The sequence below is a fragment of the Oncorhynchus tshawytscha genome, linkage group LG03, assembly GCF_018296145.1.
Source record: "Oncorhynchus tshawytscha isolate Ot180627B linkage group LG03, Otsh_v2.0, whole genome shotgun sequence".
NCBI classification, from domain to species: domain Eukaryota; kingdom Metazoa; phylum Chordata; class Actinopteri; order Salmoniformes; family Salmonidae; genus Oncorhynchus; species Oncorhynchus tshawytscha.
Genome location: NC_056431.1, coordinates 73,507,598 through 73,629,493, shown reverse-complemented (window position 1 = coordinate 73,629,493; position 121,896 = coordinate 73,507,598). Strand labels below are relative to the sequence as shown.

Sequence of the window (121,896 nt, the reverse complement as noted above, 5' to 3'; positions counted from 1 at the left end):
CAGACCAGCAGCGTCTGGTTGCTCCTCATTACACACCACAGACCAGCAGCGTCTGGTTGCTCCTCATTACACACCACAGACCAGCAGCGTCTGGTTGCTCCTCATTACACACCACAGACCAGCAGCGTCTGGTTGCTCCTCCATTACACACCACAGACCAGCAGCGTCTGGTTGCTCCTCATTACACACCACAGACCAGCAGCGTCTGGTTGCTCCTCATTACACACCACAGACCAGCAGCGTCTGGTTGCTCCTCATTACACACCACAGACCAGCAGCGTCTGGTTGCTCCTCATTACACACCACAGACCAGCAGCGTCTGGTTGCTCCTCATTACACATCACAGACCAGCAGCTTCTGGTTGCTCCTCATTACAGACCAGCACTCACAGACCAGCAGCGTCTGGTTGCTCCTCATTACAGACCACACCACAGACCAGCAGCGTCTGGTTGCTCCTCATTACAGACCAGCACCACAGACCAGCAGCGTCTGGTTGCTCCTCATTACAGACCACACCACAGACCAGCAGCGTCTGGTTGCTCCTCATTACAGACCAGCAGCGTCTGGTTGCTCCTCATTACACACCACAGACCAGCAGCGTCTGGTTGCTCCTCATTACACACCACAGACCAGCAGCGTCTGGTTGCTCCTCATTACACACCACAGACCAGCAGCGTCTGGTTGCTCCTCATTACACACCACAGACCAGCAGCGTCTGGTTGCTCCTCATTACACACCACAGACCAGCAGCGTCTGGTTGCTCCTCATTACACACCACAGACCAGCAGCGTCTGGTTGCTCCTCATTACACACCACAGACCAGCAGCTTCTGGTTGCTCCTCATTACACACCACAGACCAGCAGCGTCTGGTTGCTCCTCATTACAGACCACACTCACAGACCAGCAGCGTCTGGTTGCTCCTCATTACACCACAGACCAGCAGCGTCTGGTTGCTCCTCATTACACCACAGACCAGCAGCGTCTGGTTGCTCCTCATTACACCACAGACCAGCAGCGTCTGGTTGCTCCTCATTACACCACAGACCAGCAGCGTCTGGTTGCTCCTCATTACAGACCACAGACCAGCAGCGTCTGGTTGCTCCTCATTACACCACAGACCAGCAGCGTCTGGTTGCTCCTCATTACACCACAGACCAGCAGCGTCTGGTTGCTCCTCATTACAGACCAGCAGCGTCTGGTTGCTCCTCATTACACCACAGACCAGCAGCGTCTGGTTGCTCCTCATTACAGACCAGCAGCGTCTGGTTGCTCCTCATTACACCACAGACCAGCAGCGTCTGGTTGCTCCTCATTACACCACAGACCAGCAGCGTCTGGTTGCTCCTCATTACACACCACAGACCAGCAGCGTCTGGTTGCTCCTCATTACACCACAGACCAGCAGCGTCTGGTTGCTCCTCATTACACCACAGACCAGCAGCGTCTGGTTGCTCCTCATTACACCACAGACCAGCAGCGTCTGGTTGCTCCTCATTACACCACAGACCAGCAGCGTCTGGTTGCTCCTCATTACCCACAGACCAGCAGCGTCTGGTTGCTCCTCATTACACCACAGACCAGCAGCGTCTGGTTGCTCCTCATTACACCACAGACCAGCAGCGTCTGGTTGCTCCTCATTACACCACAGACCAGCAGCGTCTGGTTGCTCCTCATTACAGACCACACCACAGACCAGCAGCGTCTGGTTGCTCCTCATTACAGACCAGCAAATATTCTTTACATCATCAACATGTGACTCACTACAAAACGTATTGTATGACCTCTTATCACTATATTAGAACACCTGACCTCAGACCAGCAGCCTGACCTCTTATACACTATATTAGAACCAGCCTGACCTCTTATACACTATACAGACCAGCCTGACCTCTTATACACTATATTAGAACCAGCCTGACCTCTTATACACTATATTAGAACCAGCCTGACAGACACTATATTAGAACCAGCCTGACCTCTTATACACTATATTAGAACCAGTCTGACCTCTTATACACTATATTAGAACCAGCCTGACCTCTTATACACTATATTAGAACCAGCCTGACCTCTTATACACTATATTAGAACCACAGACCAGCAGAACCAGCCTGACCTCTTATACACTATATTAGAACCAGCCTGACCTCTTATACACAGAACCAGCCTGACCTCTTATACACTATATTAGAAACAGCCTGACCTCTTATACACTATATTAGAACCAGCCTGACCTCTTATACACTATATTAGAACCAGCCTGACCTCTTATACACTATATTAGAACCAGCCTGACCTCTTATACACTATATTAGAACCAGCCTGACCTCTTATACACTATATTAGAACCAGCCTGACCTCTTATACACTATATTAGAACCAGCCTGACCTCTTATACACTATATTAGAACCAGCCTGACCTCTTATACACTATATTAGAACCAGCCTGACCTCTTATACACTATATTAGAACCAGCCTGACCTCTTATACACTATATTAGAACCAGCCTAACCTCTTATACACTATATTAGAACCAGCCTGACCTCTTATACACTATATTAGAACCAGCCTGACCTCTTATACACTATATTAGAACCAGCCTGACCTCTTATACACTATATTAGAACCAGCCTGACCTCTTATACACTATATTAGAACCAGCCTGACCTCTTATACACTATATTAGAACCAGCCTGACCTCTTATACACTATATTAGAACCAGCCTGACCTCTTATACACTATATTAGAACCAGCCTGACCTCTTATACACTATATTAGAACCAGCCTGACCTCTTATACACTATATTAGAACCAGCCTGACCTCTTATACACTATATTAGAACCAGCCTGACCTCTTATACACTATATTAGAACCAGCCTGACCTCTTATTCACTATATTAGAACCAGCCTTTGAGACGTTGGTTTTCCTAGATATGGGCTATTATTTTGTGATCACTACATCCTACGGATTTAGATACTGCTTTAAAGAAAATATCTGCAGAATTAGTAAAGATGATTTCATTCCTGTGCTGTTTGTAAATACCCTGGTAGGTTGATTGACTGACAACCTGAACCAGGTTACAGGCACTGGTTACAGTTTGAAGTGTTTTCTTGATTAGGCAGCTTGATAAGCCAGTCAATATTTAAAATCACCCAGAAAATATACCTCTCTGTTGATATCACATACATTATCAACCATTCCACACACATTATCCAGATACTGACTGTTAACACTTGGTGTTATTTTAACACTTGGTGTTATTTTAGCAGCTTCCCCCAAGAATTGGCTTTAGGTGAGGCAGATGAACCTATAGCCGTATTACTTCAGCAGTATTTAACATTAGATTGTCTCTAAAGCTTTACAGGAATGTGTTTCTGAATATAGATCGCAACATCACCCCTGTTAACATTTCTTTCTTTACAGTAGATGTTATAACCATGTATTGCTACCACTGTATCATCAAAGGTATTATCTAAGTGAGTTTCAGAGATAGTCAGAATATGAATGTTATCTGTTACAAGCAAGTTATTGACTTCATGGACCTTGTTTCTCAGGCTGCATATGTTAATATGGGATATTTTTAGCAATTTTCTGGGTTGCTTAATTGGTTTTTAATGCTTTACTGGGAAGCTTATCAGAGGTAGACTTACTCATGTTATTTACATTGGAACTGATAGTGCAGGGTGAGCTGCACAAAGTGGTCTTCTGTGATGGAGAAGCGATTGGTGTACACACACACCATTTTGATTGAGCTGTTGATGGGGGAGTATTGTATATATGTTTTAATATATAAAGCTGTCCCATAATGTATACTTTTGGTGACAGTACTGTTTTTCTTCCAGAATCGCTATGTAAATAAACACCCTTGAACAGAAGTACTGTTTCAGCTCTGCCATCATTTTATTTAATGGAGGTTAGGCTTTTTTTTCTTCAGTTTTGCCTTCTGGCCTGCTCTACATCTTCCTACAAGGGTACACCGCCTCAGTGTTAACAGTATAACTCTGGTTCATAGGCTCATGATTACTGCATATAATAGCTGTAGGATCAGAGGAATTCAGGGCAATTAGGGGGACATAAATTAAGTTACTTACATTGTGTCTGCCAATGCCCCTAGGATACCCCATAATAACAAAGCGAAAACAGGGTTTTAGTCATTTTTGCAAGTCTATGAATGTCTTTGAGTGGCCCAGCCAGAGCCCGGACTTGAACCCGATCAAGCATCTCTGGAGAGACCTGAAAATAGCTGTGCAGCAACGCTCCCCATCCAACCTGACAGAGCTTGAGAGGATCTGCAGAGAAGAATGGGAGAAACTCCCCAAATACAGGTGTGCCAAGCTTGGAGCGTCATACCCAATAAGACTCGAGGCTGTATTCGCTGCCAAAGGTGCTTCAACAAAGTATTAAGTAAAGGGTCTGAACACTTATATAACAAGTTACTTTATGAATTTGTACAAAATTCTACAAACCTGCTTTAGCTTGGTCATTATTGTGTAGATTGAGGGATTATTTTTAAATCCATTTTAGAATAAGGCTGTAACGTAACAAAATGTGGAAAATGTTAAGTGGTCTGAATAATTGACGAATGTACTATATGCACGACCAATATTGCCTTTAGATTCACCTGTAAAACTTGTTGAGTTGGGAATTATTTTAATCAAATGTCTAGTCACTGCTCAAGTATCGCAAAAGTACAAGTGGAACAAGCTATAACTTAATTTTTAGTTCAACTTTTTTTTTTTTTTTCACCTTTATTTAACCAGGTAAGCTAGTTGAGAACAAGTTCTCATTTGCAACTGCGACCTGGATAAGATAAAGCAAAGCAACACAAACAACAACACAGAGTTACACATGGAATAAACAAACATACAGTCAAATAATACAATAGAGAAAGTCTATATACAGTGTGTGCAAATGAGGTAGGATAAGGGAGGTAAGGCAATAAATAGGCCATAGTGGCAAAATTATTCCAGTATGGCAAATTAAACACTGGAGTGATAGATGTGCAGAAGATGAGTGTGCAAGTAGCGGTACTGGTGTGCAAAGGAGCAAAATAAATAAATAACAATATGGTGATGAGGTAGTTGGATGGGCTATTTACAGATGGGCTATGTACAGGTGCATTATCTGTGAGCTGCTCTGACAGCTGGTGCTTAAAGCTAGTGAGGGAGATATGAGTCTCCAGCTTCAGTGATTTTTGCAGTTCGTTCCAGTCATTGGCAGCAGAGAACTGGAAGGAAAGGTGGCCGAAGGAGGAATTGGCTTTGGGGATGACCAGTGAAATATACCTGCTGGAGCGCGTGCTGCGGGTGGGTGCTGCTATGGTGACCAGTGAGCTGAGATAAGGCGGGGCTTTACCTAGCAAAGACTTATAGATGACCTGGAGCCAGTGGGTTTGGCGACGAATATGAAGCGAGGGCCAGCCAACGAGAGCATACAGTTCGCAGTGGTGGGTAGTATATGGGGCTTTGGTGACAAAACGAATGGCACTGTGATAGACTGCATCCAATTTGCCGAGTAGAGTGTTGGGGGCTATTTTGTAAATTACATCGCCGAAGTCAAGTATCGGTAGGATGGTCAGTTTTACGAGGGTATGTTTGGCAACGTGAGTGAAGGATGCTTTGTTGCGAAATAGAAAGCCGATTCTAGATTTAATTTTGGATTGGAGATGTTTAATGTGAGTCTGGAAGGAGAGTTTACAGACTAGCCAGACACCTTGGTATTTGTAGTTGTCCACTTATTCTAAGTCCGAACTGTCCAGAGTAGTGATGCTGGACGGGTGGGTAGGTGTGGTCAGCGATCGGTTGAAGAGCATGCATTTAGTTTTGCTTTCATTTAAGAGCAGTTGGAGGCCACAGAAGGAGAGTTGTATGTAACGTGGTGTTGCAAAGAGGAAAGCTGCCCATGCAAATAGGTTTAATAGCATATCTTCATCCCTGATCTTGACAGTCTCTCTCCCCTCCATTTCCACAGGTCCTTCCAACCTGGACTCAGGGGTAGACGGAACATAGTAAACGTAAAGCTGTAACAATCAAATGAGTATCATATGTTACATTTCGTGTGGTATGTATTCATTTGTGGATGTCCATTTCATATGTTACGAATTGCAATTTGTTTTGGCTAACGTTAGCTTAGCTAGGGGATAAGGTTAGGGTAAAGGTTAGGCGTTTGTTAGTGTTGGATTCAGGGTCTAGGTCTAGTGTTGGGTCTAGGAGCTACTTTAAACATCATAGTTGGGTTGGGGTTAGCTGCTTTATTGGCTAATGCACCATATGAAAGAGGATAGATGTTATAATTGTACTCTAAACAACATGTTGAAAGCGTTGATGTGAAAGCATATACAGTACCGAGTTACCTTAAGAGGATGTAGAGGTGTGGCAATGGAGGAGATGGGGAACAAAGTGAAAATGCCATGACTTGGGAACGCCTCTCAGAACCTGGGGCCGGAAGGGTAAGACTGGGCGAAAGCATGAGGTTTTTTTAGGGTCTTAATTTTTGTGGAATCCAGCAGAAAAGTATAGAGTCAGGTGAAGAGAGAGTGAGAATCGTCATGATCTCAGACTTTGGTTTTCATGCATATATAATTATGCATTGCTTATCACGTTGTTAATACTGTTATGTTTTATGTGTCTTTTTTTTGTTTGTTTTCCAAGTCTTGTGCTATCACTCTCTTAGGAACCAGAAGAAGAGAAAAGGAGAAACGCCAAAGTGTTCCAGCTGACATGGAACAAGACAGCAGGTTCAGCTGGAATGTCATTTTGCTGTGTGATGAGAGACGGAAATAAAATTGTGTGCGGTGTGATCATAGAACAGAGGCCATAAGGCTCTACGCCTGTAAACCTCACAGTGAATGTTTGTTATCATTGTTTGTTCATTTATGATCATTTGTTCGTGTTTTATCATCATTGTGCTTCTACACCTGCATTGCTTGCTGTTTGGAGTTTTAGGCTGGGTTTCTGTACAGCACTTTGAGATATCAGCTGATGTACGTAGGGCTGTATAAATACATTTGATTTGATGATTGTTTGTCCATTTATATGTAATTTCCAAGTTTATGTAAATTGAACATTAGGAAGCTATCTTTCCATAGGAGGGACTGTTGGATTTGGGGAAACTTTGAACAGTGTTATACGCATAAACATAGTAAATAAATGAGTGGAAGAGACTGGGTTTTATGTCAGAGGTGAATGGTTCTCTGTAGAGAGACAGAGTGGCTGTGGAATGTGCTGGGTGGACGGGAGGGAGTTATGGTAGTGCGATAGGTGATACGGGTGGAAAGCTTTGGATTAAACGTCAAGGGGGTTGAAGTCAGGTCAGGTCACCTTAAGGGAGACAGAACGGTTTATTACTCTATCACTTCGTCTTCCTGTCGAAACATAAGATGTAAGGATTAGAGGAGTACATAGTTGAAGTCGTTGGATTCATTAAAACTTGTTTTTCAAACACTCCACAAATTTGTAAACAAACTATAGTTTTGGCAAGTCGGTTAGGACATCTACTTTGTGCATGACACAAGTAATTTTTCCAACAATTGTTTAGACATATTTTTTCACTTATAATTTACTGTATCACAATTCCAGTGGGTCAGAAGTTTACATACACTAACTTGACTGCTTTTAAACAGCATTGAAAATTCCAGGAAATGATGTCATGGCTTTAGAAGCTTCTGATAGGCTATTTAACAATTTTAGTCAATTGGAGGTGTACCTGTGGATGTATTTCAAGGCCTACCTTCAAACCCAGGGCCTCTTTGCTTGACATCATGGGAAAATCAAAAGAAATCAGCCAAGACCTCAGAAAATGGAAGACTTCCACAAGTCTGGTTCATCCTTGGGATCAATTTCCAAACGCCTGCAGGTATCACATTCATCTGTACAACCAATAGTACGCAAGTATAAACACCATGGGACCATGCAGCCGCCATACCGCTCAGGAAGGAGACACGTTGTCTCCTAGAGATGAGCGTACATTGGTGCGAAAGTGCAAATCAATCCCAGAACAGCAGCAAAGGACCTTGTGAAGATGGTACAAAAGTATCTATATCCACAGTAAAACAAGTCCTATAATCGACATAACCTGAAAGGCTTCTCAGCAAGGAAGAAGCCATTGCTCCAAAACCGCCATTAAAAAAAAGCCAGACTAAGGTTTGCAACTGCACATCGGGACAAAGATCGTATTTTTTAGAGAAATGTTCTTTGGTCTGATGAAACAAAAATAGAACTGTTTGGCCATAATGACCATCGTCGTGTTGAGGAAAAAGGGGGAGGCTTGCAAGCCGAAGAACACCATCCCAACCGTGAAGCATGGGGGTGGCAGCACCATGTTGTGGGGGTGCTTTGCTGCAGGACGGACTGGTGCACTTCACAAAATAGAGAACATCATGAGGAATGAAAATGTGGTTATATCGAAGCAAGATCAAGACATCAATCAGGAAGTTAAAGCTTGGTTGCAAATGCATTTTCCAAATGGACAATGACTCCAAGCATACTTCCAAAGTTGTGACAAAATGGCTTGAGGACAACAAAGTCAAGGTATTGGAGTGGCCATCAAAAAGCCCTGACCTCAGTCCTATAGAAAGTTTGTGCGCAGAACTGAAAAAGTGTGTGAAAGGCCAACAAACCTGACTCAGTTATACCAGCTCTGTCAGGAGGAATGGGCCAAAATTCACCCACCTTGTTGTGGGAAGTTTGTGGAAGGCTACCCAAAACATTTGACACAAGTTAAACAATTTAAAGGCAATGCTACCAAATACTAATTGAGTGCATGTAAACTTCTGACCCACTGGGAATGTGATGAAAGAAATAAAAGCTGAAATAATGTCCTCCACAATTATTCTGACATTTCACATTCTTAATATAAAGTGGTGATCCTAAATAACCTAAAACAGGGAATATTTACTGGGATTAAATGTCAGGAATTGTGAAAAATAGAATTTAAATGTATTTGGCTAAGGTGTATGTAAAACTTCAACTTCAAGTGTGTGTGTGTAATATGCACACACACACAATCCAAATGTTGGCACTCCTTCCATCTATTATGGTTTGACAGAAAGGTAATAAACCATCATTTCTCCCTTTAAGGGGACCTGACCTCAACCCCTCATTTTCCTAACCCACAGATCACCGTCCGTATCCCCTATAGCAATCCTGTGACTTCCTCCCGTCCACCCAACACATTCCAAAGCCATCTGGTTCCTACAGATAACCATCAATTTCTGATGTAAAAACCAGTCGCTATCACTCCTTAAATAAGATAAGATTCTGGGTTAAACTCAGAAGTATCAATAACCTACGTTCGGCAACATGTTCACAATCACATCTTCCCGCCCCAGTGTTAATTTATTAATCACAGACTACACTACAAAAATCAGTAGTGTCAGTATACAATAAAAGGCCTGGGGCAAAGGGGTATGAGATGAGATACTTTCTTTAATATGAATTCAACTCCATTTGGAAGCAATAGTGTACAGCATATTTGGTACAACACCAGGTCCGTATTATGGCAAGAACATCTCAAATAAGCAAAGAGAAATGACAGTCCTTCATTACTTTAAGACATGAATGTCAGTCAATGCAGAACATTTCAAGTGCAGTCGCAAAAACCATCAAGCGCTATGATGAAACTGGCTCTCAGTATTGTACAGCATGCCCAACGATATACAATGCGACAATATTTTGGGAACACTATTCACTACTTAACTCACATTAGGTAAATATAACTCTGCGTCAGACGTCAGCTTGCTATAAAGCGCAGACGATAAACATTAGCATTGGCTGTGGTTATGAGGCTTTGACAGATGCAAGGTATGGTGATTTGTTAATGCATTTGGTTTCATGTCACTTCTTATCCAAATGCTTTGCTGATTATTTCCTTGTTCAACTTTGACAAAATGTGGTGGAAAAACCTCTAGGCCAGGGCTGCCCAACTCTCTTCCTGGAGATCCACCGTCCTGTGGGTTTTCAGTCCAACCTTAATTTAAAACATACCTGATTCTACTGATTAGCTGCTCAACAAGAACTTAACTAGCTGAATCAGATATGTTAAATTAGGGTTGGACTGAAAACCTACAGGACAGTAGATCTCCAGGAAGAGGGTTGGGCAGCCCTGCTCTAGGTGGAAGTTGTTCCACCTCAGCGAACAAACCATCAGAAAGAGGAAGAGAGACATCAATAAACATAGACCTTCAGGGATTCAGTTCTTGTTTAAGACTCAGGGGCCCAATCAGTAACAGTTGGACCAAAGCACCTTTCAAAACAAAGATGAAGTCAAATAATAAAAAGGTATCAGAGAGAAAACATGACACTTCCTGATGTCAGATTCTATAAGAATCATAAAAGGACAAAACTAATTAAATGTTTCTAAAAGTAACACAATAAAAAACAACAGGCACTCAGATGTGGCAGGGCAAACCATCACGGATTACGGCCCAGTCCGTCACCCGGGCAGAGCTCCCTGCTATCCAGGACCACTATACCAGGCGGTGTCAAGAGGAAGGTCCCAAACGTTGTGAAAGACTCCAGCAACCAACCACAGGGCACCATGTCTGGAACCAACACGACCCTGAACAGCTTCTATAACCAAGCCTTAAGACTTCGAAATAGCTCTTCAAATGGCTACCCGGACTACGTGCATTGACTATGTACACACAGGACATTCAGTACTTACACTGACAACACACACCAAATACACTGCTGCCAATGTACTGTCTATCATCTATACTAAGCACACACACAGGACTCTCAAACATTCAGTACTTACACTGACAACGCACACCCACACCCGAAATGAACTGCTGCCAATGTACTGTCTTATCTATCCAAGGCACACACACACACACAAACACACGACAGGATTCGTTTTGAAGATGAATTAACCAGAACCATTCCTTTTCAAGAAAATGTCTTGACTGGAAAAATAGGTTGATTTTTTTGGGATTGAAATGGTTAAAACTGATACCCTGTTGTTTAAACACAATGAGCTACCCTGTTTCCCCCTGGATTCACACACTGCACAGGACGCTAAATGGAGCCACGGTCTCAGAATTCACTGGAAACAAGAAAGTACGCCCTTGGCTGTGACCAGCCGAGTCTTGAGATGAGATAAACGTGTTCCAAACTACACTAAAACATGTCCGTCATTACACCGGCCATAGAAAAGCAAGATGGACTGGGGTCTTTTAGACATCTTGAAGTCAAATGGGCCCCCCCATACTAAATCTGACATTTTAAAGCTTGTTTCTATACCCTTGGAAAAAACCCCACAGCAACATGGGATTCATTAAGTCCACTGATGATACAGTCCCAAAATGTTTTGCATGTCAACCGATACGTTTTCAAAATATTGGACTTTCAAGTAGCAGTTGACATGCAAAACATTTTGGGACTGTATCAACAGTGCACTTAATGAAACAATATCATAAGATAGTTTTGGAGTAGATGTTTCCTTTAATGTAGGCAGGACAGGTGACGATGCGTCTTTGGCTCAGAGACGTCATCGTCTTCAGTGTCCTTTGAGGAAAAGCAGCAAGACGGAGACTTGAGAACATTCTGTGCAACCATTCTCATTTCCTCGTTACAAACCACCAACCATCATTGATGCTTTCCACCCAGCTCTCCTCTCTCCATTTCTCCTCAGACGCAAACATCCACAACCCCCTCGTCCAGATCTCTTTCGTCAGCCGACTCTCTCCCCATCTCCTCCATCTTGACCTGCTCCAGTGTCTGCCAGGAGTCCACTTCCTGGTCTCTCCTGATTGGCTCCCCACCACTACGACCCTGCTGGGCGGAGCCTCCCTCTGTGGAGTAGATTCCAGAGTCTCCGCTGTCCTGGCGGATGTGCCTGCCGCTGTCCTGCTCCAGCTCTGAGGGGGGCGCTGTGAGGGAAGGAGGGACGTGTATCTCCAGTAGCACCACCTCAGGACAGATGGTCAGCTTATCACAGCACAGCTCCGCCTCTGAATCAGCAGTGAGGAGGCGGGGCATGTCGGAGCCGGGGGAGGAGTCACAGAGGTACTGGGGGGAGGGGAAGAGAGAAAGATAAAATTGTCATTGCTTATTCCCAACCACCCTTAAACATCCAGACACACCCACCAACCAAGAGGATGGACGGTACACCTGGATATTACTGTTATGCTGTTTACTGTTGAGTAAGCATTTGTGAGGCCTACCTCCTGGATGTGTGCAGGCAGCTGGATAGAGGGGTAAAAGGTGTTTTTGAGGACTCTGTAGAACCTGAAGAAGGTGTAGGAGGGAAGCAACACAAGCAGGAAACACACCATCATGGAGACCAGGAAGTACAGGAAGATCTGCCCGTACGGGGTGTCACCTGAGGACGAGGACAGTCACACTTTAGTGGCCTTATTATGTAATTACTCCTGTAAAACACACTCTCTGGCATCTCTACACACATTATACAGGTAGGTAATTTGTCAAGCAATTTGGAAACAAATCTCCAAGTCTTTAGTGTGAAGTGGTCATTCCTACCCTCCGTCTGCATGCACTGGGGTTCTGTGTAGCTGCTAGTCTTGTTGTAGTAGTCGTAGCGAGACTGGATCATGACACAGTACCACGTCCAGGCTTCCAGCTCAGGCAGCGTCACCAGGTTGTTGCTAGAGTCCAACACTTTAGGCTTCAGACCCTGAACATCCAATAAGAACACGTTATAAAATCAGACAGGGTTGGGATACGCTGCCCTCTCTTGCACTACCCCCCCAGACATTCCACTTATTTCACCCATTCCAGTAGGAGCACATGGGATTCTAGTGGTGAACTCATCAAGCCCTTCACAAGTTGAATCAGATGTGCTAGTCCTGAATACGTCTAAAAAAGTGGAACGGTTGGGGGTACTCCAGGAAAGGTTTGGGACATAGGTATGATTTATATATCATCTCTATCTGCTCTGGTGTAACACAGGGACACAGCAGAAGGGTTATTGATGTTGTTTCAACTGGAAGAGTTCCAGAGAACATTAACACTTCAAAACCTTCCAGAATACAAAGCACCATCATGGAACACTTCAAAACCTTCCAGAATACAAAGCACCATCATGGAACACTTCAAATCCTTCCAGAATACAAAGCACCATCATGGAACACTTCAAATCCTTCCAGAATACAAAGCACCATCATGGAACACTTCAAATCCTTCCAGAATACAAAGCACCAACATGGAACACTTCAAATCCTTCCAGAATACAAAGCACCATCATGGAACACTTCAAATCCTTCCAGAATACAAAGCACCATCATGGAACACTTCAAATCCTTCCAGAATACAAAGCACCAACATGGAACACTTCAAATCCTTCCAGAATACAAAGCACCAACATGGAACACTTCAAATCCTTCCAGAATACAAAGCACCAACATGGAACACTTCAAATCCTTCCAGAATACAAAGCACCAACATGGAACACTTCAAATCCTTCCAGAATACAAAGCACCAACATGGAACACTTCAAATCCTTCCAGAATACAAAGCACCAACCAGTCCCTGCATAATGCTAAATAACTCACGGACACTAGAGAAGCTAAACCAAGTTTAATTCTTCCCAAAGGGTCATTACAGCGGTGATTCGGGACAACAAAAAAAACACTTCACACAAGCATTGATATTTAGCCTAGGAGATAGGGTTAAGTCTCCTCTTCCACAACCCAACAGCCAATGTTAGACAGAACCTTGGTGATATCTGTTCTTCCTCAGTTAATCTGACCTCTACCCCAAAGTGCTCACTCCTCCCCAACTCACGGCTGTCATGGTTATTGATACCAGACTGTGGTCTCTTCTCCTCCCAGAGGATCCCTGATGGCTAACAATAACATATCCTGACAATGTAAATGTCACATTACCCTCTCTCCCTCAGTGACATATCCTGACAATGTAAACATTACATTCTCTCCCTCAGTGACATTGTTAGGTTCTAAGATCTCCACCCATCGCCCCTTATCAATGCCTGCCACATGTAATCACTCAACATATTCCAAGCTTAGTTGTCTTACTAGAGAGACCCATTAACTCCTCACTCCTTTACATACTATGGCTCTGATCTATCATGTCTTTAATATCGCAATGTTCAAAGTCTACCCCGAATCCAACAATAGAAAAACACACTTGTGTTCCTATCTTTAAGTTTGTTGTTTAGAATGTTACATGTTGTAGCTTCTGGTATTTTATAGCAGTCCCAGGTTTACTGAGGGGAGGCCCAGGTGACAGCAGTCCCAGGGTTACTGAGGGGAGGCCCAGGTGACAGCAGTCCCAGGGTTACTGAGGGGAGGCCCAGGAGTCTTTAGAGGCCACAAAACAAGGCAGAAGGTTGTGCCAGTACCTGAGGGTCATCAGAGCGGCTCCAGTACAGGATGCGGTAGTACAGGAAAAGGACGTGTTCCTTCATGGAGTGCTGGGTGCTGGTCAGGGGGTCAGAGATGGTCACATCCAGCAGGTTCCCCACAGGAGCCAGCTCCACCCTGGACGGTGGGCCCAACGAAGCTAGACAGGGGGAAGAACAGATAAGACCAAAATAAACTCACTAATAATCAATAGTTGCCATACAGGCGACTCCAGAGTCCTGGGAATGATTCTTGGTGAAGGACAGATTAACTGTTTGTGAGTGAGTGTAGTTGTGTGCGCGCGCGATGATAGTGTTGTGTGTGTGCGGGAGGATATGTGCAATACACCGATGCATGTCTTGTATTCAAGATCCTAAATGGCCTGGCTCCGCCTCCACTCCACTTTTTGTTAAGAAAACCCAAACATATGGCAGCAGATCCTCAAGGTCTGCCATGAGAGGTGACTGTATAGTTCCCTTAAGGAAAAGCACCTTTAGTAAATCCATTTCCTCTGTGAGAGCGTCCCATGTCTGGAAAACACTGCCATCAGACACACATAACTGCACCACATATCACACTTTCACAAAATGGCTAAAAGGTCAATCAGATTTGTGAACATGGTCACTAGCTGTGTGTTGCCATTTTCCCATGTTGTCTGTAGCTTGTGAGGTGTGGAAACACTTTGTTGCCTTTATGAATTTTGTCTTGCTGCTATCTGTTCAATGTTGCTCTGTCTGTATGCTACGTCTTGCTTGTTCAATGTTGCTCTGTCTGTATGCTACGTCTTGCTTGTCCTGTTGCTCTGTCTGTATGCTACGTCTTGCTTGTCCTATGTTGCTCTGTCTGTATGCTACGTCTTGCTTGTCCTATGTTGCTCTGTCTGTATGCTACGTCTTGCTTGTCCTATGTTGCTCTGTCTGTATGCTACGTCTTGCTTGTCCCATGTTGTTCTGTCTGTATGCTACGTCTTGCTTGTCCTATGTTGCTCTGCGTGTGCTCACTGCTCAATGATTGTCTATATTGTAATTGTTTTTAATAACCTGCCCAGGGACTGCGGTTGAAAATTAGCCGGCTGGCTAAAACCGGCACTTTTACTGAAACGTTGATTATTAATGTGCACTGTCCCTGTAAAAATAAAATAAACTCAAACAACACACGCTTGTGGCTGTTGGTGTGTAGGTGTTGGTGGGCGTTTAAATGTGTGAATGTTCGCAACTGTGTTGATTTTCTTCTCTCATTTAGTTTTTCCCATCTGTGCCCAAGTCTGTCTGCCTTCTCCCATTCCTCTCACCATCGATATCAGGGCAGAAGTCTTTGTTGACCCAGTGTGAGTTGACTCCGTCTGCGCTGGCTCGGACTCGGAGAACGTACATTCCCAGGTAGTGCAGATCAGAACCTGTGAGGTCACAGAGGGTGCGTGTGGTCCTTTCACACACACGGCTCCAGTTCTTCATCTTCATCTTCATCTTGTACTTCCTGTTGGGGAGCGAGCGAGAGGGTCAGTGATGAGGCAGTCTTGGCCTAATACCAGATCATGACTCTCATGGTGGTAAAATAAAGCAGACGAGTCATCGTGTGACCTGTAGGAGGTGAACTAGGGTATCGTGTGACCTGTAGGAGGTGAACTAGGGTATCGTGTGACCTGTAGGAGGTGAACTAGGGTATCGTGTGACCTGTAGGAGGTGAACTAGGGTATCGTGTGACCTGTAGGAGGTGAACTAGGGTATCGTGTGACCTGTAGGAGGTGAACTAGGGTATCGTGTGACCTGTAGGAGGTGAACTAGGGTATCGTGTGACCTGTAGGAGGAGAACTAGGGTATCGTGTGACCTGTAGGAGGAGAACTAGGGTATCGTGTGACCTGTAGGAGGAGAACTAGGGTATCGTGTGACCTGTAGGAGGAGAACTAGGGTATGTGACCTGTAGGAGGAGAACTACGGTATGTGACCTGTAGGAGGTGAACTAGGGTATCGTGTGACCTGTAGGAGGTGAACTAGGGTATCGTGTGACCTGTAGGAGGTGAACGACAGTATGTGACCTGTAGGAGGGGAGGTGAACGACAGTATGTGACCTGTAGGAGGGGGAGGTGAACTACAGTATGTGACCTGTAGGAGGGGGAGGTGAACTACAGTATGTGACCTGTAGGAGGGGGAGGTGAACTACAGTATGTGACCTGTAGGAGGGGGAGGTGAACTACAGTATGTGACCTGTAGGGGGGAGGTGAACTACAGTATGTGACCTGTAGGAGGGGGAGGTGAACTACAGTATGTGACCTGTAGGAGGGGGAGGTGAACTACAGTATGTGACCTGTAGGAGGGGGAGGTGAACTACAGTATGTGACCTGTAGGAGGGGGAGGTGAACTACAGTATGTGACCTGTAGGAGGGGGGAGGTGAACTACAGTATGTGACCTGTAGGAGGGGGAGGTGAACTACAGTATGTGACCTGTAGGAGGGGGAGGTGAACTACAGTATGTGACCTGTAGGAGGGGGAGGTGAACTACAGTATGTGACATGTAGGAGGGGGAGGTGAACTACAGTATGTGACCTGTAGGAGGGGGAGGTGAACTACAGTATGTGACCTGTAGGAGGGGGGAGGTGAACTACAGTATGTGACCTGTAGGAGGAGGGGGAGGTGAACTACAGTATGTGACCTGTAGGAGGGGGAGGTGAACTACAGTATGTGACCTGTAGGAGGGGGAGGTGAACTACAGTATGTGACCTGTAGGAGGGGGAGGTGAACTACAGTATGTGACCTGTAGGAGGGGGAGGTGAACTACAGTATGTGACCTGTAGGAGGGGGAGGTGAACTACAGTATGTGACATGTAGGAGGGGTCTGCGGGGGTGGTGTGAGTGAATCTGGTGACTTACGCCATGTACTCTACAGTGAAGGTAACAGAGTTGCCTGTGGTTGTCTGGTCCCAGTCCCACGTCAGTACATACTGTGTGTTCAGGGTGAGCAGAGTCAGGTTCTGAGGTTGAGGCAGCTCTGCAAGCACTGGAACACAGAGAGTAAGACAGGCAGACCGGGTCACTGAATAGTTCTTCACTGTTTGGTACCGTGTTGTTTACATGTTAAATGATGGGAGTTGGATATTATCAACTGATTCGGCAGCAACTTTGAAGTTAAAATAGCCTAAACATTTGCATACTTTAGGCTGTTGGCCTGGGGGTAGGTTTAGGACAGTCAAATACCTCTTTCCCCCTGTTTCCTCTCTCCACCCTACTGATGTTACATTTGCAAACCCCTTTGGATAACAGAGATTCTGGGAACATCAGAAGGTGCGGGGAAATTAACTATATTCTGGTAATCCGACCAATTGAACATATGCGGTGGTACTTAATGAATATGATGTCAGTTCGGTTGTCATCTGAGACATTATCAATGATAAGATGACAAACTCTACTGTGGAAAGTCTAAACATGAGAGTTATCGGATTCACATGGAATTGTTGTTCAATATAAATGTTTGAATATGAAATTATTCATAATGGGATGAAATGTGATTTTAGCTTCTAAAATGTGAGATTTGGGTTTTCATAAGGTAGGGCTCTGCTCAATCAGTGGCCCACCCCTGTGAAGGGACATGGACTATAAAACTTTTCAAACACGCCCTCCTATCCCTTCCTATATAAAGCCTTGACGACAATGTAACCTCCTGTTCCGAAGATGTGAGGACGACGGTCCAATGTCAGAATGGTTCAGGTAATAACTACAGAACGAAGCCAACATCAGCGTGAGCTTTGGTTGCGAATGGTATGACCTTTGAACTCTTATTCACTACAGAATTGATACCTCCTAGCCGTTGAGTTAGCAACAGCAGCTGCAAATGCAGGTTAGGAAGGAACAGACAGAGTATCCCATCTACCACACAACAACGTATCCAATTTACCAGCAGAGACATTCCTCAAAGGACTCGGTTGGGCAACACGGCCTTCCATCTACCACCAACCTACCGAAGCGCAGCTCAGAGTAAATATTGATTGTATTTTCCTTTTCCAAATGGGCAGTAATTTAGAATGCATAAAATACTGTATTTACGATAGCATAGCTTCACCCTTTGTTCCACAGTCTTCCCGCTGTTTCACTCAAACCCAGCCCTTTTCTTTTGTGTAACAAGCTGTCAAATCTGTTCCGCACGCTTAGGGATGTTTTCCTTTATGATGTAATTTGTAATCAAGTTATGATTTAATTATGTGCATGTTTAATTGTGTGATTAGTTAGGTATTTAGTAAATAAATAATTAAACCCAATTTTGTATTGCTGATTCAACTTGTTAGCCAGGGTTCATGCAGATAACCAAGAATTTACAACTTTCAGATGAGACTGAATTAAGATGATTGACTGCTATTGATGTAAAATATTACTAGGTCTTTAAGAGTTTATTTGGAGGATAACGGCTCTATAAATATTATTTTGTGGTGCCCCAACTCTCTAATTAATTACATTATTAGCTCAATCAAGTAATATTCATTACGGATAAATTATTTTATAGAATAGCATGTCATATCACTTAATCCGGCATAGCCAAATACACGACATTGTATTTCTTCACAGCCAACCAATTCACATGTCCTGTGGACAACATGAAATATTCAACAAAGAGGAATTGATCCAATATTTAAAATCTCTGAAGAACAAATAAGCAAACACACCCCTGTGGTGAGAAAGAAACAATTGACTGGCAACAATGACAGTGACCTCACTAGCCAGCCAGCGTTTCAATTGGCCGATTCCACGCCAGCGTTTCTATTGGCCGATTCCACGCCAGCGAGAAATATTTTCAGTATGTCAGAATGTTCTTGTAATTCCCACATAGGAACAGCATTGAGAGGATGTTTAACATGCTGTTTACAGCAAACTGTTATTATTATTATTATTATTATTATCATTTAAACATGATTAAAGTGGCCATTTAAGACCCTAATGAGCTGTAAACACGTAGATAAACATGATAGCCATCTTGGCGTCATTATAACTCCTTGTTGCGTTCTCTCAAATATGGAGTATGTCTAGACTATAAATTTTTTTTAAAAAAATTGTCACATTTAATCAACATTAAAAATATTGATATCTCAAACGGACACTTTTCGATTTAGCTTATTTTTTTAGACATACCGTTTGTAAACAATATACTCTTCTTCAGAAGAAACATTTCCAGAGTAGGCCCTGGTACTTTTAATGATATGATCCATCTATTACATAGAAATGGACATTATAGATCATTAACCAATCACAGCCCTCCTTTAGGATTGCACATTCAGCAAGTCACCAGCAGATGGATTGACTTTGAATCCATTTTCCCCATTCACTGTGTTGGTAGTGCTCATAAACTGATTCACACAGAATTAGCAGAGCCCACTCTGGAAATTTGATGTACTTGTAGAGTATTAAAATTGGTCGGAAGCCGAAAAAGGAAATTCTTGAGGACAACAATGCTTACTCCACCTATGCTCTCCAGTAAACATTAAATCACATTTTTATTTTACCTTTATTTAACTAGGCAAGTCAGTTAAGAACAAATTCTTATTTTCAATGACGGCCTAGGAACTGCCTGTTCAGGGGCAGAACGACAGATTTGTACCTTGTCAGCTCAGGGGTTTTGAACTTGCTACCTTCCGGTTACTAGTCCAACGCTCTAACCACTAGGCTACGCTGCCGCCCCGGTTTTATCTGGTTGCTCTGTGACTGCAATTACTTGAGAACAAAATTTGACTACAATAAAGTAGCCAATGTCTTTGCAAATGATCCAAAACAAGCCACGTATAGCAACATGCTTCAAATGAAAACTCAAGATGTAACAGCAGGCTATAGGCTCATTACACACGAAAGAGAATTGTCTACATATTGAACCCAAGACCGTCATATCCCAGGGCAGTGACACTAGGTGGTACGCTACAAACCCTGTAATAGATGCATCAACTTGATTTAAAAATTGTCCGTCTGGTGATGACAGCACATTTTGTTCCAAAAAGTTGGATTTTCAGTACTGATTGAATGTTTAGTCATCTTTGGTTATTATTTTTTTCCTTAAAACAGCTGTTGGGTTCAAAGACACTCATTTTATCACATAGCTAACAAAGTTAGTAAGCATGGAGTTTGACTGCACACGTCACACGAGCAAGGGATGATTATTATGTTGTTTGACCATCTTTGAGATGTTTCTGCAACTTGGGAGTCCACGTGGTAAATTCAATTGACTGGACAAGATTTGGAAAGGCACACCTGTCTAGATAAAGGACCCACAGTTGATAGAGCATATCAGAGCAAAAAAAACAAGCCATGAGGTCAAAAAGGAATTGTCCATAGAGCTCAGAGACAGGACTGTATCAAGCCACAGATCTGGGGAAGGGTACCAACAGAAATTCTGGTCCCCAAGAACACTGTGGTCTCCATCATTCTTAAATTAAAGAAGTTTGGAACTACCAAGACTCTTCCTAAAGGTGGCAGCCCGGCCAAACTGAGCAATCGGGGATCTGACCAAGAACCTGATGGTCACTGACAGGTCTCCAGAGTTCCTCTGTGGAGATGGAAGAACCTTCCAAAAGGACAACCATCTCCGCAGCACTCCACCAATCAGGCCTTTACAGTAGTGGGCAGACGAAAAAATAAAAGGCACATGACAGCCCGCTTGCAGTTGGCCAAAAGGCACCTAAAGGACTGACAATGAGAAACAAGATTCTCTGATCTGATGAAACCAAGATTGAGCTTTATGGCCTGAATGCCAAATGTCACGTCTGGAGGAAACCTAGCACCATCCCCACGGTGAAGCATGGTGGTGGCAGGATAATGCTGTGGGATGTTTTTCAGCGCCAAAGACTGGGAGTCTAGTCAGGAGAGGCAAAGATGAATGGAGCAAAGTACAGAGAGATCCTTAATGAAAACCTGCTCCAGAGCCCTCAGCACCTCAGACTGGGGCGAAGGTTCACCTTCCAACAGGACAACGACCATAAGCACACAGCCAAGACAACACAGTAGTGGCTTCGAGACAAATCTCTGAATGTCCTTGAGTGGCTCAGACAGAGCCCGGACTTGAACCCGATCGAACATCTCTGGAGAGACCTGAAAATAGCTGTGCAGCAACACTCCCCATCCAACCTGAGAGCTTGAGAGGATCTGGAGAGAAGAATGGGAGAAAGTCCCCAAATACAGGTGTGCCAAGCTTGTAGCATCAAACCCAAGACGACTAGAGGCTGTAATCGCTGCTTCAACAAAGTACTGAGTAAAGGGTCTGAAAAATTGCTTTGTCATTATTGGGTATTGTGTAAACAGATTAAATTGATAAAAAAATAAATCAATCTTCCTTTGCATCTCATCCAACTGATGTTACCTAGATAGATGCTAGCTGATACTGTTGCATAGCAACTGAGTTGGTCGACCAGTTTAGAACTCTGAGATAGGGCTGAAAGATGTCAGCATTGTTAAGAATGCTAAAAAAAAAAAGATTTTTTAAATGGTAGCACATCCTTAGTTTTTAAATGAGCAGAAATGTGCCCATGAGAGAGACACATTGTGAATGTAATAAAAATGGTTGCACCAAAAACCTGTTCAGTTCAAATGGATTTACTCTATATAAAAATATATATTTATTTTATAAGTGCCCGAATACCCTAATGCTAGCGACCTTGCCCGAATACCCTAATGCTAGCGACCTTGCCCGAATACCCTAATGCTAGCGACCTTGCCCGAATACCCTAATGCTAGCGACCTTGCCCGAATACCCTAATGCTAGCGACCTTGCCAAAAATCTGGTATAATGGTTCTCTGTAACAGCCGGACGGATCATGACGAGAGGCGGTGTGTCGCGTTCCGCCTGTCAAGTTGATTTGCAAATGTTCATCGATAGTGGTGTCATATTGGCTTAGATATGACAGTAGAGATTTTAATTTAACAATTGAACTGCAAAAACAATGCACACTATAGTTGAGCCAACAGAAACGACTATAATATTGTTCCAACGAAAAGGGGGTGTTTTTATTGATATTTTGTTTTGTTTATATTAACAAAGTCATGTTAACATTTTTACTTAAGAATCAAGACAGGCTTCTCCATATGTTCGAGTACACTATAAGGAGTATAATGATACCGTCATCATAAGGCATGTATATATATCTTAAAAGAGCCTAAAATGGCCATTTTCATCATAATTCCCCCCCCAAAAAAGTGTACAAATTTAAAAAGCATTTCAAACCTTCTTTTCCCCCCCAAAATAATGTACTTGAGAATGTGTGTGTGAGAATGGCCAGAACCAAAATCAGAGATATTTTCCACTCCTGCTGGTGTGGAAAAAACCTTGTAGAGCTTGCTTGACTGAGACCCAATGCCTCAACAGGATGTTGCATCAGATGGGGGCATCTAATTTAGAGGGAACAGTTCCCCTAACATCTGTGTGTGCTAAGCTTCAGTGCACCCTCTGACTCAAATCTGTATCATTTTCTCCTCTTTCTAAATCAGGGGGGCAAAGTCGGGGTGCCTGCTAAACCAAGTATAACTACAAGAAATCAAAGATGTGTCAAATTATATCCAGCTCAGGGGCTTCAGCTATGCATTTGTTTTGCTAACTAAGTGGCTAGATGTCAAGATTTAAGTTTATTGGTCACTGTGGAGACATTCAATCCAATCCTGGATAGAGATCCTCCTGTTGCCTAATTTGTTCTGTGCATGACTATGACTGGTTATGACGTTTCCTCTAACTCAGCCTTTGCACTCCAAAACAGAGTCCACGGTGTTGGAGTTATAAAAAAAAAAAAAGTATGAGGGTGTGACAGAAAGCTAACCATGGTTTCGGGAATCATCACAGGTTATAAATAGCTTGGCTACAATGAAACCAGTTACACTGCTGATGATAAATAACAGTACATTGAACATGAAGTATGACACATCCAAGAGCCAGAAAGTGACTCAACCATAAAGGAATTGTACAGTGTGGAGAACAGCATAACTTTCGAAACTGTCACTGAAGCACTGAAACCGATTTGGAACATTGGAATTCAGGAAACTCTAGGCTAGGGTCTGCTGACTTTAGTTCCTCTTCCCTGACCTAACCTCTCCAAGTCTATTAAAAGGTTGCTAGAGGGTCTTAGGCTACAGGGCAATTCCACAGTGACAGCATTAAACTGTGACTCAAGATTTTTCACTTAAAAATGAATGCCAAGGGCCCCCTCCCCCCCCGGGTGGGGCAGTGGTCTAAGGCTAGGCTAGTGCTAACTGTGCCACCAGAAACTCTGGGTTTGAGCCCAGGCTTTGTCGCTGCCGGCCGCAACCGGGAGGTCCATGGGGAAACGCACAATTGGCCTAGCGTCGTCCGGGTTAGGGAGGGTTTGGCCGGCAGGGATATGCTTGTCTCATCACGCACTAGCGACTCCTGTGGCGAGCCGGGCGCAGTGCACGCTGACCAGGTCGCTAGGTGTACGGGGTTTCCTCCGACACATTGGTGCGGCTGGCTTCCGGGTTGGATGAGTGCTGTGTTAGGAAGCAGTGCGGCTTGGTTGGGTTTCGGAGGACGCATGGCTTTCGACCTTCGTCTCTCCCGAGCCCATATGGGAGTTGTAGCAATGAGACAAGACAGTAACTACTAATAATTGGATAACACGAAATTGGGGAAAAAAGGGGGTTAAATGTATTTTTATTTTTAAGTATGCCAAACAAAAACCATCGACTTCAAAAGTTTAACAAGCCATACATCTCTATGCACAAGGACTACTTTTAACAATTTACACTGAACATTTATGAAAATACATTTGCAGGAAGAACTACACAGATGCAAAGTTTGGCAAGAGAATTTCAGTAAAATCTCCCTTAACTGAACATCTCCACGTTTCCCAAAAAGTCTTAAATATTTGCTTTGAATTCAAATTCAACGATATCTGCAAAAACAAAGGGGCGTTAGCTATGACATGACACATTGACTCTGAAAATATATATTTTCAGTTATTGACCTACAGTAAATAAAGTGGATTTACACCCAGTAACAGAATTTAATTACGGGTCTCTGGTCTGTACTACACAGAAATGCATAATTAATTATGGATATGAATGTTATTCTCTTCATGGTGATGTATCCTATGCAGGGCTCTAGTGTCGACCATTTTACGCGCATATGGGAATAAATATTTTGCTATGTGACGAGGATTGTTTTTACATCGGAGCACCAATGCGCAAATATCCTACAATATGTGTGTTGTCCGGACCAAATCTGAACCAAGCATCGACATCTATGTTTTACAATTTTGGCCATACAAGTACAGCTCCGGCGGCAGGGTAGCCTAGTGGTTAGAGTGTAGAGGCGGCAGGGTAGCCTAGTGGTTAGAGTGTAGAGGCGGCAGGGTAGCCTAGTGGTTAGAGTGTAGAGGCGGCAGGGTAGCCTAGTGGTTAGAGTGTAGAGGCGGCAGGGTAGCCTAGTGGTTAGAGTGTAGAGGCGGCAGGGTAGCCTAGTGGTTAGAGTGTAGAGGCGGCAGGGTAGCCTAGTGGTTAGAGTGTAGAGGCGGCAGGGTAGCCTAGTGGTTAGAGTGTAGAGGCGGCAGGGTAGCCTAGTGGTTAGAGTGTAGAGGCGGCAGGGTAGCCTAGTGGTTAGAGTGTAGAGGCGGCAGGGTAGCCTAGTGGTTAGAGTGTAGAGGCGGCAGGGTAGCCTAGTGGTTAGAGTGTAGAGGCGGCAGGGTAGCCTAGTGGTTAGAGCGTTGGACCAGTAAGCGAAAGGTTGCAAGTTGAAATCCCCGAGCTGACAAGGTACAAATCTGTCGTTCTGCCCCTGAACAGGCAGTTAACCCACTGTTCCTAGGCAGTCATTGAAAATAAGAATTTGTTCTTAACTGACTTGCCTAGTAAAATAAATAAAAAACAGTGTACGCAACTCGTGTGATCTAATGTGTACTGTAAGGTACTGCTTTATTGTACTCTACTGTGCTGTCCAAATTTGTGTACCCAACAATGGTGTGACTATGAATTCCAAATGTAGCCAATTCAATGGCAGAAATTCCGTTACCGTTTTTTTTTCATAAATTCCGTTAACAATTTGGTAATGGAATTGTTTTAATCAATTAATAATTCCTAAACAAAATATCAGTAAAACGAATTGATAGTAACAAGTAAAGTTAGAACTTTGTGACCTTTCATCATCCTCCCTCATGAAAGACACATTTTAAAATACACTACATGGCCAAAGGTATGTGGACACCTGCTAGTCAAACATCTCATTCCAAAATCATGGGCATTAATATGGAGTTGGTTCCCCCCTTTGTTATAGCAGCAGTCTCCACTCTTCTGGGAAAGGGTTCCACTAGATGTTGGAACATTGCTGCAGGGACTTGCTTTTATTCAGCCACAAGAGCACTTGTGAGGTCGGGCACTGATGTTGGGCGATCAGGCCTGGCTTGCAGTCGGCATTCCAATTCATCCCAAAGGTGATCGATGGGGTTGAGGTCAGGGCTCCGTGCAGGTCAGTCAAGTTCTTCCACACGATCAACAAACCATTTCTGTATGAACCTCAGTCTCCCGAGTGGTGCTGCGGTCTAAGGCACTGCATCTCAGTGCTAGAGGCGTCATTACAGACCCTGGTTCAATTTCAGGCTGTATCACAACTGGCCGTGATTGGGAGTCCCATAGGGCGGCGCACAATTGGCCCAGCGTCGTCCGGGTTTGGCTGTCATTGCAAATAAGATTTGCTCTTAACTGACTTGCTTAGTTAAATAAGAAATAAAAATACACACAGAGGATGCCTGGTTATTCTTTAAAAGTGCTTTCCTCACCATCTTAAGTAAGCATGCCCCATTAAAACATGTTGATGTTCTGAAAGGGCGGAAAAATCTGTACCGCGACAAATCAGCTGGGCTAGACAATCAGGAACGTCCAAAATTATCCGCCACAATTGTTGCAACCCCTATTACTAGCCTGTTCAACCTCTCATATCGTCTGAGAGACCCAAAGATTGGAAAGCTGCCGCGGTCATCCCCCTCTTCAAAGGGGGAGACACCCTAGACCCAAACTGTTACAGACCTAGATCTATCTTACCCTGCCTTTCGAAGGTCTTCCAAAGCCAAGTTAACAAACAGATCACTGACCATTTCGAATCCCACCGTACCTTCTCCACTATGCAATCTGGTTTCAGAGCTGGTCATGGGTGCACCTCAGCCACGCTCAAGGTCCTAAACGATATCTTAACCGGCATCGATAAAAGACATTACCGTGCAGCTGTATTCGTCGACCTGGCCAAGGCTTTCGACTCTGTCAATCACAACATTCTTATCGGTAGACTCAACAGCCTTGGTTTCTGCCTCGCCTGGTTCACCAACTACTTCTCAGATAGAGCTCGCATGGCTTGTTGTCCGGACCTCTGGCAGTCTCTATGGGGGTGTCACAGGGTTCAATTCACATGCAGACTTTTCTCTGTATACATAAAACGTCGCTCTTGCGGCTGGTGATTCTCTGATCCACCTCTACGCAGACGACACCATTCTGTACACCTCTACCCTAGTAAAACTTCATAAAGACTTCGGCGATGTCATTTACAAAATAGCCCCAAACACTCTACTCAGCAAATTGGATGCTGTCTATCACAGTGCCATCCGTTTTGTCACCAAAGTCCCATATACTACCCACCACTGCGACCTGTACGCTCTCGTTGGCTGGCCCTCACTACATATTCGTTGCCAAACCCACTGGCTCCAGGTCATCTATAAGTCTTTGCTAGGTAAAGCCCCGCCTTATCTCAGCTCACTGGTCACCATAGCAGCACCCATGCGTAGCACACGCTCCAGCAGGTATATTATTTCACTATATTGTTTTTTTGTTGCTCCTTTGCACCCCAGTATCTCTACTTGCACATCTTTCACTCCAGTGTTTAATTGCTAAATTGTAATTTTACTTTAAAAAATAAAAATAAACTTTATTTAACTAGGCAAGTCAGTTAAGAAAAAAAAAAATCATATTTTCAACGACGGCCTAGGAACAGAAGGTTAACTAACTGCCTGTTCAGGGGCAGAACGACAGATTTGTACCTTGTCAGCTTGGGGATTTGAACTTGCAACCTTCAGGTTATTAGCCCAATGTTCTAACCACTAGGCTACCCTGCCGCACCGACTGAATCTGTGTTGTTGTTTGTGTCACACTGCATTGCTTTATCTTGGCCAGATCGCAGATGTAAATGAGAACTTGTTCTCAACTGGCCTACCTGGTTAAATAAAGGTGAACGAAAAATAAAATAAACTCAATGTAAGCGTGAATCGATTCCCAATTGCGGCACGGTTCTAGAAACAAATCCATTTCCTTGCATATCACATCAAAATCAATACTTACTGTACACGGTTTTAAAAGGTGAACGCAGTTGCAGCCGACATTATTTTTCAGTGTATAAACAAAGACAGACGCCGCAAATGTGTAAACACAGTTGTTCAGAGAAGCAGATAGCGAGCTACTTAGCACGGGTCACGTCAGTCCGTCCGTTTCCCGTTAACAAGCGCTGTAACGTGAAAATATGGCCGTGTGGCTAACAGACTAAGCAGCTCTGCTAGGGCGAGAGAAAAATGGTCAGAAGGTGGAAGTAACTAGCATGTGTGGTCTGAATGCTTGGAGCAACCCTTACACCTCGAACCAGAGCACTCCTAATTTATTTATTTTTAAAAAAAAGGTACATCTGACAATGCTCTGATTTTTCTAAAACGTCCGGAGCACCATCTGATACTCCACAGTGAATTTACGAACACACCCCGTGTAGGCGAAGACATAACAATATTGTATCCATATACATCATCGGGTCGACATCTATATTCATGTAGTTAAACACACGGGGTTCAGCCACTGACGTACCACCCGCCATTAGAAACTAATGTTTAAATAGCTCTCAGATATTACAAATCAAGTCGACATAAAACCCACCGAGTTTGACCGAAGGTAACGTTAGCTATCCATTTACAGGGATCTCTAACTACAGCTAAATGAGCTAGTTGCTGTACTTACCATTGGTTATTGGGAGAGACCAGAGGAGAACGAGTGCAAAGCCCACCTTCATGATGAATAATGATTATTTAACAAGTAATCCAACGGTACGTTTTTCCCCCAAAAAACTACATTCGCAGATCGTTCATCTTCCCACTCCCAGCTTTAGTTGCTGTGGAACATCACCGGATAAACAATCCGATATGGACGCCAAGGAAATGACTTATAATGGAGACGTATGAATGACGTCGGAACTCATTAACTTTACTCTGATTGGTCCTACGTGATTACGTTTTTTGTACGTAGTTTGCGACACAGTCGTCAAGACATGGATGAGATCAATGGATAATCAGATATTGGAAAATACATAGAAGGATAGTTAGATATATAGCTAGCTAGTTAGTTTGCAACAATAGTTTAATTTATTTTATTTTATGCTTGGTAGATTATTTTGTTTAGTTTTACAAGGTTGGTGAAATTCAGGAGGGGTGAATGTAACAGTTGTTAAAATGCTTTGTGAATTTCACCAGGTTCACATATTAATATAGCATGTTGATTTGTTATTATGCATGCTTGCAAAAATAATTAAAGAGCAGCAGTAAAATAACAGTAGCGAGGCTATATACAGAGGGTACCAGTACAGGGTCAATGTGCGGGGGCACAGGTTAGTTGAGGTAATTGAGGTAATATGTACAAGTAGGTAGAGTTAAAGTGACTATGCATAGATAATAAACAGAGAGTAGCAGCAGTGTAAAAAAAGGGGGAGGGGCAATGCAAATAGTCTGGGTAGCCATTTGATTCGCTGTTCAGGAGTCTTATGGCTGGGGGGGTAGAAGCTGTTAAGAAGCCTTTTGGACCTAGACTTGACGCTCCGGTACCGCTTGTCGTGCGGTAGCAGAGAGAACAGTCTATGACTAGGGTGGCTGGAGACTTTGACAATTCTTAGGGCCTTCCTCTGACACCACCTGGTATAGAGGTCCTGGATGGCAGGAAGCTTGGCCACTTCCTTAATATTAGATTTCATGCAACAGCTGTTATTTACAAATGGACACAGACCGCCACCCCTTGTCTTACCCGATACAGCTGTTCTATCTTGCCTATGCACGGAAAACCCAGCCAGCTGTATATTATCCATGTCGTTGTTCAGCCACAACTCGGTGAAACATAAGATATTACAGTTTAATGTCCCGTTGGTAGGATAGTTTTGATCGGAGCTCATCCATTTTATTACACAATGATTGCATGTTGGCTAATAGGACTGATGATAGAGGAAGATTACTCACTCGCTGTCGGATCCTTACAAAGATCCCGACCTACTTCCCAGATATCTTCTTCATAAGAATGATGTGGATTTGGGCCTTGTCGGGTGTCTGAAGTAAATCTTTTGCGTCCGACTCGTTAAAGAAAAAATATTGTCCAGTACGAGGTCAGAAATCGCTGTCCTGAATTCCAGAAGTTCTTTTCGGTCATAAGAGACGGTGGCAGAAACATTATATACAAAATAACTTACAAATAACGCAAAAAAACTTCCATAGCACAATTGATTAGTAGCCCGTAAAACAGCAGCCATCTCCGGCACCGACAGTAAATCCAGGACAATACTGTGACTTCATACAATACTGTGACTAAATACTACACTAAACCCTAGGCTGTGGAACGAGAGGCTGTGGAACGAAAGGCTGTGGAACGAGAGGCTGTTAAACGAGAGGCTGTGGAACGAGAGGCTGTGGAACGAGAGGCTGTGGAACGAAAGACTGTGAAACGAGAGGCTGTTGAACGAGAGGCTGTTGAACGAGAGGCTGTTGAACGAGAGCAACTTACCAACCCCAGTAGCTACAAAGAGAGGTAGTTGAAATTAAGGCTACATGTAATGCAGATGCTGTCGTATATTTAAGCAATAAGGCCTGAGGGGGTTTGTGGTATATGGTCAATATACCACGGCTAAGGGCTGTTGTTATTGCACGACGCAATGCGGAGAGCCTGGATACAGGCCGTAGCCGTGGTATATTGGCAATATACCACAAACCCCCAAGGTTTCTTATTGCTATTATAAACTGGTTACCAACTTAATTAGAGCAGTAAAAAATAAATGTTTTGTCATGCCCGTGGTATACGGTCTGATATACCATGGCTTTCGGCCAATTAGCATTCAGGGCTCGAAACACCCAGTTTATAATGTCCATTATTAAACCCTTAACCATCACCCCAACGATGCTCATGTCTTCATTTGGAGAATTTTAAGAATGGTATTTCTTTGTACATTACCAAAAAGGGTAACATTTTGACTTCAAAGACACTGTTTATCATGTACAATGCCTGGATTAAAATAAATAACACGAACGGATTAAACATTGCAGTATGAACAACTGCAAAAGAAAGTAATTCCACATTTATTACAGCACCTACTGGGGTAAAAATATTACTATATTATGTTGACTTGAAATGTGTATCTAATGATTGTTATTAAAAATGCCTGCATGCCTCCATGTGGGTTCAATCCCTTTTGTAGGGAATTTAACAAAAGTGGCATTCACAAGAGTTGAATGGCCACACCTCTCCTCACTCTCCCTAGTTATTTAACATACAGTTCATGACACTGTTCAGTGAACTACAAGATATTCTGTCCTTTTATCGATGTGATCTAAATACCCTAAGCCGGCCCAGCGTCGTCCGGGTTTGGGCGGGGTAGGCCGTCATTGTAAATAAGAATTTGTTCTTAACTGACTTGCCAGGTGAAGTAAAAAGAATGACATTCCCAGGTTATATTCAAAGGGAATGTGAGTGAGTTTGACCACATTCTCAGAACTTGCTTTCTTTTCTAGGTATATTCCATTCGGAAAGTATTCAGACCCCTTGACTTTTTCCACATTTCGTTACGTTACAGACTCATTCTAAAATGTATTTTTAAAAAAATGTTTTTATCGTCAAACTCACCTGAGTATTTTGTCCCTGGCGCACCTCATTAGAAGTCACCTAATTTTGAACGACCAAGCCCTACCTGAGCCCCGTCACTAGTCCGACGCATCTGGCAGGTGATCTCCCTGAAGAGGAGCTGTGTGGGGGGGGGGCAGAGGCCCCTGGATGTAGGGGGAGTGACCTGCAGGAGCAGGCAGTTCCCACAGCCTGATACGGACACCACTAGAGCAGACTAAAGTTTCACTCAGTTGGACTTCTGGCTAAGGGTGAAGGCCTGAACACGGGCCTGACAGTAACAGAAGGAATCCTTGAACTTATTAAAGAGGTCAAATGGCTGGTTGGTCTTCAACCTGGCACAATCCTTCACATGAGTTCTTCCTGGAGGAGGGAACGAGAGACAAAGAGAAATAGACAAACCGAGAGTGAGATATAGAGGGGAAAACAAAGCTAAGGACAATCAAATCTAAACTGTCCTAGATTGTATCACTGCAATTGTGCAGTATTTTGCCTTTACCACGTAACCAGCTGAAAGGAAAGCACTTACTCAACAGCTACACGAGAAGGATCGAAAAAGGAAAGCACTTACTCAGCAGCTACAAGAGAAGGATCGAAAAAGGAAAGCACTTACTCAGCAGCTACACGAGAAGGATTGAAAAAGGAAAGCACTTACTCAGCAGCTACACGAGAAGGATTGAAAAAGGAAAGCAGTTAACTCAGCAGCTACACTAGAAGGATAGAACAAGGAAAGCACTTACTCAGCAGCTACACTAGAAGGATAGAACAAGGAAAGCAGTTAACTCAGCAGCTACACTAGAAGGATAGAACAAGGAAAGCACTTACTCAGCAGCTACACTAGAAGGATAGAACAAGGAAAGCACTTACTCAGCAGCTACACTAGAAGGATAGAACAAGGAAAGCAGTTAACTCAGCAGCTACACTAGAAGGATAGAACAAGGAAAGCACTTACTCAGCAGCTACACTAGAAGGATAGAACAAGGAAAGCACTTACTCAGCAGCTACACTAGAAGGATAGAACAAGGAAAGCACTTACTCAGCAGCTACACTAGAAGGATAGAACAAGGAAAGCACTTACTCAGCAGCTACACGAGAAGGATTGAAAAAGGAAAGCAGTTAACTCAGCAGCTACACTAGAAGGATAGAACAAGGAAAGCACTTACTCAGCAGCTACACTAGAAGGATAGAACAAGGAAAGCACTTACTCAGCAGCTACACTAGAAGGATAGAACAAGGAAAGCACTTAACTCAGCAGCTACACTAGAAGGATAGAACAAGGAAAGCAGTTAACTCAGCAGCTACACTAGAAGGATAGAACAAGGAAAGCATGGGACTGAAGAGTAAGAGTGTACCTGAGGCTCTGAACTGTGAAGTGGGTGTTGGCAGGAGTCCCTGAACAGGGCAGTCAGGTCAGAGTGTGCTCAAGGTTGAAGGAGACAATGGACACGTTGCTAAAGACTGGGGGCAGGCACACCACTGAAACATATAGACATATAGAGAGAGAGAGGGAGGGAGACGCAGACAAAACAATATAAAATGATAGACGTAAAGAAAATGTTTCAGAGAATACAAAGAATGAAGATAAGGTAGGTAACGGAAGCTGCTCTTTCCATGACACACACTGACCAAGTGAATCCAGATTAAAGCTATGATCCCTTATTGATGTCACTTATTAAATCCACTTCAACCAGTGTAGATGAAGGGGAGGAGGCGGGTTAAAGAAGGATTTATAAGCCTTGAGACTATTGAGACATGGATTGTGTGTGTGCCATTCAGAGGGTGAATGGGCAAGACAAAATATTTAAGTGCCTTTCAATGGGGTATTGTAGTAGGTGCCAGGTGCACTGGTTTGAGTGTGTCAAGAACTGCAATGCAGCTAGGTTTTTCACGCTCAACAGTTTCCTGTGTGTATCAAGAATGACCAACCACCCAAAAAATAAATAAATAAATAAAACTGGCAAGTGTCTACACTGACATTTTCAACCTCTCACTGACCGAGTCTGTAATACCTACATGTTTCAAGCAGACCACCATTGTCCCTGTGCCCAAGGAAGTGAAGGTAACCTGCCTAACTGGCTACAGACCCGTAGTACTCACGTCGGTAGCCAAGAAGTGCTTTGAAAGGCTGGTCATGGCTTACATCAACACCATCATCCAGGAAACCCTAGACCCACTCCAATTCACATACCACCCCAACAGATCCACAGATGATGCAATCTCAAATCACACTGCCCTTTCCCACCTGGACAAAAGGAACACCTATGTGAAAACACTGTTCATCGAGAGGTATTGCCATGTTGAATGCACCGAGCGGTCTGTCTAAACTACTGGCACACAGCTCTGACACTCATGCATAGCCCACAAGACATGCCACCAGAGGTCTCTTCACAGTCCCCAAGTCCAGAACAGACGATGGGAGGCACACAGTACTACATAGAGACATGACTACATGGAACTCTATTCCACATCAAGTAACTGTCGCAAGCAGTAAAATTTGGTTTAAAAAACAGATAAAAAACACCTTATGGAACAGCGGGGACTGTGAGGCAACACCAACATTGGCACAGACACACACACACACACACGATATCATACACACTATACATACACATGGATTTAGTACTGTAGATATGTGGTAGTGGTGGAGTAGGGGCCTGAGGGCACACAGTGTGTTGTAGATATGTGGTAGTGGTGGAGTAGGGGCCTGAGAGCACACAGTGTGTTGTAGATATGTGGTAGTGGTGGGGCCTAGGGGCCTGAGGGCACACAGTGTGTTGTAGATATGTGGTAGTGGTGGAGGAGGGGCCTGAGGGCACACAGTGTGTTGTAGATATGTGGTAGTGGTGGAGTAGGGGCCTGAGGGCACACAGTGTGTTCTAGATATGTGGTAGTGGTGGAGTAGGGGCCTGAGGGCACACATTGTGTTGTAGATATGTGGTAGTGGTGTAGTAGGGGCCTGAGGGCACACAGTGTGTTGTAGATATGTGGTAGTGGTGTAGTAGGGGCCTGAGGGCACACAGTGTGTTGTAGATATGTGGTAGTGGTGGAGTAGGGGCCTGAGGGCACACAGTGTGTTGTAGATATGTGGTAGTGGTGGAGTAGGGGCCTGAGGGCACACAGTGTGTTGTAGATATGTGGTAGTGGTGGAGTAGGGGCCTGAGGGCACACAGTGTGTTGTAGATACGTGGTAGTGGTGGAATAGGGGCCTGAGGCCACACAGTGTGTTGTAGATATGTGGTAGTGGTGGAGTAGGGGCCTGAGGGCACACAGTGTGTTGTAGATATGTGGTAGTGGTGGAGTAGGGGCCTGAGGGCACACAGTGTGTTGTGAAATCTGTGAATGTATTGTAATGTTTTAAAATGGTATAAAATTGCCTTAATCTTTCTGGACCCCGGGAAGAGTAGCTGATGCTTTGGCAGCAGCTAATGGGGATCCATAATAAATAAAAATACTAGAGCTCAGCGTTCAACACCATAGTGCCCACGAAGCTCATCACTAAGCTAAGGACCCTGGGATTAAACGTCTCCCTCTGCAACTGGATCCTAGACTTCCAGACGGGCCGCCCCCAGGTGTTAAGGGTAGGCAACAACACATCTGCCACGCTGATCCTCAACCCTGGGGCCCCTCAGGGGTGCGTGCTAAGTCTCCTCCTGAACTCTCTGTTCAACCACGACTGCGTGCCCAGGCACAACTCCAACACCATCATTAAGTTTGCTGACGACAACAGTGGTAGGCCTGATCACCGACAACGATGAGACAGCCTATAGGGAGGAGGTCAGAGACCTAGAAGTGTGGTGCCAGGACAACAACCTCTCCCTCAATGTGAGCAAGACAAAGGAGCTTATCGTGGACTATAGGAAAAGGAGGGCCGAACAGGCCCCCATTAACATCGATGGGGCTGAAATTGACCGGGTTGAGAGTTGAGTTCCTTGGTGTCCACATAACCAACAAACTATCATGGTCCAAACCCACCAAGACAGTTGTGAAGAGGACAAGACAACACCTTTTCCCCCTCAGGTGACTGAAAAGATTTGGCATGGGTCCACAGATCCACAAAAGGTTCTACAGCTTGTCGTGGAAATTTCCTCAATTTACCAAATCATGAGCGCAAACCACACACAAGTCAGAGTTAGTTATCAAAGTCCATCTTTAATTATATCAGCTCTATCACAACCCTGTGACTCTCAGATCAATTTAGTGTCTATCAATGAATTCTCTGAGAGCCCCTTCTGCATTGCAACTGAGATCCTTTAATAGCAAAGAACACACATAGTCAGACAGCATAGACATAATAAATCGTTCAGCTTTGTCTCCTTACTCAAACCCAGAACCATAAACCAATCCTCCATATCAACAGGCATATATCAAATTGTCATTTAGATACAACCAACTCTAAATACAACCAATCCTGGACAAGCTCACGGAGAGGATAGAATGATTCCAGACACTGCCATCCCCGATGGGAAAAGTAGGGAGTGACTGGCACACAGACACAGTGGAGCAAAAGATATGTTTACACATGATGATACTTTGACCTCTCCCCTCTCTGCGGCCCATGCAACTTAGTCTTGACATAGAACAGATAACTGCAACCCCGCCACAGTATTATACAAAAATAACATTCTTGATGAGAAGTAACTTACAAACATATGATGAATATAAAACATCTTACCTATGTTACCAACAAATTCTGATTATTCCACAACAAGCTGCACCGGTGAGAGCATCCTGATCGGGTGCATCACCGCCTGGTATGGCCGTAATACGCTACAGAGGGTAGTGCGTACGGACCAGTACATCACTGGGGCCAAGCTTCCTGACATCCAGGACCTATATAATAGGCGGTGTCAGAAAAAGTCCCTAAAAATTTCGAAGACTCCAGTCACCCACGTCAGACTGTTCTCTCTGCTACCGCACAGCAAGCGATACCGGAGCGCCAATTCTACGACCAAAGGCTCCTTAACAGCTTCTACCCCCAGGCCATAAGACGACGGAACAATTAATCAAATGGCCATCAGAACGTTTTACACTGCTGCTACTCGCTATTTATTATCTATGCATAGGCACTTTCCAAATTACCTCAACTAACCTGTACCCCCGCACACTGACTCGGTACCGGTACCCCCTGTATATAGCCTTGCTATTGTATGTCATTTTCTTGTGTTACTTTTTGATTTGATATTTTTTTCTCTTCACTTTAGTTTACTTAGTAAATATTTTCTTAACTCCATTTATTGAACTGCATTGGGCATTTCACAGTAAGGTGGTATACCTGTTGTATTCGGCGCACGTGACAAATAAAACGTGATTTGGTTTTAGTTTAGTCCATATCAGTATTATTGGTTGCCTGACGACTTTAACTGAATTATTCCTCTGTTATGTCGTTCGCTACATACTTCAGTCTGAAACTGACATCAATTAAGTCATTGGTGGTGACATCAAAACGAGGGGTGTTGTACTAAACAAAGTCATCTAACCAATCAGAGTATCAAAAACCAATGACACATTTTCTAAACGCAGCTTTACCGTGTGTTCTAACTCTGGCCAAACCCAACAGTTTCTGGGACCAATCAAAACCTTTAGAGTGTGTTTGCATTCTAGAAATCGTCGGGGAGGTACTCGGATCCAGACTCATTGCGGAGAAAAAAAATAATGTCTGTGGGCGTGGCGTAGCATATGGCCAGAGCAAGGAGTCTGGGTAGTCAGGCAAATACATTGGTTCTTCTCTTTTAAATTTGAACTGGTCTGAAAATACAAGAACAGTCTAAGCAATATGGTGAAGAGATAAACAGTTATTTTCACATAGTGCAGATAAAGGAGGGGAAGCCTCTTCAGCCTAGCTTAAGAAGACTGTGATATTTATGCCAGAAGAGTACACTAAATGTCCACCAGTCGGCACCATGACTTTCATTAATACATTTTAAAAACTCCTGACAAAAAAGAAAGTCTCAAAAAGCTTGTCATCCGCACGCTGTATGTGGTGGACAAGGCTCCCTTGCTTTCACAGCATAACAGGGTGAACAACTTTAGGAGAAATGCCTTTATCTTCTCTCAATGTATTTGCAGCCATCGTACACAGAGAAGGAAGGATAGAAGGGAGAGGCTCGCGTGTAAAGAATTAGCTTGTGAAATCGCACAGTGTGAAGGCAACTATTAGGCCATGTTGTGCAGTGTGCTTTCAATTGCAAGCAGACATCGAATTGCATAGTGTGAGATGCTGCCACCGTTTCAGATTGGTGAAATTGTCCTTAAAGTAAAAATCCAAAACCACCCATTTCTATAATTTACCGTGTTAAAGAACAAAAAATATGTGTGAACAAACGTTTAATTTAGGCATTATTAAATGGTTGGTAATCTAGCAACGTGAAAATCGGTGTGGAAATCCGTTAAAGCTCAGGTCGACTACAAAATGCTCTCTCTATGGCCTGGCTGGCTAGGTACAAACAATAATACCAAAAATAATATCAGCATGTGAAGTAGATAGTTAGTGCGGTTTGTTTAGGGGATTTTACAGCTATCAATTTAGGAGTCTACAATCTCACTATGTTCAACCTGCAGATCGATGTGCCTCACAGAGTGGTGGAGTCTGACATTATCAACAGCAGAGATACTTTTGATGAGATGGGACACTCCATTGGAATAACTACCATTGCGTTCGTTGCAAATGCTTCGTCAATGGACCACGCGGTTCATTCAGAGCGATTCTGGTACAAGGAGAGCGCTCCTTCAATGAGGAAATGGGAGTCAATTGGGCGCTAGCTCAAAAACCCAACATTTGCATGAATTTCGTGAACAGGAAATAACAACAATACAAATATTTTCCGAGATGAGAGATAATTAACTTGATATCTGTAATATTGTAAAGCTTTGGGATCGTGATATTACGTACTTTTGAGGAAAATAGGCACGTGTCTCGACTCGTACACTGTCACGCGTTTGACTTTAGCAACCGCTCGACACAGCATGACAACATGAATGCGATTGGTCGACAGTCTGCTGGGTGGGCCGTTATACTGTACGTTCCTCCATTCGTTGCCCAATAGGATTCCTATCTCCTTTCTCTAAAATCAATGTAAATTAAACAATAAACAGTAAACATTAAACTCACAAAAGTTCCAAAGGAATAGAGACGTTTAAAATGTCCTATTATGGCTATATACAGTGTTGTAATATCTCTGACAACGGCACCATGAAATGCCTTCAGCACAAGCTCAGTCATTCACACAAAGATATGCGTGTGCAATGATTACATTTGGAACATTTTCACGCTGTGGGAAATTGTACAACATGACATCACAATACAAGCATAACGATTGGGAACTATTTAACGCTGGGAAGATTTTTACATGACAGGTAGAAAAGCCTGCTCCCTACTAACCCTAGGATAGGCAGGCCTACTACACTTAATAGCACAGATAGTTGATAGTTGTTATGATGTTGGCCATTAGACCACAAATGCAGTGTTTATCTGGGACTGGTCTTGTTCCATTGGCACTAATCCCTGAAACCCAAATAAACCTGTAGAAACTTGTGTAGATCTGGAAGTATTGAAAAGGTGTACGCAATATGATGGTAGCTCCATGTTGACCTCTGATAGGCCAGGTGGGATTTAAAGACATTTGATGTTGAGGTGTGTTGTTTTTCATTTTGTATTGGCATTGGTACAACACAGTTCTTTTGCTAGCTAGGTCTCAAAACGATCTTGTTGGAGCTCTGATCTTGACGCTGCAAGAAAGACACTGCTTTTCTATGCACTAAAGTAGATGGGTGATACATTTTTATTTATTTAACTAGGCACGTAAATTAAGAACAAATTCCTATTTACAGTGTTAAACTGGGCGAAGAGTGTTGTGGTTTTAAATTAAATTTACCTGCTAGGTATACGTGCAACAACACTATTCGCACAGTTTAACACTGTACATATGAATTTGTTTTTAATTTACGTGCCTAGTTAAATAAAGGTTAAATACAAAATAAATAAATGCGTCACCCATCTAGCTCGCTAAATAGCTAGTGTTAGCTAAACAATCGCTAGCTGATCGTTTTGTGAATAGACCTCGTGTGCATTGCATTCAGATTTGCTATTAAAAAATATAATTTTGTTGTCGCAAACGAACTAGCTAAGAAGCTATCTATCTATTCAATTAAATTCAAGGGCTTTATTGGCATGGGAAACATGTGTTAACATTGCCAAGGCTATCTATCTATCTATCTATCTATCTATCTATCTATCTATCTATCTATCTATCTATCTATCTATCTATCTATCTATCTATCTATCTATCTATCTATCTATCTATCTATCTATCTATCTATCTATCTATCTATCTATCTATCTATCTATCTATCTATCTATCTATCTATCTATCTATCTATCTATCTATCTATCTATCTATCTATCTATCTATCTGTACAAAAAAACGTAATGACGTAGGACCAATCAGAGTAAAGTTAATGAGTTCCGACGTCATTCATACGTCTCCATTATAAGTCATTTCCTTGGCGTCCATATCGGATTGTTTATCCGGTGATGTTCCACAGCAACTAAAGCTGGGAGTGGGAAGATGAACGATCTGCGAATGTAGTTTTTTGGGGGAAAAACGTACCGTTGGGTTACTTGTTAAATAATCATTATTCATCATGAAGGTGGGCTTTGCACTCGTTCTCCTCTGGTCTCTCCCAATAACCAATGGTAAGTACAGCAACTAGCTCATTTAGCTGTAGTTAGAGATTCCTGTAATGGATGTGTTTTTATTTTATTTTTTTACATATATTTGTAAATCTTTATTTAACTAGGCAAATCGGTTAATGACAGCCTACCCCGGCCAAACCCTCCCCTAACCAGGACAACGCTGGGCCAATTGCGCACTGCCCATAGGTACAGCCCGGGATCGAACCAGGGTCTGTAGTGATCCCTCTAAACATACACATGATTAGCAGATGTTATTGTGAGTGTAGCAAAATGCTCGTGCTTCTAGTTCCGACAGTGCAGCAATATCTAATATGTAACCTAACAATTCCACAACAACTACCTAATGCACACAAATATAAGTAAATTGATGAAGTAAGAATATATTTATATGGATGAGCAATGCCCGAGCAGCATAGGTAAGATGCAATAGATGGTATACAATACAGTATATCCATATGAGATGAGTAATGCACGTTATTGTAAACATTATTAAAGTGACTAGTGATCAATTTATTAAAGTGGCCAATGATTTAAAGTCTGTATGTAGGCAGCAGCCTGTCTGTTAGTGATTGCAGTCTGATGGCTTTGAGATAGAAGCTGGTTTTCAGGCTCTCGGCGGTGTGGTAATCCTAACCCTAGCACTGAGATGCAGTGCCTTAGCCCGCTGCACCACTCGATAGCTACGTTAGGACGAAATTTGGGGTTAGCTATATAGATGTTGGCCCCGATGTTATATGGATACAATTGTTACGTTTTCGCGTCCAATTCACTCTGGAGTGCCAGGGTACTCTGGACGTTCGCAAATGCAAAGTATTGTCAGATTGTCCGTTCATAAATTCAGAGCGCACACTTGACTGGACTGCAGAGCCCTGACCTCAACCCTATTGAACACCTTTGGGAGGTGTAGGGTTGATCGGAGCTTTCCGACATCAACCGCAGTCAAGTACCCAAGCTAGAAGAGCTGATTGTGTTGTGTTCATGTTATCTAGAGGGATGGTGCCTGTGCTGCTGGCAATAATTGTATTGTAGAGTGTTTGTAAACAGTTATTCTGCACTCCGGCGCTCAGACGAGAGCGCTCTGAAGTCAGAATAGATGGCCAGAGTTGAATTCACGAATGCACAGCTCGTCCTTGACTCCCGGTTCCATTACACAGGGTTAGGATTGGATTGCCACTCAGCCATATTTCCACGTTACAGTGCTTGTTAACGGGAAACGGTTACCTGTGCTAATTAGCTAGCCATCAGCGTCTCCGAACACCTGTGTTTAATTAAACAAAGACAGACGCCGAAAATGTGTTTTCACTGAAAAATACTGTCGGCTGCAACTGTGTTAATCTTTAAAACGGTGTACAGTAAGTATATTTTGCGTTTGTTAAATTATTGATATGACAGTAAAGGGATTTGTTGCTAGAACCATACCGGAATTGTGAATCGATTCACGTTTAGACGGAGTATTTGGCTGTTTTGTTTTCGAGACAATTCGCGCTTTAAACAAAACCTGTACATTAATTTGGACTAAGGATTAACCAAATACACCACAGTCTGTCGTTTCCAAATGGGCGCAAATTTAATCTGAGTAGGTAGAACGAGCAAGGAGGTGGGCAGAGCCTAACCGTTGAGAACAAATTCTCATTTACAACTGCGACCTGGCCAAGATAAAGCATAGCAGTGTGAACGGACAGCAACAGAGTTACACATGGAGTAAACAATAAACAAGTCAATAACACAGTATACTTTGTATTTTTTATTTAAAAAAAGTCTATATACATTGTGTGCAAAAGGCATGAGGAGGTAGGTGAATAATTACAATTTAGCAGATTAACACTGGAGTGATATATGATCAGATGGTCATGTACAGGTAGAGATATTGGTGTGCAAAATAGCAGAAAAGTAAATAAATAAAAACAGTATGGGGATGAGGTAGGTAAATTGGGTGGGCTATTTACCCTGCAGCGATCGGTTAGCTGCTCCGATAGCAGATGTTTAAAGTTGGTGAGGGAGATAAGTCTTCAACTACAACGACATTCTAGACAATTCTGTGCTTCAAACTTTGTGACAACAATTTGGGGAAGCCATTTCTTGTTCTTGTATGATAATGCCCCCATGCACAAAGTGAGGTCCATTTAGAAATGGTTTGTTGAGATCGGTGTGGAAGAACTTGACTGGCCTGCACAGAGCCCTGACCTCAACCCTATGGAACACCTTTGGGATGAATTGGAATGCCGACTACGAGCCAGGCCTAATCGCCCAACAATCAGTCCCCAACCTCACAAATGCTCTCCTGGCTGAATGGAAGCAAGTCCCTGCAGCAATGTTCCAACATCTAGTGAAATCCTTCCCAGAAGAGTGGAGGCTGTGATGGCCATGATGGCCATCAATGGCCATGATTTTGGAATGAGATGTTTGATGAGCAGGCGTCCTCATACTTTTGGCCATGTGGTGTGTATTTTCAAATGTCTTTCATGAGGGAGGATAATGGAAGAAAAAAGTACAATTAGACCTTTCAGTTAGTGTTTTTACTGATATCAATTTTGTTTATGAATTAAGTGATTAAAACAATTCCATTACCTAATTGAATTTATGAAAAATTCGGTAGTGGAATTTCTGCAATTGGCTACATTTGGAATTTTATAGTAGTCACACCATCGTTGGGTTCACAAGTTTGGACAGCACAGTAGAGTACAGTGAAGTAGAGTACATTACTGTACAGTACACAGTAGATCACACGACTTGAGTACACTGTACTCTACTGAGCTGTACTGTGGTGTACTTAGATGTCTATGCTTGGTTTAGATTTGGTCCGGAACAACTAAATTTCGTCTTGTTTGGATGCAGAGCTCATTTAGAATAATGCCCAAGTATGCAAAGGAGGATATTTTATATTACAGACCTTTTGTGTACTTACTTGGGTCTACGCTGTCGTTGACGTATTTTATAAGGAGCACATGCGTGTTGAAGTTGAGAAAAAATGTAGGCGGGGCACACAAAAATTTAGGAACACAATGCAAAATATTTGCGCTAATATTGCTAGAATACGTAATTGTTCCAGGCACATTGGTGCTCCTAAATAAAATAAAAATGTTATCCTGGTCACACAGCATAATATTTAGTCGCATATGTGTGTAAAGTGTTCTCACTGTAGAGCCCTGCATGTGCTACATCACCATGAAGAGAATAACATTCATAATTATGCATTTCTGTGTAGTACAGACCCATGATTAAATTCCGTTACCGCAACTCTGTTACTGGGTGTAAATCCACTTTATTTACTGTAGTTCAATAACCAAAATATATATATTCAGAGTCAATGTGTCATGTCATAGCTAACGCCCCTTTCTGCAGATATCGTTGAATTCGGAGCAAATATTTAAGACTATTTGGAGATGTTAAAAACGAATGACACGTTTACTAACTTTGGTTAGTTCTTCCACAACAATTTAGGCAACAGGGGTCTCGATCCAGGATGGGTTAGCTATGTGACAAAATGCAAGTGTTTTTGAACCCAGCTACTGCTATAAGACACAATTAACCAAGCAAGATGACTAAACCGACCGGAGGGGATATTTAGACCATTGTCTTTCGTGTGTAATAATCCTGCTGTCATCTTGAGTTTTCATTTGAAGCATGTTGCTATACGTGGCTTGTTTTGGATCATTTGCAAAGACATTGGCAACTTTATTGTAGTCAAATTTTGTTCTCGGGTTATCGCAGTCACAGAGCAACCAGATAAAACCATGTGATTTAATGTTTAGCGCAAATCTTCTAATGGATGAAGTGACGCGGGAGGCCAAAAAAAGCATCTCACGATGCACTTAGCTGTTCTGCAAGGGGTCTGAGGCAGCCGTTAGATCACGAGTGTTTTCAAGTGCAACTTTAAGAACGATGTTTTTTTGTGGAAACTGCTCTGAGATTTAACTTATGCTCTTGGGAAATCGGGCCCAGCTCTCAAACTCTGCTCCCAAATGTTTTTGTAAATGTGGGAATGAAAATGTGCTTTTTTTGCAGAGTTGGACAGCATGACTAAGAATATTTGTAGTTAAAGAATTTAGCGAACCTATCCGATGTAAGGTGTTTCTCATTTGTTACGGTGTTCGTATTTTATTTATTATTTTACCAGGCAAGTCAGTTAAGAACATTCTTATTTTCAATGACGGCCTAGGAACAGTGGGTTAACTACCTGTTCATGGGCGAACGACAGATTTGTACCTTGTCAGCTCGGGGGTTTGAACCTGCAACCCTCCGGTCCAACGCTCTAACCACTAGGCTACCCTGCCGTATCAGGAGGTGTATCCACAACTTTAAGCTACATAGTAATTTGACAGAGGTAATGAACTGGCTATTGTTCAGTATAGCAATTGATAAAACAGGACCATGTTGGAAAAACAAGTTTATGTCAATATTACACAGGTAAACTAACTGTTACAGAAACCAGGAATACAGACCGGCTGTATGTTATGGTACCTACTGACCAAAGAAGATGTTTTAAAATCTATTCATTTTTTTCAATGAATATATTGTTAAAGTAAAGGTTTAATAAAGAAATGCAGACAGGGACAACATTGCTACAAGACAAAACGGCTCACTCAATCAAGCCTAATAGTGTTGTAAGTATAAAAGCAATGCTTGCTTTCATAAAATCAAAAAAGCTTGGAAAAGGTAGTGGAATGGGGTAGGATGAATGCAATACATTACCTTCTATGCAGCACAAAACACATTATTGTGGGAGCACCTCTAAGACTATGAATTTGGCTGGTTTTCTTTTGTTACAGTTTGAATCCTAAGCAACTTTCCTACACATCGTTTGAAGTACAATAAACCAACATGGCTACTTTAGTAGATCAACGTTGTGTGCTGGAAATCCTTTGTAGAGCATGGGTGGAGTACGCATTGCGGTGCTCAGGAATTCTCTTTTTCGGCTTCAGACCCATGCTTACTTTTAACTTAATGTTTTTTGTTTTGTTTTTAATACTCTACATCACATTCCCAGAGTGGGTTCTCTCTGTTTATGAACACCACCAACTCAGTCAATGGGAAAATGGATTCAAAGGGAAATCCCTCTGCTGGTGACTTGTTGAATGTGCTATTTTTATTTTGTTTAACCTTTTATTTAACTAGGCGTTTAAGAATTTGTTCTTGTTTTCAATGACGGCCTAGGAACAGTGAGTTAACTTCCTGTTCAGGGGCAGAACGACAGATTTGTACCTTGTCAGCTCGGGGATTTGAACTTGCAACCTTTCGGTTACTACTCTAACCACTAGGCTACCCTGCTGCCCCAATCCTAAAGGTGGGCTGTGATTGGTTAATGACCTACAGTGCATTTAAAAGGTATTCAGACCCCTTGACTTTACCACATTCTGTTACGTTACAGCCTTATTCTAAAATTGATTAATTAAACATTTTCCTCATCAAACACAATATGAAGCAGAAGGTAGCCTAGTGGTTAGAGCGTTGGGCTAGTAACCCGAAAAGTTGCTAGATTGAATCCCCGAGCTGACAAGGTAAAAATTTGTCGTTCTGCCCCTGAACAAGGCAGTTAACACACTGTTCCTAGGCCATCATTGTAAAAAATAATTTGTTCTTAACTGACTTGCCTCGTTAAATGAAGGTTAAAAAAAAATACCCATATTGACAAATCAAAAACAGCTTTTTAGAAATATTTGCAAATGTATTTCCAATAAAAAAAACATACCTTGTTTCCATAAGTATTCAGACCCTTTACTATGAGACACGAAATTGAGCTCCGGTGCATCCTGTCTCCATGGATCATCCTTGAGATGTTTCTACAACTTGATTGGAGTCCACCTGTGGTAAATTCAACTGATTGGACATGATTTGGAAAGGCACACACCTGTCTATATAAGGTCCCACAGTTGACCGTGTATGTCAGAGCAAAAACCAGGCCATGAGGTTGAAGGAATTGTCCGTAGAGCTCAGAGACAGGATTGTGTCGCTGCACATATCTGGGGAATTTACCAAAACATGTATGCAGCATTCAAAGTCACCAAGAGTACAGTATCCTCCCATCATTCTTAAATGGAAGAGGTTTGGAACCCCCAAGACTCTTCCTGCCCGGCCAAACTGAGAAATTGGGGGAGAAGGGCCTTGGTCAAGGAGGTGACCAAGAACCTGATGGTCACTCTGACAGAAATGCAGAATTCCACTGTGGACTGGGAGACTAATCAGGATCGAGGTAAAGATGTACAGAGAGATCCTTGATGAAAACCTGCTCAGGACCTCAGACTTGGGCAAAGGTTCACCTTTCAACAAGACAACGACCCTAAGCACACAGCCAAGACAACGCAGGAGTGGCTTCGGGACAACTCTCTGAATGTCATTGAGTGGCCCAGCCATACCCCGGACTTGAACCTGATCAAACATCTCTGGAAAGACTTGAAAATACCTGTGCAGTGATGTTCCCCATTCATCCTGAGCTTGAGAGGATCTGCAGAGAAGAATGGGAGAAACTCCCCAAATACAGGTGTGCCAAACTTGTAGCTTTATACCCAAAAAGACTCGAGGCTGTTATTGCTTCCAAAGGTGCTTCAACAAAGTACTGAGTAAATGGTCTGAATCATTATGTAAATGTGATATTTCAGTTTTGTATTTTTTTTAATGCATTTTCCAAAAAATTTAAACTTTTTGTTTTGTCATTGTGTGTTGATTGCAGGAAAATCGCAATTTTAGAATAAGGCTGAGTGAACCAAATGTGGAAAAGTCAAGGGGTCTGAGCACTTTCCGAATGCACTGTCTAATGTAAATTTCTATGTCTAGGTGGGTCACATCATTAAAATTACCAGAGCCCACTCTGGAAATTTGACATGTTTGAAAAAGTATATATTGTTAAAAATAAGATAAATCAAAAAAGCGTAGTACATTATTTTTTTTTTTATGTTGAATAAATGAATGTGGAAATTATTTCAGAGTCTAGACATACTCCTTATTGGAGAGAACACAATAAGGAGTTATAATGACGCCAAGATGTCTATCCTAATGATCTGTATACACGTACATGGTCTTAAATGGCCACTTTAATCATGTTTAAATGATGATAATAATAATAGTTTGCTACAAAGGAAAACAGCATGTTAAACATCCTCCCAATGCTGTTCCTATGAGAATTACAAGAACATTCTGACATACTGAAAATATTTCTCGCTGGCGTGGAATCGGCCAATAGAAACGCTGGCGTGGAATCGGCCAATTGAAACGCTGGCTGGCTAGTGAGGTCACTGTCATTGTTGCCAGTCAATTGTTTCTTTCTCACCACAGGGGTGTGTTTGCTTATTGGTTCTTCAGAGATTTTAAATATGGGATCAATTCCTCTTTTTTTTGTATATTTCATATTGTCCACAGGACATGTGAATTGGTGGTTGGCTGTGATGTAGTGATGAAATGCAAAGCCTAAAGTATGCAAATGTTGAGGCTATTTTAACTTAGTTTGCTGCCGAATCAGTTGATAATATCCAACTCCCATCATGTAAACAACACGGTACCAAACAGTGAAGAACTATTCAGTGACCCGGTCTGCCTGTCTTACTCTCTGTGTTCCAGTGCTTGCAGAGCTGCCTCAACCTCAGAACCTGACTCTGCTCACCCTGAACACACAGTATGTACTGACGTGGGACTGGGACCAGACGACCACAGGCAACTCTGTTACCTTCACTGTAGAGTACATTGCGTAAGTCACCAGATGCACTCACACCACCCCCGCAGACCCCTCCTACATGTCACATACTGTAGTTCACCTCCCCCTCCTACAGGTCACATACTGTAGTTCACCTCCCCCTCCTACAGGTCACATACTGTAGTTCACCTCTCCCTCCTACAGGTCACATACTGTAGTTCACCTTCCCCTCCTACAGGTCACATACTGTAGTTCACCTTCCCCTCCTACAGGTCACATACTGTAGTTCACCTCCCCCTCCTACAGGTCACATACTGTAGTTCACCTCCCCCTCCTACAGGTCACATACTGTAGTTCACCTCCCCCTCCTACAGGTCACATACTGTAGTTCACCTTCCCCTCCTACAGGTCACATACTGTAGTTCACCTTCCCCTCCTACAGGTCACATACTGTAGTTCACCTTCCCCCTCCTACAGGTCACATACTGTAGTTCACCTCCCCCTCCTACAGGTCACATACTGTAGTTCACCTCCCCCTCCTACAGGTCACATACTGTAGTTCACCTTCCCCTCCTACAGGTCACATACTGTAGTTCACCTCCCCCTCCTACAGGTCACATACTGTAGTTCACCTCCCCCTCCTACAGGTCACATACTGTAGTTCACCTCCCCCTCCTACAGGTCACATACTGTAGTTCCCCTCCTACAGGTCACATGCTGTAGTTCCCCTCCTACAGGTCACATGCTGTAGTTCCCCTCCTACAGGTCACATGCTGTAGTTCACCCCTCCTACAGGTCACATGCTGTAGTTCACCTCCTACACCCAAACAGGTCACTGCTTTATTTTACCACCACAGGTCATGATCTGTAGTTAGGCCAAGACTGCCTCTCAGGTCACATACCCTCTAGTTCACTCCCCCCAACAGGGTCAAGATGAAGATGAAGATGAAGAACTGGAGCCTCCTGACAGGACCACACGCACCTGCTGTAGACCTCCACAGGTTCACATGCTGTAGTTCCCTCCTACAGGTCACATGCTGTAGTTCCCCTCAGACTGGGTCACAAAGACTTAGTGCCCTGATAAAAAGGTCACATGAATGGAGAAGGCAGACAGACAGGTCACAGATGAAAAAAAATTAACTAAATGAGAGGGAAAATAAACACAGTTTGCAGACAGTCCCATTTAAACACCAACAGGTCACAGCCACACCCAGCCACAGCCACAGCCACACCCAGCCACCCCTACACCCACATGCTGCCACACCCCACTCCAGCCAGGTCACATGCCCAGCCCACCCACACCCAGTCACATGCCACACCCAGCCCACCCTACAGGTCACATGCCACAGTTCACCTCCCCCTCCTACAGGTCACATGCTGTAGCCACACCCAGCCTACAGGTCACATGCCACAGTTCACCCTCCTACAGGTCACATGCCACAGCCCCACCTATAGGTCACATGCTGTAGTTCACCACAGCCACAGCCAAACAGTGACCGTCTGCTTTATTTTACCACCACAGAGAGTCATGATCAGGTACAGCCAAGACTGCCACAGCTCATCACTGACCCACACAGCCACTCCCCAACAGGAAGTACAAGATGAAGATGAAGATGAAGAACACAGCCGTGTGTGTGACACAGCCACACCACACGCACCCGCTGTGACACAGCCACAGGCTAACACAGCCACAGTGGGCAGCCACAGTTCACACACAGCCACAGCCACACACAGCACAGCCACAGGTCACACAACAGACACTGCCCTGATAAACACAGGTGAGCCACACACAGGAATGGGAGAAGGCAGACAGACTTGGGCACAGATTAAAAAAATTAACTAAATGAGAGAAGGAAAATAAACACAGTTTGCAGACAGTCCCATTTAAACACCCACACACAGCCACACCCAGCCACAGCCACAGCCACAGCCACACACAGCCCACACACAGCCACAGCCACACACAGCCACAGCCACACACAGCCACAGCCACACACAGCCACAGCCACACACAGCCACAGCCACACACAGCCACAGCCACACACAGCCACAGCCACACACAGCCACACACAGCCACACACAGCCACAGCCACAGCCACACAGCCACAGCCACACACAGCCACAGCCACACACAGCCACAGCACAGCCACACACAGCCACAGCCACACACAGCCACAGCCACACACAGCCACAGCCACACACAGCCACAGCCACACACAGCCACACACAGCCACAGCCACACACAGCCACAGCCACAGCCACACACAGCCACAGCCACACACAGCCACAGCCACACACAGCCACAGCCACACACAGCCACAGCCACACACAGCCACAGCCACACACAGCCACAGCCACACACAGCCACAGCCACACACAGCCACAGCCACACACAGCCACAGCCACACACAGCCACAGCCACAGCCACAGCCACAGCCACAGCCACAGCCACACACAGCCACACACACACACACAGACACACACAGACAGCCACACAGAGCCACACAGACACACACAGCCACACACAGCCACACACACAGCCACAGCCACACACACACACACAGCCACACACACACACAGCCACACACACACACAGCCACACGCGTGTGTTGATTGAGCTTTCAGAAGTTGTAAAGGCACTCAAATCTATTAGTATTAAGAAAGCCGGCTGGCCCGGATGAATTGAACCCTAATTTTTCAAATAATGGGTGCAGAGATTATTGCTGCCCCTCTCACTCATATATTAAATATTTCATTGGTGAGTAATACCATTCCTAAAGTCTGGGAAGCAGCCTACTTCACGCCTTTACGTTAAGGATGGAGATCTGTCCCAATTGGATAACTATCGTCCCATGTCTAAACTGTCTGCACATCCAAACATTTAGGAAAAAAACTGAGTTGATTTTTTTTTTTTTTCAGGTTCTCAATTCCAGTTGGGTTTTAGAGCCCAGTATGCTGCCCTACCAAGCAAAAAGGCAGTAACTGCTCATAGTGTGGATCTGTGGAAAATTACTTTTATTTACCTTGGTTTCACAGTAACTTTATACAGTAACTGTTAACATGACCCCAATTTTCACCACAACTCAATACAATAGAGGCAGGATACTTGTCCACATGATTAAGCATGTATTTACTGTTGCAAAAATGACGTTAACTCATTTTTGACCAAATGAGCAGTTACTGCCAGTTTTGCTTGGTAGGGCAGTATAGTACAATTACTGCAATAATGTTGTTGGTGATTTTCTAGATGCTCACTTTCTATCGACTTGTCAAAGGCCTTTGACACTATTGACCATGCCCTGCTGTTGAATAGACTAAATACATGTTTAAGTGTTGATGCATTGTATTGGTTCCAAAACTACCTTTCTGACAGAACAGTGTGTAGCACAGCAGGGTATGGAATCTGAGTTTCGAAGGCTTGCGATAGGCGTCCCCCAGGGCTCCACTTTAGGTCCGATCTTTTTTACACTATATAAATTACATAGGGAAGACTGTTGACTCTGCAAATCTCCATCTGTATGCTGATGACACAATTACTTATTCTTGCACATCTAATATTAAGATCGCTTTTCTGGACTTATAGTTGGCTTTTGATGTTATTCAGAGACATCTTTTCAAATTGAAGCGTGTGCATTTTTTTTCTTATATTTAGCAGATGGAGTCACTTTCAGATTTTAACTATGAAAGGCCAGCAAATTGATAGGGTCACCTCCTATAAGTATCTTGGGAATTAGTTAGATGAAAAGCTGAATTTTAAACAGCACATTGATAACATTGACGAAGAAACTGTAGTTGCAATTGGGTATCTATTTTAGGAACAAATCTTGCTTTTCAATGTCTGTCAAATTATCTTGTTCAAAGCACTTTGTTATCGGTCCTCGATTATGGTGATATTGTCTATATGCAGGCCTCCACAAGTATCTTAAACTGGACATAGTGTATCATGGTGCTTTAAGATTCGAAATAAATGCTACATCAATTACCCATGGTGCAATGTACCTCTCTCGCCACCAGGAGGCTAAAGCACTGGTACACTTTTGTATACAAAGCATTGATGGGACAACTCCCTTTGTATCTCTGTTCGTCACTGACCAGATCAGTCACTCAATACAGTCTTCCTTCACAGTCGCTGCTGTCCTTGTCTATTCCTAAGGCTAGGACTGAGGTGGGGAAGGCTAGGACTGAGGTGGGGAAGGCTAGGACTGAGGTGGGGAAGGCTAGGACTGAGGTGGGGAAGGCTAGGACTGAGGTGGGGAAGGCTAGGACTGAGGTGGGGAAGGCTAGGACTGAGGTGGGGAAGGCTAGGACTGAGGTGGGGAGGAGGCTGGGGAAGGGACTGAGGTGGGGAAGGCTAGGACTGAGGTGGGGAAGGCTAGGACTGAGGTGGGGAAGGCTAGGACTGAGGTGGGGAAGGCTAGGACTGAGGTGGGGAAGGCTAGGACTGAGGTGGGGAAGGCTAGGACTGAGGTGGGGAAAGCAATATTTTTCCCCATAATGCCTTCATCCTGGAATATGCTTTGAAAGATATTAAAGTTATGGAAGTTAGTGTCTTTGCCTGTTTTTAAGACGCTGATCGACGACACTCTTTGTGATAGCTGCATTTGTTTCTAATCTTCAAATATATACACTGCTCAAAAAAATAAAGGGAACACTAAAATAACACATCCTAGATCTGAATGAATGAAATATTATTTTTAAATACTTTTTTCTTTACATAGTTGAATGTGCTGACAACAAAATCACACAAATGATCAATGGAAATCAAATTTATCAACCCATGGAGGTCTGGATTTGGAGTCACACTCAAAATTCAAGTGGAACACCATACTTCAGACTGATCCCACTTTGATGTAATGTCCTTAAAACAAGTCAAAATGAGGCTCAGTAGTGTGTGTGGCCCCCACCTGCATGTATGACCTCCCTACAACGCCTGGGCATGCTCCTGATGAGGTGGCGGATGGTCTCCTGAGGGATCTCCTCCCAGACCTGGACTAAAGCATCCGCCAACTCCTGGACAGTCTGTGGCAACGTGGCATTGGTGGATGGAGCGAGACATGATGTCCCAGATGTGCTCAATTGGATTCAGGTCTGGGGAACGGGCAGGTCAGTCCATAGCATCAATGCCTTCCTCTTGCAGGAACTGCTGACACACTCCAGCCACATGAGGTCTAGTATTGTCTTGCATTAGGAGGAACCCAGGGCCAACCGCACCAGCATATGGTCTCACAAGGGGTCTGAGGATCTCATCTCGGTACCTAATGGCAGTCAGGCTACCTCTGGCGAGCACATGGAGGACTGTGCGGCCCCCCAAAGAAATGCCACCCCACACCATGACTGACCCACTGTCAAACCGGTCATGCTGGAGGATGTTGCAGGCAGCAGAACGTTCTCCACAGCGTCTCCAGACTGTCACGTGCTCAGTGTGAACCTGCTTTCATCTGTGAAGAGCACAGGGCGCCAGTGGCGAATTTGCCAATCTTGGTGTTCTCTGGCAAATGCCAAACATCCTGCACAGTGTTGAGCTGTAAGCACAACCGCCACCTGTGCACGTCGGGCCCTCATACCACCCTCATGGAGTCTGTTTCTGACCGTTTGAGCAGACACATGCACATTTGTGGCCTGCTGGAGGTCATTTTGCAGGGCTCTGGCAGTGCTCCTCCTGCTCCTCCTTGCACAAATGCGGAGGTAGCGGTCCTGCTGCTGGGTTGTTGCCCTCCTACGGCCTCCTCCACGTCTCCTGATGTACTGGCCTGTGTCCTGGTAGCACCTCCATGCTCTGGACACTACGCTGACAGACACAGCAAACCTTCTTGCCACAGCTCGCATTGATGTGCCATCCTGGATGAGCTGCACTACCTGAGCCACTTGTGTGGGTTGTAGACTCCGTCTCATGCTACCACTAGAGTGAAAGCACCGCCAGCATTCAAAAGTGACCAAAACATCAGCCAGGAAGCATAGGAACTGAGAAGTGGTCTGTGGTTACCACCTGCAGAACCACTCCTTTATTGGGGGTGTCTTGCTAATTGCCTATAATTTCCTCCTGTTATCTATTCCATTTGCACAACAGCATGTGAAATTTATCATCAATCAGTGTTGCTTCCTAAGTGGACAGTTTCATTTCACAGAAGTGTGATTGACTTGGAGTTACATTGTGTTGTTTAAGTGTTCCCTTTATTTTTTGAGCAGTGTATATAACTTGTGACACTTTAGCTGTGTTTGAATACTCATACTAACCGTACTATTTTTGATGTACATGCTTATTTGGCATAGTATGGATCTTTATTTAACCAGGGAAGTCAGTTAAGAACAAATTCTTATTTATAATGTCACCCTACCAAAAGGCCTCCTGCAGGGACGGGGGTCTGGGATTAAAAATAAATACAATATAAATATAGGACAAAACACACAACTACATAAAGAGAGACCTAAGACAACACCATAGCAAGGCAGCAACACATGACAACACGGCATGGTGGCAACATAACTTGGTAGCAACACAAAACATGGTACAAACATTATTGGGCACAGACAACAGCACAAAGGGCAAGAAGGTAGAGACAACAATACATCACACAAAGCAGACACAACTGTCAGTAAGACTGTCCATGATTGAGTCTTTTTGAATGAAGAGATTGAGAACTGTCCAGTGTGCGTGTTTGTTGCTGCAGCTAATGACTGGAAAGAGCTGCAAACTGAAAAGAGGATCGACTCAGGGATGCGTGTGCTTTGAGAGATTGGAAACCCAAATTGGTCTACACGGACAAGTTCTGGCCTGGTTTAGATCTCATCTGTCGGAAAGATATCAGTTTGTCTCTGTGAATGGTTTGTCCTCTGACAAATCAACTGTAAATTTCGGTGTTCCTCAAGGTTCCGTTTTAGGACCACTATTGTTTTCACTATGTATTTTACCTCTTGGGGATGTTATTCGAAAACATAATGTTAACTTTCACTGCTATGCGGTTGACACACAGCTGTACATTTCAATGAAACATGGTGAAGCCCCAAAATTGCCCTTGCTAGAAGCATGTGTTTCAGACATAAGGTAGTGGATGGCTGCAAACTTTCTACTTTTAAACTCAGACAAAACAGAGATGCTTGTTCTAGGTCCAAGAAACAAAGATCTTCTGTTGAATCTGACAATTAATCTTAATGGTTGTACAGTCGTCTCAAATAAAACTGTAAAGGACCTTGGTGTTACTCTGGACCCTGATCTCTCTTTTGAAGAACATATCAAGACCATTTCAAGGACAGCTTTTTTCCAGCTACGTAACATTGCAAAAATCAAAAACTTTCTGTCCAAAAATGATGCAGAAAAATTAATCCATGCTTTTGTCACTTCTAGGTTAGACTACTGCAATGCTCTACTTTCCGGCTACCCGGATAAAGCACTAAATAAACTTCAGTTGGTGCTAAATACGGCTGCTAGAATCCTGACTAGAACCAAAAAATTTGATCATATTACTCCAGTGCTAGCCTCTCTACACTGGCTTCCTGTCAAAGCAAGGGCTGATTTCAAGGTTTTACTGCTAACCTACAAAGCATTACATGGGCTTGCTCCTACCTATCTCTCTGATTTGGTTTTGCCGTACATACCTACACGTACACTACAGTCACAAGACGCAGGCCTCCTAATTGTCCCTAGAATTTCTAAGCAAACAGCTGGAGGCAGGGCTTTCCTATAGAGCTCCATTTTTATGGAACGGTCTGCCTACCCATGTCAGAGACTGCCAAACTCGGTCTCAACCTTTAAGTCTTTACTGAAGACTCATCTCTTCAGTGGGTCATATGATTGAGTGTAGTCTGGCCCAGGACAGGAAGGTGAACGGAAAGGCTCTGGAGCAACGAACCGCCCTTGCTGTCTCTGCCTGGCCGGTTCCCCTCTTTCCACTGGGATTCTCTGCCTCTAACCCTATTACAGGGGCTGAGTCACTGGCTTACTGGGGCTCTCTCATGCCGTCCCTGGAAGGGGTGCGTCACCTGAGTGGGTTGATTCACTGATGTGGTCATCCTGTCTGGGTTGGCGCCCCCCTTGGGTTGTGCCATGGCAGATCTTTGTGGGCTATACTCAGCCTTGTCTCAGGATGGTAAGTTGGTGGTTGAAGATATCCCTCTAGTGGTGTGGGGGCTGTGCTTTGGCAAAGTGGGTGGGGTTATATCCTTCCTGTTTGGCCCTGTCCAGGGGTGTCCTCGGATGGGGCCACAGTGTCTCCTGACCCCTCCTGTCTCAGCCTCCAGTATTTATGCTGCAGTAGTTTGTGTCGGGGGGCTAGGGTCAGTTTGTTATATCTGGAGTACTTCTCCTGTCCCATTCGGTGTCCTGTGTGAATCTAAGTGTGCGTTCTCTAATTCTCTCTTTCTTTCTCTTGGAGGACCTGAGCCCTAGGACCATGCCCCAGGACTACCTGACATGATGACTCCTTGCTGTCCCCAGTCCACCTGACCGTGCTGCTGCTCCAGTTTCAACTGTTCTGCCTTATTATTATACGACCATGCTGGTCATTTATGAACATTTGAACATCTTGGCCATGTTCTGTTATAATCTCCACCCGGCACAGCCAGAAGAGGACTGGCCACCCCACATAGCCTGGTTCCTCTCTAGGTTTCTTCCTAGGTTTTGGCCTTTCTAGGGAGTTTTTCCTAGCCACTGTGCTTCTACACCTGCATTGCTTGCTGTTTGGGCTTTTAGGCTTGGTTTCTGTACAGCACTTTGAGATATCAGCTGATGTACGAAGGGCTATATAAATAAATTTGATTTGACTTTGGACCTTTTTATCAGAATGTGACTGGCAGAACAAGTGTTGTATGTGGAGGATGAGGGCTGCAGTAGATATCTCAGATAGGGGGGAGTTAGGCTTAAGAGGGTTTTATAAATCAGCATCAACCAGTAGGTTTTGTGACATGTATACAGAGATGGCCAGTTTACAGAGTGTATCCTATAAGGAGCATTGGTGGCAAATATGATGGCTGAATGGTAAAGAACATCTAGCTGCTCGATAGCACCCTTACCTGCCGATCTATAAATTCTGTCTCCGTAATCTAGCGCGGGTAGGATTGTCATCTGAATCAGGGTTAGTTTGGCAGCTGGGGTGAAAGAGGAGCGATTACGATAAATCTAGACTTGGTTTCCTCTAACTTTAGCCTGCAGCTTTGATATGTGCAGAGCACAGTGCACCATCTAGCCATACTCCAAAGTACTTGTTTGAAGTGACTACCTCAAGCGTTAAACCTTCAGAGGTCGTAATCACACCGGTGGGAAGAGGGGCATTCTTCTTACCAAACCACATAACCTTGTTTTGGAGGTGTTCAGAACAAAAGGTCAAGGTAAGAGAAAGCTTGTTCGACACTAAGAAAGCTTTGTTGTAGAGCATTTAACACAAAATCTGGGGAGGGGCTATCGGAGTATAAGACTGTATCATCTGCATATAAATGGATTAGAGAGCTTCCTTCTGCCTGAGCTATGTTAATGTACATTTTTGAAGAGCGTGGGGTCTAGGATCGAGCCTTGGGGTACTCCCTTGGTGACCGGCAGTGGCTGAGACAGCAGATGTTCTGACTTTATACACTGCACTATTTGAGAGAGAGTCAGTAAACGAGGCCAAAGACCCCTCAGAGACACCAATCCACCTTAGCTGGCCCACAAGAATGGAATAGTCTACCGTATCAAAAGCTTTGGCCAAGTCAATAAAAATAGCAGAACAACATTGCTTAGAATCAAGGGCAATGGTGATGTCATTGAGGACCTTTTTCAGGTTGCAGTGACCCATCCATAACCTGAGCGGAAACCAGATTGCATAACCGAGAGAATACAGGAGACATCAAGAAAGCCAGTCAGTTGATTATCGACAAGTTTTTCCATCACTTTTAAACAGGGCAAAATAAAAAATTGGCCTATAACAGTTAGGATCAGCTTGATCTCCCCCTTTTTAAATAAAGGATTAACTGTGGCTCCCATCAAAGCAATGGGAACCTCCCCAGAATGGAGATACAGGCTTGGCAATGATAGGTGTAAGAACCTTTTTTTTAAAGAAATGGTCTAATCCACCTGACTCACGTTTTTTTGGGGGGGTCAAGTTTAAGGAATTCCTTTAGCACCTCGGACTTAGTGACTGCCTGCAGGGAGAGACTTTGTAGCGGGGCAGGGGAAAAAGAGGGAGAAGCATTGGGGATAGTCGCATTAGAGGGGTGGGAGATGAGGAAATGTTGGACGGGCAGGGAGGCATGGTTGAGTCAAATAGGAACCCTGACTTAATGAAATGGTGATTTTTTTTTTTTTTTTTTTTTTTTTTAAAAGCTCAGCCATGTTCTTGTCAGTAACAACCACATCAACATTAAGGGACATGGGCGGCTGTGAGGAGGCTGGTTTATTCTCCAGGTCTTTAACTGTTTTCCAGAACTTCTTGGTGTTAGACCCACAGAGCTAGAACTGCTCCTTAAAGTAACTGACATTGGCCTTCCGGATAGCCTGAGTGCACTTATTTCTCATTTGCCTGAACGATAGCCAGTCAGCCTGAGTATGTGTGTGCTGAGCCTTTCGCCAAATGCAATTCTTGAGGTGGAGTAACTCTGCAAGATCGCGGTCGAACCAGGGGCTGAACCTTTTTTTTGTTGTAATTCTCTTTTTTTTAATAGGGGGTGTTTGTTAACAATACCATTGAAAATATCAAAAAAGATCCAAGCGCCTTCGACAGAGGGGATCAAGCTGTCTCTATACCATTTTACAGATATAGTTAGTATGACAATTCCCAGATTTGGTCCTAAATATACACGCAGAGGACACTATTTCTGTAATTTAGGGCCCATAATGCAATTCCTCAAAAAAGGGGGTGTGGCTTCACAACATTTTCAGATTTGATGTATTTGGTGGAAAATATGCAGCCGAGGTCTGACGAGAGAGAGAGAGGATACAAATTCATTGCTTTAACTAATTATGACATGTTGAGGAATGTCATAAAGTAATTACTTTTCAAATAAGTTACACATTTTGTTAGCTACGCTATCCTTACGAACCACATAGCATATTACAGTAGTATGTACCAGTATGTTAGCTAGCTACCTAATGTTAGTTGGCTACTAATACATCGGACTTGCCAGTATATCAACTATATGCTATTTAATTTAGTTAAATTGTGTAGTCTTAGTGTTCTCAGTGGACATTGTTAATTCGCTCTGGCGATCTTTAAAAAAATATTATAAAAATAATTTAAAAAGCATGATTAAATTGTTGCCAGCAGCACAGTTGGTTACCAACACTATGGATAACATGAAACCAGCCTAACCAGCTCTGCTAGGGTGAGTAAAATGGTCAGAGTGAAGTGTTCTCTCATTTGTGTCTGGATGTAGCTAGCAAGCTAGCCAACATTAGCCAGTTACAACGGCACCCAAGCTGAGGTCAGAACACTTGGATCAACCCTAGCCCTCCACCAGAGCGTCCAGTGTGCGCTCTGAGCGCTTATGAACAGATCATCTGACACCGCTCTGAATTTAGGAACGCCCAGAGCGTGCAGTGTGTGCTCTGAGCGCTTATGAACAGATCATCTGACACCGCTCTGAATTTAGGAACGCCCAGAGCGTGCAGTGTGTGCTCTGAGCGCTTATGAACAGATCATCTGACACCGCTCTGAATTTAGGAACGCCCAGAGCGTGCAGTGTGTGCTCTGAGCGCTTATGAACAGATCATCTGACAACGCTCTGAATTTAGGAACGCCCAGAGCGTGCTCTGCCACTCCCAGATTGAATTTAAGAACACGGCCAAAGTTGTATGATGTCCTAGCTAATCATTTGTTTTTCTAACAATCTAGCAAGCGGTTGCAAAGCAACAGCATCAACTTCCGGGATAGACGGGTGAAGCACTAGTACGCTCAACTGAAAGAATACCGTTTAGTTTACAGTGTAATAAAATTAACAAATAGTTAATTCACTCTATATACAGTATGTTAGTGTGGGTATTCGAACACAACTTTTGTATTTTTCTGTAATATTTTCTTATATTTCTTATTCTTATATTTTTACACGCTGCTATTTCCCTGTTTTGCCTTGTCAGATCGCCCCTCACAAAATAGGCTTTTAACCTCAATGGGTCTTACCTGGTTAAATAAACTGAAAATATAACTCACACACAGCGACACGCCAACACGCACAGCGCAACTAGCAACACACACAACTAGCACAGAGACCGTTAATCTGTCCTTCACCAAGAATCATTCCCAGGACTCTGGAGTCGCCTGTATGGCAACTATTGATTATTAGTGAGTTTATTTTGGTCTTATCTGTTCTTCCCCCTGTCTAGCTTCGTTGGGCCCACCGTCCAGGGTGGAGCTGGCTCCTGTGGGGAACCTGCTGGATGTGACCATCTCTGACCCCCTGACCAGCACCCAGCACTCCATGAAGGAACACGTCCTTTTCCTGTACTACCGCATCCTGTACTGGAGCCGCTCTGATGACCCTCAGGTACTGGCACAACCTTCTGCCTTGTTTTGTGGCCTCTAAAGACTCCTGGGCCTCCTCTCAGTAACTCTGGGACTGCTGTCACCTGGGCCTCCCCTCAGTAACCCTGGGACTGCTGTCACCTGGGCCTCCCCTCAGTAACCCTGGGACTGCTGTCACCTGGGCCTCCCCTCAGTAACCCTGGGACTGCTGTCACCTGGGCCTCCCCTCAGTAACCCTGGGACTGCTGTCACCTGGGCCTCCCCTCAGTAACCCTGGGACTGCTGTCACCTGGGCCTCCCCTCAGTAACCCTGGGACTGCTGTCACCTGGGCCTCCCCTCAGTAACCCTGGGACTGCTATAAAATACCAGAAGCTACAGCATGGTGTAACACTAAACAATAAACTTAAAGATAGGAACACAAGTGTGTTCTAATAAGGCTTTCAATGCAGGTATCTGGTTGGTGCTCTGTATTCTAGAAGGTTTTGAAGTGTTCCATGATGGTGCTCTGTATTCTGGAAGGTTTTGAAGTGTTCTATATTCAGATGAAATGCAAAGTTGTTGTTCCATGTTCTCTGGAACTCTTCCAGTTGAAACAACATCAATAACCCTTCTGCTGTGTCCCTGTGTTACACCAGAGCAGATAGGTATGATTTATATATCATCTCTATGTCCCAAACCTTTCCTGGAGTACCCCCAACCGTTCCACTTGTTGAGACGTATTCAGGACTAGCACATCTGATTCAACTTGTGAAGGGCTTGATGAGTTCACCACTAGAATCCCATGTGCTCCTACTGGAATGGGTGAAATAAGTGGAACGTCTGGGGGGGGTAGTGCAAGAGAGGGCAGCGTATCCCAACCCTGTCTGATTTTATAACGTGTTCTTATTGGATGTTCAGGGTCTGAAGCCTAAAGTGTTGGACTCTAGCAACAACCTGGTGACGCTGCCTGAGCTGGAAGCCTGGACGTGGTACTGTGTCATGATCCAGTCTCGCTACGACTACTACAACAAGACTAGCAGCTACACAGAACCCCAGTGCATGCAGACGGAGGGTAGGAATGACCACTTCACACTAAAGACTTGGAGATTTGTTTCCAAGTTGCTTGACAAATTACCTACCTGTATAATGTGTGTAGAGATGCCAGAGTGTGTTTTACAGGAGTAATTGCATAATAAGGCCACTAAAGTGTGACTGTCCTCGTCCTCAGGTGACACCCCGTACGGGCAGATCTTCCTGTACTTCCTGGTCTCCATGATGGTGTGCTTCCTGCTCGTGTTGCTTCCCTCCTACACCTTATTCAGGTTCTACAGAGTCCTCAAAAACACCTTTTACCCCTCTATCCAGCTGCCTGTACACATCCAGGAGGTAGGCCTCACAAATGCTTACTCAACAGTAAACAGCATAACAGTAATATCCAGGTGTACCGTCCATCCTCTTGGTTGGTGGGTGTGTCTGTGTGTTTAAGGGTGGTTGGGAATAAGCAATGACAATTTTATCTTTCTCTCTTCCCCTCCCCCCAGTACCTCTGTGACTCCTCCCCCGGCTCCGACATGCCCCGCCTCCTCACTGCTGATTCAGAGGCGGAGCTGTGCTGTGATAAGCTGACCATCTGTCCTGAGGTGGTGCTACTGGAGATACACGTCCCTCCTCCCCTCACAGCGCCCCCCTCAGAGCTGGAGCAGGACAGCGACAGGCACATCTGCCAGGACAGCCGAGACTCTGGGATCTGCTCCACAGAGGGAGGCTCCACCCAGCAGGGTTGTAGTTGTGGGGAGCCAATCAGGACAGACCAGGAAGTGGATTCCTGGCAGACACTGGCGCAGGCCAAGATGGAGGAGATGGGGAGAGACGTCATATCATGAAAGTCCAATATTTTTGGAAACTTGTCTGTTGACATGTTTAACATTTTGGGACTATCAAATACCTAAATATTTTTTTTTATGGATTATTTTATTTATGCAGCAGGATGGCATGTGATTCTGGTCTTTTAGTATACCAGTACACTGTCAGCTGCCTGGGTTGGCCTGGGAATCCCATGTTGCTGTGTGTTTTTTAAGGGTGTAGAAACATGCATAAAAAGTGTCAGATTTGGTATGGAGGCCCATTGACTTTAAGATGTCTAAAAGACCGCAGTCCACCTTTCTTTTCTATGACTTGTGTATAGAAGCTGTTCAGGGTCGTGTTGGTTCCAGACGTGGTGCACTGTGGTTGGTTGAGTCTTTCACAACGTGCTGCAGCAGGGTGAGAATTAGAACAAAACACAATGCAGCGGTTTTTTTTGAGCGCGCTTCTTGTCAACGTGACAGAAGGATCAGCCTGGCCTCAGACGAGACATAACATAGTAAGGTTAAATCTGTGATGTGTTACGGTTGATATGGTTACTTAAGTCAAAAACTAAAGTAGGGAGGTTGGTTGGGTGTATAATGTCAACGTCTAGCAACCCAAAGGTTGCATGTTTGAATCACATCATAGATAACATTTTAGCTAATTAGCAACTTTGCAACTACTTAGCACGTTAGCTTATCATAACTCTTAACCTTAACCTGATTCCCCCAGCCCCTAGCCTAGCTAACGTTAGCCAAAATACATTTCAATACGTAGCATATCATACGAATTGCATTTTGTAACATATATGAAATGGACATGTACATATGAATACAAACCATACGAAACGTAACATATGATACTCATTTGAATGTTACAGCTTTACGTTTACTATGTTCCTTCTACCCCTGAGTCCAGGTTGGAAGGACCTGTGGAAATAGAGGGGAGAGAGGCTGTCAAGATCAGGGATGGAGATGATTTATGTGAGTCTGGAAGGAGAGTTTACAGTCTAACCAGACACCTAGGTATTTGTAGTTGTCGAGGAAGAGTCTAGGAAGAGTCTTGGTACTTCCGAGCGTCTTCCATTTAAGGGTGATGGAGGCCACTGTGTTCTTGGGAACTTTCAATGCTGCATACATTTTTTTGGTACCATTCCCCAGATCTGTGCCTCGATACAATCCTGTCTCGGAGCTCTACGGACAATTCCTTCCACCACATGGCTTGGTTTTTGCTCTGACATGCACTGTCAACTGTGGGAGCTTATATAGACAGGTGTGTGCCTTTCCAAATCATGTCCAATAAAAAAATTAATAATCAGATCCTCAGAGTTCTTTGCCATGTTGAACTTCCAGTGACCCGTCAGTATGAGGGAGTGTGAGAGCGATGACACCAAATTTAACACACCTGCTCCCCATTCACACCTGAGACCTTGTAACACTAACGAGTCACATGACACCAGGGAGGGAAAATGGCTAATTGGGCCCAATTTGGACATTTTCACTTAGGACATTGGACATTTTCACTTCTTCTATATATAGATATATATATATATATATATCTATATATCTCTATAACCGAACAAGGCATCTCTATAACAGAACAAGGCATCTCTATTACCGAACAAGGCTTCTCTATAACAGAACAAGGCTTCTCTATAACAGAACAAGGCTTCTCTATAACAGAACAAGGCTTCTCTATAACAGAACAAGGCTTCTCTATAACAGAACAAGGCTTCTCTATAACAGAACAAGGCATCTCTATAACAGGACATCTCTATAGCAGAACAAGGCATCTCTATAACAGAACAAGGCATCTCTAGAAGAGGACATCTCTACAACAGAACAAGAAATCTCTATAACAGAACAGGACATCTCTATAACAGAACAGGACATCTCTATAACAGAACAGGACATCTCTATAGCAGAACAAGGCATCTCTATAACAGAACAAGGCATCTCTATAACAGAACAAGACATCTCTATAACAGAACAAGACATCTCTATAACAGAACAGGACATCTCTATAACAGAACAGGACATCTCTATAACAGAACAAGGCATCTCTAGAACAGGACATCTCTATAACAGAACAAGGCATCTCTATAACAGAACAAGGCATCTCTATAACAGAACAAGACATCTCTATAACAGAACAAGGCATCTCTATAACAGAACAAGGCATCTCTATAACAAAACATGACATCTCTGTAACAGAATAAGGCATGTCTCTCACGTACTGCTCTACAAGTCGGTACCAGTCTGGTTTCGGCAAGAGAGCTGCGAGTGGTTCATATGTCTAGTTTTGACTATAAATCAACCACAGGAATTTTGCTGCTATTCATTTCACACACCTTCCACAACAGCTTTCTCGTGTGTTGAAGTGTACTACCGCTCCAGGCAGACTAAAAAGTCTCCGTTTCTTATGTTGGTGTAATGTTTTAGTTGTCCTCCACGTCTGCTTATTACTGCACTATAGCATCCAACATTACTGTGATGCTGAAGTCCAACGTGAAACGTGACATGATTCTGGTCTTGTGTTTCTCAGTGTCTGCTACGCTACCCAGACCTCCCAACGTGACCGTGCAGTGAACACTCCATACATCCTGAGATTGGACCGCTCCCTGACATCCAGGACAAGGATACAAGGCGACGTTAGAGGAAGAGGCCCTAAACATTTTAAAAGACTCCAGCCACCCAAGTCATATATGGCACGGCACGCGGTACCGGAGCGCCAACTCTGGGACCAAAAAGGCTCCTGTGAAGTTTTTACCCAAAAGCCATAAGACTGCTGAACAGTTCATCAAATGGCTACCCGGACTATTTACATTGCCCCGCTTGTTATTTTGTTTTGCGCTAATTCTCATGCGCTGACCCTATTCACACTCACTGGACTTTACCCACTTACACATACTACACTGACACTCCTTCACACACATATACACACACTACACACGCTCACATACACAAAACAGGCACACTCGTGCATATTGACGCCACACACACTCACACATGGACACACTTTCACACTCTTCACATACGCTGCTGTTATTCTGTTTATCATCTATCCTGATTGCCTAGTCACTTTTAGCCCTACCTACATGTACATATTACCTAAACTACCTGGTACCCCTGCACATTGATTCGGTACTGGTACTCCTTGTATATAGACTCGTTATTTTATTGTTATTAACTTTTTACATTTTTTGCAAATTTTTCTTACTTTTTTTAACTGGTATTGTGAAAGGGCTCGTAAGTAAGCATTTCACGGTAAAGTCTACACCTGTTGTATTTGGCACATGTGACAAATAACATTTTATGAACTTTGATTTGATTTGAATCACTCCCTAACCAATCACAATGTCACGTTCAATGTACAAAACACTTTGTGATTACACTCTCAGAAAAAAGCGTTCCAAAAGGAGAAACTCTTTGGTTCCGGGTGGAACCCTCTGTGAAAAGGGAACACATGGAACACAAAAGGGTTCTCCTATGGGGACAGCCGAAGATCCTTTTCAGTTTCTAGATGGTACACTCTTATAAAAATTTAAAAAAGGTGCTAAGATCCTTTCTTACTCCGGGACTGTAAAGAGTACATGTTTATTTGAGGAAAACAGAGGAGAGGAGCAACTTCTCTGGGGAGATGGACAACTCTGGCTCATACAGTACGTACTGAGATTGATGGCAAAGGTCAGATGTCTAACTGGTCCTGGCTGAAGTTCTATCCTTATCAACACGGTGAGGCCAACAGCATCCGTTATCTGGACAATCACACTGTGGCTGTGTCCAAGCTTTTGTTTCAGCCCAGCTCCAACACACCTGATTTGAATAACTGTGGTCTAAAATAAAGACTGTTTGTTGATCATTTGAATCAGGTGTGTAAGTGCTGGGCTGGAACAAAGCTAGCCGACAGTACAGACTAAAAACGGGGTTAGGAGCGCTTCTTGTCAACTTGACAGCCTGGCCTCAGATGAGACATAACATAGTAACAATGTTGAATCAGACTTTTTACATCTGTTTTTTTTGTGCTAACTTGGACCACCATGCTTGAGTTTCCATCTGTGTGATCATTTTAACTGTTTTTGTTTCCACAGGTCATCCATTTACTGAAATAGTCAATGTTGCTGTTCTTTATGAGTATGATGTGTAAGTTACGGTTGATATGACTACTTAAGTCAAAAACTAAAGTAGGGAGGTTGGTTGGGTGTATAATGTCAATGTCTAGCAACCCAAAGGTTGCATGTTTGAATCACATCATAGATAACATTTTAGCTAATTAGCAACTTAGCTTACCATAACTCTTCACCTTAACCCCCAGCCCCTAGCCTAGCTAATGTTTTTTTAAATTTTATTTTACCTTTATTTAACTAGGCAAGTCAGTTAAGAACAAATTCTTATTTTCAATGACGGCCTAGGAACAGTGGGTTAACTGCCCATTCAGGGGCAGAACGACAGATTTGTACCTTGTCAGCTCGGGGGTTTGAACTTCCAACCTTGCGGTTACTAGTCCAACGCTCTAACCACTAGGCTACCCTGCCGCCCCGTTAGCCAAAATAAATTTCAATACGTAGCATATCATACGAATTGCATTATGAAACATAACATATATGAAATTAACATCTACATATGAATACATACCACACGAAACGTAACATATGATACTCATTTGATTGTTACAGCTTTACGTTTACTATGTTCCTTCTACCCCTGAGTCCAGGTTAGAAGGACCTGTGGAAATGGAGGGGAGAGAGGCTGTCAAGATCAGGGATGAAGATATTCTATTCAACCTATTTGCATGGGCAGCTTTCCTCTTTGCATACCAAGGTAAGTTTCCATACTCAAAATAAAATGACAGATTGCTCCACTTGAACTGTGACTAGACATTTGATTAAAATAAATCCCAACTAAACAAGTGTTACAGGTGAATCTAAAAGCATGCAGTAATGATTGTGTATACAGTGCATTAGGAAAGTATTCAGACCCCTTGAGAGGATGCTCTCAATTGTGCATATGTAAAAGCCTGTGAGGGTTTTAGGTGACAGCCTCCTGAGGTTGAAGAGGCACTGTTGTGCCTTCTTCACCACGTAGTCTGTGTGGGTGGATCATTTCGGTTTGTCTGTGATGTGTACGCCAAGGAACTTAACTTTCCGCCTTATCCAGCCTTCTCCATTACCGTCCCATTGATGTGGATAGGGGAGTGCTCCCTCTGCTATTTCCTGAGGTACACAATCATCTCCTTCGATTTGTTGTTGTTGATTTGTTGTCCCTGTAGGCTGTCTCGTCAGTGTTGGTAATCAAGCCCAATACTGTTGGGGGAGAAGGGCCTTGGTCACCTCCCTGACTAAGGCCCTTCTCCCCCGATTACTCAGTTTGGCCTGGCCTCCAGCTCTAGGAAGGGTCTTGGTGGTTCCAAACTTCTTCCATTTAAGAATGATGGAGGCCACTGTGTTCTTGGGGACCTTCAATGCTGCATACATTTTTTCCTACCCTTCCCCAGATCTGTGCCTTGACACAATCCTGTCTTGGAGCTCTACGGACAATTCCTTCCACCACATGGCTTGGTTTTTGCTCTGACATGCACTGTCAACTGTGGGACTTTATATAGACAGGTGTGTGCCTTTCCAAATCATGTCCAATCAATAGAATTTGCCACAGGTTAGTTGTAGAAACATCTCAAGGATGATCAATGGAAACAGGATGCGTCTGAGCTCAATTTCGAGTCTCAAATCAAAAGGGTCTGAATACTTATGTAAATAAAATATTTCCGTTTTTTATTTTTTAAACACTTGCAAAATTTTCTAAAAACCAGTTCATTATGAGGTAGTGTGTGTGTGTGTGTGTGTGTGTGTGTGTGTGTGTGTGTGTGTGTGTGCGTGTGTGTATACTTTTTTTCAGCGCTGATCTGATTGGTCAATAGACCAGTTAGTGAAAAAAGAGCTGCATGTCTAAACTCAGCCATCTTTACCCATGCTGTTAAATGATACTTGAAATTACTTTTTTGTCATGTCATCATTCTGTCCATAGTGACATTTTCTTCAGTGTTGCAATGATTATTATTTTATTTTTTACAGAACTGAGAACCTCCAGAAGCACATGTCTCATTACACAAGGCAATTGTTTATGTTAATTCCCATAACAGACGGATAATTAAGAGGCTGGTTTGTGTGTCATAATAGCCCTGTTATAAACCAGTTTTTTTCCCCATGCGTCCTGTGTTCTGATCGTGCCCACATTCTGATCGTGCCCACATTCTGATCGTGCCCACATTCTGATCGTGCACACATTCTGATCGTGCCCACATTCTGATCGTGCCCACATTCTGATCGTGCACACATTCTGATCGTGCACACATTCTGATCGTGCACACATTCTGATCGTGCACACATTCTGATCGTGCACACATTTTCAGACGGGTGTAGACAATTAAAACACGCATTGGGAACCTATTGTGAACCGATCTTCTTGACCACCTCAGGAGGTAATCAGCGATGCTTCATGCATTGTATCTGGAAATCTAACCTCATCCTCAGGCTACATTGCTAACAAGAGAGAGCCGGCTGGTGGACGAGATTACCTCAATTGTATAGTGAAAACCACATGTTAATGCAAAGGTGTAACCAGTGTTTATATAACTGTGGTTTGTCACACATATATATGTTCCATTAGCTATCTTGGCCAACTAACAGCTTGATTGCCTGCTGTGTCTTAGATTACTGGCCCTGAATAGTGGGTAAGAGCTGCTTGGTATGTACACCACACACAAAACCTAATTTGGCTTCCTCGGGGTTAAGTGCTGTTGCCTTTAGTAATTATCTTTTTAGATCAGATATGCCATTTCAATTGGTACTGTATTTCTGTTAACAGAAAGAGCCAGCCAGAGCCAGCCACACAGCAGACACCTGCCTTCATACCCCTGTCCACTGCTTGGATTAACCGAGGACTGGTAGACTTCCAACCCACATTCAGTGCCTCTGTAGCACATGGGGATGTGTGAAACTCACTCATCAGCCTGCTGAATAGCTAGCTTTTCGGTGTCAGAACTAGGTGAGATGCTTCAGGAGGACGGTCATGTGTGTTTGCGAGGCAGAGCTCCTCGGTATGAGCTGAATCAGGTGGAAGTGGTAGGCCTATTCGCTAAGCAAAAACGGGGCAAAAATGGGTTGTACTGTGATGTTGAACAAGGAAAACTACTTGGATTTGCAAAAAGTCATAAATGTGAATTTTGTCTTTTTTTTCACCCAACTTTGAACCTAAAATCCAATTTTTGGGGTTTGATTTCACCTTAGCTGATAACTTAACCAAATGTAAATCCAAACTAGACGTTGTATGTGCCCACTGTGTTACACCTTTACCGTTTAGCATAATTATCACACAGTCCAGTTCGTGAACATTTCTAATACAAAGAAGTTATAGTGACATGCTCTTCATACTGTATGTGTCTAATCTGATCAGTAGTGGGGAAAGTACCCAAATGTCATACTTGAGTAAAAGTAAAGATACATTAATAGAAAGTTACTCAAGTTAAAGTCACTGAGTAAAGTCATACTTGAATAAAAGTCTGAAAGGATTTGGTTTTAAATATACTTTAAGTATCAAAAGTAAAAGTACAAATCATTTTAAATTCCTTATATTAAGCAAACCAGACGGCACCATTTTTCTTGTTTTTATTTATTTATGGATAGCAAAGGGAACGCACCAACTAAACATAATTGACAAACAAAGCATGTGTTCAGTGAGTCCTCAAGATCAGAGGCAGTAGGGATGACCAGGGATGTTTTCTTCATAAGTGTGTGAGTTAGACCATTTTCCTGTCCTGCTAAGTATTCAACATGTAATGAGTACTTTTGGGTGTCAAGGTTAAATGTATGGAATAAAAAGTACATCATTTTCTTTAGGAATGTAGTGAAGTAAAAGTTGTCAACAAAAAAAAAAAAAAATAGTAGAGTACAGATACACCCCAAAAACGATTTAAGTAGTACTTTATAAAGTGTTTTTACTTAAATACTTTCCACCACTGAATCGTATTGTGCTGTTTATACTAGATGCTGGAGGTGTTACTTGTGTGGTTTGTTTGACTGTACCCCAGCCCTCATATATTCACCACGGAAACCTCACTGATACCGCAGACTCCTCTCACTTAAGCATGTGCATAGACTTACACTATTTGAAAACACATTTCCAAAAGGATTCTTTGCGTGGGAAACTGTTTTTTCTTAAATGTTAATTCCCCTATTTTGTTTTATCAAGGTAATTCGCTTAGAAATAACCGTATATTAAGGCCAAATCGCTTCATGACAGTTGTGGCTGACCGCCTCGTTTTTCTGCTTCAGTTTGCCTCGAATGATTCTGGGGTATCGGGTTACATATCCACAGCCATTGGAGGCTCGGGAGTCCTGTTCTTAACTCAATTCAATGTCAATTCAATTTTCAATTCAAGGGCTTTATTGGCATGGGAAACATGTGTTAACATTGCCAAAGCAAGTGAGGTAGACAACATACAAAGTGAATATATAAAGTGAAAAACAACAAAAATTAACAGTAAACATTACACATACAGAAGTTTCAAAACAGTAAAGACATTACAAATGTCATATTATATATATATATACAGTGTTCTAACAATGTACAAATGGCTAAAGGACACAAGATAAAATAAATAAGCATAAATATGGGTTGTATTTACAATGGTGTCTCATTCGCTGATCGAACTGTCCGTCAATTAGTGGTGATACAGCGGCATAGCGCTGCAAAACTGAGAGTACTGCGGTGACCGGAAGTAGCACCACCGTTCTGTAAACAAGCACACATCGAATCAATTCAATCAGATACGCTTTAGCTGACATCCAAATCGGGGTTGTTTTGACGGTGTCGGGAACTGCGTTAGAGGTGTCAAATGGCTCCCGGTGTTGTAAACGGATGATGTGTTTACGTTTATACTGTTGTGGTTTAGTGGAGCAGGTGTACAACAGTTGTTGACAACTAGCATTGTAGCTAAACCTAACCCTTTACTAGACTTAACCTCATTCCCCTAACCTTCTACCCTAACGTTGCTGCGTTAGTTATTATAACCTACTATGTAAACAAACCATCTCCGCCGACAAATAATCAGTATCACCACACCTGTTTAACTTGATCTGATTTAATCTTGGGGTATTCAATCCATTTCGCGGTAGTTCAGCGTTACAGCGTAAGTGATATGCAAAGGAAATGTTCTGCATTCACTGTAAACTCTGTGTAAATCGTCTCAGTCGGAAATTCCCTTTACATTTCTAGCACGCTGTCTAACTTTAGTGAAAGACTGAGCCCTGTTGATTTTTCAGTGTAAACTAGACGTTGAATTTACGAATGTGCCCAGTGTGTTACACCTTTACTGTTTAGCATAATTATCATATAGTCCAGTTAGTGAACATTTGATTCAGGATAAAAAATCAACCAAGTATTGGTTTTAAAAACCAGAGTTGAGTGTGATTGTGTCATTTTTAATCTGTGTAGAGTAAAACACTCCAAACCACGCTCACCATTATCATATTTCCCAACATGCTTCATTGCAGGTTGATTTTCAGAATTGTTTGTTTCAATATCTGTGTTTTTCCATGTAAATGGACTGGTTGATTAATCTTGAACTAAATTAAGATAACATATTTTTCTAAAATAAACCAATCTGTTAGTAGTTGGACATATTGTACCCCGTTACGGAGATGTTTGTTCCAGTTTCGATGATTTAGGTAGTCTTAAGAATTCAATTTTCCCACCCTGGCAGTAATTTTGTAAAAATTCTAATTGTTGGCTATCCTCACTCTGTCTGGATTCCAATAGGAATTACACATCACTTTTACAAGCCAGCATAACCTGATTTGCAGGCATGTTGTGGCCTGTAAATCAGGAGTTTCCTAACAGCACTGTGTTAGGGTATAACTAGGCTCTCACAGAAAGGCCTTAGTTATGATATAATGTATTGTCAAAAAGTTTCATTTTAAAAGCTAATAAGGCTGGTGGAACCGTTCATAAAAAGTTATAGGAAGAACCTATAAAAGAGAAAGGGGTTGTCAGCAGAACCCTTCAAAGAGGGTTCTAGGTAGAACCATTTAAAAGGGGTTCTATGTAGAACCCTTTGCAAAGGATTCTACCAAGCACCAAAAATGGTTCCTCTATGGTGACAAACTGAAGAACCCTGTATGGTTATACTTACCATATATTTTTTTCTAAGAGTGTCATTGGCAAAATCACATCTCTTACATCAAGAGTGATCTTGCAATTGTCCAATGCAGAGAACGCCATACGAGAACAATTTTTCAATTGACATTGTTTTTAAAGATGAGCCTACTCTCATTGATAATACAATTATGACTATCTGTTCTGTAATGATTTCTACACAGATTTCCAACATTTTTACTATGATATTTCATAATAAATGTTGCCACTGGGTTGTTCCTTTAAATGGGCGTTTCTACTTTGCCTAGGACTAAGCGATTGGATAGGAGAAGGGAAGTTAGTTTCACTCAGATTCTGGGAATTGAATGTAGGTTTCGTTGAAGGTTGTTACTAATATAGTGATCTATAATAGTATGTTTGCAATCCCATAAATGATCCCGATCTACTGAAATGTTGTGTCTGAACGGCGTTTTATTGTTTTGGACTCTCTGTCATGTCATCAGACAAGGTAATCCATTCCCCCTCCACATTGGCTATTATTCCTACTTCTTCGGTTTCGATTTAAAGGCTACACTTTTTCATAATGTTTGTAAGTAGCTAGCTGGTCAGCAGTCTAGGATTTCCTTTTCTAACTTTAGCTAGCAATAAAATCATGAGCATTTTGATCTAACTATAAATGTCTAGAGACATTCCTGATGGACACTCTTTCTTACTGACAGTTGTGTCTGCTTTGCGTGATGTATTGTTGTCTCTACCTTCTTGCCCTTTGTGGGTGTTTTCTGTACCCAACAATGTTTGTACCCTGTTTTGTGCTGCTACCATGTCGTGCTGCTGGCATGTGTTGATGCCATGTTATCTTCGCCATGTTATCGTCTTAGGTCTCTGTTTATATAGTGTTGTCTCTCTTGTCTTATAATTTTATTTGATTTATTTTTAATCCCAGCCCCCATCCCCGGGCAGGAAACCTTTTGGGAGGCCGTCATTGTAAACAAGAATTTGTTCTTAACTGACTTGACTTGTTTAAAAAAAAAAACATGTATTAGGCTCCAGAAAGTGATGAATCTTTTGCCTGTAGCATGGTCTGAGGAGGAGCTGTCATCTCCACGGGACGTGCGCGTTGACTCTGCTGTGCATTGGAGCCCCGCCACAGACAGGCCAGGGATAAAGTACACGGTTCAGTACAGGACGTGAGTATGTCTAGTAGCTGTAGTACATGGATTAAATCAAATCAAAGTTTATTTGTCTACAACAGGTGTAGTAGACCTTACAGTGAACTGTTTACTTACAGGCTCTAACCAACAGTGCCATTTTAAGTAAAAAAATATATTAAGTGAACAATAAGTAAAGAAATAAAAACAACTGTTAAAAAGACAGTGAAAAATAACAGCAGAGAGGCTCTATACAGTAGAGGGGCTATATACAGTAGTGAGGCTATAGACAGTAGAGGGGCTCTATACAGTAGAGGGGCTATATACAGTAGAGGGGCTATATACAGTAGAGGGGCTATATACAGTAGTGAGGCTCTATACAGTAGAGGGGCTATATAGAGTAGTGAGGCTATAGACAGTACTGAGGCTATAGACAGTAGTGAGGCTATATACAGTAGTGAGGCTATAGACAGTAGCGAGGCTATATACAGTAGTGAGGCTATATACAGTAGCGAGGCTATATACAGTAGCGAGGCTATATACAGTAGCGAGGCTATATACAGTAGCGAGGCTATATACAGTAGAGAGGTTATATACAGTAGAGAGGCTATATACAGTAGAGAGGTTATATGCAGTAGAGAGGTTATAAATAGTAGCAGGCTATATACAGGCACTGGTTAGTCAGGCTGATTGAGGTAGTATGTAGAGGTCGACCGATTATGATTTTTCAATGCAGATACCGATTATTGGAGGACCAAAAAAGCCGATACCGATTAATCGGCCAATTTAAATAAATAAAAAAAATATTTAAAATAAATGATATATATATTTTTAATAAATGTATTGTTAATAATGACAATTACAACAATACTGAATGAACACTTATTTTAACTTAATTTAATACATCAATACAATCTATTTAGCCTCATATATAATGAAACATGTTCAATTTGGTTTAAATCATGCAAAAATAAAGTGTTGGAGATGAAAGTAAAAGTGCAATGTACGGCTCTCGACCTTTGCCTCTCGACCTTTGCTTCTCGAACTTTGCCTCTCCCGATTCCGTAGAGTTGTAACTTTAAAACAAATATGAAGTAATATCTTGTTGGATTTGCCCCCAAACAAAATGATTTGTATTCAGGACAAATAGTTACTTTCTTTCCCACATTTTTGGCAGTATTAGTTTAGTACCTTATTACAGACAGGATGGATGTTTTGGAATATTTTTATTCTGTACAGACTTCCTTCATTTCAATCATTTATGTTAGTATTGTGGAGTAACTACAATGTTGTTGCTCCATCCTCAGTTCTCTCCTCTTACATCGGGTTTAAAATCACCATTGGCCTCATGGTGAAATCTCTGAGTAGTGTCCTTTCACTCCCGACAACTTAGTAAGGAAGGATCTTTGTAGTGTCTGGGTGTATTGATGCACCATCCAGAGTGTAATTAATAACGTTCCCCATAAAAGAACATGGCCAAGATGTTCAAATGTTCATAAATGACCAGCATGGTCCAATAATAATAATAATAATAATAATAAGGCAGAACAGTTGAAACTGGAGCAGCAGCACGGCCAGGTGGACTGGGGACAGCAAGGTGTCATCATGTCAGGTAGTCCTGAGGCATGGTCCTAGGGCTCAGGTCCTCCGAGACAGAGAAAGAAAGAGAGAATTAGAGAGAGCGCACTTAAATTCACACAGGACACCGAATAGGACAGGAGAAGTACTCCAGATATAACAGACTGACCCTAGCCCCCCGACACATAAACTACTGCAGCATAAATACTGGAGGCTGAGACAGGAGGGGTCAGGAGACACATCTTTACTCCTGTTTTTTAGGCTTGCCATAACACAGTACTTATTGACTTTTTATTTTCTGATCATTTAAATCAAGATCAAGATCAGTGACATAAAACCTCAATCGTATCCATTTTAAATTCAAGCTGTAACACAACAGAATGTGGAAAAAGTCAAGGGTGTGAATACTCTGAAGGCAATGTTGATCGGTGTCCCTGGTCAGTTGACCAGCAAAAACTCCTGGCCCCCTAAGGATAGATGTTTTGCTCGGGTTATGACACAGTTATTTCCTCATCTGAGCCTTCTTTTTAATCCACAGCAGTGACCTCGAGAAGTGGCACAACATTTCAGGCTGTGTTCAGACCGAGCTCACCACCTGTAATATACAGTCTGGATGTGTGATGGTGCGAGTCCTGGCTCAGGAAGGGAACCGCACATCCAGATCAGTCGAAGCCTGTCGACATGGTAACGGATCATACTACTTCAGTCATGATAAACTGTATACGATTTGGATCTGGCCTGTTTCATGTCATGTCCAAGGCCTAGTCTGCTTCATCAGTAGGCCAGCGCACTGGTAGCATTGTGGTTTGGTGCGAAAGCTTGAGCAACAGTATTTTAAAATCAAGTTCCCCACCCCTTCTCTTTCTGACCCACCCACCCCTCTGCTTCTGACCCACCCACCTCTCTCCTTCTGACCCACCCACCTCTCTCCTTCTGACCCACCTCTCTCCTTCTGACCCACCCACCCCTCTCCTTCTGACCCACCCACCCCTCTCCTTCTGACCCACCCACCCCTCTCCTTCTGACCCACCCACCCCTCTCCTTCTGACACACCCACCCCTCTACTTCTGACACACCCACCCCTCTACTTCTGACACACCCACCCCTCTCCTTCTGACACACCCACCCCTCTCCTTCTGACACACCCACCCCTCTCCTTCTGACACACCCACCCCTCTCCTTCTGACACACCCACCCCTCTCTTTCTGACACACCCACCCCTCTCTTTCTGACACACCCACCCCTCTCTTTCTGACACACCCACCCCTCTCTTTCTGACACACCCACCCCTCTCTTTCTGACACACCCACCCCTCTCTTTCTGACACACCCACCCCTCTCCTTCTGACACACCCACCCCTCTCCTTCTGACACACCCACCCAGCTGATTCTTGCAGCCCTGAAGTCCAGTTGACCTCCAAGGAAGGACTTCTGATGGTCCACATGGTAAAGAACAACCGTCTACTGGAGGATAATGGAGACCATTTTGAATACCACGTTCAATATGGCCGAGACGGGGAGGAGCTCAAAGTGAGTAGGAACGTGGAAGCAAGCCAGGTTTAAAATAAATAAATACATTTAAATTAAAAATGAATGCAGGTTTTCTTTATCCAGCACTGAAACACCGTATTCATCCAAGGTTTGGGAAATTAATTGGGAAGTTATCAGGCGTTTTGGTGATCCCCACTGTAGGATGTTAGTGTGCTCAAAGATGAGTTGATGTGCCTCTCTCTCTACCCTTGTTTTAGCAGGATCTTTACACCTCCACATCCCTTAAGACCATCGAACGTCTGGATGTGGGCCGGAGGTACTGTGTACAGGTCCGGTATTTATGTTACCAAAAACCCTTTGGAACCCCCAGTGTTCAACATTGTGAGTCCATCCCAGAGTCAGGTGAGGCTCATCCAGGCTTTCTCTGTATTAGTTGACTTGCTGTTACCGTTATCCTATCCTCTAATGCAGGTATTCCCAAACTGGGGTACCCCCAAAAAATATATATTCTTCACATTTTCAAACAGTTCATTTTATATTTTACAACGGGGCTATACATTTGGTGAGTTTTTTTCTCTCGCCTGGGTAGCCTTATTTCACTGCCAACAATAAAATGAAACCATCTGGTGTTCAGCGAAATAACAACACAATGTCAAATACAGGTAGCCTTGTCAAATAATTAACATCCAATCACATTAACCGTTACTCATCCAATCACATTAACCGTTACTCTCTCGCGGGAATTCCACTAATGTTCCGTAGGTAGCCAGATGTAGCTGCTGCTCATGTTGGTATCTGTACTGATGGCGCGAAAGCCATGACAGGGAGACAGTGGCGTGCAAGCAGTTGCTCCCGATGCCACTTGGGTAGACTGCAGCATCCACCGAGAGGCTCTTGCTGTCAAGGGAATGCCTGGCAGCTTGAAAGATGTTTTGGACACTACAGTGAAAATGGTTAAGTTTGTTAAAGCAAGGCCCCTAAACTCTTGTGTATTTTCTGCACTATGCAATGATATGTGCAGCGACCATGTAACGCTTTTACAACATACAGAAGTGCGCTGGTTATCAAGGGGCAAAGTGTTGACATGTTTTTTTTTTTTTATTGAGAGACGAGCTTAAAGTTTTCTTTACTGACCATAATTTTCACTTGTCTGATGATGAGTTTCTCACACGACTGGCCTATCTGGGTGAGGTTTTTTCTCGCCTGAATGATCTGAATCTAGGATTACAGGGACTCTCCGCAACTATTATCAATGTACGGGACAAAATTGAGGCTGTGATTAAGAATTTGGAGCTCTTCTCCAGGTCTTTCCATCATTGTATGATTGTTTGTTGTTGTGTGCAAATGAACTCAAGCTTACGGACAATGTCAAATGTGATATAGCGACGCACCTGAGTGAGTTGGGTGTGTAATTACGCTGTTACTTTCCGAAAAGGATGACAGAAATAACTGGATTCGTAATCATGCCTTGCCTCCAGTCCACTTACCGATATCTGAACAATTGCAACAAGCGGTTCTGTGGAATGCTTTCCCAACAGTCTTAAAGGAGTTCCCACATATGCTAAGCACTTGTTGGTGGCTTTTCCTTCACTCTGCGGTCCAACTCATCCCAAACCATCTCAATTGGGTTGAGGTTGGGTGATTGTGGAGGCCAGGTCATCTGATGCAGCACTCCGTCACCCTCTTTCTTGGTCAAATAGCCCTTACACAGCCTGGAGGTGTGTTTTGGGTCATTGTCCTGTAGAAAAACAAATGATAGTCCCACTAAGCGCAAACCAGATGGGATGGCGTATCACTGCAGAATGCTGTTTAAGTGTACCTTGAATTCTAAATAAATGACGGACAGTGTCACCAGCAAAGCAATCCCACACCACCTCCTCCATGCTTCAAGTACTGAGTAAAGAGACTGATATTTCAGGCAATCCGCACTGCTTCTTGACACAATGCCCACATAACCCGGAAGCCAGCCGCACCGAAGGAAACATCTGGCAACCGTGTCAGCATGCACTGTGCCCGGCCTGCCACAGGAGTCAGTAGTGCGTGATGGGACAAGGACATCCCCTAACCTGGATGACGCTGGGCCAATGGTGTTCTTCGGCTTGCAAGCCTTCCCCTTTTTCCTCCAAACATAACGATGGTCATTATGGCCAAACAGTTCTATTTTTGTTTCATCAGATCAGAGGACATTTCTCCAAAAAGTACGATCTTTGTCCCCATGTGCAGTTGCAAACCTTAGTCTGGCTTTTTTATGGCTGTTTTGGAGCAGTGGCTTCATCCTTGCTGAGCGGTCTTTCAGGTTATATTGATGTAGGACTTGTTTTGCTGTGGATACAGATACTTTTGTACCTGTTTCCTCCAGCATCTTCACAAGGTTCTTTGCTGTTGTTTTGGGATTGATTCGCACTTTTCGCACCAAAGTATGTTCATCTCTAAGAGACAGAACACGGTTCCTCCACATTCAACTTAGTGTATGTAAACTTCTGACCCACTGGAATTGTGATACAGTGAATTACAAGTTAAATAATCTGTCTGTAAACAATTGTTGGAAAGATTATTTGTGTCATGCACAAAGTAGATGTCCTAACCGACTTGCCAAAACTATAGTTTGTTAATAAGAAATTTGTGAAGTGGTTGAATAACGAGTTAATCACTCCAACCTAAGTGTATGTAAACTTCCGACTTCAACTGTGTCTATATGAATCTATATTGATAGATGGATATATCTATATCGCTCCCTATTTCTCTGTGTGAGATGTGTGTTATCTTCTTGTACAGAACGGACACAGAAAAAGAAGATTGTGGCGATCGGTGTGACCTCTACCATCCTGTTGGGTGTCATGGTAGTGGGCCTTATGCTCTTCATCTACAGGCACCATAAGAAAATCAAACAGTTCCTTCAGCCCCCACTACGGTTACCAGACCACTATTGTGAGGTACGTCTTTCCACGGATACAGTGATCATAGATGTGTTGTTTCAAGTGATAACAGCGTCTGTTCATATGGATGCCTGTCAACTAAATGCCCTTTTCATTTTAGTCCAATTTGAGTCTCATCACAGTTTATAATACCTCCTTTACCTATAGTAAACACACAGTGTCTCTGTTTTGATGTTGTTACAGCCTATTCTAAATGGATTACATGTATTTTTCACCCATCTACACACGATACCCCATAATGACAAAGTGAAAACATGTTTCTAGAAATGTTAGCAAATTTATTGAAAATGAATTACAGATCTAATTTTCTTAACTATTAAGTATTCACAATCCTTTGGTATGAAACTCCAAACTGAGTTCAGGTGCATCCAATTTACTTTTATGGTCCTTGAGATGCATGGAAGAATTGGAGAAAAATCTCCAAATCCAGATGTGCAAAGCTGATACAGACATACCCAAGACGAATATGTCGAGGGGTTTGAATACTTTCCGATGGCATTGTATGTTTACTATAGGTTAATGAGGCATTACAAATGTGATGTGACAAAAACAGAGGGCATTTAGTTAACTAATATGACCCTGTTTTCATGATTTTGAAAAAAACTAGACTAAATCATTGTTCAAATAACAAAAATTACAATGCTATTTAATCTATTTATTTTTAGTCTAAATTATTCAGATTAGATTAAATAAATAAAAAAGTGCCAAAATTAACAGGCATCTGTTAATGGATGAATAAAATGCATCAGTTGCCTTGTGCGAGCCAGAATGGCCCATAGGGCAGATGCCTATCTCCTGTTTCTGTGGCGTTAGGCCCCTTGATGTACAAGTAGTTTACAACCCCTGGACAAAGTGCTAACAACTTTCGCGATTGGGTTGATTTTCCAGTACCTGTCAGGGGTGTTCCCCCAGCAGGCCCTGTCCCTCACAACCAGTCCCTGTGAAGACCGCCATGATATCATCTCCATCATCTGCCTTGAAGAGGACCTGATTCCTGAGTCTGACAGAGAACAGGATTATGACTTACCTAATGGACTGGATTTCTTAGATCATTATGAATGATCCTGTGACTTCAGACATGAGACTTTTGCACTCCATTAGGATTTGAGATTAACTTGATAGCGTCAGAACATTAACTAGGGGCGGCAGGTAGCCTAGTGGTTAGCGTGTTGGGTCAGTAACCGAAAGGTTGCTGGATCGAATCCCCGAGCTGACAAGGTAAAAATATGTCGTTCTGCCCCTGAGCAAGGCAGTTAACCCACTGTTCCCCGGTAGGCCGTCATTGTAAATAAGAATTTGTCTAGTGAACTGATTTGCTTAGTGAAATAGTTTTATAGTAGGCCTGGCTATTGCACTGTTTCCACTCCAAAGGCTTTGCTTAGCATCAGCTACCAACATTATTGTTGATCAAAAGAAAACTATTTTACTATAAAGTAAACATCTGTGGGTATTTCAGTTTGCTCTGCAACCGGGGCCAGAGAAAGATGCTTGTGTCTCAGTAATTACACCTACCCAGTAGCTGGATATTCATTGGATAATAATAGGTGCAATCAGGTAGTCCAGCTAAAAATAGAACCGCTATACATTTCTAAATCATTTTAGGAAAGTGCTGAGGTTTTCTGGAAAAGTAAGAAAGTGTCCTTGGGCCAGGACTTAAATTGGGGATTTTTGTTTGTTACATTACTGCTGTATATTACAAATCTGTACATTTCACACTATTTCTATGTATTAAAAAATAATTAGAATGTTTAATGGGGTACTTTGGGATTTAAGCAATGCTAACTACCGTTAGTGCAATGACTGGGAAGGAATGCTAACTACCGTTAGTGCAATGACTGGAAAGTTCATGGGTATCTGCTAGCAGGTAATGTTACGAACCAATTAAATTACATTTTCCCTGAGGAGTACTGTATGTACAGTGCCTTGCGAAAGTATTCGGCCCCCTTGAACTTTGCGACCTTTTGCCATATTTCAGGCTTCAAACATAAAGATATAAAACTGTATTTTTTTTGTGAAGAATCAACAACAAGTGGGACACAATCATGAAGTGGAACGACATTTATTGGATATTTCAAACTTTTTTAACAAATCAAAAACGGAAAAATTGGGCGTGCAGTTCAGAAAGTCACCGCCAAACCCCTATTTTAACCCTTTCTTCTAACTTTTCTACTCTTCACCACGCTCTGCATGTAATATTTTTACAACAACTGTGAGAAAGTCAGTTCTGGTAACTTAAAAACAAACAACAACAAAAATATGTGAAAAAAAGGATGCTGATACTATCTGAAATATAATTTCCCCCTCCATAAACGAGCCAACATATTGGGTCATATTATCAGGCTGCTGTGCCATTTAGCAATAAGCATTATTAATTACAATATCACCTGCAGGCCAACCGATGCAGCATAGTGGCTGTAAATAGGGGCGGAATGGTTCACCAAAATCCACAGTTCTGTACATATTGCTGTTTTGGGGTCACGGTTTGGTTTCGGTACAGTGGGAAAATTAAATGCCATTCACAATGTCCCTGGCATTTTCTGTTGTGACAGGATTGTTATGTTGTGTTTCTGCTCTAATGCTGCTTTTGTTACCATGTTGGAATTGACCAGTTCTGAAGATATAAATACCAGTTGGATGCATTTATTTGATTTGAACTTGTTGAGAAACACCAATTGGCTAATGGCCAACAAGCTGTGTCAAACATAAACCAAAAGTACAGCTATCATGCTTGTAAACAAACGAGTGTTAAACAGATTCACTTTTTATAAATAATGTTTTGGCCCGTCAGGAAGTCCAGGATCTAGAATTTAATCCCAGGGTCCTTAGCTTAGTGATGAGCTTTGTGGGCACTATGGTGTTGAACGCTGAGCTGTAGTCAATGAATAGCATTCTCAGATAAGTGTTCCTTTCATCCAGGTGGGAAAGGGCAGTGTGGAGTGCGATTGAGATTGCGTCATCTGTGGATCTATTGGGACGGTATGTGAATTGTAGTAGGTCTAGGGTTTCCGGGATGACGGTGTTGGTGTGAGCCATTACCAGCCTTTCAAAGCACTTCATGGCTACCGACATGAGTGCTACGGGGTGGTAGTCATTTAGAAAGGTTACCTTTGCATTCTTGGGCATAGGGACTATGGTGGTCTGCTTGAAACATGTAGGTATTACAGACTCTGTCCGGGAGAGGTTGAAAATGTCAGTGAAGACACTTGCCAGTTGGTCCATGCATGCTCTGGGTACGCACCCTGGTAATCCGTCTGGCCCTGCGGCCTTGTGAATGTTGACCTGTTTAAGAGATCTTGCTCACATCGGCTACGTACAGCGTGATCACACAGTCGTTTGGAACAGCTGGTGCTCTCATGCATGCTTCTGTGTTGCTTGCCTCGAAGTGAGCATAAAAGGCATTTAGCTCATCTTGCGTCACTGGGCAGCTCGCAGCTATGTTTCCCTTTGCAGTCTGTAATAGTTTGCCAAGTTTGACAAGCATCATAGCCGGTGTAGCAGTGGAAAAAGTACCCAATTGTCATACTTGAGTAAAACTAAAGATACCTGAATAGAAATTTACTCAAGTAAAAGTGAAAGTCACCCAGTAAAATTACTACTTGAGTAAAAGTCTCAAATTATTTGGTTTTAAATATACTTAAGAATCAAAAGTATAAATCATTTCAAATTCCTTATATAAAGCAAACCAGACGTGACCATTTTCTTGTTTTTAAAATGTATGGATAGAGTCAGTCACACTCCAACACTATATATAAAAGATGCATTTGTGTTTAGTGAGTTTGGCAGAACATAGGCAGTAGGGATTACCACGTGTTCTCTTGATAAGTGTGTGAATTTCACAATTTCCTGTCCTGCTAAGCATTCAAAATGTAACAAGTACTTTTGGGTGTCAGGGAAAATGTATGAAGTAAGAAGTACAATATTTTCTTCAGGAATGTAGTGAAGTAAAAGTAGTCAAAAAAATATAGTAAATTACAGATGCCCCAAAAAACAACTTAAGAAGTACTTTAAAGTATTTTTACTTAAGTACTTCACACTACTGCGGTGTAGTAGAATTCAATCTTAGTCCTGATGCTTTGCCTGTTCGATGGTTCGTCTGAGGGCGTAGCGGGATTTCTCATAAGCGTCCGGATTAGTGTCCTGCTCCTTCAAAGCGGCAGCAGATAGGATTCCTTATTGAGTTCTTCAATATCATATAATTTGTCCCATACCCATTGCAGTGTTTTAGATATCAAAGAATGAGACATGTAGCTGTAACAGCTTTCTTCCTGGGAAGGAGAGGCGGACCAAAACACAGCGTGGTTAGGGTTAAACATCTTTAATAAAGACAAATACCGAGAAACACTACAAATATACAAAACAATACATGTGAAAACCGAAACAGTCCTGTGTGGTGAAACAGACACGGAAATAATCACCCACAAAACCCAACACCAAACAGGCTACCTAAATATGGTTCCCAATCAGAGACAATGACTAACACCTGCCTCTGATTGAGAACCATATCAGGCCAAACACAGAAACAGACAAACTAGACACACAACATAGAATGCCCACCCAGCTCACGTCCTGACCAACACTAAAACAAGGAAAACACACAAGAACGATGGTCAGAACGTGACAGTAGCTGTTCAGTGTAAATGAAAGAAAAGATGTGCCAAGTGTGGAGGGGAACATTATTATGGTGAATGTGGGAGGTTAAGGTTAAGTGTTGTAACCCTGAAGAAAGAACAGTGATGCCCAAACATTGGTGTTTTACCCAATTAATTACTGGGAGTTATACAATATACTGTACCAGTCAAAAGTTTGGACACACCTACTCATTCAAGGGATTTTCATTATTTGTACTATTTTCTACATTGTAGAATAATAGTGAAGACATCAAAACTATGAAATAACACATAGAATCATGTAGTAACCCAGAGATGTAGTAGTTATTTAAGAAAAGTCATTGTAAACACTATTATTGCACACAGAGTGAGTCCATGCACGTTTACACCCAAACTTATTTAGGCTTGCCATAACAAAACGGTTGAAAACTTATTGACTCAAGACATTTGAGCTTTTCACTTTTAATTGATTTATAAACATTTCTAAAAACATAATTCCACTTTGACATTATGGGCTATTGTGTGTAGTAGAGCAGTGACACAAAATCCAAATTTCATCCATTTTAAATTCAGGCTGCAACAACAATATCTGGAAACAGTCAAGGGGTGTGAATACTTTCTGAAGACATTGTAGTTAGTTACTCATCAAGAAACAGTAAAAACACCTGGATCCATATTGAAACCAAGAAACCAAGAAGACTGAATAAGAAAGGAGATATAAGCCTGCTTACTGCTGTGCAATGTCACATTGCAATGAAGTCAATTACTATTGTAGATTCTCAAATTGAAATAAAAACTAAACGTTGGTTCTGGAAGTTCCAAGTTAACTCACGTATTTTAGGGTTTGTTATTAAGAAGAGAGAGGAAAGAGAGGGGATATTGTGCATCTCAGTTCTCCTTACAAGCCTTGCTCAACTTTTTTTTCCCTCTGCAAACCCACAGCTACTGAGGACTGGGCCAAACCAAAAGCATAATTAGCGGCGGGGGGGATCCAATCATAAAAGGAGGAAATGAGTAGCACTGTGTGATGCAAAGACAGAAAGCCAGTAGCAGCCTGGTGCTTTAGAGTGGAGGAAAAAATAATCACGGTATATTGTTGAGGGCGGGCAAATTGAGTCGTCAACTTTCAACTTTCTGAAAAGGCAACTGCTCACGAATGCGGGTGTGCGCATTTTTCGACCACTTTGCGGAGCCTTTAGCGACGATGCTAATGTAATGACAACCATCTTCTGGTAGATGGCAAGGCTCCCAAAAACTTTTTTTTTTAATGTGAGCTAGCTATAGATGTTTGCCGTTATCAGCTGCCTACTTGACTAGCTAAGATTGCTACTGTTAGTTAGCTAACATGCTGACCACACAGCTCGCGTCGCTTGCGGGTGCGCGAGTGTTGCAAAATAAATGGACACATACTTGTTATTCAATCATTGCACCCACACATTTGTGATGCTTAATGTTCTGCAAGTCCCGCCTCTCCCATCTCCTCATTGGTTTTTAGGAGCATATACCCATGTGGGTGATTGAAAGATGAATTGTGGTAACAGCTAGCTAAATTGCCATAAATTATAAATGCTTTTCGACCTGTCACCAAATTAGTATAGTTGGTTCAGAGTTAATTCAACCTGCGTGTCCTGATTGCATCTGGTTCTGGTGGACAAAATCAACATGCGTGTTTAAGAGCGGTCTGGTCAGCATGCAAGACTACACGCTTCAAGCTAGTCATATGAGTAGCACGTAAAACCTACACTGCGAACTCTAAACAGATATTTAGTGAAATATTGTATTAATTATCATTAATTATAACAAGGTTTGCTGTTCATCTAGTTAGCTAGCCGAAATTAGAATGCTAGCTAGCTAGTGTTACGTAGCTAAAAATAACACTATGTCTCAAATGGCATGTAAACTCAGTGGAGGATTTGCTTTGCTTTCAAAATCAGACTCTCCAATAGCTGCTCTTTGTTGTATAAATAGTCATGTTACTACCAATACAAATCTGTAGGTCTGTAGTTTCTGCAGCTGAACAGTTGGGACATGAACCGGTGTTGTGTTTTCTTATCTGATCTTTTTCTGTCCCCATTCCACCTGGCCGTGCTGCTGCTCCAGTTTCAACTGTTCAGCCTGTGGCTATGGAACCCTGACCTGTTCACCGGACTTGCTCCCTGTCCCAGACCTGCTGTTTTCAACTCTCTAGAGACAGCAGGAATGGTAGCGATACTCTTAATGATCGGCTATGAAAAGCCAACTGACATTTACTCCTGAGGTGCTGACTTGCTGCACCCTCGACAACTACTGTGATTATTATTTGACCATGCTGGTCATTTATGAACATTTGAACATCTTGGCCATGTTCTGTTATAATCTCCACCCGGCACAGCCAGAAGAGGACTGGCCACCCCTCATAGCCTGGTTCCTCTCTAGGTTTCTTCCTAGGTTTTGGCCTTTCTAGGGAGTTTTTCCTAGCCACTGTGCTTCTACACCTGCATTGCTTGCTGTTTGGGGTTTTAGGCTGGGTGTCTGTACAGCACTTTGAGATATCAGCTGATGTACGGAGGGCTATATAAATTGATTTGATTTGATTAATTGAAGCCTTTGTGTCCTTTGCAGTGACACCACTCTGCCCCATGAGGAGTCATCATGACATTGGGGGATGTGTCAGGGGAGGTGTTAAAAAAAGGTTTTGACAGAGAGAAGCCACAATAGTTCACAGTGCAGGAGAGAGACCAGAAGGACACTATAAATGCCCACTGGGCACACACTGGTTGACAATCAACGTTGTTTCCACGTCATTTCCATTAAGTTACATTGAACCATGGCATTTCTAGGACAGTGAGATGTTTCATACATAATTACCCAAGAGGAAGGCAGGTCTGGACTTCACGCGCTGAATGATACACCCTATGACGGCTTCCGGTGGGGGCGGTCCTGCTTTGTAGCATTTCGCAGAAGGCTTTGTGTTATACTGATTGCACTATAGGTGTTTGTGAGTGTAGATATGGTTGTCCTTGTTCCGTTGGCGGATTCATTACAACAACAAAAAAGAATCCGGTCTCTGAAAGACTACAACTTGTGTTCGGTGATGCTTCGTGTTCTGGCCCCCGTCTGTCCCCCAAGGCGGGCTTTTTTTTTTAAAGGAGGCAGACACTAACAACACAAACCTTCGGGCAAAATTGAAAGTACTGACCAGAAGCAATGGCTTCAAGTGATCCTCTCATGAACACGAATTTGACGATGGAGAATTAGTTTTTACTGTTCTATTAGCTACATGGTGACATTGCCAGCAGCATACGACCCTGCATACCACCCAGCATACCACCCTGCATACCACCCAGCATACCACCCAGCATACCACCCTGCATACCAGCCAGCATACCACCCTGCATACCACCCAGCATACCACCCAGCATACCACCCTGCATACCAGCCTGCATACCACCCAGCATACCACCCAGCATACCACCCTGCATACCACCCAGCATACCACTGCTGGCTTGCTTCTGAAGCTAAGCAGGGTTGGTCCTGGTCAGTTCCTGGATGGGAGACCAGATGCTGCTGGAAGTGGTGTTGGAGGGCCAGTAGGAGGCACTCTTTCCTCTGGTCTAAAAAAAATATATCCCAATCCCCCAGGGCAGTGATTGGGGACACAACTCTACCGACATGTACATACTACCTCAACTAACCGGTGCCCCCTGCATACCACCCAGCATACCACCCTGCATACCACCCTGCATACCACCCTGCATACCAGCCTGCATACCACCCAGCATACCACCCAGCATACCACCCTGCATACCACCCAGCATACCACTGCTGGCTTGCTTCTGAAGCTAAGCAGGGTTGGTCCTGGTCAGTTCCTGGATGGGAGACCAGATGCTGCTGGAAGTGGTGTTGGAGGGCCAGTAGGAGGCACTCTTTCCTCTGGTCTAAAAAAAATATATCCCCCGCACATTGACTCTGTACCGGCACCCCCCTGTATATATTGTTATTTTTTAATGCTGCTCTTTAATTACATGTTACTTTTATCTCTTATTCTTATCCAAGTAGATTTAAGTCAAAACTCTACTGCCTTCTTGGAACATCGACTGTTCTCATGGAACATCGACTGTTCTCTCGGAACATCGACTGTTCTCATGGAACATCGACTGTCTTCTTGGAACATCGACTGTTCTCTTGGAACATCGACTGTCTTCTCGGAACATCGACTGTTCTCTCGGAACATCGACTGTCTTCTTGGAACATCGACTGTCTTCTTGGAACATCGACTGTTCTCTCGGAACATCGACTGTTCTCATGGAACATCGACTGTCTTCTTGGAACATCGACTGTTCTCTCGGAACATCGACTGTCTTCTTGGAACATCGACTGTCTTCTCGGAACATCGACTGTCTTCTCGGAACATCGACTGTCTTCTCGGAACATCGACTGTCTTCTCGGAACATCGACTGTCTTCTTGGAACATCGACTGTCTTCTCGGAACATCGACTGTTCTCATGGAACATCGACTGTCATCTTGGAACATCGACTGTCTTCTCGGAACATCGACTGTCTTCTCGGAACATCGACTGTTCTCATGGAACATCGACTGTCTTCTCGGAACATCGACTGTCGGAACATCGACTGGAACATCGACTGTCTTCTCGGAACATCGACTGTCTTCTCGGAACATCGACTGTCTTCTCGGAACATCGACTGTTCTCATGGAACATCGACTGTCTTCTCGGAACATCGACTGTCTTCTCGGAACATCGACTGTTCTCATGGAACATCGACTGTCTTCTTGGAACATCGACTGTTCTCTCGGAACATCGACTGCCTTCTTGGAACATCGACTGTTCTCATGGAACATCGACTGTCTTCTCGGAACATCGACTGTCTTCTTGGAACATCGACTGTTCTCTTGGAACATCGACTGTTCTCTCGGAACATCGACTGTCTTCTCGGAACATTGACTGTTCTCTCGGAACATCGACTGTTCTCTCGGAACATCGACTGTCTTCTCGGAACATCGACTGTTCTCTCGGAACATCGACTGTCTTCTCGGAACATCGACTGTTCTCTTGGAACATCGACTGTTCTCTCGGAACATCGACTGTTCTCTCGGAACATCGACTGTTCTCTCGGAACATCGACTGTCTTCTCGGAACATCGACTGTTCTCTTGGAACATCGACTGTTCTCTCGGAACATCGACTGTTCTCTTGGAACATCGACTGTCTTCTCGGAACATCGACTGTTCTCTCGGAACATCGACTGTTCTCTCGGAACATCGACTGTCTTCTCGGAACATCGACTGTTCTCTTGGAACATCGACTGTTCTCTCGGAACATCGACTGTTCTCTCGGAACATCGACTGTTCTCTCGGAACATCGACTGTTCTCTCGGAACATCGACTGTCTTCTCGGAACATCGACTGTTCTCTCGGAACATCGACTGTCTTCTTGGTAAGCAACTCCAGCGTAGATTTGGCCTTGTGTTGTAGGTTATTGTCCTGCTGAAAGGTGTATATTTTTTAGTGCAGTGATCCATTCACAGTTTTCTTCTATCACAGCCATTGAACTCTGTAGCCGTTTTAAAATCACCAATGGCCTCATGGTAACATCCCTGAGCAGTTTCCTTCCTGTCCTGCAACTCAGTTCTGAAGGATGACTGTATCTTTGATGTGTCTGAGAGGTTTAATACAGAATCCGCAACATAATTATTAACTTGACCATGCTTAAAGATATATTCAATGTCTGATTTGTTATTGTTGCCCATCTACCAATCCCTGCCCTTCATTATGAGGCTTTCGAAAATCTCCCTTGTCTTTGTGGTTGAACCTGTGCTTGAAATTCAATACTTGACTGAGGAACCTTACAGATGTTGTATGTATGACAGACAGAAGAAGGGGTAGTCATTACAAAAATAATTTCAACCCCTATTATTTCATACAGAGTGAGGTCAGAAAGTATTCATACCCCCTTGACTTATTTGTATGTGCATTTATTATCGATCTCCATTAGTTTCTGCCCAGACAGCAGCTATTCTTCCTGGGGTCCAGCAAAAAATAAAGCAGCTACAGGGCATTCAGACCCCTTCCTGATAGTAATTATTATTATTTATACATTTGCAAACATTTCTAAAAACCTGTTTTTGCTTTGTCATTATGTGGTATTGTGTGTAGATTGATGAGGATTAAAAAAAATCCATTATAGAATAAGGCTGTAATGTAACAAAATGTGGAACTAGTCAAGGGGTTTGAGTACTTTCTGAATGCGCTGTATATACCATTTCATAAACCTTTGTTTTGGTTGTAATAGTGTTATATTGGAGTAGGGTTGGTTGTTGGTGCAATTATTATTATTTGTTATCCCTTTTTAATTTTTGTATCACAAATGTAATGTGATTGAACACGCACTAACGCTGCGACGCGCACAAACAACATGTGCGAACGTCATAATACCGAGGAAGAAGAGATCCAATCCCATGACAGGTCCATGGACTCCACCCTGCAAAAAAAAAGAGTCTTTCCAGGGCCTGGTCGATATTTCACTGATATGTTGAAAGAATCCGGGCAACACCCTATTACCAAACCCACGCATCCTGTACAGACTTGCCACTCATTCTTCCTGCTCCTGTGTCAAAACAAAATGGCGACGGGTGGTTTATCTCGGGAGCATTTTATCTGCTCTGTCTGTCTCGATGTCTTCTCCAACCCTGTCACGATTCCCTGTGGACACAACTTCTGCCAGGGATGCATACAGTCCTACTGGAACAAAGGGGAGTGCAGCTGCCCTCTGTGTATGAGAAAGTTCGCTGAGAGACCTGAGCTGGCCATGAACCATGTTCTAGACGCCCTGTCCAACACTCTCAGATTGGCGGAGCCACATCGTGAACCAGCGAAAATCTCCATTCTTCCCAGGAAAATGGCAGGGAAGTGTACAGCTATAGTTGAAGACCTGGCCCAGCCAAGTGATGTGAACACATTATGTGGTGAACATGGTCAACCTCTGTCTCTGTTCTGCCTGGATGATAAGGCTCTGATCTGCGCTCAATGTGACTCTCTGGGTCATAAGACCCACAAAACCACACCTGCAGAGGAACAGATCCCCCAAATCAAGGTAAGGAGAGAAATTAGTATGAATAATGACCAATAATTACTCTAGAGTATAATGTCTACTGTAACTTTAAACGGCAGTATCTCTGTGCAACTTTGTGCGTGTAAATAAAATGCCCTGAATTTACAGCAGAGATTTCTGAAAGAGCTGCTTGCCAAACAGAACAATGTGTGCACGGTAAAGACGGAGATTCTCAAAGCAAAGAACACCATGGAGTCATTCAAGGTACGGTACTAACCAGGTTTCCATCCAACCTTTTTGTGACTAAAGTACATGTTGGATAAAATGTTTTAATGACCGGCCTGATGGAAACCGTTTTTTGTTGTTGTAAACTTTCCAAATGTCGACAAAACTAAATGCTTCAGACAAGGTGGGATCATTTTTGTGTCGGTAAAATGAATTATGCTAGAAATGTCGGTGGAAACTTTTTTTTTATGGGCAAATATTGATATAATAACCTTCATATCGAAGTAAACTTGGAGTCAAGCGATGACGTTTTCCCACTACGACTCGTCGGCAAAGATGAGAATGTGTCGCCAATTGGATGGAAACCTAGCTACTGTTTAATGTATTTATATGAAAAAGACTGTGGATGAGTTGAATACAGCCACATTGAAATGTCATGGTTACATAGGTCTTTCCATCTACAAACCATCTGATTCTATTCTAGAATATGATTATGAGGCCATTTCGTATGTAATAGGAACCCTTTGTAACATATAAAACTGGTTATTGGGAGGAAGATGAACGAAAACAAACACTAGAAAACATCCACGGTGTCATGTCTTTTTGTTCCATCACCTCTTCCTGTCAGATCTCTGCCAGTCTACAGAAACAAGAACAGCAGACAAATTTCATCCTGCTGATCTCAGCCATCACAGAGGAACAGAAACAACTGATGGCCTCAATGGAGGAGAAAGAGAGAGAGATGCTGCTGAAAACAGAGAGTGAGGTTCAGAAGATGGAGAAGAGATTCAAGAGCTTGGAGGATGAGGTCACTGGGATGGAGCTCGCATTGCAGGGTGAAGAACCTGGGAGGTTGCTTCAGGTGAATTTACACTTTGTTTCAACAAATATTTACCAACTCGAGCCCAAATGGTCAAAGTGGACTTTGAGCTGACGTCTGCCTTACTGGTGTCATATATATATATATTTTTTTTTTTTCTTCAGGATTGTCTGTAAAACCCTGATGAAGGCTACAAGCTGAAACATGTTGGTTTTTAATGACAACACAGCAGTTCTAGGATCAACTTCCATTGTCCTCCAAGAGTGGCTAAATATCCTCCTGTTTTCAGGATTACAATGCCCTGCAGAAAGGCTCAGTTGATGCATCTCCATACTGTGTCAGTCTGGACCCAGAGGAGAGACTTGTTCAGGCAGGAGAACTCAAAGAGATGCTCCACAAGGAGGTTGACAGGATCTGGAAGGGTCAGTACATTCATTTAATAAGTACCGTGTAATTAGACTATTTCCAGTAATTCAGGAAGAGAAACTGCACCTATTCATAAAAACATAATTGTGTTCCATGACTTTATTCTATCCACAGACCAAGGTTGTGACGCTAGGACAGCTTTACGTGTAGATCCCACAGCTTCTCGGTGTTCACTGTCAACACTGAAACAATGTAAGTATAATGAATCTGATTTGATTTTAACATGATGTTATATTCACTTTGTGAAAGTCTCTGGTATTGAGCAATACTCCTATGTAGTCTAATGGTTCAGTACTAGACATACACAATATCTGATATCAGAGCCTATTGTGTACAGTTGACACACAACACTAATCAAACTGTTGGAGTGGGTAAACACTCCACAATAGATCTTGCACAACAGTTCTGGTTTTATGCTCTGTCATAACTGACACTGACCTCGAATTAAATCCTAATTTCTAGAACATTTGGAAATTGTGATACTCAAAATAGTAAAACAATTTATTTTTTTGAACTTAAAGGCGTTAACTAATTTCAGTGTTTATTTTTTGGGGGGCCGGGCAGGCAGACGCATTTGGGAAGTTATGCCTTTATCAGAGCATCTAAAGATGTGCCAAAACTGTTGTAATTTTTTTTTAATATGCAGTTGCCAAGGTGATAATTACAATTGCCTCACCTGTGTGAGGGTGGTACATAGTGGTAATAAAAACATTAGTGAACAAATTATTGTTACTATATATATATATATATATATATATCTCACACATTTGAATTGTGGTGCATTTAGTTACTTCCTTTTGCACAGTAAAGCCTAGAAAAATAGATGTTTTGGGGAATAGAAAAATAAACATCTGGATAGAAAGATTGTGATTGAATGTAGGAAATGATACATATTGTATAAGCATTAAAAATACAGTGCAGCTATATCATCTATAACAAAAGGTTCAGTACAGTGCAGCTATATCATCTATAACAAAAGGTTCAGTACAGTGCAGCTATATCATCTATAACAAAAGGTTCAGTACAGTGCAGCTATATCATCTATAACAAAAGGTTCAGTACAGTGCAGCTATATCATCTATAACAAAAGGTTCAGTACAGTGCAGCTATATCATCTATAACAAAAGGTTCAGTACAGTGCAGCTATATCATCTATAACAAAAGGTTCAGTGCAGCTATATCATCTATAACAAAAGGTTCAGTACAGTGCAGCTATATCATCTATAACAAAAGGTTCAGTGCAGCTATATCATCTATAACAAAAGTCTGAATGAGAAATCTACACTTGGACCTCAAGGATCCATGTTTTTGTATTGATAGATTAAATACCATCTCTCATTGTGAGAGCATTTTTGGGAGGTTACCCCCTCTGATAGGTGTGACCTGTTCTAGACCCACAAAGCATAAAGAGGACGGTGGGCCGTGTTTGCCTTCTAAGTAGTGTTTTACCATAGCATATTCAATATTACCATTAACGATGACTGTTTTTAAGTATTCTTGACTGAATCAACAGATGAAAAGACCATCACCTTGGATCCCAATTCTGTCGGGAGATATATCTGGCTATCTCTGGACATGACCAGTGCTAGGAACACATACCCATACATCCAGCCCCACACCCTCCACCCAGAGCGGCTCAAACAGAGTGAAATGGTGAGGGGCGCACAAGGCTACAGTAGAGGCTGTCACTACTGGCAAGTGCACTTTAAGAATCTTCCCAGTGGATCACAGGAGGACTCGTGTTGTGAGGTTGGGGTGATGTACAAGGAAAACGCTGGCGAAATGAAGGAGAGTTGGCGCATACGGTTTTCCACCTCTCAGTCTACGCCATATGCTGAGGCAAATTCAGGCGAGACAGTTTATACCATAACCACTGGTAACAACTCTCTTAGCAGCATTCATGTGTATTTAGACTGTGACTCTGGAATCCTTGCTGTGTACGGTAATGTATCAAGTACAGTAAATATACGTCAAAGTAACTCATTTAGTGCAGTAAATCGTGTTTACTCTTTCAACACCAAATTTAGTGAACCTCTGTACCCCATGTTTGTAATCCCTAAAGGGGCAGATATTAGGTTAAATTAGGCGACCCAAATGATGAATATACCCATCTGTAGATTTATAGTCATGGAACAGTTACATAATCTAAATTGTTAATTTGGAATGCAATCTGTTTTTGTACACTGTTAAAAGTAAAACAGCACAATTGATAGTTGTGTACTTAGTAGGCAAGATGCTTGCTGTGACGGCACAGAAAATAGGACTTTACCTCATTGATGTATTAAAAGATTCATATCTTTTTTTTTGCTTTTTGTTGGTACAATTGTTTTTCTCCCGCTTATCATAGATTTTCTGTAATGTCAGATTGCTGGGTGGGTGAGGGTTTAAAAAAAAAACACTCAAAAATGTGCACTTGATGAAATTGATGGATTGAAATATCAATAAAAATGCAATGTAACAAAAATTATTATTATTATTATTACCACTAGGTAACCTAGTGGTTAGAGCGTTGGGCCAGTAACCTGGCCAGTTTCCTGGATCGAATCCCCGATCTGACAAGGTAAAAACCTGTCGTTCTGCCCCTGAACAAGGCAGTTAACCCACTGTTCCCCGGTAGGCCGTCACTGAATAAGAATTTGTTCATAACTGACTTGCCTCGTTAAATGAGATATATACATATAGTGTTACAGCAGTGCCCTCTGCTGGTAGTTTAGTGTATCTATTCCTTCCTGCTTGTACAGCACCCCTGGAGCAAACAACATTTTTTTCTTTACCAGTATTCAAACCAGCAACCAGCAACCCCCCCCCCACTCTCAATGTGAACTGTTGATGTGGTGAAGTATTTTCACTTTAGAGTTCTGGGTTACCTAGGTTACATACTGCTGTGGTATTACACGTTAACAAGGTTACCATGACTTTCAAACTGGTGCATATTCTTTCCTCTGTATAGAAATACAAGTCCACATAATGGAAACACTGAAGTAAATGAGGGAAACAAAAGTACTTAGAAAGAAGGTGATTCCATCCCATCATGCTTAGTCATGTATAAAAATACCCAGTTGACCATTATGTTTGCAAACAGACATCTCAGTGTCTTTGAAAGAGGGGCCTCGAAGGAGCATAGGGGGTTTAAAGTGTGTGTGTGTGTGAGAGAGACACGTGCGCACACACACACACAGTCACCAGATCCCAGCCCAGTTCTCGGTACATAACGCAGACAGGAATAAATATCTCTCCGGGAAGCAGAAGGGCGGAGGGGTGTGTTTCATGATTAACGACTCACGGTGTAATTCTAGGAACATACAGGAACTCAAGTCCTTTTGTTCACCCGACGTAGAATATCTCACAATTTAAATGGCGACCATATTTTCTCCCAAGATAATTCTCCTCCGTCATCTCCACGACCATTTTACATCCCACCTCAAGCCGATCTCTCGACGGCACTCAAAGAACTTCACTGGACTTTATGCAAACCTGAAACCACATATCCTGAGGATGCATTTATTGTAGCCGGGGATTTTAACAAAGCAAATCTGAGAACTGCCCAAGTTCTATCAACATATTGACTGTACTACTCGCGCTACTAAGACTCTCGACCATTGCTATTCAAACTTCAAGAATGCTTACACGGCCCTCCTTTCGGCAAATCTGACCACGACTCCATCTTGCTCCTCCCGTCCTATAGGCAGAAACTCAAACAGGAAGTAACCGTGGGTCGTACTATTCAACGCTGGCCTGACCAATCGGAATCCATGCTTCAGGATTGTTTTGATCATGTGGACTGGGATATGTTCCGGGTAGCTTGCCAAAATAATCTAGACGCATACACAGATACGGTGACTGAGTTTATAAGGAAGTGTATAGGAGATGTAGAACCCACTGTGACTAAAACCTACCCTAACCAGAAACCGTGGATAGATGGTAGCATTCGTGCGAAACTGAAAGTGCGAACTATCGCCTTTAACCATGGCAAGGCGACTGGTAATATGGCAGAATATAAACAGTGTAGTTATTCACTCCGCAAGGCAATAAAACAAGCTAAACGTCAGTATAGAGATAAAGTGGAGTCGCAATTCAACGGCTCAGACACAAGATGTATGTGGCAGAGACTACAGACAATCATGGACTACAAACGGAAAACCAGCCACGTCACCGAGACTGACGTCTTGCTTCCGGACAGGCAAAACATTTAAACGTGTTAACCCTCGCAAGGCTGCCGGCCCAGACGGCATCCCAAGCCGGGTCCTCAGAGCATGCGCAGACCAGCTGGCTGGTGTGTTTACGGGCATATTCAATCTCTCCCTATCCCAGTCTGCTGTCCTCACATGCTTCAAGATGGCCACCAATATTCCTGTACCCAAGAAGGCAAAGGTAACTGAACTTAATGACTATCACACTAGCACTCACCTCTGTCATCATGAAGTACTTTGAGAGACTAGTCAAGGATCATATCACCTCTACCTTACCTGCAACCCTAGACCCACTTCAATTTGCTTACCCCCCACCCCCCAATAGATCCACAGACGATGCAATCGCCATCACTCTGCACACTGCCCTATCCCATCTGGACAAGAGGAATACCTACGTAAGAATGCTGTTTATTGACTATAGCTCAGCATTCAACACCATAGTACCCTCCAATCTCATTAAGTTCGAGGCCTTGGGTCTGGACCTCGCCCTGTGCAACTGGGTCCTGGACTTCCTGATGGGCCGCCCCCAGGTGGTGAACGTAGGAAACATCACCTCCACTCCGCTGATCCTCAACAATGGGGCCCCACAAGGGTGCGTGCTCAGCCCCCTCCTGTACTCCCTGTTCACCCATGACTGCATGGCCCAAGGACGCCTCCAACTCAATCATCAAGTTCGAGTGTGGTGCCTGGGAAAAAACCTCTCACTCACCGTCAACAAAACAAAGGAGATGATCGTGGACTTCAGGAACAGTGGAGGGTGCGCCCCCCTATCCACATCGATGGGACCGCAGTCGAGAAGGTGGAAAGCTTCAAGTTCCTTGGCGTACACATCATTGACAAACTGAAATGGACCATCCAAACAGACAGTGTGGTGAAGAAGGTGCAACAGCGCCTCTTCAACTTCAGGAGGCTAAAGAAATTTGGCTTGTCACCTAAAACCCTCACAAACTTTTACAGATGCACCATTGAAAGCATCCTGTCGGGCTGTATCACCGCCTGGTACGGCAACTGCACCACCCTCAACCGCAAAGCTCTCCAGAGGGTGGTGCGGTCTGCCCAACGCATTACCTGGGGCAAACTACCTGCCCTCCAGGACACCTACAGCACCCAATGTCACAGGAAGGCCAAAGATATCATCAAGGACATCAACCACCCAAGCCACTGCCTGTTCACCCCGCTATCATCCAGAAGGCGAGGTCGATATCGGTGCATCAAAGCTGGGACCGAGAGACTGAAAAACAGCTTCTATCTCAAGGCCATCAGACTGTTAAACAGCCATCACTAGCACATTAGAGGCTTCTGCCTATAGGCATAGACTAGAAATCACTGGCCACGTTAAGGAATGGAAACTAGTCACGTTAATAATGTTTACATACCTGGCATTACTCATCTCATATGTATATACTGTGTTCTATACTATTCTACGGTATCTCATTCACTTAATGTTTACATACCTGGCATTACTCATCTCATATGTATATACTGTGTTCTATACTATTCTACGGTATCTCATTCACTTAATGTTTACATATCTTGCATTACTCATCTCATATATACACTACCAGTCAAAAGTTTTAAAACACCTACTCTTTCAAGGGTTTTTCTTTATTTTTACTATTTCCCCATGAAACATCCTGTTTTTACAGTACCAGTCAAAAGTTTGGACACAACTACTCATTCAGGGGTTTATTGTTAATTGCACTGTTTTCTACATTGTAAAATAATAGTGAAGACATCAAAACTATGAAATAACACATATGGAAGCATGTAAATCAAATCAAATTTTATTTGTCACATACACATGGTTAGCAGATGTTAATGCGAGTGTAGCGAAATGCTTGTGGATTCACGATGCTTGTGGATAGTAACCAAAAAAGTGTTAAACATATCAAAATATATTTAAGATTCTTCAAATAGCCACCCTTTGCCTTGATGACAGCTTTGCACACTCTTGGCATTCTCTCAAAGAGCTTCACCTGGAATGCTTTTCCAACAGTCTTGAATGAGTTCCCACATATGCTGAGCACTTGTTGACTGCTTTTCCTTCACTCTGCGGTTCAACTCATCCCAAACCATCTCAATTTGGTTGAGGTCAGGGGTTTGTGGAGGCCAGGTCATCTGATGCAGCACTCCATCACTCTCCTTCTTGGTAAAATAGTCCTTACACAGCCTGGAGGTGTGTTGGGTCATTGTCAATTTGAAAAACAAATGATAGTCCCACAAAGCCCAAATCAGATGGGATGGCGTATCGCTGCAGAATGCTGTGGTAGCCATGCTGGTTCTGTCAACAGAAAAGCAACCCCACACCATAATACCTCCTCCTCCATGCTTTATGGTGTGAAATACACAGAGATCATCCGTTCACCCCCACCATGTCTCACGAAGACATGGTGGTTGGAACAAAAAATCTCCAATTTGGACTCCAGACCAAAGAACAAATTTCCACCGGTCTAATGTCTATTGCTCGTGTTTTTTGGCCCAAGCAAGTCTCTTCTTATTATTAGTTTCCTTCAGTAGTGGTTTCTTCTGTAGCAATTTGACCATGAAAGCCTGATTCACACAGTCTCCTCTGAACAGTTGATGTTGAGATGTGCCTGTTACTTGAACTCTGTGAAGCAATTTCTGAGGCTGGTAAATCTAATGATCTTATCCTCTACTGCAGCAGAGGTAACTCTTAGTCTTCCCATCCTGTGGCGGTCCTCATGAGAGCCAGTTTCATCATAGCTCTTGATGTTTTTTTGCAACTGCACTTGAAGACACTTTCAAAGTTCTTGAAATGTTCCATATTGACTGACCTTCATGTCTTAAAATAATGATGGACTGTCATTTCTCTTTGCTTATTTGAGCTGTTCTTTCCATAATATGGACTTGGTCTTTTACCAAATAGGTCTATCTCCTGTATACCACCCTACCTTGTCACAACACAACTGATTGGCTCAAATGCATTATTAAGAAGGAAAGACATTACACAAATTAACTTTTAAGAAGGCACACCTGTTAATTGAAATGCATTCCAGGTGACTACCTCATGAAGCTGGTTGAGAGAATGCCAAGAGTGTGCAATGCTGCCATCAAGGAAAATATATTTTGATTTGTTAAGGAGCCACGCCTTAGTTGCCCTGGCTATGTGTTTCAGGTCGTTGTCATGCTGGAAGACCCAGCCACGACCCATCTTCAATGCTCTTACTGAAAGAAGGAGGTTGTTGGCCAAGATCTCGCGATACATGGCCCCATCCATCCTCCCCTCAATACGGTGCAGTCGTCCAGTCCCCTTTGCAGAAAAGCATCCCCAAAGAATGATGTTTCCACCTCCATGCTTCACGGTTGGGATGGTGTTCTTGGGGTTGTACTCATCCTTCTTCTTCCTCCAAACACGGCGAGTGGAGTTTAGACCAAAAAGCTATATTTTTGTCTCATCAGACCACATGACCTTCTCCCATTCCTCCTCTGGATCATCCAGATGGTAATTGGCAAACTTCAAACAGGCCTGGACATGCGCTGGCTTGAGCAGGGGGACCTTGCGTGAGTTGCAGGATTTTAATCCATGACGGCATAGTGTGTTACTAATGGTTTTCTTTGAGACTGTGGTTCCAGCTCTCTTCAGGTCATTGACCAGGTCCTGCCGTGTAGTTCTGGGCTGATCCCTCACCTTCCTCATGATCATTGATGCCCCACGAGGTGAGATCTTGCATGGAGCCCCAGACCGAGGGTGATTGACCGTCATCTTGAACTTCTTCCATTTTCGAATAATTGCGCCAACGGTTGTTGCCTTCTCACCAAGCTGCTTGCCTATTGTCCTGTAGCCCATCCCATCCTTGTGCAGGTCTACAATTTTATCCCTGGTGTCCTTACACAGCTCTCTGATCTTGGCCATTGTGGAGAGGTTGGAGTCTGTTTGATTGAGTGTGTGGACAGGTGTCTTTTATACAGGTAACGAGTTCAAACAGGTGCAGTTAATACAGGTAATGAGTGGAGAACAGCAGGGATTCTTAAATAAAAACTAACAGGTCTGTGAGAGCCAGAATTCTTACTGGTTGGTAGGTGATCAAATACTTATGTCATGCAATAAAATGCAAATTAATTACTTTAAAGTCATACAATGTGATTTTCTGGATTTTTGTTTTAGATTCTGTCTCTCACAGTTGAAGTGTACCTATGATAAAAAATGACAGACCTCTACATGCTTTGTAAGTAGGAAAACCTGCAAAATCGGCAGTGTATCAAATACTTGTTCTCCCCACTGTATATATTTAACACTATCTGAAAGGATGTTGGTACTTATTTATTTACATCCAAAGCCATGAATGAGTGAGTCACTCAGCATTATGCTGACAAATAATCGCTGGGCTATTATTCCGTTTCTACTTCACATCAGCAAAGAAGGCTTCCGTGTTTCAGAAACTCACTTTATATAGAGGCTCTATCGCTCTTTATGTAGAGACTCTACCACTCTTTATATAGACGCTCTATCTCTCTTTATATAGAGGCTCTATCTCTCTTTATATAGAGGCTCTATCACTCTTTATATAGAGGCTCTATCTCTCTTTATATAGAGGCTCTATCTCTCTTTATATAGAGGCTCTATCACTCTTTATATAGAGGCTCTATCACTCTATGTAGAGGCTCTATCTCTCTTTATATAGAGGCTCTATCACTCTATGTAGAGACTCTACCACTCTTTATATAGAGGCTCTATCACTCTATGTAGAGGCTCTATCTCTCTTTATATAGAGGCTCTATCTCTCTTTATATAGAGGCTCTATCTCTCTTTATATAGAGGCTCTATCTCTCTTTATATAGAGGCTCTGTCGCTCTTTATGTAGAGGCTCTATCTCTCTTTATATAGAGGCTCTATCTCTCTTTATATAGAGGCTCTATCACTCTTTATATAGAGGCTCTAGGCTCTATCTCTTTATCTAGAGGCTCTATCTCTCTTTATGTAGAGGCTCTATCACTCTTTATATAGAGACTCTTTATGTAGGCTCTACTCTTTATATAGAGGCTTATCTCTCTTTATATAGAGGCTCTATCTCTCTTTATATAGAGGCTCTATCTTCTTTATATAGAGGCTCTGTCGCTCTTTATGTAGAGGCTCTATCTCTCTTTATATAGAGGCTCTATCTCTCTTTATATAGAGGCTCTATCGCTCTTTATATAGAGACTCTATCGCTCTTTATCTAGAGGCTCTATCACTCTTTATATAGAGGCTCTATCTCTCTTTATATAGAGGCTCTATCTCTCTTTATATAGAGGCTCTATCTCTCTTTATATAGAGGCTCTATCACTCTTTATGTAGAGGTTCTATCTCTCTTTATATAGAGGCTCTATCGCTCTTTCACACTGTGGTAAATAGTGTAGATATAATAGAGAAAAGAGACTGAAAACACCTCCGTTAATTTACGTCAATTTGTGCCCCCTTGTGATAGTGTGGTGTAATGACAGAATGCAATTTGAGACGCGAGCAATTAACAAGACACGCGCCTGCCTGTATATGCATATCTGACAGAATATATTCTACTTTCCTTTCTAACAAATCTACTAATCTAATCAAAAAATGTTTAACAACAGATTGTAACAGTTAGTTTGTTGTGGTGAGCCTTTTTACTGTGCTTTCCTGGATATCCTTCAGATGTGTGTTGCTCTCATCTCCAAGTTGATCTTTGTCTTATCCTCATCTTGTCATCTCAAATCAAATCAAATTGTATTTGTCACTTGCGCCGAATACAACAGAATACAACCTTACAGTGAAACGCTAACTTACAAACCCTTAACCAATAATGCAATTGTAAGAAAAATTGTGTTAAGTAAAAAATTAAAGTTACAAATAATTAAACAGCAGCAATAAAATAACAATAACGAGACTTTATACAGGGAGAGTCAATGTGGAGGCTATATACTGTCTAATATATATTCTCTAATGTCATATCTAGGGCTTTCCTAATTTGCGGGGTGTTGCTTAGGGTACTATCCTAAGTTGATAACTATATGATAAGTCTACAGCTGTAAGGCTCTGGTTTTGGGCAGTCTACAGGGATGACCTATGGACTTCTGAGAAGAAAACTGGTGAGTGCTGTAGCTGTAGAGTTAAAGGCCTCAAAATAAATGTTCAACTTTACTAAGGCTGGTATTTTGCTCGGACCCTTAAGTGATCCTAGCATAAATCCTAACTGGATGTTCCGTTGTGCATGTTATGCTTACGCAAGCGCACATGTCAAGGGAAGGAGACCAAGTATCCTGGCAGATTACAACTTGTTCAGAATGAGTCTGACGTAGTCAGGTAATTTTCAGGTCAGTGCCTGGAGGTCAGTCAGAATTGGTGTCGAGGGAGTCTGTAGTGGTTTTACTACCAGTCACTGTCTTCCACTATTGTAGTGGCGGTAGGTATGAAGAAGTCTACTTCATAGCTATGTTATCCACGGAGGAGCCTCATGACGGAAGTACTCTTTAAGTATTAGTCAAGTCGTACGTGGTGTGATCGTGGTTCATGACTTCTAATAACTTTTCTCCTGAACGGAGGGTTCTATTTATTAGTGGCGTGTGTGTTAACCATTGGAAGAGTGCAATGTAGATTCCCTTCCCCGTGTTGCACTCTGAGTGACTCCTATGTTGTTATTATCAATAGCAATTTAACTTGTGAGGTTACTAATCCTCTTACTGAGTGTTGCTGGACTGACTGTGGTATTGGTACTGGTACTCAAGGGGTCCAGTTTTCCTACCGATTTATTCTGAAGTGTTATCCTACAGGAATACATGATTAGAGCATTTTAATAGTTGTCTTGTAGTGGCTACTACACATGGCCAGGAATGATGATTGTTGCCATTTGTTTTGGAGGTGGAAGTCCACTGGACTTCCTTTACGACCAGTGTGGTACACCTCAGTACTATGTTAGATGTGTTCTAAGATAATCCCCGTCTAGGGGCCTGTCTGCTCCTCACTGTTCTCAAAGGGGAGTTTACAACTAGATTTGATTTATGCTCTGGCGGCCTCGTACTGTGTTGTCCGTAGTCTCGACCCCCCCAACGGCCTCGATAGGGCTCATAATCACTATTCCCCCCCTTTGTGTCTCGGGACCCTCCCACCAACACCAGCGGTGTTGGTATCCGAGGCGCAAACTAAAAGCTCGGACCCTATTTACGAGTTGTCAGCGGCCGCGTTATTATGAGAGTGGCTGTAACCTTTCAACCAAATCTCCTGGTGTTTGTGCTTCAACACCCTCAGTGGCTGTCGAGGTCTGTCAGTCCCCACCACGTCCGCGTGTGGCACCCTCTTCAGTACCTGCAAACTGAGATGAGGATATCGGTCTGTGATATCGCAAAGTGTTTCACCAGCGGGAGTCATCTGGTCAGTTGCTGGACTGACGCCATTAGTGTCATTGTAAGGGTAGACAGTCCCCCACAAAGCGGAAGGTGTGTCATCGGAAGCAGAGTATACTCTGCGCATCAATGTTTTTCTTGCTGAGACAGCTGCAGTGTTTGCGGAAGTGTCCGAAGGGCAAGAGAAGTTAATCTCAACTACCGTATTGCACGACTGCAAGAAGGAGGGAAGTTGCTCATTTACAGAGACAGCTGGCTCAAAATCATGACAAGAATTGTCAATCAGATTGGCTGATGGAATGTGTCGAGATATCGTAATATCTCCTTGGATCTGATTTTCTAAACATCTTTTTTCCCAAAGGGTGCTTTCGACAGATACCCCTCGTGAATGACCTTGTTGCAGCTAGCGTCAGGGGAAGACAGTGTGGTCGGTGGAGAAGGCACTGTAAGCCTGTGACCATACCTGGTTGGTTTTCCAATCCATCAATGGGAGTAACCGATCCATCAAGTCTGCTCCAAGTAGCAGGGGTACAGTTTAGAGGCTGGTAACATACACAGGGTGAATGAGTGATACGTCCTTGAAGTGTAGTTTCAGCATGACTCTCAATGTGAGAGGCGAGGTAGTCTGAGTGACCCCTCCAAGTGTAGTGTTGCATCGTTCCACTTTTTAAAAAATTATATATATTTTTTTACCCCTTTTTCTCCAAAATTTCATGTTATCCAATTGTTTTAGTAGCTACTATCTTGTCTCATTGCTACATCTCCCGTACGGGCTCGGGAGAGACGAAGGATGAAAGTCAGGCGTCCTCCGATACACAACCCAACCAAGCCGCACTGCTTCTTAACACAGCGCCATCCAACCCGGAAGCCAGCCGCACCAATGTGTCGGAGGAAACACCGTGCACCTGGCAACCTTGGTTAGCTTGCACTGCGCCCGGCCCGCCACAGGAGTCGCTGGTGCGCGATGAGACAAGGACATCCCTACTGGCCAAGCCCTCCCTAACCCGGACGACCCTAGGCCAATTGTGCGTCGCCCCACGGACCTCCCGGTTGCGGCCGGTTACGACAGATTCTGGGCGCAAACCCAGAGTCTCTGATGGCACAGCTGGCGCTGCAGTACAGCGCCCTCAGCCACCCGGGAGGCCCCTCATCGTTCCTCTTTTAACCAACGTTTAGTTGGCTTCAAAGCCCTTTTTAGATCATCAAACAATATTTGAGAGATGAGTGATATTGTCGCACCCGAATCAATTAGCGCACAACAAGTTAAGCAGTCCTCCAGGACTGTTTCCAGGTATGGTCGTTTCGATTCATGTTTAGTGGACATATTCCCCACGAAGTGGAGGGGTCGTTCGCATCGACGTGATGTTTCAATTCTGTTCAAGGTGGAAGCAGATCGAGTTTTCCGATTTTGAGTGGGCTTGGCTTTAACGAAGCGTTTGACCTTTTTCTTCGCAACCTTTGTATCAGAGTCTATAGACAAAGCCCATTGGCTTGTTTTTTGATCAAGCGGGCCCTGGATAGGGTCTTGAATGAGAGCAGGAGAGATTTGAATTTTAACGTCCTTGCTATGGGTGTTAATTCCTGCGGACCTGTTGTCCGGTAATTCCCCGTCTAGTTCTTGTCTTTTACCCTTTTCTCAAATGTTTCTCGCTTTAGTTCTTCACGTAGTGGAACTTCTGGAGAACATTGGTCTACGTTTTGATCGTCCTTCAACCCTTTGTTACCCTTGTGCTCTGACACTCTGTGTGGGTTGGGTGCAGGAACGTAGTGAACAGGTCGATTGTAGCGGTAGTCGTTTTGATGGCGACATACTTTACAGTTATTTCGACTGCGGAGGTTATTGGAATCATGGTTTCGTGGTAGAAACTGTTGTTGTGCGTCATCTCTTAACGCTCCAATACCTGATAATTCACCCTCTGACTGGAGTGAGTGTAATATATAATAATGATAATTCACCCTCTGACTGGAGTGAGTGCTCCTGGTCAAACTTCAAAACCCAGTGGTCAGGGCTCTTAGCGTTGCGAGCTTTTGATGTCTCAAAAGCTGTGCTTGCAAGCTCTCTGAGTTGTAAGATAGGCAAGCCAACGTGGGAGGCAGGGCCCAAGTAGGTAATGAAGGTAGGATGCATGTTCGACAGGAACATTTGTTTAAATGGTAACAGGTCTTCCATGCCTGTTTCAGTGAGTAGGCCAAAGTAAGCTGAACGAAGCCTATGATAGTAAGCTTGTGGGTGTTCGTTCCGAGCTTGTTTGACCGTGTTAGCCAGTGAGCTATCGTGTTTGCGAGTTGCAGAACCACTGAATTCTAATTTCAAACCTGTGGCAAGTTTAGCGTAGTCATTTAGCACGTGTTGTTGCTGTTGTAGGCGAAGGAACCTTGTCACGTGTCTATTCGACGTTCGCTTCAACAGGTAAACCTTGTCAGAACCCGTAGCGTTCGGGTAGCCATCCAACGCGTCCTCTATCTCAGCTAGGAACGTCTCAGTATCGTTTGGCTGACCTGGAACGGGGTCAAAGGTGGGGAAATTCTTGACGAGTTTGTCAAGGTATTCTGCGTCAAGCGGGCGGCTTCATCCTGTGGGGAATGTGGGGCCGAAAGGCCAAGAGGAGAAGCCAAGCTTTGGCTTTGTTGGCCAAGAGGCGCCATATTACTCAGTGCCGAATGGTCAAGAGGAGAAGACTGAGGGACACTTAATGGAGGCAATGTCTGAAACCTATCGTCTTCACTCCTTTGAGTACAGGGCTCCGGTTTCATGGATCGCTAGTCACGCTGTGGAGCGTGGCCAATCTGGATTTCCTCCAGATGGTACCTAAGTGTGGTATTCTGCTGCATTGCAGAGTCCACTTGAGCGCTTAGAGTACTGATTTTGGACATGTGAGTGTCGCACTTGCTCCTTTCGGTCTCAAACTTATCTGTCATGGTTTGCAGATAGAGGTTTTGAGTACGGAGCGAGAGATTCAGTGATGAGATTTCTTCCGCTTGCTAAGAAATCAAGATTTCCATCTTCATCACACGAGTTCTCTCATCATTCATTTGGTCAGCGAGTTCAATGAGTTCTGCTGATTTGTCATCCAACTTAGTCATTGTGTTCACTAATTGGTTGTCTTTGGTCTGCAGAATTTGGAGTAGAACATTGTTACCTTGTGTAATGTTCGACAAAACTGCCTGCATGTTATCAAATTGCGCGCTCCTGTTTGTAGATAACTCGACAGATTCATCTAGTTTGGACTGGACTACATCATGTTTAGTTTTGGCTAAATCAAGTTGTTCCTGGAGACAACGATTTTGTTGGAGAGTTTGTGCTCGTTCATCGTCATAAGTATTTGCAATTACTTTTAATTGTTCAGATTTCAAACGCTGTTCCTCGACTAGCAGAATGTTTTCATTTCCTGCTTTTGTCAATAGTTGCTCAGTTCTCTCCACCTGTCCCCTCATGTTAGCCAAGTTTGGCACGTGCTTCAGCTGTGCACTGTGGTATTGGACCGATGCCACATTTTTAATGGCAATACATCAGTGCAAAAGTGGGGAGAACTGTCACAAAGCCTGTGTTTGATGGTTGATTTTGGAGAGCGTTCGCAATTTCGGCTGTTATTTCGCTAATGGCATAATTAGGGTTGGTAGCGCTGCTGAGGTCAGAGATCAATCCTTTTATGGGTGGAGGTTCACTAATTAGCAGAGGAATGGTGACCACCTCCTTTGATAGCTTGCACATTATTAGAAACATTTAGAGGTAAACGTTTCCTTTTTTTTTTTCTAAGTTTGGGTTTGGAATTCATTGGAAGCTGCAAAGACAAGTTTAATCTATTTATAGACGTTGACAAACCATCAGTACCGTACCAGTAATGTGGAAGTTGGATGTGAATGAATTTGCAAAAGCAAATTCAATTAACTAATCAATGCCAATGATTAATCTTACCTGGGTAGGCTATCTGGGTATTAAACTTTAATAACCTGAGATGTTGCTTCATCCAGGTTAATATGATAAGTTTAAAAGTGTCTCATTTGATTGGAAGAACATTAAGGTATGTTCAACAATTGAACTTATTAAATTGAATGAGACGATAATCCATACAATCTCCATTGATTGGATATCATAAGTGTAAACAGTAGATCTAATGTTGGGAACATTCAACACCGTGGTACACTTCTCCCTTAGGCCGAAACCACATGGGATTACCGCTGGGCGGGACCTCTGTCAGTACTGGATTACTGAATGGTTTTTGCTACAACAAAAAAACTTTACTGATTGATCAATTTAATGATAAATCAGACCTGTATAGGCTATATGGGAATTAAACTTTAATTAACCTGAGAAGTTGCTTCATCTAGGTTAGTTTGGAAAAAATGTACAATGTCTTATTTAGAAAACTCCTCAATTTGGAAATTATTTAAAAGATCTATTTGAACGTAAGTCTGGCAATTTCACTTATTAGTTCAATTTGAATAAGACATTGATATCCGTCTGGATATCATAAGTAATGACTTGAGTGTGACCTGAATCATTCTTCATTAAATAATTTTCTAGGGGACACTTCAGCGGTCAGATGATTGCACACTCTCTGAAATCAAACGGAAGTACCAGGGGCGGGACTTCTGTTCCGCAAGGCGGAGGAATTTCAACTTGGCACAAGAAAACAGAAATAGCTATTTCCCCTTGTTAACTTTAGCATCTCTCGTGCAAGCTAACCCTACTTTGTGCCTGAAAAAATGCAGCACATAGGATTCCTTTGGCAAAAGAAAGGTTCTACTTATAATGCATTATGTTCAAACCCTTTTCGGCGTAATTTGACGATGTTTTAACCGGAACACGCGGCAAACAACGAAATGCACCGCGGTCTACTCACGTAGAAACACGAGAAACAGAGATAATTATCGCTGGTCAAGCTTATATCTCCTGAATTTCAATCGGCTGGCTCCTTTGTCCTCGCTCGAGAAATTAAAAATGACCGAGCCTACCCGCGTCTGAAATGCGCAAGGCAGAAAGAGCCCTGAGTTTGTCCAAAATGCTCTATTTCTCAGATTTTTATAATTAGCTTAATCAGCCCTCATACAGAAACGTATTCACTTACGGTACTCACTGACTACGTCAGAGAACAACATGGAGGCGCACACACACCCAATAATGCTTGTCTTTAACACCCATAATGTGTATAATAAACTTGGTATATTATGTAATCTGCTTTTCAATTTTATACAGGCGGAATCAAAATGAAAAGCGTCATTCTATTTTAGATTCCTCACAGGGGGCACCAATATGTTGTTTCTTTGGCTATGCCAGATTAAGTGATATGACATGCCATTCTATAAAATCCTTTCTCTGTAATTAATATTACCTGATTGAGCTAATCATGTAAATGTAATTAACTAGAGAGTTGGGGCACCACAAAATAATATTTATAGAGCTGTTATCTTCCGAATAAACTCTTAAAGACCAAGTAATATTTTACATCAATAGCAGTCAATATTAATCGTCACCTTAATTCAGACTCATCTGAAAGTTGTAAATTCTTGGTTATCTTCACGAACCCTGGCTAAGAAGTTGAATCTGCAATACAAAATTGGGTTTAATTATTTATTTACTAAATACAGTGACAGTGGTATGCAAATTGCAGTAGGTCTAGGGTTTCTGTGTTAATGGTGTTGATGTGATCCATGACCAGCCTTTCAAAGCATTTCTTGGCTACAGACGTGAGTGCTACGGGTCGGTAGTCATTTAGGTAAGTTACCTGAGTGTTCATGGGCACAAGGACTATGGTGGTCTGCTTGACACATGTTGCTATTACAAACTCAGTCAGGGACAGGTTGAACATTTCAGTGAAGACACTTGCCAGTTGGTCAGCGCATGCTCGGAGTACACATCCCGTAGCCTTGTGAATGTTGACATGTTTAAAGGCTACAGAGAGCTTGATCACACAGTCGTCCGGAACAGCAGATGCTCTCATGCATGTTTCAGTGTTGCTTGCCTCGAAGCAAGCATATAAATAATTGAGCTCATCTGACAGGCTTGTGTTACTGGGCAGCTCGGTGCTGTGCTTAGCTTTGTAGCCTGTAATTGTTAGCTAACCCTGCCACATCCGTGGAGCGTCGGAGCCGGTGTAGTACAATTCAATCTTAGTCCTGTATTGATGCTTTGTCTGTTTGATGGTTCAACGGAGGGCATAGCGGGATTTCATATAAGCTTCAGGGTTTAGCTCAGTGCGGATGTTGCCTGTAATCCATGGCTTCTGGATGGGGTATGTACATACTGGGGATGATGTCATCGATGCACTTATTGATGAAGCCAGTGACTGATTTGGTGTTCTCCTCAATGCCATCAGAAGAATCCCGGAACATATTCCAGTCTGTGCTAGCAAAACAGTCCTGTAGCTTAGCATCTGCTTTGCTGACCACTTTCTTATGGACCGAGTCACTGGTACCTCCTGCTTTAGTTTTAGCTTGTAAGCAGGAATCAGGAGGATAGAATTATGGTCAGATTTGCCAAATGGAGGGTGAGGTAGAGCTTTGTACACTTCTCTGTGTGTGGAGTAAGGTGGTCTAGGTTTCTTTCCTCCCTGGTTCCACATTTAACATGCTGGAAAAAAAATTGGTAAAACGGATTTAAGTTTCCATTAAAGTCCCTGGCCACTAGGAGCGCCACCTCTGGATGAGTGTTTTCCTGTTTGCTTATGGCGGTAAATGTGGGAGAAAGATGTACATATAGGGAGGAACATAATACTGTAACACAAGAGAAAGATACACTTAGAGTGCATTTGCCATTCTGGTAAAATGCATTGTCTATTGTATAGGACAGGAGGCCAGAGTAAGGCCATGAGAGCATAGGACAGCTGGACAAACCAAGGTCAGGGGGACATACAAAGGAGGGGGTCAGCCAAATGACCAACTGATGGACTATAGACATAGGACATATATTTTTAGGACATGAAGATGCTGAAGGAATGTCAGAAGAGACACACAGTCTACGAGTCCTAATAAGGACAGACATACCAAAGAACACACCAGGCTGAACGTAAGGGGGCCCATAGCATAAGATGGGCATGTATTATTTTTGGGACATGAAGACGTCCTGCCACTATTATAACTTAACTGAAAGCAGATATGGGCGTTATCGACCTGAACAAGCAGGATGCACAGATTGGGATATAATGGTGTCAGATGGACTGAGGGAAGGAACTTCATTTGCATGTGGGATGGACTCACATGTTGTATGTGTATAAATCAGAGCCAGTGCTCTGGAAAAGGGTGTGTTCCGCGGACCATCTAGGCTTCTGATATGTTTGTATTAAAAGCCTATATTGAATTCACAAGTTCTTATAAGTGTTACATTTTGTTACGATTCTGCACGACATAAACAGCTCATTGAGTGCGGTCTTAGTGCCAGCATCGGTTTGTGGTAGTAAATAAAAAGCTACAAAGAATATAGATGAAAACTCTCTTCGTAAATAGTGTGGTCTAACGCCTATCATGAGATACTCTACTTCAGGCAAGAAAATCCTCGAGACTTCCTTACTATAAGATTTCCTGCACCAGGGCCTCCCGGCTGGCGCAGTGGTTAAGGGCGCTGCACTGCAGAGCCAGCTGTGCCACCAAAGACTCTGGGTTCGCGCCCACGCTCTGTCGCAACCGGCCGCGACCAATGATTGTACTCTCATTGTACTCTCCAAGTTGTTCTTATGGGCTGCTGTGTGGCGCAGCGGTCTAAGAGGTGTCACTACAGACACCCTGGTTCGAATCCAGGCTGTATCACAGCGGTGTAAGGCACTGCCTCTCAGTGCAAGAGGTGTCACTACAGACACCCTGGTTCGAATCCACAATTGGCCGTGTGGCGCACAATTGGCCCAGCGTTGTCTGGGTTTGGCTGGTGGAGGCCGTCATTGTAAATAAGAATTTGTTCTTAACGGACTTTTACTTGCCTAGTAAAATAAATAAATTCCATGGGAAGTCATGGCTTGTTGGTTTTAAGTGTCAGCGTCGCTTTACTCACAGATTGGTTAGCTGTTTTGTATAACCGACCTCTCACTCTCTCCCCGGTGGCTTGGTGATATATTGACCTATCGATTTTAAAGGCTTAATTTAAACTATGTTGTCTGGTTCTACATATTATCACATTTTTATGGTACAAATTGGAGCTCTTGAGTAATTAAACTTTTCTTCTAACCTAAAATCAGTGAAGACCTCCTCTTCTTGGGCAACAAGAGACACCATATTTCTCTCTGTACTCAACACCTCTTCCAGGGTAATAGGAGACAGCATATTTCTCTCTGTACTCAACACCTCTTCCAATAGGAGACACCATATTCCTCCTATGTCTGTGTTTATCAAGATTTTAATTATTTATTTAATGGGAATAAAATACACAACATGGAATGTTTTCACCGTAACCTCAGCAGGATTAAAAGAGAAGCATGCAACAGTATTTAACATTGTGATATTGTCAGGGATTTTAATTATTTATTTTAATGGGAATAAAATAGTCATGAACATGGAATGTTTTGACTAGAAATTAAATGCAGGATTAAAATGATCCATGCAATGATGTATTTATATATTGTTTTATATTTTCAGGGACATGTGTTTTCTCTTCATAAACTATTACATTTGTTAAGTTATTCAGATGTTATATACTATGTTAATTCATGGCATCTTCAAGTACTCCTCTATGATGGTACTGCAGTAACTAAACCGGTTCTACAACGTCAGCGTACACAAACACAGGAAGTAAGCCATTTCATCCACATATCTGATTTAGGTTCAGGGTTGTTGCTACTTAGCCTCACTGTTTCACTTGTGGAGGGGAGAGAGAGAGAGATCTTATATTTGTCATTAGTCAGTTGAAATTGACCTTAGGTCACCTGTTATTTGAGGGGATGAGGAGGTTCCATAAGGGGGTTCCAGCATCAGGTGACCCAGAGAGGGAGATGTTTGAGATGAGGAGGGGGAGGGAGCTGTTTGAGATGAGGAGGGGAGGGGAGGGAGATGTTTGAGATGAGGAGGAGGGGAGGAGGGGGAGGAGGGGAGGGAGATGTTTGAGATGAGGAGGGGAGGAGGGGAGGGAGATGTTTGAGATGAGGAGGGGAGGAGGGGAGGGAGATGTTTGAGATGAGGAGGGGAGGAGGGGAGGAGGGGAAGGAGCTGTTTGAGATGAGGAGGGGAGGAGGGGAGGGAGCTGTTTGAGATGAGGAGGGGGAGGGGAGGAGGGAGCTGTTTGAGATGAGGAGGGGAGGAGGGGAGGGAGATGTTTGAGATGAGGAGGGGAGGGGAGGAGGGGAGGGAGCTGTTTGAGATGAGGAGGGGAGGGGAGGAGGGAGCTGTTTGTGAGGAGGAGGGGAGGGAGCTGTTTGAGATGAGGAGGGGGGGAGGAGGGAGCTGTTTGAGATGAGGAGGGGAGGAAGGGAGGGAGCTGTTTGAGATGAGGAGGGGAGGAGGGGAGGGAGATGTTTGAGATGAGGAGGAGGGGAGGAGGGGAGGGAGATGTTTGAGATGAGGAGCGAGCTTTTTATTTATTTAAATGTTTTACCCCCTTTTTCATGGTATCCAATTGGAAGTAGTCGGGAGAGGCGAACTCGGGAGAGGCGAAGGTCGAGAGCCATGCGTCCTGCGGAACACCACCAAGCCAAGCCGCACTGCTTCTTGACGCAATGCACATCCAACCCAGAAGCACCAATTTGTCAGAGGAAACACCGTACACCTGGCGACCTGGTCAGAGTGCACTGCGCCCGGCCCGCCACAGGAGTCACTAGTGCGCGATGAGACAAGGTTATCCCTGCCTGCCAAATCCTCCCTAACCCGGATGATGCTGGGCCAATTGTGCGCCGCCCCATGGGCCTCCCGGTCATGGCCGGCAGCAACAGAGCCTGGGCGCGAACCCAGAATCTCTGGTGGCACAGAGATTTAGACCACTGCGCCACCCGGGAGGCCCCGGGGAGGGAGCTTTTGAGATCAGGAGGGCAGGAGGGGAGGGAGATGTTTGAGATGAGGAGGGGAGGGAGCTGTGATTTGCTTGTGAGCAGTGAACATATGGCTGACAAGCATTTCTCATAGGACATCACAGACAGGACATGGGGTCAAACATGCCTATTGTCAAGAGGAGGGAGAGACATGTCTGGTAAGGTCAACCTTTATGATCCCTGTGATCAGTGTGTTGATGAGCATGATACTGATCCTCCTGACAGGAATGGGTTTTTATGAAGCAAGTATCCTCCATGCAAGCAGATGGTAATGATGGCAAAACCTGCTTTGTACTGCATCCTCGTAGCATGTTTTATGTAGTGTGACCCGACTAGCTCCTTCGTGGTGGTAATAGACTGTATTAGAAACAGAAAGCTTTGACACCGCAGACACACGACACAGTGAGTCATACATCTCAGACAGTGGCTGACGAAGACGATGACCAACAGGTTATGGTGAAATACTGATACTAGCGTTGTGTTGAACGTGTTTGTTAGGATTTTGTAAATACGGATGTGACGGAATGACCTCTGAACCGGATATAATACTGTTATAAGGAAAACTGTTTCTCTTGTCGGACACCTCATTTACTTTTTCTCTTCGCTCAGGAGCATTTTACACAGTGTACAGTCAACTCCAAGCTACTTTGTTGTTTCATTTTCCATCTTGTTTTCCATCCTGCTTTCCATCCTGTTTTCCATCCTGTTTTCCATCCTGCTTTCCATCTTGTTTTCCATCCTGCTTTCCATCCTGTTTTCCATCTTGTTTTCCACCAGAATCCTGCAGAGTCCAATGGCCATCCTGATATTAATCAGTGTTTTGTTGTTGTCTGGTAAGTTTTATATTCTCTATCGTGTCACTGTGGTCGTGTCCCTCGTGGCTTCCTCATCTGTACCTGGGCATTTTATCCACATGCCTTTACTCACAGATACAACATACAACATACAACCAAAGGCACATTTTATGATTTATTTATTTAGATCACGATGTGCGGCAAGTAATGGCTATTTGGATAGGGCGTGGTTGTTCGCATGTCTAAACAGGAAATTGTCTCCTCGAGGCCATCGAATCATTCATTCAGTCTCCCGGCTTGTACACAAACATTCCACACATACTTTCACACAGAAACTCATGGCTCTGATAAATTAATAAATGAATCATATATATCAGATGAAAAATGTAGTTATGATTTACATGTGGTTGTAGCATTGTTAGCATGTGGTTGTGATTTACATGCGGTTGTAGCATTGTTAGCATGTGGTTGTGATTTACATGCGGTTGTAGCATTGTTAGCATGTGGTTGTGATTTACATGCGGTTGTAGCATTGTTAGCATGTGGTTGTGATTTACATGTGGTTGTAGCATTGTTAGCATGTGGTTGTGATTTACATGTGGTTGTATCATTGTTAGCATGTGGTTGTGATTTACATGTGGTTGTGATTTACATGTGGTTGTGATTTACATGCGGTTGTAGCATTGTTAGCATGTGGTTGTGATTTACATGTGGTTGTGATTTACATGCGGTTGTAGTATTGTTAGCATGTGGTTGTGATTTACATGCGGTTGTAGCATTGTTAGCATGTGGTTGTGATTTACATGTGGTTGTGATTTACATGCGGTTGTAGCATTGTTAGCATGTGGTTGTGATTTACATGTGGTTGTATCATTGAATTCTGAGCTTGGTTTGTAACTTTGACATATTGGTACGTTTCAGCACCAGCTGCATCTGAGAATGAAGTCACTGGGATTATAGGAGAGTCTGTTCTCCTGTCCTGTGACCTGAAATCATCCACGGCCATCGACACAGCAAGACTCCGGTTCCATTGGCAAGACGAGTCCGAAAGAGTGTTGTACTCGTTCGACAAAGGAGAAGAGAATCAACATCAGGATAGTCTTTACACAAACAGAACTAAAGCCTTTCGGTCTGAGATGAGTTCTGGGAATATGTCTATCAAACTCAGCCAAGTAACACTTGAAGACAAGCAGAACGTCTACAGGGCTTTCGCTACACTGTTTGGCGAGAATGATAAGCATAACCACCCGTGTCGCACTACCCTACTTGTGGCAGGTATGGTTGAGTTAATAACACAGGAGGCTTCTGAGGGGAGGCTAGCTCGTAATAATGTCTGGAATGGAATAGTATCAACCACATGGGAACCATGTATTGGATGTGTTTGATACCATGTCCACCTGTGTGAATCATTCACAGCATTAATACGGTCATTGTAGGAAATCATCAAACATTACTATGGCACCTTTCTAACATCTTGTTCTATTTATTTTGTTCACTTTCAGCACGGTTCCCGACACCCAGTGTGACTGTGAACAAGACAAATATGAATTCCACGTGTTCAACCCAGGGTGGATACCCACGACCAATGGTCACATGGACCATCCAGGACCGTGGGAACCGCACTCTGGACCCGTGGGAAGTACAGACCAACATTACCCCGGATTCTGAAAGTGGACTGTACAGCGTCTGGAGCCAAGTGAATATAACAGAAAATCAGACGGTGACCTGCCATATCTTCAACCCCGTTCTGAGAGAGACTGTGAGCAACACAACCATCGTCAGCCCCAGTAAGAGCATTAACACTGACCCTGCAGGTACATGTGACAGGACGTAACACCACCACTCACTGCCTAATATTCATGAACTGAAAACTGAATCACTCATCTTGTCTTTTCCTCACAGGTGATGTTCAGAAAGGCTTTACTCCCATCAATATTACTCCCATCATTATCACAATAGTGATCATTCCAGTATTGATTCTGTTTTCCATCGGGGGTTATTTTGTGTACAAAAAACGTAAGTTACAATTTCCGATGTTTTACTTCTTGTAATGAAATCAGATTCAGTACTGTATAAAGTTGTCTCAGTCTGTAATTACTCTGTCAGTGCCACATCTAAAGATTTTATTTCCGTGTACATCCAAACACTATATTATTTCACATTTGAGGAGTGACCAGTATGTGAAAATCAGCTGGCCCTACATACATTTTATTCTGTAGCTAGATGTGCATTGTTAATTATGACTAAAACACTGAACTATGTGGTTAAATATGAATATAACACTGATCCATGTTGATCTAGGTTGTGGAGCCAGCGGTGGAACCATAAAAGTTGAAGGAAATAACCATCAAAGAAATGGTCATGTTGAGACAGAGCTTTTGGACAGGTGTAGCCGGGCATCAGACAATCTAGAGGCAGACTGATGGGACATTTCTTTATATACGGGTCCATAAATTGGACATATCGGTATACTGCATCCCAACGAAATCTACCTCTTCAAAATTGGAAGTATTTGCATGTTTTTTCAAATATTTTCTTATTAATAGCCAGCTATTAGAAAAGCGTTAGAACGTCTACAGTAGAATAATGGTAAATAATGTGTCTGGAAATGTTCTACTGTAGAAGTTCTAAATCATGGGAGTTTAAAAATACATTACAATTTTAAAGTACTTCTGTATTCAAATAAAAAAAAAATCCTAACATTTTCTCACAAATGTTTTGGAAAGTAATTGAAAGGCCCTACAGTAAATAGTTTACCGTGAATACAGTCTCTGCGAATGCAGGAACGATGCATTTCATTTTCACTAATGCGGATCTTCAGTGGTCCAGATTGAATCCAGGCCTAAAACCATGTAAACCTCAACACACTGGTACAGTTGTGAACTCTCAGACTGACTTAGGAGGAGACATTTTCACTCTGCTAAACAGACCTCACTGTGTTCAACATTAGGAACAGCTGCTACAGATCTGTAACCAGATTTAGATTACATTTAGATTACATTTAGATTTAGATTACATTTATATTTTGTCTTTAATAAATATTGTTGTGAATATTCAAAAAGGTTAATGTATTATATTTATTTAAATGTCAAACTTTTTATTCTGGTGTTTTCCTATACAGTAGGTGTATTGAAATTTGGCCATTCTATATTCGTATTATTTGGGGAAATTGTATTTGAAACTCATTTGAAGAAATGTCCTAATTGTGTCCTAGATGTGTCCTAGATGTGGCCTAGATGTGTCCTAGATGTGTCCTAGATGTGGCCTAGATGTGGCCTAGATGTGTCCTAGATGTGTCCTAGATGTGTCCTAGTTGGGGTTATATTTAGTAGAGACCCTTCTGCTGGATTGATGTAGCTAAACACATGTACAGTCGCATGAAAAAGTTTGAGCACCCCTGACAATTTTCATGATTTACATTTATAAATAATTGGGTGTTTGGATCAGCAATTTCATTTTGATCTATCAAATAACTGATGGACACAGTAATATTTCAGTAGTGAAATGAGGTTTATTGGATTAACAGAAAATGTGCAATATGCATCAAAACTAAATTAGACAGGTGCATAAATTTGGGCACACCAATAGAAAAATCACATCAATATTTAGTAGAGCCTCCTTTTGCTAAAATAACAGCCTCTAGACGTTTCCCATAGCCTCTAATGAGTGTCTGGATTCTGGATGAAGGTATTTTGGACCATTCCTCCTTACAAAACATCTCCAGTTCAGTTATCATCCCACAGATTCTCAATGATATTCAGGTTTGGGGACTGGGATGGCCTTTCCAGAACATTGTACTTGTTCCTCTGCATAAATGCCCGGGTAGATTTTGAGCAGTGTTTTGGGTCGTTGTCTTGAAATATACAGCCCCGGCATAACTTCAACTTTGTGACTTATTCTTCAACATTATTCCCAAGAATCTGCTGATATTGAGTGGAATCCATGCGACCCTCAACTTTAACAAGATTCCCAGTACCAGCACTGGCCACACAGACCCACAGTATGATGGAATCCCCACCCAATTCTACTGCGGGTAGCAAGTGTTTTTCTTGGAACGCTGTGTTCTTTTGCCGCCATGCATAACGTCCCTTGTTATGACCAAATAACTCAATCTTTGTTTCATCAGTCCACAGCACCTTATTCCAAAATGAAGCTGGCTTGTCCAGGTATGCGTTTGCATACCTCAAGCGACTCTGTTTGTGGCGTGTGCAGAAAAGGCTTCTTCCGCATCACTCTCCCATACAGCTTCTCCTTGTGCAAAGTGCACTGAATTGTTGAACGATGCAAAGTGACACCATCTGCAGCGAGAGGATGTTGTAGGTCTTTGGAGGTCGTCTGTGGGCTGTTTTTGACCGTTCTCACCATCCTTCGCCTTTGCCTCTCCGATATTTTACTTGGCCTGCCACTTCTGGCCTTAACAAGAACTGTGCCTGTGGTCTTCCATTTCCTCACTATGTTCCTCACAGTGGACACTGACAGCTTAAATCTCTGCGATAGCTTTTTGTAGCCTTCCGCTAAACCATCATGTTGAACAATCTTTGTTTTCAGGTCATTTGAGAGTTGTTTTGAGGCCCACATGTTGCCACTCTTCAGAGGAGAGTCAAAGAGAACAACAACTTGCAAATGGCCACCTTAAATACCTTTTCTCATGATTGGATGCACTTGTCTATGAAGTTCCAGGCTTAATGAGCTCACCAAACCAATTGTGTGTTCCAATGAATCAGTGTGAAGTAGTTACAGGTATTCAAATCAACAGAATGACAAGGGTGCCCACATGTTTGCATAGCCTATTTTTCACATCTGATTTAATTTCATACAACTTAATAATATTGCTACACTAAAAATCTTTGTCTGGACAATACCCCAGTACTCAGCTTTTATTAGAAAATGAATGGCATGCCACTGTGATCATTTTCTGTGACGACAGAGTAAATTATTATGCAGGGGTGCCCAAACTTTTTCATACGACTGTATGTGACCAATAACATTTGATTTGATTTGATGATACTGCTTATTGCATTCAGTGGCTCATGGATAGATGCAATGCCCCAAAGACACAAACACCAAGTTTATATCAACTTCAAGATTAAAAATAGGTTCACCTTGAACTTTAACAGAACTGTCAGTGAATGTTTTTAGGAATGGTTAAAGGTTAAGAGATCAAATCCCTTAAAGTTGTGTGTGTCAGCTGTAGGGGTGTCCGTGTTTCTGGGGATCGGAAGTGTCCGGTGAGAGAGATGCAGGTTGAAGTGGCCAGAGTCTGAGCAGTGCAGAAGGTGTCGTATGCTGAGGCAGTGAAGAAAGTAGAGGAGGATGGGTCAAGAGGGATGTAGCCTGAGAGGATACCAGTGAGTAGTAGATCTGTGTGTGTGTGCGTTGTGCATGCTTGCGTCTGTCTCAGTCACCAGATCCCAACCTAGTAGAACATTTATGGGAGATTGTGTTGCCTGAGTGGTGCCTGAGACAGCGTTTTCCACCACCATCAACAAAACACTAAATTATGGAATTGCTCCCTCCAATAGAGTTTCAGACACTTGTAGAATCTATGTCAAGGTGCATTGAATCTGTTCTGGTGTCTCGTGGTGCACAACACCCTATTAACACACCATGTTGGTGTTTCCTTTACTTTGGAAGTTACCTGTAGTCGTTATAGAATGAGATGTGATAGAATAATGAAGAGACCAAGGCGCTACGTGAATAGAGTTCCACATATTTTTTATGAACTGAAACTCACCAAAACAAAAACAAAACAACAAACAACCAAACGAAACGTGAAGCTACTAGTGTGCAACCTGAGTGAAGCTACTAGTGTGCAACCTGAGTGAAGCTACTAGTCTGCAACCTGAGTGAAGCTACTAGTGTGCAACCTGAGTGAAGCTACTAGTCTGCAACCTGAGTGAAGCTACTAGTGTGCAACCTGAGTGGGTTGAGTCACTGATGTGATCATCCTGTCTGGGTTGGCACCCCCCTGGGTTGTGCCGTGGCGGAGGTCTTTGTGGGCTATACTCAGCCTTGTCTCAGGATGGTAAGTTGGTGGTTGAAGATATCCCTCTAGTGGTGTGGGGGCTGTGCTTTGGCAAAGTGGGTGGGGTTATATCCTTCCTGTTTGGCCCTGTCCGGGGGTGTCCTCGGATGGGGCCACAGTGTCTCCTGACCCCTCCTGTCTCAGCCTCCAGTATTTATGCTGCAGTAGTTTATGTGTCGGGGGGCTAGGGTCAGTTTGTTATATCTGGAGTACTTCTCCTGTCCCATTCGGTGTCCTGTGTGAATTTAAGTGTGCTCTCTCTAAATTCTCTCTTTCTCTCTTTCTTTCTCTCTCTCGGAGGACCTGAGCCCTTGGACCATGCCTCAGGACTACCTGACATGATGACTCCTTGCTGTCCCCAGTCCACCTGGCCGTGCTGCTGCTCCAGTTTCAACTGTTCTGCCTTATTATTATTGGACCATGCTGGTCATTTATGAACATTTCAACATCTTGGCCATGTTCTGTTATAATCTCCACCCGGCACAACCAGAAGAGGACTGGCCACCCCACATAGCCTGGTTCCTCTCTAGGTTTCTTCCTAGGTTTTGGCCTTTCAAGGGAGTTTTTCCTAGCCACCGTGCTTCTACACCTGCATTGCTTGCTGTTTGGGGTTTTAGGCTGGGTTTCTGTACAGCACTTTGAGATATCAGCTGATGTTCGAAGGGCTATATAAATACATTTGATTTGATTTGATTTTGATTTGTGCACACAGGCACCTAACTGTAGACAAGATCCCACACCAGAAAGTGGGAAAAAGGGCTGCCTAAATATTATCCCCAAAACAGCTGTCTCTGATTGGGAACCATATTAGGCCAACATAGACATACAAAACCCCTAGACACACAAAAATCTAGAGTACCCACCCTAGTCACACCCTATACCTAACCAAAATATATAGAAAACAGATATTGGGGAGGCAGCGTAGCCTAGTGGTTAGAGCGTTGGACTAGTAACCGGAAGGTTGCAAGTTCAAACCCCATGTTTAAAAAATAAGAATTTGTTCTTAACTGACTTGCCTTGTTAAATAAAAATAAAATTAAAATATGTAAGGTCAGGGTGTGACAGTGGGGTATAATGTGTAGATTGATAAGGAACATGTTTATCGAATTCATTTTAGAATAGTAACAAAATGTGGAAAAAGTCTGAACACACATACCATCACGGAACACACACACACACCACGGAACACACACACCACGGAACACACACACCACGGGGTCTGAATACTTTCTTTCTTAATCATTGTGAATCATTTATCAATTAGAGTAAACTATTTGTGTGAACACCATGTGTCTTTTATTTAGATATGCTATTCTAGAGGTTGGGAGAAGAGCAGAGGCTATTGGGTAATGGCGGTCAGTCTAAGGATTGGAGTGTTTTGTCAGTCCCTAAGTTGTAGTACTCGGTGATTTAAACATTCAAGTCTTGTAATACAGAGCCACATTGTCCCTGGGC

General features: G+C 43.1%; 5 protein-coding genes and 1 pseudogene across 11 annotated transcripts; 4 read left to right on the top strand and 2 right to left on the bottom strand.

Moving 5' to 3' along the window:
- Positions 1–9,410: 9,410 nt before the first annotated feature.
- On the bottom strand, positions 9,411–28,461 carry LOC112243382 (interferon alpha/beta receptor 1a). 2 transcript variants are annotated; one of them, XM_042319996.1, is made up of 7 exons: positions 28,273–28,461; positions 17,194–17,320; positions 15,617–15,801; positions 14,325–14,485; positions 12,485–12,638; positions 12,169–12,326; positions 9,411–12,013 (listed from the first exon to the last, which is right to left on the bottom strand). In XM_042319996.1, the coding sequence occupies exons 1-7, from the start codon at positions 28,322–28,324 to the stop codon at positions 11,633–11,635; spliced, it is 1,218 nt and encodes a 405-aa protein (XP_042175930.1). In that variant the 5' UTR covers positions 28,325–28,461; the 3' UTR covers positions 9,411–11,632. The 2 variants fall into 2 exon arrangements, with proteins under 2 accessions (XP_042175930.1, XP_042175931.1); XM_042319997.1 differs by lacking the exon at positions 28,273–28,461 and adding an exon at positions 27,613–27,636.
- A 2,752-nt stretch (positions 28,462–31,213) lies between these two features.
- On the bottom strand, positions 31,214–38,147 carry LOC121846243 (annotated as a pseudogene).
- A 1,530-nt stretch (positions 38,148–39,677) lies between these two features.
- Positions 39,678–62,601, top strand: LOC112243252 (interferon alpha/beta receptor 1a-like). Its single transcript, XM_042320105.1, has 7 exons — positions 39,678–39,874; positions 47,426–47,552; positions 49,090–49,130; positions 59,785–59,945; positions 60,822–60,975; positions 61,132–61,289; positions 61,445–62,601. The coding sequence occupies exons 1-7, from the start codon at positions 39,823–39,825 to the stop codon at positions 61,784–61,786; spliced, it is 1,035 nt and encodes a 344-aa protein (XP_042176039.1). The 5' UTR covers positions 39,678–39,822; the 3' UTR covers positions 61,787–62,601.
- Positions 62,602–72,219: 9,618 nt separating this feature from the next.
- On the top strand, positions 72,220–80,800 carry LOC121846222 (interleukin-10 receptor subunit beta-like). Of its 3 annotated transcripts, none has more exons than XM_042319995.1 (7): positions 72,220–72,404; positions 72,972–73,083; positions 75,164–75,306; positions 76,006–76,151; positions 76,370–76,514; positions 78,888–79,045; positions 79,937–80,800. In XM_042319995.1, exons 1-7 carry the CDS (start codon positions 72,347–72,349, stop codon positions 80,108–80,110), a joined length of 936 nt encoding a protein of 311 aa, XP_042175929.1. In that variant the 5' UTR covers positions 72,220–72,346; the 3' UTR covers positions 80,111–80,800. The 3 variants fall into 3 exon arrangements, with proteins under 3 accessions (XP_042175929.1, XP_042175928.1, XP_042175927.1); XM_042319994.1 differs by having other exon boundaries at positions 72,221–72,404; positions 75,161–75,306; positions 76,373–76,514; XM_042319993.1 differs by having other exon boundaries at positions 72,222–72,404; positions 75,161–75,306.
- Positions 80,801–89,835: 9,035 nt separating this feature from the next.
- On the top strand, positions 89,836–94,586 carry LOC112243147 (E3 ubiquitin-protein ligase TRIM11). The gene is made up of 6 exons (XM_024410986.2): positions 89,836–90,745; positions 90,872–90,967; positions 91,557–91,790; positions 92,038–92,170; positions 92,289–92,366; positions 93,688–94,586. Exons 1-6 carry the CDS (start codon positions 90,068–90,070, stop codon positions 94,257–94,259), a joined length of 1,791 nt encoding a protein of 596 aa, XP_024266754.1. The 5' UTR covers positions 89,836–90,067; the 3' UTR covers positions 94,260–94,586.
- An 18,888-nt stretch (positions 94,587–113,474) lies between these two features.
- LOC112243271 (CD276 antigen) lies at positions 113,475–116,931 on the top strand. 4 transcript variants are annotated; one of them, XM_024411105.2, is made up of 6 exons: positions 113,475–113,780; positions 114,400–114,455; positions 115,338–115,691; positions 115,919–116,230; positions 116,319–116,432; positions 116,718–116,931. In XM_024411105.2, exons 2-6 carry the CDS (start codon positions 114,416–114,418, stop codon positions 116,837–116,839), a joined length of 942 nt encoding a protein of 313 aa, XP_024266873.1. In that variant the 5' UTR covers positions 113,475–113,780; positions 114,400–114,415; the 3' UTR covers positions 116,840–116,931. The 4 variants fall into 4 exon arrangements, with proteins under 4 accessions (XP_024266873.1, XP_042175926.1, XP_024266878.1 ...); XM_042319992.1 differs by lacking the exon at positions 114,400–114,455; XM_024411110.2 differs by having other exon boundaries at positions 113,475–114,455; positions 115,919–116,203.
- Positions 116,932–121,896: the final 4,965 nt, after the last annotated feature.

Excerpts from the sequence above, each read along its gene's own strand:
- LOC112243382 (XM_042319996.1), bottom strand. The coding sequence starts at position 28,324 with ATGAAGGTGGGCTTTGCACTCGTTCTCCTCTGGTCTCTCCCAATAACC. Across the intron at positions 12,639-14,324 it reads GCCGCTCTGATGACCCTCAG|GGTCTGAAGCCTAAAGTGTT; the intron begins GTACTGGCACAA and ends TTGGATGTTCAG. Across the intron at positions 12,327-12,484 it reads CCAGTGCATGCAGACGGAGG|GTGACACCCCGTACGGGCAG; the intron begins GTAGGAATGACC and ends CCTCGTCCTCAG.
- LOC112243252 (XM_042320105.1), top strand. The coding sequence starts at position 39,823 with ATGAAGGTGGGCTTTGCACTCGTTCTCCTCTGGTCTCTCCCAATAACC. Across the intron at positions 39,875-47,425 it reads GTCTCTCCCAATAACCAATG|TGCTTGCAGAGCTGCCTCAA; the intron begins GTAAGTACAGCA and ends TCTGTGTTCCAG. Across the intron at positions 61,290-61,444 it reads TGCCTGTACACATCCAGGAG|TACCTCTGTGACTCCTCCCC; the intron begins GTAGGCCTCACA and ends CCCTCCCCCCAG.
- LOC121846222 (XM_042319993.1), top strand. The coding sequence starts at position 72,347 with ATGTTGTGTCTGAACGGCGTTTTATTGTTTTGGACTCTCTGTCATGTC. Across the intron at positions 75,307-76,005 it reads AGTCGAAGCCTGTCGACATG|CTGATTCTTGCAGCCCTGAA; the intron begins GTAACGGATCAT and ends ACACCCACCCAG. Across the intron at positions 76,152-76,369 it reads GAGACGGGGAGGAGCTCAAA|CAGGATCTTTACACCTCCAC; the intron begins GTGAGTAGGAAC and ends CCCTTGTTTTAG.
- LOC112243147 (XM_024410986.2), top strand. The coding sequence starts at position 90,068 with ATGTGCGAACGTCATAATACCGAGGAAGAAGAGATCCAATCCCATGAC. Across the intron at positions 90,968-91,556 it reads ACACCATGGAGTCATTCAAG|ATCTCTGCCAGTCTACAGAA; the intron begins GTACGGTACTAA and ends TCTTCCTGTCAG. Across the intron at positions 92,171-92,288 it reads GGTTGACAGGATCTGGAAGG|ACCAAGGTTGTGACGCTAGG; the intron begins GTCAGTACATTC and ends TTCTATCCACAG.
- LOC112243271 (XM_024411105.2), top strand. The coding sequence starts at position 114,416 with ATGGCCATCCTGATATTAATCAGTGTTTTGTTGTTGTCTG. Across the intron at positions 116,231-116,318 it reads CATTAACACTGACCCTGCAG|GTGATGTTCAGAAAGGCTTT; the intron begins GTACATGTGACA and ends TTTTCCTCACAG. Across the intron at positions 116,433-116,717 it reads TTATTTTGTGTACAAAAAAC|GTTGTGGAGCCAGCGGTGGA; the intron begins GTAAGTTACAAT and ends ATGTTGATCTAG.